General features: G+C 43.7%; 2 protein-coding genes across 3 annotated transcripts; one reads left to right on the forward strand and one right to left on the reverse strand.

Moving 5' to 3' along the window:
- The first annotated feature begins 1,029 nt into the window (after positions 1 to 1,029).
- Positions 1,030 to 19,738, forward strand: Prkar1a (protein kinase cAMP-dependent type I regulatory subunit alpha). Of its 2 annotated transcripts, none has more exons than XM_027425806.2 (11): positions 1,030 to 1,178; positions 4,239 to 4,421; positions 9,593 to 9,763; positions 10,628 to 10,719; positions 10,918 to 10,979; positions 11,871 to 11,917; positions 12,522 to 12,680; positions 14,609 to 14,669; positions 15,711 to 15,832; positions 16,603 to 16,684; positions 17,504 to 19,738. In XM_027425806.2, the coding sequence occupies exons 2-11, from the start codon at positions 4,245 to 4,247 to the stop codon at positions 17,674 to 17,676; spliced, it is 1,146 nt and encodes a 381-aa protein (XP_027281607.1). In that variant the 5' UTR covers positions 1,030 to 1,178; positions 4,239 to 4,244; the 3' UTR covers positions 17,677 to 19,738. The 2 variants fall into 2 exon arrangements, with proteins under 2 accessions (XP_027281607.1, XP_035303216.1); XM_035447325.1 differs by lacking the exon at positions 1,030 to 1,178 and adding an exon at positions 1,470 to 1,590 and having other exon boundaries at positions 4,232 to 4,421.
- Positions 19,739 to 23,694: 3,956 nt separating this feature from the next.
- Fam20a (FAM20A golgi associated secretory pathway pseudokinase) lies at positions 23,695 to 72,218 on the reverse strand. The gene is made up of 11 exons (XM_027425805.2): positions 71,818 to 72,218; positions 35,609 to 35,793; positions 34,412 to 34,462; positions 32,602 to 32,680; positions 29,623 to 29,715; positions 28,341 to 28,456; positions 27,691 to 27,871; positions 26,466 to 26,575; positions 25,730 to 25,811; positions 25,224 to 25,283; positions 23,695 to 23,959 (listed from the first exon to the last, which is right to left on the reverse strand). Exons 1-11 carry the CDS (start codon positions 72,216 to 72,218, stop codon positions 23,695 to 23,697), a joined length of 1,623 nt encoding a protein of 540 aa, XP_027281606.1.
- Positions 72,219 to 144,179: the final 71,961 nt, after the last annotated feature.

Here is a 144,179-nt window from a genome sequence, read left to right on the forward strand (position 1 = left end):
AATCCTAGCTTTTAATCCTCCATTCCACTCATCTCTGGAAAAAAAAAAAGCCAATGCTCAACATGCTGGGGTGGGGGTGCATTGAAGGGAGCAACTTCCTTCTATTCCCCCTTCTTTCCCCTGACTACCAGTAACTAGTATTCAGTCTGGGTATTTCAGGATGAAGACAGGCTCATAAGACAGCTCTGCCTAACAGAAATACAATGGGAGACATGTGAAATGCAATTAAGAGTGTCTAATAGCTACATTGAAAAAGAAAAAAAAAAGAGTGAAATTTAAAAATACCATTTAGCCCAAATATCTTAACCCGGGATCAATGTGAAAATTATGCAGGAGAAATTATTACCTTTTTGGGTATTAAGTGTTAAATTCATGATGTTTTCTACACACACTGCCCTAGAACATACATGATGAGGCTGTTAACACCCGCACACTGCAAGTGCCTACTTTATTTATGTATTTAGGCCCACTTTATTCATGTTTGTCTAAAATTGTCTTCCCTGTTTTCATTTTCAGATACTTATGGGGTAAAAGTTGATTGAAGTCGCCTTTTTCTCCAAAATTCTTTTTTTTTTTTCCTTCCTGCAGCTGAGATTTCCTGTGCGATCTGCCCGCCTGTCCTGCTCACCACGCAATCAGGGATAATATGGAGGGCATTAGCAGGACTCAGGCCTCCCTTTGGGGTTCTTTCCCCGAGTCTTGTGCCTCGGTAGGCACCACAGGGCCTCCACTGATGACAACAGTCAGATTAGCCGAGCAGAGGCTTGATAAGGGCTCAGATTTCTTGGACCGGATGGCAGGCCGAGTCCGGAGCCTCGGGTATCGCAGGGCCTACTCAGGATGCGCAGTCTGTCCGTCACGAGCATCCCAGCATCCGCCTGCGCTCAGCGGTGGCAGATGCGCCAGGGCCTCCTCCGCCTCCTCCAGGGAAGGAAAACAGCAGGAATCTCCCCGCCGCCCGCGTCCTGAACCCCCTCCCCCGCCCCACAGGATCCAGGGCGGAGTCGCCCACCTGTCACCGAAACGTCCCACGTGGGTCAGCCGGAGGAGGGGTTGAAGGGAGGGAGAAAAGGCAGAGGCGTGGAGGGAGGCAGACGCGGGAGCCCTGGGAGGAGAGAGGCTGAGAGCGCTCAAGCGCAGAAGAATCTAGAGGACCCCCCGCAGACACCTAGAGACAGGTAAGGATGGGGCAAGTGAAAGAAAGAAAGGAGACAGAAAGCAGGTTAGCGGGAGGAGAGGGCGAGGAAGGGGCTGTGCAAACGCGACGAGATAACACGGGTGGATGCGCTAGCCAGAGGACGGTTCTAGGCAGCAGGCGACGGGGCTCAGGGTGGGGGTGGAGGAGCCCGGGCGTCGTCCCCTTTAAGGTTGCCAAGGCAACCGCTCTGGCCAGAGCGAGGCGCATTGACGTCAGCAGCCGGGCGCTGATTGGCCGCGGTCGGCTCGTTTCCGGTGGAGCCGTCGCGGAGCCGCTATCGCTGAGAGGAGGAGTGAGGCTGCGAGCCGAACCCCGAGGACGCCCGGTACCCCGGCAGCCTCGCCCCGTGCACGTCCCTCTCGCGCCGCCGCCGCCCTCCCGCCCGCCGCCCGCAGTGTGCGGATCTGCGGCGGCTGCCCCGGGACCGGCCGCGGCGCCCCGCGCGCGTCCCTGGAGGAGGCGGCGGGAGCGAGCCAAGATGGCGCCCCGGGGACGCGCTGCGGGGACGCCGCCCCTGCGCCTCGAGGCGGCGCGCGGCGCCCGCGCCGGCCTCGCCCTCCCGCGCCGCACCTGCGCCCCCTCACGGCGCCCTAGGCCGCCCGTGTTCCCCCCCCCGCCCCACCGTGCCGCCCCGGCCTCTGGCGTCCCCGTGTCCCCAGCCCTGCGCGGCCTTCGGGCCTCCCTCGGCTCCCCGGCCGCCTCCGCCCCCGCGCGCCGCGGCCTCCGCGCTCGTCCTCCCTCCCCCACTTCCTGAAGGACAACAGCTCGGTTTTTAACCGGAATCCGCCATGGTTCTTCCGTCTGGTCCTGATACTCGGCTGTAGTCCTCGCCTCCACCTGGTCATTTCTGCGTTTGGCTCCCCTCCCCTCCGCGGGCTCGTCTCCCTCCACCCCCTCCCTCCACTCGGTGACTCCAGCCTAGCTCCGTTTCTCTTTGTCCCCCTTTCGCTTCTCCTCCTTTCCCGATTTCCAACCCCCCCTCCCGCCTGTCCCCTCCCCCCACCGCCCACCCCAGCCTTCCCCGGCCTCCTGCTCAGCGTCTGAGGCCTTTTCTGCCTGGCGAGGGTTGAGGGTGGTCCCTCTGCACCCAGTGGTCACGGTCCCGAGTGAAGTGAAGGGCACTTTCCTGTCTCCCTCATGAAAATCCGCGGCGCCCGTTAACCCCTCCAGCTCGGTACGGCCGTGGGGACAGCTGGTGACTCGAGGGAGCTACAGTAGATAGGTTTCTTGAGCAGAGAAAAGACAGCTCGAACTAGATGACCGACCCCCCCAAGGCCGTGTTCGTGTTACTTGGCGTCCTTCAGGGGGATTTGGGCCATGTCAGCAACAGGCTCTCCAAGCGTTTCAAATATGTCTTCCAGTGTAGCCCTTCTGAAAGTGATGGTTTCATCAGAAGCGAATTGCCTCAAGCATCTGCCCTCCCGGATAGACAGTGCAGTGACAGCTTTAAAGTGTTTTGTTTTGGAGGGAGGCTAAGTCGTGTTGGGCTTTGGAAAATAAGCACAAATGTGGCATAAAGACATACCCGGTTAAAAAATATTAAGGCTATAAAATTAGATGATTTGGGGTTTCCCATGGTGACTGCAGTAATTTGGTTGGAGTCTTTGTATTGTCTTTACCAGTGCTTGCCTTTTTGGTCCTTGTAATACATAAGCTATTTTCCACTTACTAGGCCCAGTTGAGCTGTCTGTATCAGCCAGAGACCAGACCTGAGAACGATTTCTCTGATCAATTAAATACATATGTACCCATATGCTTGAAAGCAAGAAAGATTTGTTCTACCCTTGTTCCTGGTGGCCTTCAGTATTTGAAATGGAGAAAATTCCACTTTCTTTTGTTTCATAAGGTGTCTGACCTGGAAGTATGGCAAAAACAAATGTTATCTTACAGTAAAACTCTTCCCACTAGAATTTATTCTGAAATACCGGTGGCGTGCCTGTCTCTTTGGGGTTTCTAATTTGTGTGCTTGTCATGGAGCCACGAACTTTCTCCTGATCTGTTAATTGCTTGTTGTTGACCTTTATCTTGAAAGTTGTCAAAACAAAATGATAACAATGCAGCACTTGGAAATAGTCCTTTATCCTGGCATTTTTTTTAAAGTCACATTTTTACCTGGAGGGTCTGTGAGCTTATAATTTGAAAAGTGGCTAGTGTCGAATTGGTTTGCAGAGTGGAGAGAGAGTCATCTTTTAATCTCAAGTGCTTAGTAATTAAGAGTTAGGAGGAAAACTGGACTGTTAAAATGCCAAGCTTTTAATCCGTGGCAGCTTGGCTGCCCATTATTGCCTTTCTATTTCACATTAACGTAGTTTGTATCAAGTTTTATCTATTGAGTCATCCTGTAGGCTTTATACCCATGTATTTTTTTTTAAACATATTCCTGTCTAGATAAAGAAAATCTTAGTTTGCTTGAGTTCATTTTCCTGTACTACAACCTTTTCAACTCTTGCCGTCTAGGGCTGGAGTTAGAGTAAAAGACAGTAGAATGAAAGATTGCTGAGAAAAGGCACCTGAGGCTCCTTTTGTGTTTCAGAAAATTTGATTCCACTAATGCTTGGCTAATCAGCTTCTCTGCCCTGGTGGTTTGCTATGTGACATTAGCTGTGCTTGTGGGACGGTGGTGCACACAGGGGAATGTCAGGTGTTCTTCATTGTGCCTGTGCTTTCACTTAGAGCCGACCTGTGTGCCCTTGTATTCTCTGTCCTGTTTACCATTTACACATTTCCCACGTCATCACCATGATGTCTTTTGCAAGATCACTGAATGAAATTCCCTTAAGGCCCGAGTCCTCAGCATTGCCTCACTTGCTCAGTAGGGCATACTGGCTCAATGCTTCCTTCCAGGAGTTTAGGGTCTTCTCTGACTGGGGGTCCCCAGCTCAGATTGAACAGTAGGAACTAAATGAAGCATTTAATTGTGAAAAATTCAAATTCTGCATGTATTTTATATCCCACCCTCAACTCCTGTTAACACAAGTCACAGGCCAAATTTGTGCTGTACTGTATAGCTGACCTAGCACGCCCGTGCCTTTTCTCCCAGAAAACCATGGCGTCTGGCAGTACTACCACCAGTGAGGAGGAGCGGAGTCTCCGGGAATGTGAGATCTATGTCCAGAAGCACAACATCCAGGCCCTGCTGAAGGATTCTATTGTGCAGCTGTGCACTGCTCGACCCGAGAGGCCCATGGCATTCCTTCGGGAATACTTCGAGAGGCTGGAGAAGGTAAAAATAAGTGGGGGGAGGTCTGCGATGACCATGGCAGTTGTTGTTAGGGTCAGTGCTTCTGCTTGCTGTTGATTTGTGCCTTTTGGGAGAGGAGGAACTCTGACCAAGTAAGAAGTCTAATAGAAATTCAAATTAGCATGCAGTGAAGGGTTTCTTGGTAATTTAAATCAGAATCTATCAGAAAGTGAATCAATGCCGTTTGGCTGTTAAAGGGTTTCCAAACAGTTGGTTTTGACTATTTTAAATAGTATTTAAACAGTATTTAACAGGTAGAATCAATCAGATGTAGTTTGACAGTTGTATGAATTGAGAAATAGTTGACAGCCGATAGTGCTCTTCTTTAAGAAAGCAGGAGAGCTTTTAGTTTATCCCACCTTTAAAACTGTAGTCATACATCTGCATCTAGCTTGGGGTGGTGTAATCGAAATCAATTCTGAACTCTCTTGATTTACTGTTAGATGGACAAATTCACTATATAACGGGATGATAGGAGATTGATGGTTATCACATTTTTACTGTTTATAAAGTTGGTTAGGACTTGTTTGCCAGAAAATGTGCAATTTGATTTTTATTCTCTGTTGTTGCATCTGTATTTTGTGTGGGTCAGTGTGACCCACAGACACACAGATTTACTTATTTTTATCTATATGAGGGTTTTGCCTGCATGAATGTATGTGCACCATATGCTCATCTGGTGCCCACAGAGGTCAGAAGAGGGTGTCAGATCCCTTGGAGCTAGAGTTCTGGATGGCTGTGAGCCACTGTGTGTGTGCTCTGGGAACTGAACCCGGAGTCCTCTGCAGAGAGCAGCATGTGCTGCCTTTTGCATCTAGGATGATGCTTCTATGTACTGTCCTCAAGAAATGATGAGTGCAAAAGTTTGGTTCACCCAGTAGTGAATTTGATTTGCTTCTGTAAATCTTTGGGGGTGAATGTACCACTTTGCTGTGCATATTCAAGTTTTGAAGAGGTTCAAACTGCTGAGCCTCATTTCTCTGATTACATGGTTAATACCTAATTTTACAGTAGATATAGCTGCAAAATTAACATTGGTTTGGGCAGTTTCTTACTGGTCAAGTGTTTACTTAAAAGAATATGTATATGGAGATTTTAAAAAGGTATTTGAGTAACTTAGTAAGCAGGTATTTTACACTATTTCCTTGGAAATCTTTAAAATGCTGGTGATTAGAATGATGAGACTAACTGGAAGAAAAGAAAACTGCTAACTAGCACCTCTGAATACAGTCTTGCCACCTTGGATCTGTAGTAGAAACGCTGACTTTGTCTTACTAAAGTAATTGCTAAATAATGGACATACCGGCCAGGAGTGTGCTCTGTTTTGAAATCAAGCGTGTTCCTGGAGATCTGGGCTGAAATGGGTCACGGTAAGGCGATCCCTCTTCTTTGGCCATCAGTAGAAATCAAATGAGAGGATTAAGTTGGTGAGACATTAAGTGCCTATCTTTTTATAGGGAGTGTTGAGTGCGTGACACCAATTTCAAAGCCTGTATTTACCACAGAGGTGTTTAAGGACTAGCCAAGGTGGAAAGCAACAAATAATCGTTATTGTAGTTTCTCTGAGGTTGGGATTTTAGAATTAATGTGCACAGACCTTCCCCCCACCCCCCACATAAGTTACATAATAAAACGCCTTTCTTGTATGTTGAGGTTCTTTGCTGACTTGCTGGAGTTGAATACATGTAATATTCCACTTGGATTTTTAATTAGCTAGATTTTTAGCCTTTTAGCAAAGCCATTATTTCATATGTTGTGTGTTAATTTTTATGTCTGAAAATAAACCCATATTGTTACCATCTCCTTCCCCAATAACTAGGGGTTATATTTCTGGAACTTTCAATGACTTCAGAAGAAATGCACAAAAAGTTGGTCAATGGAGACAGCTGCATTTTAGTTGAGACCATTGTGCCTGGAACTTGAGTCCTCTTATGCCTGTATTTACTAGGTCCTTACCTGTCTGGTGAACAAGAAGAGTTGTATCTATTACTGTTGGGTGTCTCCTGTGACTGACACACACTCTCTCTCTCTCTCTCTCTCTCTCTCTCTCTCTCTCTCTCTCTCTCAGGGGTGTCTCCTTTGACTCTCTCTCTCTCTCCTGTGACTGACTCTCTCTCTCTCTCTCTCTCTCTCTCTCTCTCTCTCTCTCTCACACACACACACACACACACACACACTCCTATATCTTTCCCATTACTTCAGTTGTGGAAAGTACAGTATTGATATCATTTTGCTGAGGCAGCAATTGAATCTAAGGGAAGTTAAATCATAGCTGTGATCCCAGGAATTACGTTTTGCAGCAATAACATGTAACCCTGGAGTTTCAGTGTATTTCTTGGTCATGTGCCTATCTTTATCTATCTTATTCTGGATCTGAGTGGAAAGAACAGCCATTATTTAGAGCATGCTGATCTCGAGGCAGCGAAAGAACAAATTCAAGGCCACTAGAGGCAGACCACAATAGCGTGCTTGGTATGACGAGTCCACTTAACATTCTGCGGCCCAAGCAAATCATGTGCCCAAGCCTCAAGTCTTTGGGGGTGAAGCTTGTCTACAAAGAAAGATGACAAGGGCAGGAAAGAAACAGAATTTGAACCTAAGAGTTGAGAGTTTTAAGCTCCGTTCAGTGCAGAGCATATGCAGAGGAGTCAGGAATATTACTAGTTGGAAAATAGATTCAGAGCTAAGAGGGAGACTCACAGCTGACTGACAGTAAGTAGCAGAGTACGGATATAAAAATGTGTCATTGCACTAGAAGTTGGTGATCTCAGTCATGTGTCTGAGTCATTGAGATTAGGTTATATTCAGATTGCTGTTTTATAGATTCACTGGAATCCACAAGACTTAAAATCAGAATGTTTTTGTTAACCAGAATTACCTTTAAAATTTGGTTAATTAGATTACAGTTCCAAATGTTACTTCATTTGTGAGGTAGGAGTGTGTGTGTGTGTATGTGTGTGTGTGTGTGTGTGTGTGTGTGTGTGTGTGTGTATGTGTAGGTGTAGTATATAGCGTTGGTGTATGTTAGTGGGTGCACATGGTGCATGCATGCATGTGGAGGTCAGAGATTGATGTCAGGTGCTCTCTATCTTTTGAAGCACGATCTCTCTGAACTTGGAGTTCACTCATTGGTTAGCTGGCTAAAGTGGCTGATCCGAATGCTAAAGGGGACTGTCTGTCTGCTAAGATGTGTGTACCCCACTCAGCTTTTGCTTGGGTTCTGGGGATCTGAACTCAGGTCCTCATACTGGGGTGGTAGGCCCTTTGCCAACTGAGCCATCTCCCCAGCCCCTCATTTGTGATTGTTTTTGTTTTTATTTTTGTTTTTTGAGACAGGGTTTCTCTGTGGCTTTGGAGGCTGTCCTGGAACTAGCTCTTGTAGACCAGGCTGGTCTCGAACTCACAGAGATCCACCTGCCTCTGCCTCCCGAGTGTTGGGATTAAAAGCGTGCGCCACTATTGCCCGGCCATTTGTGATTTTTTTTTTAAAGATTTTATTTATTTATTATGTATGCAACACTATGCTTCCATGTATATCTGCACACCAGAAGAGGGCACCAGATCTCATAATGGATGGTTGTGAGCCACCATATGGTTGCTGGGAATTGAACTCAGGACCTCTGGAAGAGCAGTTGGTGCTCTTAACCTCCAGCCCCATTTGTGAATTTTTAAATGAAAATTTTCTGAAATGACAATGACTAGTTTGAGGGGTAGAATTTTTTAAAAATGTTTTTGCACTTTGAACTTAGGTGAGTTTTGTAGTTCTGTGTTAATATGAAATAGAAGGGTCTTACCAGTTACTAGACTACCTAAATGAAGTGAGTGAATTTTCTAAAATATATAACTTTTAAATGAGTCAAGGACTGAAATTGTGCCAGCATAAAAGAGTTTATGGTGAAAGGTCTTCCCACCTGCATGTAGCCGAGTTATGGAGGTAATCTGTGGGCGTTTACAGATAACATTCATTTTTAAAAGAGTATTTTATTTTTTTCCTTGTGTGTATGTGTTTGTATGTGTTCATGTAGGTAAGTGTGTGGAGGACTGAAGACAACTTTTGGGTCTATTCCTTAATAGCCATCCGCCTTGTATTTTTGAGACAGGTTTCGCCTTGGCCTGGATCTTCAGTGAGCTGGTACTGTTGCCTACCCAGTGCTGGGGTTACAAGTTTGTTTTCAAGTGGGTTTGGAGGGTGGAACTCAGGTTGTCAAGCTTACTCAAGCACTTTACTGCTGTAGCTGACTCACTGGCTAACAAGGGGGTGATACCCTGTTGTAGGAGTACATTGTAACCATTGCCACTGATCTTCATTTTGGTTGTTTCCAATATTTTATTTTGGGAAAAAAAAAAAAACCAAACAAACCCAGAAAAATAATCAGAAGAAATGTTGCTGTATAGATGTCATTTCACACATAAGCCTGTTTAAGATTTCTAGAGGCAGGATTATTAGACTACTAAGTTAAGGAGTAAATGTGCTTATAGTTAAATACACTCGTGGATAATGCAGTGAGTTTGTTTTTCTCATTGTGTTTTTATTTCTGGGTTTGTAACTTTGCTTTGAAGAATGGAAGCCCTTCCTGATTACACTAGTAGACAGGGACTCTGTTACCCCTTGGTAGTCACACACCTTGCCTCCTTTTGAGATGTAGAGAGTCCTTGAATTGATCTGTTTGCCAGAGGCAGGGCTAGACTATATAGGAGACAAGAAGTGAGTATTTTAAGTTTTCTTTTTTGTCACTTTTATTCTATGTAATTTGCATACTACTGAGTTAATTTGAAAGATGTTTTGAAGAGTCAAAGAATGGATGAAATGAGTGAAGAAATAGAAGATAACATTTCTTGTTTTATATCCCTTCAGGCCCAGGAACTTTTTTAGAGAGAGGTCGAGTAGATAAGAAATCCTTGATGTCACTCTTCATGTGACTTGGCTAAAAGCGAGCGGATGGCATTGCCACTAATCAGGTGTGCTGTGCCACCCTGAATAACAGTGTTGGAATGATTTTTCTAGGATTTTATTCTGCTGTGTACCCCCTCCCCCAGTTTGGAACTGATTTGTTCTCCTTATGTTGGTATTGGAATAGGTTTGAAGTGAGCTGGGCTGTCACTGGAATTTGAGAGTACCAGCTTTCAGATTCTGAAAAACAACTTTCTTTTAGGAGGAGGCAAAACAGATTCAGTGTCTACAGAAGAGCGGCACTCGTACCGACTCCAGGGAGGACGAAATCTCTCCTCCTCCTCCCAACCCAGTGGTGAAGGGCCGCCGACGCCGTGGTGCTATCAGCGCTGAAGTTTACACGGAGGAAGATGCTGCATCCTATGTTAGAAAGGTAGTTTTGATGCCCAGGCTTGGGAACTGTCTCTGAGGCTCACCTTGTAGTCAGCTGTGTTCCTTTGATGAGTACGTGTTCTCTTTCAAAGAAAGGCGAAGGCTCACTTGTTATCATTGAGAACTGAAGACAAAGTAGTGATTATAAACCAGTGAGTGATTGCATTTGGGCCTTGCTGGTCTTCGTGCTCTTTTGCAGCAGCAGCAGAAGCTGTCAGCCTCTTGATACCATGTAATTCATGTTTTGGCTTTTAACCTTTTTGATTTTTCAAGACAGGGCTACTCTATATAGCCCTGGTCATGCTGGAACTCTCTATAGACCAGGCTGGCCTCGAATTCACAAAGATCCACCTGTCTCTGCCTCCTGTGTGCTGAGATTAAAGAATTGTACCACCTGGCTTGGCTTTTAACCTTTAATTCTACAAGTTGCATTCATGCTGGTCCAGTCTTCCTCGGAGCCTGGCAACATTGAGTTAGGTTTTAACCTTTGGGGGAAACAGGCCCCAGGCATGTGATGTTTGTGAACCGAACAACACTGTATGATCACAGTTAGCAAAATGACTGTTTGCTATAAAGTGCTTAGATTTGCCTCAGAGTGATGATCTTGGTCTAGGTGTTTTCAGTTTACTTGTTAACTTGGAATCAAGTACTGACCTTTAAATACAAGCCTGGCTCTAGGCAAGAGGATTAATCAGTATTTGTTGAGGACTGTGAATCATACAGGTGTGTTGTAGTGGAAATATTTAACTTAAAATAGCCTTGTTTAAATACCATTATGTAGCATGGCATTTAACTGAAATGCAAGATGCAAACATGAAGTGTCTTTGGTTTCTAGGTTGTCATTTGTCCTTTAATATTTTTCTAGGTCATACCCAAAGATTATAAGACAATGGCTGCTTTAGCCAAAGCCATCGAAAAGAACGTGCTGTTTTCACATCTTGATGATAATGAGAGAAGGTAGGTGCAGGTACCTGTTTTTACACTTTTCCCAATGGGGTGGTGGCACCAAACTTTTGTCACTGTTGAATGTTGTAGGCTCTTAGTTGTGTGTACCAAGTGACAGAACTGAGAATCTGAGAGCTTTAATGCTAAGGTGGTTTGAAATCTGCAGAAGAGACCTGTGAAGTCTAACCCCAGACCTCTTTTGTCCTGCAGTGACATTTTTGATGCCATGTTCCCAGTCTCCTTTATTGCTGGAGAGACAGTTATTCAGCAAGGTAAGGGCTGCTGCATGCGTTGTGGTTCTAGGAAAGGAGGTGAGATGAGAGTGCTTCTTTTTTTTTTTTTTTTTTTTTTTTTTTTGGAGTCTGTAGGTCTTGGTATTTTCTTCTTCATTAAACAGTCCTCTGAGTTAAAAGGAACACTTTCTCTATGGGACTAGTATTTTTGGTAACTTCACCATTGAAGGGAATGTCTATGTTATCATTGGATATTGTATAGAATTTCAGAACAGTAAGTCACATATCCTTTTTATTGATTTTAAGATCAAATAAGCAAAACCACCCACATTCTACATCATATAATCAAGCCATCTGTTATTTGGTTCTATGCCTGGTACAGAATCTTAACCAGTTTTGCCCATGTAGACATGAATCTTCATAAGCCAAGTATTTTCCCATTTTGTGGCAGCCTAGCCTTTTTCTTATTAACTGTTGAGTTGTTTGTTATGTTTGTACATTCTGTAGCAGTTAACTTTATGTAAGGGGTTTAACATTTTTAAAATTAGATTTTATTTTGTGTTATGTGTTCGCACATGGGCATGTATGTGCTGCAGCCCTGGCTTGTGGCGTTCCGAAGACATCTTGCAGAGATTGGTTTCTCCTTCCTCCATGTGGGTCCCAAAAATCAAACTCGGCTTGTCGGATTTGGCAGTAGGTGCCTTTGCACACTGAACTGTCTCATGGGTCCCATAAGTGGCTTTATTATAGTACAGTTTTAAAAGATACTATGAGATGACCAGAAGGAATGGCTAATGTCATGTCAGTCTTTGAAAAAAGCCTTGCTTGTTTTTTCCCTTAAGTTCAGTCATTTAGCATCCACCCACGAGTTTACTGTTTAATATTAATTTGATCGTTTTGTTAATGGTCTGACTTTTTACTGCCTTCCAGGTGATGAAGGGGATAACTTCTACGTGATTGATCAAGGAGAAATGGATGTAAGATTTACTAATAGCAAAAATGTGTTGATAATCTTGATTTTAACTTTTAATTTCTAAGCAATAAACATAGTATTTACAAGGGCAGATGATGATAGCCTAGATAAGTCAATTTGCCAAGTATTTTTATGACACAAGTTTAAAGGTAGCTTGCCTCTCTATACATAACTGTTCACTACTTTCACTAGGGTAGCAGTTGGAAAATGCATGTATCCTATGGTGTAAGAGAGCTCAGGGCTCCACTGTGGAATTAGTACAGCTTTTAAAATTTCTCTTTTGTTTCTTTAACCAGTGAAATGAGGATAAAAATCACCTCAGTCTCCATAGGATTATTCAATGACACATAAAGCAAGCGCCCAGCACAGCATTCTGTAATTGTATGTCTTTTGATATTGATGCTTGTCAGAACATTTGTCCTCAGCATCTGGCTAGGGCACCTTGATCACATCATTTAGCTTGCCAACTGTCAGTGGTTTTGCTCTGCTCTGTTTTGCAGATGTAGTGTATATGCTAAAACAGGTTCAGAATTCTTCCTTTGGAAAGTCTGAGAATTAGCAGAGTTGTATACAGTTAGAAACACTTTTTTATGTCATTTTTATTTTAGGTTTATGTCAATAATGAATGGGCAACCAGTGTTGGGGAAGGAGGGAGCTTTGGAGAACTGGCTTTGATTTATGGAACACCTAGAGCAGCCACTGTTAAAGCGAAGACAAATGTGAAGCTGTGGGGCATCGACCGGGACAGCTACCGAAGAATCCTCATGGTAATAGGCTAGGGCTTCAGCATGTGATTTAGAGCTCTGGTCTGCACTGTTACCACCAAGTTAAAAGGAGGCTTCTTTACTTTTAATGGATGAATAGTTTGCATTAGGTTCTGGTTAATAATAATAATATTGCTTGAGACAGGGTTAGTAAAACACAAGTTAGGTCAGGAGTAACCAGAGAAATATGTGTAGGTTGTGGTCAGCTTGTCTTAACAGTCTGTCTGCTAGTGGGTGAATCTTAATCTTACCCACTGTAGATTGCCTACTGGACTGGTTTTAAGTGCATACGGTCATTTAAAGCTACCCAGAAGTAATCATCTTCTCTCAACCGAAATGGGGTTATCCATAATAAACTCATGCTGCCTTCTTAGAGGAATTACCAAAGCAATAAGACCATGGAGGCGTTATGCTTACAGTGAGATTCCTTGAGAAATTGTGATAACCTTACAGAGCTTTAGGTGTTTTAAGTCCCAGTGAATAGTCCTAGCCATCCTGAATGGTTTAAGTTTTCCTGGTGTCCACAGGCTGTTTGAAGATGCATAGTCTGGGGCTGCGGAGATTAAGAGTGTGTAGTGTTCTTGCAGCAGGCCCAAGTTTGATTTCATACACCACACAGCTCAAACCACCTATAACTCCAGCTCCAGGGGATTTGATGCCCTCTTCTAGACTTCATAGGCACTGCACTCATGTGCACAAACCCATACTCCAACATACACATAATTAACAAAAATGCCATCTTACAAGCTTTGAAGTTTTTGTGGGTGTCTCTTTTGTTTAAAATAATATTTTTACTTGTTCTTTGACAATTTCACATTCCTGGACCTGAGACAGAGCGACTCTTGTCCCTCTTCCCCTCTGTGAACCCGTGTGTGTACATATTTATATGTATATGTATCCCACTGAGTCTTAGTGCTGCTTGAAATCCCAGTGCATGGGCAGCCTTCCAGCGCCACACCCCTAAGGAAAAATGACTCTTTCTCCCTTGGCTTGTTTTCATTAGCTCCTTAGCTGCAGGTTCCCCTCCCCCCCCTCTGGTTTTCTATGCTGTGTGCATCACAATCCATGAACGATGAAGTCCCTTGTCTGAAATGATACAGTGTTTGCACATAACCTGTGTACATACTCCATATACTCTAAGCCATCACTAGCTTGCTTAGCTGCGATATTGAAAGCACAGTAAACATTGTTTAATAGATGGTTGATGCATTCTGTAGGAAACAAGAAGAAAGTCTGCATGTTTAACAAGTATGTCACACACACCCCATAAATAAACATTTCTGTATGTAATTGACTGCAGATGTGGAACCCGTGGCTATGTAGGCCAGATGGTGTGTGTAATATGCACATGCGAACATACACACTTACACAGGTAGATGTAGTAGTATTGGGGTCAATTACCTTATGTGCAGAGTTTGTCAAAAAGCACATAGGGTATTCGTGTTTTCTTCCAAGTACACCCAGTCAACTTTGTCTTAGATGAGATCTAGAGTGTTGCGGATGGTATGGCACTACAAGCCTAGTTAAGTTAGGACTGTGGGCCTGTCCTTGTCATGTAGCTGGCAGTCATCTGTTCTCTGCCCATAGCCTGTGGGGAAGGAGATACTCAGCCACACTGTTGATGGGCGTCTCACGCCTGTTCATGCATTGGCTGCTTAGTTGCTTTCTAGAGAGCTGCTTGGCATTTCACTACTTGCTAGAACTGTGTCCTCCCTTGGGCTGCACACCTGCTCTTTGGGATCCTAACAAAGAGCTTTGTGCAGAGCTGCATAGTAGCTCACATTGCAGTATAAAGAAAAATGGTTGAGAGTCAGGCAACAGCAGTAGACTTTGTATTTCCTCCTTTTTTAGTTTAAAGTGTAAATCAAATTATTCTGTAGCATTGTGTGATAGTTATATCTCTTTTGGACATGACTTTCTTTTTTTAATAGGGAAGCACTCTGAGGAAGAGGAAGATGTATGAAGAATTCCTTAGTAAAGTGTCTATTTTAGGTGAGTTTTGGAAAGTTTTATGAAGAACTGATAAATTGGAGCATTTGTGATACTTGGCACAGCTTTTCACATGACTTAAGTCTCCTGGCTCACTTATTTGTGTTTTCATACATGTTTTTGCTTGCTTTTGCAAGTCATGGTCATAACAAAATTTTGACAGTGTTGAAAGTTTGGCAATAGTAATTTTAACATGTATTCATTTAACTTGCTGGTGCATGACAGACCCTGTAATTAGCCTTGGGAAAAGCCTTCTGGCGGGGTAGATGCTGCTTGTTCCTCTTACAGGAGCAGGAAGCTCTCTCAGTGTCCTAAACATGCTGGGGACACTACAGTTATCCCTGCTTTAGCTTTTGTCCTGGTCACACACATGGCATGGGTTCTGTCTGAGAAAAGGTAGATTCTTTGTTGGCTTCTTTTGAAAAGATCCAGACCTGTTGAAATTTAAAATGAGCAGGCTAATTGGCCATACTTCTATAGATTTCCTTACATAGATTGGGAGATGTTAAAACTTGTGCTGTGTGGGGTATGAGAGGTCATTTCCCCAGATGACAACCTGCTGTTGTTTTGTTAGAGTGATTTGACTTTCTTGCCTTATTTGTCCTGTATGTTAGTGTTTTGAACATCAGTTGGGTCTGTGGGAACAAAAGTTACTTTCTAGCTCTTTGTGTTATTCCAAGGTAAATGTAAATTGAGTTGAGGGGTTAAATGAAGAACCTTTGGACTGGTGTGAGGGGAATCTGTTACTTGCTGCTGATGTTCAGAATTGCATTTTCTTAGCCCTTTGCCATGGGATGCAGTTGATATGATCTAACCAGAGTTAAAGGAAGGCTCTGAGGACTATCTGCAGTCATAAGGCAAGTCCTGCTGAGACTGGCAGTGACTGAAGACAGGTGTTTTTGCCATGCACCTAGAACAGTCCTGTCTGGATGTTGAGTGGGGATGCTATTAGGTTGTCTGTCTGTAGTTTGATTTTGCTTGTGTTTTATTATTTTTCAGCTATACCAAATCCATAGAGACAGCCTTTGGATTCTTATCTTTCAGAGTCTCTGGACAAGTGGGAGCGTCTCACAGTGGCTGATGCATTGGAGCCTGTCCAGTTTGAGGATGGACAGAAGATCGTGGTGCAAGGAGAACCAGGGGACGAGTTCTTCATTATTTTAGAGGTCCAGAGTTCTACATTTGACTCCTTGCAGAGTTGTTCACCTAGAGGGGGTGCAGCTGATCTGAGTAGCTTTAGTTTTAGGGCTACCTGACAGTTTTACTTAAAAATTATCTTTTACTTCAGAATACAGCTTTGTGTGTAAATTTCTACAGTTTTAATAGACTTTGAGTCAGAATTCTGGAAGGGCCCTGTACATGATGGGTGACATTACCGTGCTAAAAACCCCTCAAGCATAATATGATTCTGAACCATTGTTGTTGAAAACAAGGGCTTAGGCTATTGGATGATGACTTACAATTCTAAAAGTTACTATGTTATCTGAAACATCTATCTATAATCCTGCTTGCTGAACAGGTTCAAATAGCATCTTCAGAGACTGAACTCTGTCACACTGCAAATGCAGCCATAGCAACGTGAACTCTTGAGTGTGATAGTCTCACTGACATTTTATTTTAGAAGATGAAGCAAGCTGGGCCTTTACATAAAGTTTACTAACCTGACTCTAAACTCCTTTTTAAGTGCTTGAGCTTGGTGAGAACCTGGGTGGCGGGATGCAGGTTAAATGGAAGTCATAGGGCATATGGGGAGGGGTGGTAGGGCAGAGGGGGGGGGGATTACCTGACCTCTTCTTACTAAGCACATAAGCACAAGTTGAAATAACTGCAGAGCCCTTCCCTACCCTTTGTAGGGTCTGATGAGGCTATAAGGGATCTTTCGATTTCCCTATGGGTTAGGAAGCATCAATTTAGCTTCATCCTGATGTTCTTACAGGGCACAGCTGCTGTGCTGCAGCGTCGGTCAGAAAACGAAGAGTTTGTTGAAGTGGGACGGCTGGGGCCTTCTGATTATTTCGGTATGTTGAATTTCTTGACAACAAATATATGATTTAAGTATTTTTTAGTGTAGTTTTCCATAATGGGAAACTACACTAAAATTTTTTTTTTCATTTATTTATTTTTGAGGTACAATCTGGCCTGGAACTCACCCTGTAGACCAGGCTGCCCCATGGGATTAAATGAGTGCACTTCCTTGCCCTGCCCTTTTTTCTTTTTGAAATAGGGCCTCAGATAACAGTGTAGGCTGGCCCTCTTCAGATCTGCTGCCTTAGCCTCCTAAGTGTTGGGATTATTGTCATGATGCCTGTTAGATTTCTTAACCTATACTCTCAGAGAAATACTGTAACATTTAACTTTACTCAGTGAATAGATGGACGTGGGGACACATAAACACACACCTGTGTCTTATGTAGCCTTGATTTCCTGAAATTCATTGTATAGTGAGTCTAGCTTCTAACTACTAGTCATCTTTCTGTCTGCCTCCACCCCTTGAGTGTTGGATTGTAGGCATGAATGACTGACTGTAGGGACTTTATTAGTTTTTGTTTTTTTGAGACAGGGTTTCTCTGTGGCTTTGGAGGCTGTCCTGGAACTAGCTCTTGTAGACCAGGCTGGTCTTGAACTCACAGAGATCCGCCTGCCTCTGCCTCCCGAGTGCTGGGATTAAAGGTGTGTGCCACCACCACCCAACTAAGTTTGCAGTATTTGTTGTTGTGTGGCCTCTACTGAGTTTGTACATCTTTGTTCTCTTTCTCAGAAGTGGACCCTTTAAGGAAATGGCTTATGTAGATGTTAGTTGTTAGTCTACTCTTACTGATTGCTCTTCTCTTTTCCAGGTGAAATTGCCCTGCTGATGAATCGTCCTCGGGCCGCCACAGTGGTTGCGCGTGGCCCTTTGAAGTGTGTTAAGCTGGACCGACCCCGGTTTGAACGTGTCCTTGGCCCATGCTCAGATATCCTCAAGCGAAACATCCAGCAGTACAACAGCTTCGTGTCACTGTCCGTCTGAGATCTGCCTCCTGTGCCTCTCTTCTCCCCAGTCCACGCTTCACTCATGCAGACTGCTCTTTCCCTATCCGCAGCGCCAAGTAGCCACTGGCTTCACAGCTTCTTGTCTCTTTATACTAAAAGTTGCTTTTTTCATTTGGAGCATTGACTGAATGCTCGTCCACAAATAAATAGAGAGTTCTATGGACTTGGCTGTTAACGCTTCTCTCTGTGCAGTGCTAGTGTTCAACCTGGGCAGTGAGTGCCATGCTTTTTGGTGAGGGTGGTCCTGCACCAGTGAATTACCGTAATGATGTAATAAAAGTGCAGGGGTTTCTAAGTGACACAGATTTCCATTTCCATATGACGCAAGTGACATATTTAGACTGTGGCCATGTTTGCTGTATTTCTTTATAGAATAAATGACTTTAACTTTTAAGGATTAGAAGAATGGATATAGAAAAATCCTAGTACAGTAGAAAGACATCTGCTTGCAATTCAACTAGTTTAAGTGTGGGAACTGCCCATGTTTTGCTAATTGCCAGACAGATACAACTAGTTCAGCCTTCTCAGCCTGGTTTTGTTTGTATATTGCTAGTGTTTCTTCTCCAACCCTGAACTGTTTCGGTGTGGCTGTCTATACCTGCCTTTTAAGTTTGAAATCAAATAGATGGCCAATACTGGGTGGTGACTTAATTACATCTATCTCAGCTCACAGGTTTTAATGATAACTACTTATCCAGCTGGTGCCAAATACTGATCATGAGATGCAGAACTGTGAGGGAGAATTTGAGGTCTGCACTCTTTGTTAACTGTCATTAACTAGTGTGATCTGCCCTCGGTTATTGATTCTAGGAGATTGGATTTGCGGAGAATAGACAGAGACAGGACAAGCCCCAAAGAAAGAAATGGAGGCAGTGTTGCTGAAAGTGGATGGGATCCGGTGTCCAGAGACAGGAAGCTTTGATCTTGAGTTAGTCTCTCCCGGGTTTATGTTAACGAGGGTGGGTAGGATGTGGCTGCATTGTGGTCTGAAAGGCCATCCTGCTGAAAGTCCTACCTTTTCCTGTCTAACCTTGAATTTCTCTGGTAAACTTTATTGATTTCTGTTTGTGTGTGTGTGTGTGTTCATTTATTTTTTTTGAAGTAAACTTATGTTTGAGTCTTAACTGTATTTCAGTATTTTCCAGCCTTATGTGTTATTATTCCAATGATAACCAACAGTTTATTTTTATTACTGTTATTTTTTAAACAAAGTTTCTCAGTTCCTAACTAGGCATGCTGTGGTTTATGTACAATGTCAGGTTCTATTTGGGAGTGACTGCAAGCATTTTCCATGTCTGTGCAGATGGTTCTGATTAATAATCCCCTCCTACCGTTTCCCCTAACTTAAATTGGTTATGACAGATTTTTTTTCTTGATGGGTTGAAATGCTTTTAGGTTGTTACTAACTTGGGAAAGAAGTTTCATTTAGGTTTTAGTGTGGGGTAGAAAGCTACCTTGTTGCTATTTCTAACTATCTTCAATGAGGGTTTTTCTGTACTTTGTGTTTGGCTATCTTTTTTATATTTAAAAACTAAAAATGATGTTATTAGATTAAAGCTTAATTTGATATTTGTTTAAATGCCAAAAATGTACTTACATGAATGATGTAGAATGCCACAAGATGCATTTTTGTGTGTATATATCCCTTTGTTGTTGTATACAGATACACACCCTGCTTTCCAGAGAGCTCCACATAATGCTAGCTTGCTGGTTACTCCCTTTTGTAGTTTTTACTCTTAGACTTCTCAAGATAAGTCTAAATTTAAAAATTACCACATTTAAAGCTTTATCGTTGTGCAATTTAAATATTAGTCAGAAGTTATGGTTGGCATACTGTGTCTTTGTGGACTCTAGGTACCATCATCTCTGAATGGGTGGATGAATCAGATCTACTAAGAAAGCGGAGATGGCCAAAGGGACAGTTGCTGTTTCCTGGATACTAGTTTGATATACTGTGTGCTAATCTAATATACGCTGTTCTTTTGTTACAGACTGTCTCAATGGTAGGTCACAGAATAAAAAAGATTAAATAATTTAAATTCTTAAATGAATCAGTTTCTCTTCCTTTTCTCCTTTTCTTCCTGCCCCTCCCCAAAAGTTCAGTGGACAAGAGTGAACATGAATTTTGGGATTCGTGTTTTGACAAAAGTAATGTATGTATTTATTTTTAATACGTTCCAATTCAATTTGTCATAGGGTGGATCTCAAAACCTTGTTAAAATGCTCAGGGGTGTGTGGCAGATTGACTAACAAGTTGCGGAAGGAAGACTGTCCAAAGCCATGGTTTCCTTTTCACAGGACAGACCTGTGCACGCCTTGTGACTTTACACACTTGCTGGGAAGCTTGGTTTCTGTGTCAGAGGAGTTTGGTTTGTATGATATGCTCTTAGCTACTTAGAGATGTGTTTATCTTGCACATATCAAGCCTTGTTTCTAATGTTTGCTCCTCAAGTTTGAGGAGTGAGCTGAGTTACTCCGTGTATTGATAACTGGGCTCTTCATGTGCAGGGAAGCCAGCATTAGTGGCTGAGTTCTGCTTTGTAAGGTGTACCTTGTACAGGTTCAGAATTCCTTCCTCCTACCAACTGGATGGACCATAACTGAAGAAAGTCAGGATCTGTTGTCTTTAGAATAGTCTAGTCCATCCTTTAAAACTTGGCCCATGATGCATTTCACTGTTGCGTTGACATTTTAAAATTGAGTAGCACAGTGACAATGGTGTTTGGTTTGGTTTTGTTATGTTGTATCACTTATTGACAACCATAAGTGGTTGGACCCTTTGTGATACTTTGCTAAGCCCTGGCAGTGTGTTCTCAGGTGGACCAAAACTCTGGTTAGGAATAGTGGCTAACTGTCAAGGGGAACCATAAATCTCTCCCTTGTTACATTTTGGGATCTTGTCATAGGAATCATCATTTTTGTGTACATACTAAAATGTGTTTCATGACATAACTTTTGAGCTGTGACTTCATTGTGACTCCCTGTAGCTAAAACCATCCATGGGTGTCCTCATTTTTTGTTTGTTTCATGTTAAGAACTAGTTTGAGTAGCTTTGCGATTTTAAAAAGTTGCCACTAGGTGGAGAGCTTTTTCTTTCGTCTCAGTTTGTCAACCCCAAATGAGTTGCAGCTGTTCCTTAGTCTGTGGCTTCTGTATTTGCAAGTTTTCCTACTTGGTACAACTAATGTGACCCCGAGAGTGCCACACTACCCGAAGCACTCTTGGATGACTGGAGCTGAGCAGTGAAGCGTTGATTCTCTGGTGTACCCTTTCCCACCCGATGCTTCGTTTTAGCTATCAGTTGTGAATGTGTCATTTTGGGGCGCCGCCCAGCACCACATTTTTGGTGTGTTTTCATGCAAGTTGATGGATTCACTCACTGTTTAAAAGATCCATAAGGATGGTGCTCATGTACTGGTTCGTGTTCCTGAGTGTGAGAAGCTGTTTGTTACTGTGAAAGTATATGTCGTAGGCGGATGCAGTAGTGTTAGAGAACCAGCAGTGTAACTAACACGCTGCATCTTCACCACACCAGATGAGACTCTGTAGTTGGCGGAATTGCACTAGAGACTCTTGGGAGCCTGGTTGGGTATTTCTTGAGTGGCCAAGGGTGCTGCATGTGAGAGAGTTGGCTTATCCTTAGGTCTAAATTGTCCTGCTTTGAGAGAATGCTGTGGCGTACCCCTCCAAACTGGTTTCCACCAGTTCACACATTGTATAGTCTTTTCATCTTTTTATTTGCTTGTCAGTGGTAACATGGAAAGTTTTCACATAGACTCAGAATACTTTTTCATGGGAAGTTGAGCAATGATTCAGTGTGAGCAAGCCTTGAGAACTTGATACTTCTGAGAATGGAATGTTTGTGTTTTCTGGTATTTTTGAAAAATGCTGGTCTTAGGTTTTTTTTTGTTAGAATTTTAAAAGTAAAGTATATGTAGTTATTCAACACTATCAACATATCATGATCAAATTCAGTTACTTTGATTTTGAAAAGTAGATCAGAAATTTTATTCTAGAATCTTCAGAAGCTGGTCTGCATCAAGGGAGGCTGGATTGGAGGTGGAGTGCAACTCACCCAAGTGGTTGAAAGTCTCAAACCTTTTTTTCAACATAGGATTCCACTCCCTCCTCCCCCCAATTCTTCAGTGGCTTCCTAGTGCTTCCTCCACAGGGGAGAAAAGGAGAAACAGGTGATGACGTGAGAAGCTGTGCCTCAGGGCTGGAGAAATGGTTCAGTGGTTAAGAGCACTGGCTGCTCTTCCAGAGGTCTTAAGTTCAATTCCTAGCAACAACATTGTGGGTCACAACCATCCGTAATGAGATCTGGTGCCCTCTTCTGACTCGCAGGCATACATGCAGGCAGAACACTGTACACATATAATAAGTAAATACATCTTGAAAAAAAAAAAAAAAAGCTGTACCTGATGAAAGGGCCACCCTACATGGGAGAGTCTTTAGCACTAAGATTCCTTGGTTAAAGAGCTGATTTTTGCCTTTTTTCTTTCCATAGCCCAGGCCAGCTTTCAACTTTACACTTTTTGTCTGGTATTTTCTGGTATGAGTCTTTCCTGCTAACAGATTTATCTTCACCAACTTCCCTTCAGAATAGGTCTGAACCACAAAATGATATGATTTTAATCTTTTTGAGAGCCTTAGTTCTCCTCCTTGCACATTGGAAATAGGGGGTTATGTATATTCAGGAGGGTTGCAAACCTGTATGTCGACTCTCAGGCTGGTAAAGTGTCTGGGGCATGGCGAGGCTTTAGGGTGAATAGAAGCAATGTTATTGAGCAAACTGGGTTCAGGGATTGTGTACCTCTAATGTGGGGTGCTAGGGTGAGTGAGAACCGTCCATTGCAAGACAAGCATGGTGACTCATGCCTGCAATCCAGGCACTTGGGAGTTTCAGGCTAGCCCTCGAGTCAAGATGAAAACAACACTACTATTGTTTGTCCTGTCTGTCTCTGGATATACGTACAAGTCTGTGGTAGCCTTTCTGATTCTTGACTTTGTCCCTCTTAGTGGTGCCTTTTCCTCCTTCCCTCATACTTTTTGATCCTCTAGCTTTCATCAGAAGACAAAGTGATCTGCTGAAGCCCTTTATTTTTACTTGACTCTTCACCCATGCAGTCCTGACTTGCTGCCAGTTTCCCCTGTGTCTGAGTTTTGACTTGTGTTATTTTCTTCACGCAGCCTAGGCTAGCCTTGAACTCACTGTGTAGCTGAGAATATCTTTGAATTTCTGACCCTCCTGAGTGCTGGCATTGCAAGCATTGCCAGTGTGCTTGGTTTTATGTAGTACTGGGGGTTTGAACCCAGGGCTCTGCATCTGCTAGGCAAGCACTCCACCGGAGCCACACAGCTCCTCAGCTGATAGTACTCTTCAAACTGAAGTGTCCCCGTTCTGAGCAAATTTACCTTTAGTTGGTATTTCTATAGACATTGGAATGGCAGTAGAAAGGGTTTTTTTGTTTGTTTTTTTTTTTTCCTTTTTTTGCATTAACTTGAGATTTATAGAATTTTAGGTCTGTTTGGGAGATGAGGTTTTTTTTTTTTTTTTTTTTTTTTGTGGACCAGGCAGAACACTGTACCTGCATATATAGTAAGGACTTGGAGGAAGCCAGTTATCCACTTGATGTCCCTTTATTTGACATGGTAGAGTAAAAACTTCTGGAACAGGGCCTCCACACCCCCAAGCCTGGCCCAGATCCAGGTTTCACAGTGTGCTCAGAAGACAGTCTGCAACCGTGATGGAGTCAGAGCTTGCTAGGAAGACAGAGCCCCAGCTAGCGCACTGTAAAAGCAGTGACCTCTATCCAAGGGTAAAGATAAGGCTTGGTGGATCCCACTTGCTTTTACAAAGCATTCCTGCCTCCTCCCTGAGCTCATGACTTGGCCTCCAACACCCCAGGGTGGAATGGAGCAGCAGGGGCCTACACACCAGCACCCACAGCTGGTTCCAGTTGTGTGTTCAGAGGTTACTTGTAGCTAGCCATTAACTTGTCAGATTCGCCTGGCCAGAGTCTGGAGCCGACTGTTGTGCTGGGCCATCAGCTATGACTCTCCGTTCCCCACGGGCTTCTATGCAGTCCTCTACTGTCTTAAGGATGATGTGGAGTCTTCGGTCCAGGGCCAGGAGGTGGGGTTCTGTGAGGACAGGGGCAAGCTGGTCTTCTAGGAGTGACTCCCGCATCACGTCGCTGAGTCTGTAGTCGGCCTGAGCCAGCAGCTGAAGATGCAAAAGTGTTTTCTTTTTTATCCTGATGAGACAAAGCCAGTGGAGCCAGATCAGCAAACTAAGGAAAGTAGCTTGGCCTGTACTTGTCCAGTCCCCACAAACAGCGCTTGCAGGCTGGTATTCTTGGAGATTTTATTTCCAGGGAAACACATTTCAGTGAAAGCTACATAGAAAAAGAACAGTGGGCAACTGCCTTCGTCCAATTGTGTCTAGTCAAGAGCTGCCAAGCCATTTGCGCTCTTAACGTGTGTGTGTGTGTGTGTGTGTGTGTGTGTGTGTGTGTGTGTGTGTGTGTGTGTGTGTGTGTGGTGTGTGTGTGTGTGTGTGTGTGAAAGCCACAGGGCAACTTGGACTTGGTTCTTTCTGCCATGTGAATCCTGGAGATCAACTCTGGTCCCTTTACCCATGGAGCCGAGAACTCTAGTAATTGTAATGTCACCCATGGTGGTGACAAATCATATGTGATTACTCTGACAGTCAGTGTTAACGGAGTCAAATGAAGTGGCTCTTAAAGTTTGTTTTTTAAGATTTTAAAAAAGCTTCCAGTAGGTTGATAAAGTTGTTTGTTGACTAAAAATTCAGCCTCCATCTGCCAACTTCAGGATGTGTCTCCTGTGTTAGATTCTGAAACCATAGGGATAACAAGCCACTAGGTCCATTTTGACTTTAGAGTTTTCATTTCTTTTAGACTCATGCAAGCAGCACAGCTCGCTGAGTTTTGACAAAAACAACTGCTCATCATGCCCAGGAGGAGAGATGTTTAAATGAACTTGTTTGGACCACTCTTGTGCCAAGGGAACAAATGCACTATAGTTAGGAGGGGCCTAATGTCACAAGCCTGGCTAAAATGCCAGAGATGCAGAAGTAGGTGTCCTTAGAGAAGGGGCTAGAACTGCAGTCTGACCCAGCTTACCAGACTTCAATCGATGGTGATAAAATAGCAATACTTAAGAGCAAACACGAGGGCCAGGAAAAGTGAAGGGCTGCTTATTAATACCAGATAGCATTGATATCTGCAAAAAGTGGGTGATTATCTTAGTGGGCTAAAGATTAAAGTTGGCAATTCAAAAAAGATCAGATCTTAATTTGTTTTCTGCTAAGGAGATGTCACGGGGTGGGGGTAGGGGGGCGACAGCTACACTATGGGAAGCAGGCAGCTGACATCATTCTGCCTGTGATGTCCTTGACCAGGGAAAACTGATGAAGGCTTTCATAGTTAGGTTGCAGGCAGGCTGAAATGACTGGACTGCTGCCTGCCCTTGGGACTTCACACCGTGAAAGCTTACGTGCAGCACTGTGAGAGAGGGGCGAGGATGGAGATTTCGTCCTGGGAATGTCGTCCGAACCTAGGAGAAGAAATGGGCTTCAGGCTGAGGCTGTCACATACACTCTGGATGCTCTCTTCCCTAACCCTTCTTTGAATAAGTTGGGATAAGGTGCCAGACATCATGGCAGCTGTCTCAACATTTCCCTCTTCAGTCAGGTTACAACCAGGACCCTCCTGCCTCTGCAGGCCAGCCACTGAAGCTAAGCCACGCTCTCTGCTTCTAGGAAAGTAACAAGTGAAAAGACACAGGGAATCTCAGCCTGGTTCACTGGTGGGCACTAGAGCGCTCTTACACTGGACAATCAGTGGTACTTAGCAAAGAGCAGAAGAAAAGGTTTGTGGGAAACGGCAAGATGGACACAGGTCCAGGCAGTGCAGGCCCTCCTCAGGGCCTCCAGTGTCCAAGCAGCTATAGGAAGCCTGGCTGGTGACAGGGAGAGCCCGGACATGGACACTGGGGCTTACCCTCTGGCATTATCAAGATGAATAAGGTACCCGTCATCCCCAAACTTGGTGAACATCTCATAATGATGGCGGTCCATGTTTCCTGCAATGGAGGGGAGAGATCAGAGCAAGTGTCTCAAGGCCACGGGTATGACCTGCCTTCTGGGAATGGAACACAGGAGCCTAAGCATGAATCACAACCTGCGTTTCTAGGCTTTTTACTCTATTCTCCCCCAGCCTCAGCATGGCAGCGTAGTGAGCACAACTGTGCGGTTGTGCCCCTTGTACTTATCCATGTTGGGCTTTCTCCTCCCAGACAGCCTCAAACATGCAGTATCCTTGCCGGTCACAGTGGGACCAGATGGTCGAATTCCTAGCCTGTGAAGCTGAGGCTTCGCTTTGGCCCTCTCAGTGCTACATGCTTCCCACCTTCCTACTGGCTTCCTCTCGCTGAGTGAAGGGAATGTCTAGCTTCAGATCTGATGCCGGTTTGTGGGCCTATGGCAGGGTGGTGTATCTGCCTCACCAGTGGCAGCCCCTTCCATCCCCCCATCCCCCACCTATGCCACCTCCACCCGCTTCCAAGACCAGGACATGTTTACTTGTCTCCTTGGACTACTTCCCCCCAAGTATATGGGAGATGCAGGGCTATTTCACCCCTATTGATCCAGGCTGTAATTTTGCTAAGGTCTCCCAGAAGAATCCCAGGCAAAGAGCAGAGTGTGATTCTGCCAGGTGCCCTGTGAGGGGTACCTACCGATCAGGAAGTCAAAGATGGCCATGTCGATGATGCCGAGAAGCCGGTTGCTGCTGTTGTACGGGTAGATCTGCTTTACTGTGTCACAGTAGAGGGGGTTGAGCTCCCACCTGAGGGGGAGAAGAAGTCCTGGGGCTGGAAAAGCCAAAATGCCACGGTGTTGGGGGCCCTCTTCATACCATCTCCTGCTCCCAAATCCCTGCTTCCCCCAGCCTGCCCTGGGCTAGTGGTCTCGGGATGCTAGGTGGCAGCTAGCTCTCTTCAGGAGAGCCCTGGGCAAGAGCATCTGGGAAGGGAGGTTGCAGACTCACTCCAGGTGGTGGGAAGGTTCAGAGCCCTTTGACTTTGCTGAATGCTCAGTGGAAGGCTGGGATGCCACATGTGAGAGGGTGTCACAGAGTAGGTGGTAGGAAGGCAGGCACCCACCCCTGGTTGCTCTTGTTCTTGGTCCTCCAGAACTCCTACACCACCCACCGTGACCCACAGACTGGCCTCTGCTACACATGCCCTGCCTTCACACGGTCTCACAAAGTCATGTCTGCTGGAAATTCTTCTGTCAGCTTCCCATCAGAACTGGTGATTTGCCAATGGATCTATTCATTGAGCCCACTCATGTGGTGTGTCTACTCTGTTAGACATGCTAGGCCCTGGGTATCCAGCCAGGGGGTCTTACTCCGGGTTTCACTCCCCCAGCTCTTGTGTGCTTCTTTATTGAGATACATGTGATACACATGTGATACACATGTGTATATGTGTACAAGTTCATGTGTGTAGGCTCACACCTATGCGGGGCCTGAAGTTGATGTCCAGTGTCTCCCTCCATTCCTCCCCACTATTTACTGAAGCAATATCTTTGCTGAACCTGGAACTTACCAATTCTCACTAGTCTATCTAGCTACTTTGTGGCTGGGATCCAGTGTCTCAGATGACAGGTGGCTGCCACAACTGCCTGGCTTTAAGTGGGTTTTGGGCATCTGAACGCTGGGCTTCATGCTTCCATGGCAAGCATTGGCCACTGAGCATCTCCCCAGCCTCTGTGTGTGGCTCTTTGCTATAGAATAAGCACTTTACCACCCAACATGAACTATAGGGAGTGGACATCTGATCCGTTGGTCCTACGATCAGTAAGAGGATCGCGATAGCTGTTAGGGTTTAGCTGTGGCCACTCTGAAGAGCTGGCCTGCAGGGCCCTGGGCATGGCGGTGTGGTCAGGAAGCCAACTCACTCCTCTTTTCCTGACAGTGTGTAGGAACGTATCCAGGGGTTGGGCACGGACAGTCTGGGGGCCAGGTTGAGGGATGGCAGGAAGGCGGAGAGGGAGCCCTCCAGCAGGTGTGGGTTGCCGCAGACAGCATACTCAGTCTTGCACATGTACGGACACTTGGCGAAGAAGCACACGTTGTTAGCTGGAGGCAGAGGGAGGAGAGAGAACTAAGGTGGGGGCTTATAACTATGTCATCTGCTGCCCTAAGAAGCCCCTAGGAGTAGGATGCGAATCTTGAACTCCAGCTCCGGAAAAGGATGTTGGACCTGGAAGATGCAACTAAATGGAGCATTTTGGGTACCAAGTTCCAGATGTCTCAGAGCATCCTATCATGTGATGAATATTCTTTGATAGGCTGCACGGATAATCTCTGGCTCCCGGGAGGCCAGCATTGTGGCGGTGTGTCAGCATCTCACACACCTTTTTTACCGTTGTAGTTTATCTGGTGTTACGTTGAAGCAGACATGGGTGGGAACATTGGACAGCAGCACTCTCCTACCCCAGTAATGCATGTGTTAATTAATGGCAGAGCTCGGACCACTGCCGAACAGTGCACAACAGTGCCTTACATATACTTAACACCCAGAGTGTGGCTCCGGCTAATACTGCACCTGGAGAGACAAAGAAAACACTCTGCAGGATTTCATTCTTGGTGACCTCTAGGATTTCCTTGGTGACATTCACTAGCCTCCCCACTGTTGGCGGCACCCGTCGGAAGTCTAGAATCCTGGAAGAGAAGGAGCCTTGTTCAGAGTTGAGAGACAGTCAGGTGATGGGGAATGTACTACTGTGTATGTTTATCTTATTGATTGTTAAATAAAATACTGTTTGGCCAATGAGACAGGAAGTTACACAGGACTAGGAGTCAAAGAGGATTCTGGGAAATGTAGCAGAGAAGTGCTGATCCAGGCAGGAAGTGACATAGCAAGGAGACTCATATTTAAGCGAAGGAGAAACAGGAAGGGCCCTTTTTCCCATTCGCCTCCTCCAGCAGCAGGATATGAGCCACCGGCAAGGAGGGATGCCAATAAGGCATCCGATAAGATAAATCTTATAACATATACAGATTTATGATAATTAAGACTGAGCTAGCAGATGAGGAATCCTAGTCATTGGCCAAGCAGCATTGTACCTAATACAAGTTTCTGTGTATTCATTTGGGCCTAAGTAACGGTCAGGGGCTGCGAAAAAGCCCTGTGTCTGTTCCAGTGCACGTTAGAACCTTGTGTGTGTGAATACAGCAGTGATGTAGCTGCTGAGGGTGTTTCTGCTGTGAGGACCCAGTCAAGAGCAGGGCAAGTCCACTCTGGAAGTGGTGCAGGAAGGATCCTTCTTCCACTGAGCTCCCAGGTGAATGCTCCCACCACCCAGGCTGTGTCCTGGTCAATGTTTTCAGACTTGAATGTGCCTACTAGTCACTTGAGGATCCAAATACAGGTTCTGATTTCTCATCTCCAGCAAGCAGAACAAAAGGCAGTCATATCTGCCACGGCAATGTGACTGTCTTCTAAGTTGCTTCATTTTTCCAGGCATAGTGGTGTATACCTATAAGCCCAGCATTTGGGAAGCAGAGACTGGAGGATCAGGAGTTCAAATCTAGCTTCACCTATGGGGTGAATGAGAGACCAAGCTAGGCTATATAAACAGTGCCTCTCAGCAAAGCAAACAAAAAATAAGAATATAAAGATAAAACTATACATAAATTGTTTATTATATTTAAAAGCCTTGTAGTTTTAACCTAACAGAGTTGGAAGGAGAAATTCAACTTGAGGTTGAAGAGATGAAAAGCCAGAAGGAGCAAGTACTGCCGAGTTCTTCCCAAAGGTCTAGATAGCAGCCCTCCCCGGGGAACTGGCCCTTGCAGCCTTCATCATCTCCAGGGGCCAGACCTACCTGTCCAGGTGGAAGGCCGCAATCTCAGCATTGTGTCTCTGAAAGTCTATGAAATAGAAGAAGTTCTCGGGTGTCTCCTCCTCTCGCTGCTGTCTGGAAGGAAGGAATTACGCCCTGGACTGAGCCTTCTGTGGTAAGCCCAAGGAGAGAGCCTGTCAGATGCTTCTCACATAGGTGTAGATGGTGGACCCACAAATTAGGACCTCTCCCTTCCTGAACGGGGAGGAGACGTGCAAAATAGGAAAAGGCAGGCTTTTTATATGGACCATCATCGCCAAGTTTCCTGCTTAAGAAGTTTTGGGAATAGCAGCTGATTTGCCCAAAACCAAAGGAAGGAAAGCAAGCATTCTCATGCAGGTGTTAGCCAGAGGGAAAAGGTTATTAAAGGAGACCTGCGGACCTGGATACCCAAGTATGAAAAAAGGTGAGAACCTAGCAATAGAAAGTGTTAGAGAAGGAATTTAGGATGTTTGTGAGCAAGGACTGGAAAGGTATGGGTCTGAGGGAAAAATACAGGTGACAGAACTCTTAGAAACTGGTGTGGCTTTAGAATGGACCCAGCCAGAGACTTGAGGGAGGCCAACATAGATAAAATTGATCTGGCCCCATTTTCCAATTTTAATGGATTCCTGGAGAGCACCACCTTGTAGAGTGTTCTGGGAGGTGTGGTGCCATGTTAGAAAGCGCTCTGGCATCCTGGGCCGACTTCTGGCCTCGGCACTGATTCACTTTCATAAAATGGGGAAGGAGGATGATCTTCAGATACTTTTATAGTGCAGAGTGTGAAGCTGTTCAGAAGACTGGAAAAGCAAAGTGTAAAAGTAGAGCCACAAAGAAGCACACAAACAACCAGTTTCTACAAGCCAAATAGTTAGGCACACTGCCCAAAGAGCACACACCAATCCTGAAAACCTCCAGGGAGGCTGTCCAAAGTAGCGCGTCAGTGCTGGGGAGGTAGAGACATTCACCTACTTGGTGAGTTCTAGGCCAGTGAGAGACTTTCTCAAAGAACAAACTAACAAAATACCAACAAACAAACAGGACTTCAGCAACAATACCCAAGGCTGTCTTCTGGCCTCCACACACATGGAAGCATTTGCAACCACACACACACAAAGACAGACAGACAGACACAGACACACACATGTGCAGAGAGAGAAGAGAGAGAGAGAGAGAGAGAGAGAGAGAGAGAGAGAGAGAGAGAGAGATGGACAGACAGACAGACACAAACTCGAACACATGCACACATACACACAAGTTGTGTGCTCTGCATACATGTTTGGCTATAAGATGAGATCCCCTCCTGAAACTGTCCTTAGGAAAAGGAGTGTTTTTACATTCAGTGTCTTGCATAGTTTACTTTATCTGACTGAGGCAGATTCATTTGTAGGATGGGTTATAAGCTTCACTGGCTCCTGGATTAGATTGAGAAAAGCCTAGGAGGTCAACAAAACACACACACACACACACACAGACACAGACACAGACACCCCCCCCCACTCCTATCTGCGCTGACCTCGTGGCCTGATGGAATCGAGACCAGTGTCAACCTAAACATCAGGGGTGATGGAAAGAACACTTGGCTTAACACTGACACTCAGCCTGACTCCAGGGATGATAAGGTCCGATGCAAGTACTTTTGGCAAGTGAAATGTGAAAGTGTGTATGGGGCCACATTTTAAATTTTATGTATAGTTTTATATGGTGGGTGGTGGGATTTAAAAAAATAATAAATATGAACATATGATAGTCAAATGTTTCCTATCACTGAACAGTTGTATATTTAAAGTGAATAAACTACTTGCTTTTTGTATATCTGACTCCTTATAGAAAGGGTTCTCAAGGTTGCTTGGGCCTTGGGGTCATGGGGGTTGGGCTAGAGCAAGCCCACTGGACTCTGAGAGAGTGGGACTGAGACATGGCAGCTGCTCAAAGTTCCAAAGGGACTCTGACATGCAGCTCATTGACTCCAGCCTGTACTTAAAGAGGTGCTTTTGTTCCCTAATTCAGAAGACTGAGACACATTCCATGCTCAGGTCTAGAGGCTCCTCAGCCAGGGACTGGGCTGTTCAGTAGGCTTCTCCTCAGTTGGCTGCAAAGTGTGCATCTAAGTTAACACAAACAGCAGAAAACTCTGGAGGAACATGTGACTTGAGCAACAGCACCCTTTATGGGGACATTCCTTCCTATGCATGCCATCTACAAGAGAACATTTTACTGGGCCAAGACATTGCACTCTACTCCAGGAAACCCAAACCTGTGACCTACAGACCCACTGGGAGCTTGTAGTACACACACACACACACACACACACACACACACACACACACACACACACACACACGAGTGCATGCATATACCAAACTCTGCCATCATTTCATTCATGGACATGTACTATAAAGTCCAAACACATGGAAGCTGTTGCTGTGAATAAAATATAAATTGATGCATATGTGTACAGGAGTTTGTAGCAGCCTTTCTCATTATCTAGGTTTTCAGCCAAAGCAAGTATTGCCATGCGAAGTAAACTTTGTAATGTCAAAAAAGAGGGTGATTGTTGGTCCTGGACAAGGGTGAGGATTCATTATAGCAGGAGCGAGTCAGCTTAGCAGTCTAGCTGCTTGGCTGTAATTCTTGAGCCCACTGTTTACAGTGTGGAGTCTGGGGCAACCTGGATTCTCATAGGGCATAGTGTATTTACCTCGGTGCGGACATTATAGTTACACTTGGGTCATGAGGTTCATGAGACTGTTGATGTCCAAAATCACAATTCATGTAGTATGTGCAGTATCCATGCTACTGAGGGCCCAAGTCAACAGTCTGAGTAGCTCTTATTGTCTTTAATTATTATTGTCACCAAAACAGTTCTATGTGTGGGGTAGATGGGGATAAAGATACTAGATTACTTTTACTATCTTTTGGTCAGAGCTCCTACAGGGTTGCTACCAGGCACATGGTGGTGAGGAAGGCTTCACTTACCTCATGGGTTTGAACATGGCCTTCCCAAAGTCCGAGAACCTCAGAACTAGCTTCAGGTGGACCCCACTGGGTTTCACAACTGTGAGGGGTAGAAGGGTGAGGTCTAAGTGCAGGGCTGTGGCACCACTCATAACCCTGTCTTTTTCTGTTACTTAAGATGACCCCAAAGAAGACACGCTTTGCAAAGCCTGAGGGACAAATTCCATTGTAGCTGGCTGTGTTCATAAAGCTCAGTACAGTTATTCTGTCAGTTTAGGAAGACGTCAGATATTTGGGAAACAGGAACTATTGAAAACTCCCCATAGACTGTTTTCCTCAAAGGGTTGAGACTGTCTTTGGGTTCCAGTTGTGATCTTAAGATTTCCTACTATGTTGTCTGTTATAAGAGACGTTTGTGTCAATCATGGCTTCCTGTAAGATTCTATGCCTGGGCTGGGTCTAGGGTTTGTAAAATAATAATTCTTCTTCTTCTTCTTCTTCTTCTTCTTCTTCTTCTTCTTCTTCTTCTTCTTCTTCTTCTTCTTCTTCTTCTTCTTCTTCTTCTTCTTCTTCTTCTTTTTGCTTGTTTTTTGAGACAGGGTTTCTCTGTGTAGCTTTGGAGCCTATCCTGGCACTTGCTCTGTAGACCAGGCTGGCCTCAAACTCAGAGATCCGCCTGCCTCTGCCTCCCATGTGCTGGGATTAAAGGCATGTGCCACCAACTTCCAGCATAAAATTCTTCTTCTTCTTCTTCTTCTTCTTCTTCTTCTTCTTCTTCTTCTTCTTCTTCTTCTTCTTCTTCTTCTTCTTCTTCTTCTTTTTTAATCTTACTTTGTTTTGTGGTTCTGGGATCAAACCCAGGAGCTTTTGCTCCCTGTTTTAAAACAGTATTTTTGAGAATGTCATGCACGGACCTGAAAATTGGTGAATTTGAAGATTTATCATGACACTTACATTTCTTGTTATCCTGTCCTCTTCTCGTCCCTTTCCCTGCCTTTCCTCACACTCTTCCTGCCTTTTCATCTCTCTTCTGTATCCCTCTTTCCTCATCCCCTCTCCTCCTCTCCTCCCTCCCCTTTGAGATAGGGTCTTGCTTCATAGCTCAGGTTGGCCTTGATCTTTTTATGTAACCCAGTTTGGCCTTGGGCACATGTTCCTCTTGCTTAAGCTTCTCAGGTTCTGGGATTACAGGCATGTGTCATCTCATGCATATGTAGAGATGTGTGTTCAGCACATCTAGGTAGATAATTGAGTTCACTCAGGGGGGAAACTTGCAGGCTTCACTGTTCAGACCTACCTGAAACCAGTTTGCATTACCCAGAGGGGCCCTGCTGCCTTTTTCTCCCAGCTTTCCCATTCTGTCTGACATTTACCCCACTAAGTTTCAACCTTGGTTGCATGAGAATCACCTGGGAGATATATATATATATATATATATATATATATTTGACATGGACCTCTCTCTCTGCAGTTGAGCCCAGATGCCTAGAGGCAGAGCCAGGCAATAGCCCTCTCTAGAGCTCTCAGGGGTAAGATGCAGCATCAGGAACCATTGTCCTATAAAGTTGCCTCTGGGATCTGAAATCCTACTCCCATCACCAGGGATTCTGTCAGCATTCAGATTCTGATTGAGAAAATCAGAGCAGAGATGGGAATTCTGTGTTTCTAACAAGCTTCCTAGTGATGCTGATGATACTTCTCCCTGTATCACATTTGGACCAGTTTGATGCTCTTCGGTTTCTAAGATGGCTGGGGAAGTGTTGAGTTCTCAGAGACTGGGCAGGGAGAGCCCCCGTTGGAGGCTGGTTAGAGGCTGGGTCAGGTCACTTACTCTGTGAGCAGTCACAGGCCCCCAGCAAGGCCTTTTCATCCTGGCTGTAATCTGTGAAAGAGAAGAAGGGCAATGAGCACTTCCTGCAGTGTTCCCAACAAAGAAGGCTCCCCAGTTCTGACCCTGCTCCACTGGAGGAGGGACTATTGTAGCTTGGGAATCTTAGCCAACCAGAAGGCCATTGTTCAGAGCCCAGTGGCTACAGTGGCTCCTTCCCAGACTCCATGCCTTCTAGCCCTTCCCTAGATACTGCAGCCATTCTTGGTCTAGTTCTTCTCTGCTAATAACTTTCTGTGTCACATGTACTGTCAGAGGTGCTTGAAAGTACAAACTTGGGGTTAATAGGCTTGTGTTTGAATCCTAGGTCCAGCATTGGCTTTGCCCAGCTTGCTGTACCCCATTTGTCAGTGATGGTGATAATGTTTTTTGCAAGAAGGATGCAAGAAAGAACACATCACTTTGTACAAAGGATGCACTCAGTAAGCAATGGCATCACCTTCTGTGAAGAGGGCAGACCATCTAGGTCTCTGTGTCTTAGGTTTCTCTCTGTGATGAGATTAATGCAATGAGATCTCCTTCAAAGGGAGTACAGTTTGCTTCTTTCCCCCCTTTTAATTTAAATTAGAAACAAGCTTCATTTACATGTCAATCCCAGTTCCCTCACCCTCCCCTCCTCCCCTGCCCCCCACCAACCCCCCATCCCATCCCTTCTGCTCCCTAGGGAGGGTAAGGCCTTCCATGGGGGATCTTCAAAGTGTGTCATATCATTTGGAGCAGGGCCTAGACCCTCCCCTGTGTGTCTAGGCTGAGAGAATATCCCTCTATGTGGAATGAGTTTCCAAAGTCCATTCATGTACTAGGGATAAATAATGATTCACTACCAGAGGCCCCATAGTTTAACCAGACCTCCAAACTAACATCCTTGTTCAGGGGGTCTGGAACAGTCCTATGCTGGTTTCCCAGTTATCAGTCTGGGGTCCATGAGCAACCCCTGGTACATTTACACAATGGAGTTCTACTCAGTGGAAAAAAAAAACAATGGAATCTTGAAATTCGCAGGCAATTTGCTTCCTATTCACCTTGTAGAATCATATATTGGTGGCAACCCTTGACTAGTTCCTGGAGCCTGGCCTGAGATGGCTCATCTTGGCCTCTGGGATAAAGTCAGTCTCTTCTGCCTAACCCCATGAAGCTCACCAGCGCTGATCGTAGGGAAGTGTCTCATGTCATGGAGGAGCTTGCTGACAACAGGGCTGGACCTAGAGTATAGCCCATGGCTGTTAATCCCCAAGTGGAACTGGATCCAGCTGGCCTCTGGCCGGAGCTGCAGCGGGGGATCCCAGGAGGTAAGGTTGAACTGTTCTTTGTATATCTTGTGCCGTCTGAAAGAGACAGCAGGATGATTTGGTTGTTAAACTGGTGAAATAAGAATGCGAAGATCGGAGGAAACACTTTGTCTGGACACTCCATTTATGCCTTCATTCATTCAACGAGCACATTGAGTGTCTATTACTGGCCAGGACTTACGCTGCTTTTAGGATACCCCAGGAAACAAAACAGCCCCTGCTCCCTCCTTGCCCTCAGAGTGAGAAAAACCAAGTTACACAGTTATGCGTAAACACAAATACTGAATTAGAACTGTAACGGATCCTGTGAAAGAAAAGGCAGTTGACTAGGAGTAGAAGTAGGCACGTGCTATACTTTGAGACCCTTGCTGCACTCACTTTGCCACTAAAAGGTCTATCTATGTCTTATATCTCACAATATTTTATATCCTAAGGAGCAGGGCAGGGGTGGAGAGAGGCGACTGGTCAGGGTAAAGGGAATGGAGGACGCAGGTCCTAATATCTAGGAAAAGGGTGAATATTCACCAACTGATCTTTCAACAGATTCTTCTGCAAGGATAAAAGCAGAAACTTACGAGGCATTTGCAATTGCAGAGAGTCCCGCTTGGGAGGCAGGTGATATGTGTAGGAAGTAATTAGGGAAATATAGAAACCCGCCTCCCAACTCCAATACTCTGGGGGCTAATGCTCCTACTTATGAATGAGTTGAGTGTACAAATAGTCAACACATGACAATCTGCACCTTTCTTCACCACCTCTGCCCAGCTACGGTGAACACCAGCTCACAAGGATGGACTGAACTGCTAATGATTTCTATTAGTTTAGAAAGTGTGGGCTCAGGACATTTCCTCACCAGAATGGGAGGTTGGGAGGGAGAGGGAACTGGGATTGGTATGCAAAATAAGATTGTTTCTAATTTAAATAAAAATTAATTAAAAGATAAACAAAACAAAAGGTTTTGTTTTTAGACAGCAGGCTACTTTTGATCAGGTAAGAAGAGCTTTAAAAATTAATTTAAAAAAGTTTTAAAATTGTATACATGAGTACCAAGTATTTTTTATCATATCCAGCTCTACCTTCCCGCTCCAACTCCTCCAGTAACCCCTAACACCCCACTTTCAAATTCATGTCATCTTCCTCTATAACACACACACACACACACACACACACACACACACACACACACACACACACACACACTCCACTGAGTACAATTAGTCTGTGCATATGTACTTTGCTGTGGGACTGACTGTGTGGGCATAGGCAACCTATCACCTGGCGCTTGTCTCTGAATAAAAGGGCTCTCCCTTCCTCAGCAGCCATCAACTGATGTTGGGGTGTGTCCTTGAGAGCCTTCCCCTCATCCCCGGTGCCATGTTGATTGGTACGACCTTGTGTGGATCTTGTTCAGGTAACTGTACTCTAAGAGCTCATGGTTTCGGCATCCTTGTCCTGTCAGAAGACACTGTCTCACATCAGTCCTTACGGTCCTCTGGTTCTTATGATTTTCCTGCTCTTTCTTCCTCCACGTTCCCAGGGACCTGGTCCTTTCTTGAAGTACATGTTAGAGAACTTCTTCAGCTGGCTGTGAAGACAAAGCTCAAAAATATGTGGAGAGTGGGTGAATTCCTGAGTAAGTTTGTGTTGTTGGCATGGGCATGGGCATGGGTGTGTCAACGATGCCAGTGCCTCAGCCCCATGGCAGTGGCAAGCCCTTCCTCAAGTAAGTCTCAGGGGAATGAGAAAGCCTTCCTCTGGTCTAAGTTTGAGTGTTTATGATGATTGACCAGTGTGTGCAAAAACTAGCATCCTCGGCTTCCTTCTCCTCGATGACTGCAACCTTAGACTGTTCTACTGACCTAGCCAGCCTAGCTAACCCCTCTTCGTTGCACTGTACATAATAAATGTGCTGAATTTCCTGGTTGCATAGTAGGTGTCCTCCATCAGAGTGAGCACAGCCCACCTGACCCAGCTTTTCTGTATGTGTAGCTGTCATTTCTTCACTCTCTGTTGTTTCTTCATTCCCATGTTGCCCTAGCCAAGTTTCCAGGACCTAGTCATGCAGGACGTGGCAATGATACTGGTCAAGAAACCAAAAGTTGCCTGTGAAGTACCAGTGTGCACTTCCTCTATCTGTATAAACCACTCCCTAACTGGAAAGGAAGGCCACAGAACAAAGACATTCACTATCATCTTTTATGTTCATGAAAGTGGTTTCTTTTCATGTTTGAGAAGCCCAGAGGAGGCAGTGACAAATTCAATTTCGATCAGGCAGGCTTTCAAGCTATCAGATGTAGCTGACCCTGGAAATCTGGGACATGATCAGGTTGTTCACCTGGGCATGCTCTGACCTGGGAACAAGTCTTTCAGCAGCTGGCCTTGGTTCTTTCAAAAGCCAGTGATGAGTGACGTGGCTTCCAACTTGTTGATGTTGGATGAATGTTTCCTTAGTCTTTGGGGGAAGTTCTTAACACCTGGCATTGAGTAGCCACTCTGACCCCTTTGGGTCTCTGCCACCTTTTGTTCTTGACATTTGAATCCACTGTCTGTCTGGTCTTCTGAGAGTTGCTTTTCCACCCGTGGCTAAGTCAGACTGCTGCTTAGCTAGGTTCTGACTCTTGAAGCTTTGCCATCTTAGCAAGAGCAGGTCTGTAAATTTCCATTGACTTTCCTACCATGAGTCTGTTGCATCAATCTTGTTCCTTATGTTCTATCTTCATTGGTGTTTATAACCCTGTACTGTCCCCAGACATAGCCTGATAGACCTCTATCTTGCCTATACTTTATCCTTTTGCTTATCCTTGGTATTAGTTCTTTTTTTCCCACCAGCATCTTACCCTAATGGTCACCCCTCAAAGCTCTGCTGGCCTGACACTTACGCCTTTGCATAATCTACCATTTTTCCTTCTATCTACACTCCATATTTTCTGTTGTTCAAACTTGATTGTGAAAATAGGCACCTGGAAAAAGAGGACACATTGGAGCTGATCTTAGGCTGTAGTATTTACCATCATGGTGGAGAAGAAGCATATGGGTACCTGGTAGAGGAGAAAAAAGTGGAGGATTTGGACCAAAGAAACAGTAGTGATGTCATCGTCAAACAATGACCTTCAGGGCAATGCTGGGGATATAGAGCAGTTCATGGAGTGTTTGCCTAGCAGGCATTAAGAGCTAGGTGTGATCTCTAGCACCACATAAATTGGGTGTGATGACATGGGCTCAAATTTTCAGAACTCAGGAGGTAGAGGCAGGAGGATCAGAAGTTCAAGGTCCTACTCAGCTACAGAGCAAGTTCAAAGTCAGCCTGAGCTATGTTTTTTTTTTTTTTTTTTTTTTTTTTTTTTTTTTAAAGGAAGGACAAAATGTGTGTATGTGGGTGCCTGGAAGATGGCTCAGTGGTCAAACCACTTGCTGAACAAGCAAGGTAGGCAGAGTTTGGATCCCTAGAACCTCTATAAATACTGGGTGGGTGTGGTGGCTACTCTGTAGTTCCAGCCTTGGAAGGCAGAGACAGGAGATCCCTGAGGAGCAAGCCAGCTAGACAGACTAATTATTTGAGTGAGCTCTGGGTTTGATTGAGAGATCCTGTCTCAAAGAAGAAGGTGGAGAGTGATCAAGAAAGATGCCTTGGCTTCAACCTTGAGTGGAGGGAAGAAGGTAAGGTGGGGAGGAGGAGGGGGGGAGGGAAAGAGAAGAAGAAGAAGAAGAAGGAGAAGTAGGAGGAAGAGGAAGAGGAGGAGGAGCCTAGAGTCCCACCTAACCCAACTCCACTTTCTCATGCCATTGATATCAAGTTGTTACCTATGTATTCTGGAGCAGTGCCAGGGAGAGCATCATGCCATAAGCAGACTAGCTCCAACAATCTGTCCACCTGCCTTAGAAAGCACTTTCCCACATGGAGCCAACAATCTTCTCATATCTTCCATTAATGAGTTTTATTTTAGGCTCCTGAAGTTGAGGACCTATTCCTTTCTTACATTAGAGCCTTTAAAATATTAAAAAAAATGGTTATTGTGTGATCTTGGAATTATTCCATGTTCATGTTAAGTTCTGCCTTTATCCCCATGACTCCTCCAAGGCCTGAGGCTTGGGTCCATCTGTGATCTTAGTTATTACAATGGACTAAATGTCTCTGCCAGGATTTCAGCCTGGCTTCCTCAGTGACGCTCTTAAAAGGTAGAGCCTGTGGAGACGTTTGGGTCTAGAAAGCATAGACTCTCCTATAGTGGGGCGCAATAAATGCGTACCGCAAAGGACCAAGTTTGACTAACAGATGTTTTAATAGGAGAGTACTCATGCCACCGAGTCAGTCCCCTACAACCAGGTGAACCATGGAATAAGAGAGTCGCCTGCCAGCGACCCTCATATTTAAGGTCTTGCTACGTCACTGACCATGCCCTAGTGTGCGTGGTCTGCGTCACCTGTGCCAGCCCCCAAGAGAGCATGGCTAACATTTCCCCTACAATACTCCCTAAATCAGATCAGTTCCCCATGAAGATACCCCAGAGACACAGCCTTGCCGTTTCTCAAGTGCAAAACGACCGCAAGAAGCTAGCTGCCTATGGACCAGGGAGAGGGACTTATTGGCCATCACATGGACTGGCACGCAGATCTTGGAAGTTGGAGGCTTCGGAACTGTGGAAAGTAAATTTCTCTTATGTTTACACATTCTCTCCTATTTCTGACATCCAGGATGAAATTGGAGACCTCAACTTTAGATTGACCTGGGAAGGGGAGAATGGAGAGCAGTCACCACCCTCGTTATAAAAATGTCCCTTGCATCACTGTAACCAAAGGCAGGAAACATTTTGAAAATCTCATAGCACTAAGAAAATATGAGAATATTTTCATAGATAGAATTCTAAAGTTGGTCTCACACACTCCATGACTTCATTCCCAGACCTGGCCTATGATCCCTTCTTGTCATAGATATACATCGTGCTAGCGTTCCATGGTGCAGTTGAATGGAACAAGATTATTAATCTCTGTCTGATCCCTTCTTGTCATCAAAATCAGCCTAGTGTGCCACAGCACAGTTGAATGGAACAAGATTAGCAAGCTCTCTCTGCTATATCCCCATGATCCAAAAAAAAAAAAAAAAAAAAAAAAAAAAAAGCAGAGGTTTTCTCAGGCTGGTAGCAAACGTGCTGGTAGCATGGGAGAAAACAAAGCATGATGAAGAGTGGAACCACTGTGGTCGGCTCTGGAGATGGAGTGGGTCAAGGGCCAGGACCACCAAGCCATCACAAGGTGCTGAGACTGCTTCATGGCCAGGTAGGGAACTCAGTCTAACAACATCAGGAAGGTGCTCCAAAGGGGACCCCTTCGCTCCAGACAGACAGTGGACACCTTCATTTCAACCTTGTGAGAGAGCAAGTCATGCCCTCCCTGGCTTCTGACCTTCAGAACAAAGCAGGTACTGCTTAGGTCTCTAGGCTGAAGGTAGTTTATACAAACTACTTTGTTCATAAGGAAGAAAAGCCACATGCTAGTAATGGAAGCATATGTTTTTATCTAGTTTGAAAATATATCTATAATCCCAGAACCCAGGAGGCAGAAGCAGACAGAGCTCGGTGAGTTCAGGGTCACCCTGGTTTATGCAGTGAGTTCCAAGGAAACTAGGGCTACATATTGAGAGCCTGTCTTAAAAAACAAAATAAAGTAAAAATATGCCATAAATTCTTTTCTCTTCCCTCCATCTCTATCATCTTCCTTCCTTCCTTCCTTTCTCTCTCTCTCTCTCTGTCTCTCTGTCTCTGTCTCTCTCTCTGTCTCTCTCTCTCTCTCTCTCTCTCTCTCTCTCTCTCTCTCTCTCTCTCTCTCTCTCTCTCTCTCTTTCATATCAAGGCTGACCCTGAATTTGAAGTTCTCCTGTTTCAGCCTCTGTAGTGCAGAGACTGGGAGATTACAGGCATGCACTACCATGCCTTGTCTAATATTTTTCTTAAATTAGACAACTTAATTAGCGTTTCAGAGTGGTGCTTTGTCCCTCAAGTGGTTAACCAATTCTTGGATGGACTTTTCTCAGGGTCACTGGGTGGGAGACATATAAACAACCACAGAGAAAGGGCAGACTGGTTCAAATGCTTGAAGCAACTGTCCACTCAGGAGCAAGAGCTCTCAAGCTCAGCAGGCAGCAAAACCAAGCACAGAATGCAGGCAGAAGGCAAAGAGCACTGATGGGGAGTTTGTCAGATGAGTGAGGAGATGCCTCAGGTAACATGGAACAGCCGCTTTCACCTTTAGCTCACTGCTGTTTTGCACTGACATCATTCATTCACCAAATGTTTGTTGAGAGCTAGATATAGATCTCTATTTTGGAACTTGAGCTGTGTACAAAATAAAGTGGTTTTCTTTGTCTCACGAAGCATTTTCCAGGCAAGTAATTTATTCTGAGTTTTCAGAAGGAAGTTAGAAATCCAGATTGTTATCCCAAATAAGCATCTCCTTTTAAAAAGAAAAAAAATAATGTTGGTTCAAATGAAACACTGTCTCATGCAAGGGCAAACAAGTTCACAGCCATTGTGCGTTTGCTGCCCTGTTGGAGAACAAGCCTTGTCAGTGTAAAAGCCCCAGTCACTGCCACCCTGATATGAAACTCTGAGAAAAGTGTACAAATGAGGAGACAAGATGATGAAACACTCTGATTATTTAAGACATTGGTTCCAGGAGTAGAAAAAATGATGGCTGCACCATCTTTTCCACAAAGAGCAAGCCCCTGGTCGGCCTTGAACTTTGGGTAGAGGGAGAGAACTCAGGCTGGTGAGGGCGATGAAGCTCAGAAGCAGGCCTGTAAATCACTCCTCCCCTCTCCCCAACGAAGGATCAGCATGTACTAGTTTTATAATTCCTGAAAATAACCAACATCAAATTTTTCTAGACATAGCATTTTATAAAAATCAAGGGAAAGGGCAAATTGTTGATCAGGTCTCTAGCCAACTTTTCCTTTATTAACAATTTATTTTTAGGAAAAAAAAAAGGAAAAGAAAACAAAACCCCAAATCCAGCAGGCTCCAGTTCCCAGAGCTCTTTGGAGGCCACAGCTGTGTGACTGCTAGACTCTCTTGGGAGTTTTCTGGAAGGAGTGGGAAGTCCCCAGCCAAGTCAGTCACCCTGAACTGGAGCAACACAGCAGATGGATTGAGTAGGAGACAGAGAAACAGTATTTCTGGCCACCTGGGTTTGTGGATGAAGTGACATTTTCTAAAGTGATGGCAAATAGATTGCAGCTACTGTCACAGTTGGAGACATGATACCCAAATTGAAGTACCCATGAGTGGCAGATCGAACACAACTCCAGTACTATCATTGGCTGCTCCTAAAAACAGTTTACCATTAATTAGGTGTGTGTGTGTGTGGGGGGGGGGAATCCGTGCTTCTCTGATCACCTGTGCTGCCCTTGCCAGAGCTGGAGTCCTTCTCTTCTTGGGGTGGTGGCATGGAGGAGGAAGAAAGGGAGGTACAGTGAATGTCTTCCTTCATGAGTTCTTTTAGTGATCAAAGCAGTGCTGTAAAGACTGACCTACTTCTTACAGAGGCTTAGCCGTAGCACTCTGAGTAGATGGCTGGGAGTGGGGGTGGGGTGGGAGGGAGAAGCTGGAGATGTCTTGGACACATAATTTGGAGTTGGCTATGAACTCAACTGCAGTTGGAGTATTTACACCATGGCAATTGGCAAATGTTACAAGTTAGAGCTCTTTTACCCTCAGAAAAGCTGACTGCCCAGATCTAGCCTGTCTGATGGAGGTTGTGTGCTTACAAAATAAAAATTGTAAACACACAGAGAATTTATTTGCTTTCCCCATATCGCTTGTCAGGCTTGGGGAAGCTAGCAGAATTCCAACAGAGTGTCTCAATTAGGGCAGCCGTAAATAAGAGGGTTTGTAGCTGGGGGTGAGATAGCTAAGCTCATCAGATAAGAGAAAGGACAGGGCTTGGGAAAAATGACAAAACTGGCCTTGGCAGTTCTGAGGGACACCCATGAAACCTTCCCAAGGAATACACTTAAGGCACAGTTATCCTTGTACTTACTCTTGTATCTAATGCATTTAATTGCAATAGACTAAATTGTGCATAAGGATAGTTTCTAAAATGAGCTTCCACCTGTTCCAGGAAGGGACCAGCACAGACTACCTTGCAGACAAGGAGCTATGAGGTATGAGGTAGCCAAGAAAGACTACAGGACATCTTGGTAACTGTGTCTCTTGAAGGTCAGAATATCCCTTTATGGCTAAACACCTTTGAAGTTACACTTTAACAGAAACTAAGGCAACAGGGCATCCTCCTATTCCTGCTTAGTAGTGAGGTCTGCACCCTCAAAGGACATGATGGCAATATAATGTCCTTGCTTTGTGGTTTTGCACAGCACTCCTTTTGTGTCAACCACAGGAAGAAATATCCTAAGAGGGAGACCTGGTGCATCATGAACTGGGAAAAAAAGCCATGGCGTTTAAACAGGCCTGAGGTTAGACACACAGGGGGAGAAGCAGTCACGTGGTGAGGAGGAATGCTTTGGAGGAAGGGAATGAAACCTGAAGTATCAGAAGCAGGAGACTTAGGTTCTGGTCAGCCTTTGAAAGAACATCACTATAATTTAAATGGATATGCAAAAATCAATTTATACAATATGGAGATCTGTGGAGCAGTGTGGATGGTCTCGAGAGTACCCTAACTTTAGCTTTGAGGCAAAGAAGTACACAGCATGAAAGTGGAGCATGAAATACTAAACGCTCTATACACGGCTGTTGTTCACATCCATAAAATACCTTAGTTACAAGTCATGTGACTTGAGCTGTAAAAGCCGCTCTCCACTCCTTTTCCCAGGCAGGAATGAAGTTCCTTTGGTAAAATGCACTAGGAAATGTTGGATTCTTTTTTTTTTTTTTAACGTATTTAGTTTTGAATAGAAAACATGTTTAGATAATTCAGCACTTTAAATCTCAGACATCTTGTTCCCTGGAAGCAAATGATGCTGCTAGGTATTTACCCTCTCAGTCTTTATTTTCACCGTTATTTCCAAATATGCAGTGCAGTAAGATCTACACGAAGCTTTGTTTCTTCTCACCAAAAGATTTTTGGCAGTTTTTCAATTAGTATACAGGAATCTGGTTTTTTTTTTTTTTTGAGATAGGTTCTTGCTATAATAGTCAAGATGGGGCTGGAACTTCCAGTTTTCCTGCCTAAGACCTCCTGAATGCTATAATCACAGCCATGCACCATGGTTCCTGACTTCTCTATTTAGAATATATTTTTAAAGACTATGTTATAGTTTAGTGTGTGGAAATCATGTAATTAACCTGCCATGGTGTGATGGTTAGTGTTAAATGTCAACTCGCCACAGCCTGGAATTACCTGGGAAGAGAGTCTCTATTGAGGAAAGATCTATATCAGGTTGGCCATGGGCATGTCTATGGTGGTTGTCTTGCTTGTTAATTGAGATGGGAGTCCCTGCCCTCACTGTGGGCATGACCCATGACCATTTCATTGGGTTAGACCCTGCATTGTATAAGAGTAGAGAAAGTGCTAAGAAAGCAGCTAAGCAAACAAGCAGCCAAACAAGCAAGCAGCCAAGCAAACAAGCAGCCAAGCAAGCAAGCAGCCAAGCAAACAAGCAGCCAAGCAAGCAAGCAAGCAAGCAAGCAAGCAGCCAAGCAAGCAAGCAAGCAAGCAAGCAGCCAAGCAAGCAAGCAAGCAAGCAAGCAGCCAAGCAAGCAAGCAAGCAATCAGCCAAGCAAGCAAGCAAGCAGGCAAGAAGGGTGCATTCACTTCTCTCTGCTCTTGCTGTGGATGTGGTGTGCCCAGCTGTCTCAGGCTCCCACTGCTGTGACTTCCCCACAATCAAGAAATATAACCTGGAATTTTGAGCCTGATAAACCCAGGGTGTTTCTGGTCAGTGTGGTTTATAAGAGTAACAGAAAGAAAACTGACACATGAAATGTGGGTGTTCATGCCCCCTCCAAATATATATGTTGAATCCTACTCTCCAAGGTGATAGCATTAAGAGTTGGGGGTCTTACAAGGTGACCAGGTTTTTGTGGTGGAGCCCTCAGGACCGGAATTTATCCTGTTATGGAAAAGATCCCAGAGAGCTAGCCTGGCCCCACCACCATGTGATTCATTTGACCCTGGGTTTCCCAAACATTCTGAACTGTGAGGAATAAATTTTGTTTGTAAGTCATCCTTCCAATAGTGTTTTATTAAATAACCCCAACGCATAATGTAACTCCCTAAAGTTCCCGCGTGTGAGAGAGCATCCGTATGATAAATCCCTAATGTGTAAAGGTAAGTAGGTCTCTGCCAGAGATCCTCAAGTTGCCCATCCCCGTTATGCATGGAGCAGGGCTTTTATGCCTTTTTGGCCTTGGCCAACTTAGTGGGTGAACAGTGGTATCTTGGTGTGTTCTGAATTTGCATGTCTATATTGTTATAAGTGAGTCTGTCTTTTTACATATGCTCAAGAGGCATTTAGTATTTCTCTTGACCATTTTGTGGTGGGTTGCTAATCTTTCCTCCCATTGTTTTGATATGATTAAAATGATTCTTGCTATGATTTACAAATAACATAGCCTGGGGCTGTTTGATACCCTATCATGGGAGGAAGGAGGAAGAGACTAAAAACAAGAAGCTGCTGGTGGCCAGAGAACCCTCCCTATTGTTGTCACCATTGGGAGAAAGGTAAACAGAGAACAAGATGTCACCAGATGGCCCAGTGGCATCTTTTGTGTTGGACTCCATGCTTATCCCAGTGAAACACCTTCCTCCACAGGCTTGGGTGGGATTTCCCTCTGCTGCCCTTCCAAAGATTCATGTCTTTCTGATGTGGCACAGAATCACAGATAATGTCAGCTCCTATTCTACACAGCCCAAACCGCGGAGAGACAGAGCCAGCCATGCTCTCTACCTCACAATGTCCAAGCAAGGATCGTTTGCCATGTCCACCGTTATTAAGGACTCCCCACTCCTGACCCTGCTTCTTTCCTCCTTTACTGTGGTCAAGACAGGGTCTTACCACTTCACGCTGTCTGGCCTCAAAGTTCTGATTCTTTTGCTAAGTGCTGGCATCACAGGTGTAGCCACCATGCCTAGCTTTGGCTTTTTTCCCCCTGAAGCAAAGCCACGTTGTTATTCTCCTTTGTGAAAATGAACATGGGAGGTGTCTTTCTCATCAGTCACAGCACTGCTGGTACACATTTAATCCTTGGTTTCCTCTCTAGACTAAATTATAGTCATTGCCGTCTCTCTCTCTCTGACAATCCCTTCCTCAGGAAGGATTTGAGACCAGCCCATCTTAACATTAGTCTTGACCTCCATAGCTTCTTCCAGGACCATCTCAAAGACCCACATCTTGGTCACAGACCCATCTTTGACACTCTGTATAAGGAATAAACAGCACAAAGCAAAACACAAGGTCTGTTTTTATCAGCAATGCTGATAATGACATCTTTGGAGAATGAAGAGGGCTTGGTGTCACAGATACGCAGGGAGCTGGAGGACTGAGTAAAGTCCCCAGCATCCATGTACAATGTGACTACATCCATGTCTGTAACATGTCTGTTATCCCAGCACTGGGAACCCCAGTGTCAAGGCAGAGACAGGAGGATTTCTGGGGTCTGTTGCCTGCTGGCTTAGCACTAGGTTCAATGAGAGACCCTGTCTAGAGGGAGTATGGCTGAGACTGACGAGGAGTCCCAATTCCTCTTCCTGTCTCCATATAGGCTCGTGCACAAACACATGCATATACCACTTCCTAGTGACCTGTGACCTTGGAGCGAGAGCTGTTAGTGTACAACAACATCTATAGATGATCCTCGTACCCCTGGACAAGATACCCATTACCCACAGTTTGCAAATGAAACAACCGAGAACAAGACTCAGTCTTAGGACCAGGTTCCTGTTTCAGAGCTTCAGTTTATCTATTGTGGAAAATGGAGGCCCTGATTGCTACCTCCTTGTATACCACAAGGATTAAATGCATTAATACACAGCCAACAGATAAGTGTTCACAGTAGACTTTTGTTTTGCTTTGTTTGAGACATTTAGCCCAGGCTGGCCTTGAACTCATTTGTATCTAAGAGTGACCTTGACCTCCCCTGCTTCTACTCCCCAATTCTGGGATTGCAGGCGACAACATGTCTAGTTTATGTGGTGCTGGGCAAGGAACCCAAGCTTTGTCTATGTTAGGCAAGCCCTCTACCATTTGAACTACATCCCTAACCTTTGAGTGCTACTTGTAATTACTATTTTTTACCAGTTATAAAGACTAGAAACCAGGAAGGGGAGTTTCAGAACCACAATTGTACTGGGTAACTAGAAACAACCTGCTTTGCAAGCTAGAGAGAAACTCTGTAACATCCCACAAGCAAGGGGACAGTGTCTGTGTCACAGGGTTTTACCCCACCCTTGCACACCTTGGCATGTCTTCAAGGTGGAAGATCACCCGCTGACCTCAGAGTCTCGCTGTAGCTTGTTCATGGTGTCTCAGTGTGTAGGCCAAGTTTTAGTCAAGCTGGGACAAGGGACCAGGCAGATCTGTGTTTGGGACACAGGCGAGGGCATCTGTGAGTGTGGGGCACTCAAGTGGTCAGTTTGGAGGGGGGACTCGGGTGGATTGCACAGGACCTTGATCTTCATCAGCTTTGTGGGATTCAAGGAGCGGAGGGTGCCAACTAGCACACCATTTCCTTCCAGAATCCAGAGGGCAGAGCCGCTGGGGTGTGGTACCAACTAGACAGGTGCTATGAGACTCTGAGGGAAGACAGCTGTGACTCAGAAGATTCCAGGAGGACCTAGAAGGGTTTTGCAGGCTGGGGCAGGCTCCTCACACACCTAGCCACAGGCCACATAGCTTTAGTTCTAGAAGCATCTCCTGAATTTCTTGGTTTTGAGGAAATAGAAAGGCTAAGATTGACACTCCCAATCCACACTTCATTTTAGGGCACACATATTGCTTTTATTATATGCATATTTCCTTATGTGCTGGGCCAGGCCCTTTTGGGATAATTTTGGCACCAGACAAAACAGATACAAACATAAAAGTAATTTTTGATGGCTGTTAAAGAAGAGATGTGGGGACAGAATTGGAAGGAAAAGTAGATAACGCTCCTTGGTCATTTCAAGATCCTTGGTTTAATCTCACTCACAAAGACTCTTTTTTTTTTTTTTTCCAAACAAGGAAATCCCAACATTCAGGGGTGTTATGAGTCAGGGTAGTGACACATGCCTTTAATCACAGCATTCAGGAGACAGAGGCAGGTGGTTAACACTGTGAGTTTGAGGTCAGCCTGGTCTATATGGTGAGTTCCAGGACAGCCAGGGCTACATAGGGAGACTCTGTCTCAACAAAACAAAACAAGGTGTTATGGCTTGAATATGAACTGTCCCCCGTACTCATATGTTTGAACACTTGGTCCAGAGATAGTGGCATTGTGTGTGAAGATGCATCACCATGATTGGTTTAAAAAAGAGCTGAATGGCCAATAGCTAGGAGAGAAGAGGTGGGACTTCGAGGCAGAGAGAGGAACTTAGGAAGAATCTAGGTGTGCAGGAGATGCCAGCGAGACACTGAAGAAGTCAGACAAAAGGTACATAGGAGAGATAGCTGAGCCACGTGGCAGGTGTAGACTAATAGAGACAGGTTAATTTAAGTTATAAGAGCTAGTTGGGAAGAAGCCTATGCTAATAACAATGTCTCTGTGTCATTATTTGTGAGCTGGCAGACTAAAGGAACATCCGACTACAGATATTTACATTATGCTTCGTAACAGAAGCAAACTTACACTTATGAAGTAGCAATGAAGATAATTTTATGGTCGGGGAGTCACCACATGAGGAACCGTGTTAAAGGGTCACAGCGTTAGGAAGGTTGACAACCACTGCTTTGGAAAGTGCAGCTGTGCTGGAGGAAACAAGAGACTGCTCTCTCTCTCTCTCTGCTGCCTGACTGCTGACCAGCCTCACACCCCAGCTTTCCTACCTTCCCAGCCATGATGGGCCCTATCCCTTGGACACTGTAAGCCAGTAAAAAGCTTTATCCCTTTAGCTGCTTTTATTAGGGTGTTTCATAACAACAACAGAAAACAAATCAATACAAAAGGCTTCAGGTATTTCTTCCCTATGGCTACTTTCTTCTTAAACGTATAAAGCAAAGCTCTCAGATACTTCTGGATCTTTCTAAGGGTCAGCTCAGTGTCTTGGCCACTGGTAACAAAGCATACAGAAACTGGAGGTTGAGTGTAGAGTTTGGAAGGGAAACAGCATTTTGACCACACCACTACCCATCTGGTTAAGCTAGAATCTCAGAGGTACCCTAAATTCTCTGTTCCTACAGTCTTCTATACCACCAAATCATGTAGCTGTTATCCCTTTACCAGTTCTTGGCTCTCTCCACTCCTCTACTCTCTACCACCATCACCAGGGTCTAAGTCAACTGGACCTCTTCAATACCATCCTAGGTGGTTCTACCCATTCATACACTCGTTCATCCATTCTTACTGTCACTGGAAAGATGGCTTTTCCAAACCACAGTGCTAGTCCTGCCCCCTCCTGCTCAGAAGCGCTCAGTGTCTCCCCATTGCTGCTAATAGACAAGCTTCTTTCACATCAAATTCAGATCCTGGACCCAAAGTCTGTGACTATTAAATTTAAACACATGAAGATTTAAACACAATAGAATTGAGTTCAGCTCAACAGCATGGCAGCCACCTCTCAACTTCGTAGAAGTCACTTGTGAGTATAGCACAACTGGAGAACATCTCTACCACACGCAGAGTCCTACTGGGCCCAGGGGTAGAGACCCATGGTCTTCTACTCTGGTTAGGGCTTAATGATCCATCTGTTAGAAGGGCTTGGCACAAGTTATTTCCTCATTCCTTTTCTCCTCTTTGTCCCCCTTAGACTCCTCTCTGTTCTTGTTGTGTGGCTAAGGCCAGACTGGAACTCCTTCTACTGGAGTAGTTTGTGATCATTCTGCTTAGGCTGTCAAGTGCTGGGATTACAAGTGTACCACACGTCTGGATCCTTCCATCCGTCTCCATCAGCTTGAGTCTCAGTGTCTACATCATCCCCCAGACGGGTCCCACACCCTCCTTTCTGTGTTCCATTACACAATACCTCATTCCTTCTTACCTTACACTCACCATTTCTCCTTTGCTCACGGTTTTCCACCCCAGGCACCATGGCGCATAGTCTGTTCCTATTTTTGTTGAACACTGGGTTCTTAGAATTTGACATGTAAGTATGGTTTGGGTGAATGAGTGTGCTCATTTGACCCATGGTGAGGCACAGCTCGCTGAGAACTGTTCCCTGTCTCTTTCTGGAAGGACAGCGATGAGACCCATAGGCTTATTCAAGCCTTCTGTAGAAGCAGAGTACACTTGCATGTCTACAGATATCATAGACATGCTTGCTTTATTGACATCATACATTTGCCTTATGGATATCATATGCTTGTTGCACTAAAATGTCTGGAAATATTCCCCTTTACCCTTCCTTCCATGGTGTCATCTCCTAAACTTTCAAGTCCTCCTGAATCAGGAAAGACTAAACTGATCATGGGAAGGTCTGGGGAGATCAGTACTCTCCAACTGGCATCTTGCCACAGCTTCACTTCCAGGAGCAGTGAAGCAAAACCTCCTCAAGCATAGCCCTTTAAGTTGTATGCCAGGGAAGCAATGTTTTGTTAAAGTCACCGGTCACCAAATGGTTAGCAGAAACACTTTTCCTAGTGTTGCCTGGGGAGGAACTGGGTGATAATACTTTAATTATTTTCTAACTGCTTGGACCACAGCCCATTTCTTAGAGCCATGCATCCTTGAGCAATTCCAGGAGGTGCCATTGGCTGGTGGAGAGCTAAGATGAGCATCCCCCTTCCCCATCCTCTGGGCTGGGATTTGTATTCCTTAGTCACAGGTACCTGGGATCCTGAACAGGAAGGCAGGAAGGAGGAGGGGAGCCTCTGAGTTTCTTCTAAGCTCAATGTTATCAGTCACCAGGCTATAACATCAGAAGAAAAAAATGGAGCCAGGGTGAAAGGCTCGAACCATGTGTCATTTTCTCAACCGAGTTCTAAAGCTCTTGAGGACATGACTCTGTCTTGGATTTCTTTCCCATCCTCTTCAGTATTTGGTAAAGTGCTATGCACACAGTAAATTACCCTATAAGTTACTAGTCATTCCCTGTGTAGATGAGTTTCTTGATATATAAACACTACCTAGTTCCAAACCTTGGGGGGAACGAATCTCTTGAGGGATGGAATCCTGTCTCTGTTAGAAAGAGTTTTCTTACTTATTTGCTGCATTTCCAAATGCATTACTGTGACCTTCTACAGTACGCAGCCTTCAATTAAGTCTTGCATCTGTTTGAGAGTATCGGAGAAGACATCAGTTTGGAACTGAGAATAAAGTGACTATCTTGATTGATATAGAAATCTTAGATAAAATTAGGAACCCTAGGTCCTTAGGAGTCTAGGTGTGACTTTTTTTTGTTTGTTTATCCATATGGCAAGACTTGTTAACTTTGGGTGATTTTGGATGACTTCAAAGATTTGGGTCTAGATGGCTCTCAGATTGAAAGAGCCAACTACGGCAAGCTAGAAGGGACACCCCAGAGGCTGGTGTTAAGATTTTCCTCTGCTGCGGCATTGAGATGGATCACTGGAGCTGTGGGTATCTACACACTCTGGAGGAAACAGAAAAAGGATCCTCTAGTGTAATGAATCCCCAGAGTTACAATGGGGGACTGGCAGTTCCCTTCTAGCCAAGCAGTTTCCTAGATTCTAGTTCTGGGTGTGGAACTAAGAACCAAAATGGTTAATAAACATCTCTGGTCCCAGACAAATGATTATATAAAGAGAAGCTGAACTGTGACCTTGTGGCTGAGTGGCAGGGTACAGCAGACAGGTCAAGGTTCAGAGAAGCCCTGAAATGAAGCCTCCTGCTTGGAGAGCACCTCCTCCCACGGCTCTGGGACCCTGTGTACTCTGCGCATTCAATGCACGCTCAGGAATGTTAACTGAATACTGGACCAAAGAGCTTCTCGGCCTCACTGTGATGTGGTGTTGCTCAGAGCAGGGATCTCACAGCCACAGACTTTTTTGTACGACAGTTTCTTCCTTTGCACAGGCCTGTGGTTGTCAACGAGAAGTGATTTCACTCCTCAAGCAACAGTTGGCAATGTCTGGAGATCCTGGTGGTGGCCACAACCAGTAGGCAGAGTGTTGAGAGACACTGGGAGCGTCCTATGAAGCAATTAATGAAGTCTCACCACAGGAGATTATCTGGCCCCAGAGGTCAGTAATACTGGGGTTAGAAAACCCTGGACTAGAGCCACGGAATCATGAGGAAATAAAGCCTTAATCCTCTGATGACAGCCTAAAAACTGCTATGATGGATTTTAGACTCCAAGCAATTTAATATTTTCCGTAGACAGCAAAAAAGCCTTCCTCAGGGCCCCATACACTGTATATCTTCTGTACAGCAAAATTGTAAAATGTTACTTAATTTGTTTTATGTAAATCTGTGTCAGCGAACAATTAGTTATCAGACTCATCCCAGCCTAACAGGCATATTGACAAGATACTGAAACACATTAGTTCCAAAAGATGCAGTGTTGATGTCCTTAAATGCCAAATTGTATTTCATCCTTTAACTGTGTGACCCTAAAATAAATAACTATATGTTGCATACCCCTATACACATATGCTTACATATACACATACTCAAATATACATGCTAAATACATATATATATATACACATGCACACACATACACACATGTGTACATATACACAATACACATACTCATATATACATACACACATGCCCACACTCATATATACATATACATACATATATACACATACACATATGCAAATTCACATGCACACACACATACACACACATATTCCAGTTTTAGTAAATGACATTCATGTTGGTCGATATGAGTCCTCTCTTTCCTCATCATTTTTCTGAACACAGAAAGCAGAAACGTGGACTAAAGACAATACTTTGAACAGACCAAGAAAACTCAGGAGGTTTAAAAACACACACCCTGGAATCTCCACTAATCATGAGTATACTAGGATATATTTGTCTCTCAACAAAAGTTTGAACTTTGCCTAGTCGCCCATTTCACAGGTGTGAATGTTAAAAGAGAATGGTATCCAAACAGAGGGGCTTGAAACAGGCAGGATTATGCTTTTATTTGTAGTTTGTAGGCAAATTTCTTTGTGATCCACCCAGATTAAATTTTTTCCAGTCGTTGGCCTATGAACCAGTGCTAATTTGCATGCTATTATTTTCCACTTGATTTACAAATGGATAGTAATTGTGGATTTGGCCTCTTTCCCTCCTCACCATGAGCAGTCAACCATGTGGCTGGAAAATTTGTTGAGAAATTAATGCTTTTTTTTTTTTTTGTCTTCTGGAACTTTCTACACTTCTGTTACAAGAAATTAGCTGGGCCTTCATACTTCCTTGTCTAAAAGGGCAATTATGATTCAGAACCAAATGAAAGTTGAGAGAGCAGACCAGCTTTCTTTACTCCTTCCTGTTTTACTATTTTTGTTTGGAAGTCTAGATTTGGTGAAGGAATATTCTATGTATACCTATAGTGAGTAGGAAGTGAATAAAAGTTGGGAGAAGCACAAAACTTTTCCGATGTGAGGGGAGGAAAGTTGGCTGCATGGTCTAGTGAGGAGTGCCTGGGTGGCACCAAGGAAGGCCCCTGATTGCAAGGGGTCTGTCACACACAAGGCAATATGCTGATTTGACTGAACAGTAATGCCTCTCTATATGATTTCTTTTGACTTGACACTATTAATAATGCACACTTGTGCAATACTCATTGAAGGTAGGGTTTTGGGTCATTGGGACATATCATCTTACCATGTTACTCTCAAGCCCTGAATATTAAGAGGACTAAGGTTCACAAATGGAAACAGTAACAGTCAAGTGGAAAAATCTTTGAAGCTGAGTTTTGACCAGAGCCTTTCCTGTTCTTCCCCAGTGGCTTGAGAGAAACTGATGCCTGGCCAAGAATTTAATTTGATGGGCAGGCAAATTAGCATATCCACTATGGAAGTCAGTATGGCGGTTCCTCAGAAAACTAAAAATAGATCTACCACACGACCCAGCTATACCACTCAGGTCTATATTCAAGTTAGCACACACAGAGACACTGGCACATGGGTGTTTGTTGCTCTGCCAGTCACAAGAGACAAGTCATGGAACCAGCCTGGAGGCTCACCAACCGAGGGATGGATAAAGCAAACGGGGTGCATATATACACATGCATATGAACGTACAATGGAGTTAAGGAAAAATTAACTTGTGTCATTTGCAAGAAAATGGACTGGAAACAGACGGCATCGTGTTAAGATAAACAATCCAGATCAGAAGGATGGCTGTCACATGTTTTCTTCATAGGTGGAATCTAGATTTAAAAAGTGACTTAAAAGTAGGAGGGGTACTGTTTGGGGAGAGTGGGTGCAGGAAGAAATAAGACAGTGTGATGGGGAAAAGGGACAAATTGTAGGCTTCCTTTCATGTGTGGAATTAGAGTTTACTTATTGCATATGGAGGGGACAGAGGAAGTTAATGAGGGCCTGTGAACAGTATACAATGACACACACACACACACACACACACACACACACACACACACACACACACACACACATATGACGGGAGCATAATGAAAACCATTAGTTTTGTACACTAAAAATTAATAAGGAACCTAACTGGCTTTTTGATGTCACTTTCTTGCAAACTGTGGTCGTGGTGTGGGGGAAACACAGGAGTTTGTCATCTGTTTGGTGTTAGGAAAGCAATGACTGAGCTGACAGTTTAGTGAGATTTTACCAAAAGTCCCCATTTCCTGGCACAAACTCCTCCCTTGGTGATAAGGGCACGTTGCTTCCTCTTCTGGGAGCTGGATTCTGGCTGTGTTGAAATGGCCTCTGCAAAGCCTGGGTGTCAACCTTGCCCTGACCCTGTATGTCCACAGCCCTGGCTAAGCTATTGTGCGATACCCATCCAGAGGGTGGTGTGGCTCCTGGAGAGGCACCCGGATGAGAATGTGTGTTAGTAGACTATCCCTGGGCTGGAGACCATAGGGACTTCTTTCTCCATGACGAAAACGAACAAACCATATTCCAGAGCAACCAGTGATCCCAAATGGGTCTGAATAAGGACTATAGATGGACTTCACACAGCACCGATCTTGGTCCTCACGATGTTTAGATCACTTTGCAAATTTAACCCATTCACTCCTCACAGGCGCTCAAGGTTATTATTCTCTCCATTTTAAAGATTTGGGAGCCAGGAACTGGTGCTAATGACTGTGGCACTGCCAGCAACTGGCCTTATGACAAAACTCAAGAAAGACACTTGAATTGGATTGGGAGAGCCTATCAGTAATGATTTTTTTACCAGTCATAGGATGCCCAACACTTCAGGTGTAAAATGACAACAACAACAATAACAACAACAATAACAACAACAACAACAACTGTGTTTAAGGATTAATGAGTGGCCATTTGTAAAGCTCTGATGCTCATTGTTAATCTGATCCCCAGTAGGCTAGTATGGTTTACACTTTCACAGGAGTCATTCTGCCTCCCTAATGTCTGAGCCTCATTGAGAAGAACTGATGCCCTGAGACCACTGGGTAGGAAACCCCATGGACTCAATGATTATCTCATCTTTGTTTCTAGGACCTGGCTGAAAGCACCAGTCAGAGTTAAAGTCAGTATTAAATTTCAATTCTGGAATTGAAAAGACCTGACCTGAAATCCAGTGTGCGTGTGTGTGTGTGTGTGTGTGTGTGTGTGTGTGTGTGTGTGTTGCAGGAGCATGTATATGTATGTGGGAGCCAGAGGACAACCTTGGCTCTGCTTGTTCAGGCATTGTCCACCTTGTTTGCCTTTGAGTCAGGGTTTGAGGATGGCTGTTTTAGGAGCCCAGAAATATTCTTTTCCCATCTCTCCAGTGCTGAGACAATTGTGCACCACCTAAGCCCACTTGTTCTTCTGTGTGAATTCTTGTGTTTACAACACAAGGACCTGAGTTCCTTGTGCATGAAGCATCTCCTTGATTCTGAAGTCTAGTTTCTTGTTTAACCTAGACTGAATGAGCCTTTTCCTAGTCTGGAAATGTAGATAATAACAGTTCCAGCATATGAAGTTCTGAGAATTAAATAACAGCATGTATTAACACTGTCCTGAACACAACGTGCTGGCATGTGGTGGCTGCCTCTGTGTGTAAAGGTCCATAGAGGTACGGCTTGGGTGGGAAAGTCTCCTATAAGTGGAGATCAGCCTGTTTAGTAAAGCTTTACTAAAGGCAAAGAAAAGGAGGTTCCTAGAATCTGTGTGGGGGTTGGAGGAGAGATGGAGAGAGAGAGAGAGAGAGAGAGAGAGAGAGAGAGAGAGAGAGAGAGAGAGATTTCTGAAACAGGTAAACACCCTGCAGATATAGACCACTCTGTGCTTTCTTTCCATCTCCAAGCTCTAGCATTTGCCATCTCATTGTTGAGGGAGGAGGAAATTATTTCATATTTTCTTTGTGGAAGAGCCAGCTCTTTATGTCAAACAAGGGCAATGACCAGTCTGAAAGTGGGGGTGCTTTTTCCTGGCATGAGGGAGCACAGACATTGTTTCTTCACCATCAGCCCAACCACTAAATGCAAATGGAGAGGGCTGGATATTGATGGGAACCAAATAACTCACATGGAATTTTAGCGGAAACCAACTAGTGGTCTTTCACTACTGGTGACTCAGTGTTGAAGGCACCAGGGACCCTTCCAGCCACTCTTTGGATGCATGTCACACCCCTTCACAGACCAGGAAACTCAGGCTCCAGGAAATAAGCCTCAGGTTTCACAGCACACTGGAGGCAGCCATGACAGAACTCAGAATTGTCTGCCGAGCTCCTTAAACTGTTTTGTTCAATCACCCACTCATCCACCCATTCACTCACTCACTCACTCACTCACTCACTCACTCACTCACTAATTCACTCACTCACTCACTCACTCACTCACTCACTCACTCACTCACTCACTCACTCATTCACCAGATATTTTATGAGCACCTACACTGTACAAGTGGTACTTCAGGCACTGGAACAAACATGCCTTCATCCTTCTATGAATGTCCTCTGGCTGCTGCAACTAGTCATCACAAATTTGGTGGTTTAAAATAACATATTCTCTCACAACTTGAATCTAAGAGTCTGAAAGACAGGTTGCCAGTAGGGCTAAGCTCCTTTTGGGACTCTGGGTGACGGTCCGTCCTTTACTTTTTCCTTGATCACCATGGTCATCCTGGACACCTCATTCTAGTCTCTGCAGTTTTTGCAACCTCCTCTCTCTGTGTCTAATCTTCTTCTTACAAGGATACTTGACAATGAATTTGGGGACCAGCTTGATAATCCCCAATGAGCGTTCCTTTCAACTTAACTAAATCAATCAAAAGGTATTCTTGACTTAATTACTTGAAAGACTCATTCCCCAGAGCAAGATGCTAGTCGCCAAGACCTGGGGGTTAGAATGTGGGGCCCTTATTTAGTCCCGAACAACCCTTAAAGAGCTTAGAATCCAGCGAGGTTATTGTTAAATCAGTAAACAAGACATAAAACAAGACTCGGGACAAAGAAGCACCCAGAACCCCCTCTGGTTGGCAGGATAGAAAGTTTTCCTTTTGTAAAGAAGACCCAGAGAACAGGAAGAGCCAGCTTGCTGTCTGCAGAGGAACTCAACTTTTCTAGTGCACCTGCTGATTATTATACCTTTGTCAGTAGGTAAGATTTCCAATGAGTGGGCACAGAATCCTATCAGCGAGAGAATGTGAATCCATATACAGCATTCCTTACCAGGAGATTGGGGAAGACGTGCTTTACATGGATGTAGGTGACATAACTTTACTATCACAAAGAATAAGTCATTTTAATAGTTCATAGACTCCATGGTTGCCAAAGAAAGGGGTCATGGCTCATATAAATATAACCTATGATTATATAAATCCAAGCTTGTAGTTTTTGGCTGGCTTCTCCTATCTTCTAATGGGGTTGTAGCTAAAAACAGAACATCTGTTACCCACTATGGGTAACTGGGTGTTTGCTTTGTAATGAGTTTAACCTGAAGAGGCCACCGATGCATTAGGCATCCAATGGTTGCTTTATTGATGGTTTTCATTTGGTTACAATCGATTTAAATTTTTCCAGCTCCTAATTTTGCAGCCACATCCATGGAATATTGATTGATTAATTACTCATTGGCTCATCACAGCAGACCTGAAAGTATAGTCTGAGGGGAATCTAGCTGGCCTGGGGACCTTTGATTTCCCTTTGGACAGAGGTCAGTGACTTGGAGTCCACTTACCTAGCCTGTTTAATTCTGACATGCACCAAGAACCTTTTGTACCTGCTTCCAACTTCAGCTAATTACAAATTCTGTTTCTTTGCATTGAATGACAACCTTGAAAAGCTGCAGTCCAGGTGCTGTTGGGGTTTTATCTTAATGCAGCTGTTACTCAAGTGCTGATCGCAAGCTCTTTTGAAAAGGTAAGGGATCACAGAGGATGGTCCAAAGGACGTCTGATGCCCATGACTCTGGATCCTCAAGACTTTACCTTCTTTCCAAAAGTGAGACAGAGACTTGGGTACCAGGACCCTGGTGTGAGTCTGGGAAAATGCACTTCCACGAGGCTTATGCTGAAGGACATCTTTGGGGAGGCTCTCCTAAGGATGTGGGGGGGGGATGCCAGTCCATATGCAACACTATGACTTGTGGTGACAGTGATGTGATGAGGACACTCCTCTGCTGAATCACCTCCAGGAGTCACTCTGCTCTCCCAGGCCTCTGTCTTCTAGACATGGATAATGGTTTCTAAGCCGAGCTGACTCTGGCAGGCTTTCTCCGCAGAGGTGAGACACGCCTTACAATCAGCTCCACTGATCTCGACTCTCATGTTCTCTTTGACCTATTTTTCAACTATTTTTTATTTTATGTTGCAACAGATCATGATTATTTTATGATATATCTGAAAGCTTATCTAATGGATGAATTTTGATTCTCTTTTATCTAAAAGGTTTCAAAAACATTTGAAAAGCTAACTATATAGGGTTTGTATTTGTAATGAAGTACAGCATCCCTGGTTTAATGGTGGTTTCCCTAATGATACATTATTGGCTTGCTCCCCTGAGCTTGTAAACAGGTCTTCAATTGGCAAAAGACTCTGTGGATGTAACTAAGTTAAGGTTCTGGAGATGAGATTGGATTATGTAGATGGCCATGAATTTAATGATAAATGTCTTGGAGGGGAAAGACGGACAGGGGAGAGGAGACATGTCCAGATGGAATGGGAGACATGTACAGACTGGAGAGGAGACATGTAGATACAGACAGGAGAGAGGACAGGTACACACAGACAGACAGGAGACAGGTACACACAGACAGACAGGAGACATGTACACACAGACAGGAGAGGGGACAGGTACACACAGACATACAGGAGACAGGTACACACAGACAGACAAGAGACATGTACACATAGACAGACAGGAGACAGGTACATGTGGATAGAGGAGACATGTACACACAGACAGACAGGAGACATGTACACACAGACAGGAGAGGGGACAGGTACACACAGACATACAGGAGACAGGTACACACAGACAGACAAGAGACATGTACACATAGACAGACAGGAGACATGTATATATAGACAGGAGGGGGGACAGGCACATACAGACAGACAAGAGACATGTACATGTGGATAGAGGAGACATGTACATACATACAGAGGAGGAGAAAGGTGTACACAGAGGCAGAGGAGGAGACATGTGCGCACAGATAGAGGAGACTTGTGCACACAGAGACAGGAGAGGAGACAGCTACACATAGGGACAGAAGAGGTGGAGATATGGCCCCGAGACCCATTGTAGTGTTGGCCAGAGGGCATGGGATGCCATCAGTCCATAGAAATCAGATGAGATGAAGACTAAGGTCTCCCTGGAGCTGCTGGAGGGAGGCTCCTGGCTGGCACCCAGGCTGCATCATTCTAGTGCTGCAGAGTAGCAAAGCGCTCCTGTTTGCAGGTACCATCAATGGTGCTGACCATGGCAGCCTCCCTATTGAATGCAATGCCTGATTTCCCTTTGTCTGGGAACTGTAGGGTGATCCCATGCCTTCCAATGGGTTACAAGTCTGGCACCCAGCTGGGACTAGGTGGATCATGAAGAGTTAGTTCTCTGTAGAGTGCTCCAGGCTAGGGGGCATGGGAGCAGAAACATTTGTATTAGGAACTCCACCTCGGGCAGTTTTGTTTTCTGGTAATAAACTGCACTTGTTTCCCACCACTGAACTAAATATTCTATGTTCTATATTATATTCTATATTATATTTAATATTCTATATTAAAATAATGCTGTGATTACATAGGACATGCGCTTTCCTCCATATTGCTTTGGTGCCATGGAGTTTCTCAGAGGCTATTTATTTACTTTTTTATTATTTTTATTTATTTGTCTACCTATTTATTTTTGATTTTTCGGGACAGGGTTTCTCTGTGTTACAGTCCTGGCTATCCTGGAACTTGCTTTGTAGACCAGGCTGGCCTCGAACTCACAGAGCTCCTCCTGCGTCTGCCTCCTGAGTGTCGTATTTACTTTCTGAATGGTGTGATGTTACTATTGGTAGGACCTACGCTCACCTAAGGAACCAGCCTCTGGGCTGTTGAGTGAGGTAGTTTTTAGACTAGGTGGGTTGTGGTGGGAAGTCCACCTTAAATGTGGGTGACAGGGTTCCATGGCCTGGAGGTCTCCAGCTGAATGAAAAGGAGAAAGCAGGCTGAACACCACCGTTCATTTCCCTCCACCTCCAGGCTGCACATGTAATGCGACCATTGCTTGAAGCTCTGGCTGTCATGACATCCTTGAAGTAATGGATAGTCCCCTCAAACTGTAAGCTGAGACCAACCCCTCTTTCCTCAATTGCTGTGCTCCCAGTAATGTTTAAAGCAGACAATGCAAATGGGGGCTTCTCGAGAGGTTCTTGTTCTCTGTGGGGTCCTAGCATGAGGCCAGCACCTCTGATTCCTACTGGATATTTTCACCAGGAGCCCTACACAGAGACAACTGAAGCTGCAGGGGCAGCATGAGTCAGTGGGACAGCCACTTCATAAGAAACCGAGTTAGCTGGTGGCTTTGCAGGAGACTGTTCAAGCCTGTCTTATTAGCTATACAAACCAATACTTTGCCTGTTAAAGACATTTTTCCCCCCACTATGTAGCCCAGGTTGTCTTTGAACTTGTGACCCTCCTGCCTTAGACTCCTGAGTGCAGAGGTTACATGTGTGTGTATATCATGCTCAGCTTCAGACCAATCCTTTCGGTGGGAAACTAATTACACAAATGACTCTGCATGTTCACGGTACAGGTTGAATACCCCCAACTGAAAGATCTGAAACCCCAAATGTTCCAAAATATGAAACCTTTTGATCGGGATTTCTGTAACTGATGTCATGTAATAGGACATGGTAAAAACCAAGAGTTCTAAATATATTGTGTAAAATTATCTTTAGACTCTGTGAATAGGACACTCGTGTAACAAAATCACCAATTTGTATAGGCATGTGTCCCATCTCCTGTATATCTCATTATATATAACACATAATATACACACATATAATCTGTATACATACACATATGTGTATACATGTATATAAAAATTCCCCACTCCAAAACTGTCTGAATTCCAAAATGTTTTCCACCTCAAGCATTTTGCCTTAAGTAAGGCATTCTCAGCCCAAATTACCAATGCTCAACAGAAGAATGGACAGACAATGGTCTTTGGGAATTCTGTTATAAAACACAAGCTCCTCATAAACCTCTTAAGGAGAAACAAACCTTCATTACTGTTTCTAAATATTACATTGGTTTTAAGAGGAAGAGGTGTGGTACATGTAACCCATTCCTTCAACCACAGCATTCATCAACCTTGGAGATTATTATTATCATTATTACTATTATTATTTTCAGACTTATTTTTAAATGTTTTTACGTGTATGAGTGTTTGACTCTACGGATTTATATGCACCAGGTGAGTGTCTGATGCCCTTGAAGGCCAGAAGATTATGTTGACTTCCCTGGAATTGGAGTTACAGATGGTTGTAAGCCACCATGTGGGTACTGGGAATTGAACCCAGGTCCTCTGGAAGAGCAACCAGTGCTCTTAATTGCTGGACCATTGCTCCAGCTCTGAGGATTAGGATTACAATAAGAGAAACATACACACACACACACACACACACAGAGAGAGAGAGAGAGAGAGAGAGAGAGAGAGAGAGAGAGAGAGACAGAGACAAAGATAGAGACAGAGACAGAGACAGAGCGACAAAGAGCTAGTTCTGAGCATCTAACCTCAAGTGGGGGCTGGTGGGGAAGCGCTAGAAGAAGCAGGACTTTCTGTGTATCCATATGAACAAGTAGATTAAAAAGGGGGTAAGTGGAGAGGAGATAGACTGTCTCATCTAGGAGGCAGGGAGGCTGAAGAGGATCAAAGGAGGAGGAGGAGGAGGAGGACAATGATGATGATGATGATGAAGAGGAAGCATCATCATCATCATCATCATCAACATCATCATCATCATCAACATCAGCATCATCAACACCATCATCATCATCTACATCATCATCATCATCAACATCATCATCATCATCATCATCATTATCATCAACATCATCATCATCATCATCATCATTATCATCATCAACATCATCATCATCATCATCATCAGCAGCAGCAGCATCATCAACATCAGCATCATCAACACCATCATCATCATCTACATCATCATCTACATCATCATCATCATCAACATCATCATCAACATCATCATCATCAACATCATCATCAACATCATCATCATCATCATCATCATTATCATCAACATCATCATCATCAACATCATCATCATCATCATCATCATCATTATCATCATCATCTACATCATCATCATCATCAACATCATCATCAACATCATCATCAACATCATCATCAACATCATCATCATCATCATCATCATCATCATCTTCATCATCATCATGGGGCCTCTGGTTCCTGCTGGAACGCTGGAATACAATCCTCAGGAAAGCCTGAACACAGGTAAGCTGCAGAGAGCAAGGTCAGGGACATGGAGGACTGAGAGAGGCAGGGGAGCTGTGGTGAGCAAGAGTGGGGACAGGTCAAAGGTTGCTTCTGTATGTGGCTAGCCCTCTCCTTCTCCTAGGTTTGGCTTTCTGAGCCTCTACTTTTGTTTCTAGTCCTGCTTGAGCTATCTCGAGTTGGATTTCTAATTCACTAAACCAATGTATCCTGATGAATGCAAGAAGTGCTTTGCAAGTCTAATGAACTATTTCCTAGGAGGGCGAACATATGCTCAGAATGCAAATTTTGCATAATTTAAGGGAACTGTGGATCCTACCTGAACTTAGTTGGATACAGTGACCCCAGTTAAAATCCCCTGCAATGAAACTTTGGTTAATACAGGAGGCTGGATTTGATTACAGAATTGGGGTCACCCAGTCTGACCTTTTCTGAGTGCTCAGGGGAACACAGGATGTAGAAATAGGCAGCATCACTGGCAAAGCATAATTCTTATTAGAGCAATAAAGAGGATGAGCTGACTGTGAGAACAGATATGTACTTTCCCTACAGGATCTGTGAGCTTTCTGCTGTTAAAGGAAAATGGACCAGAAATACACATATGCCCATCTCAACTGCTAAAACTGAGACCCTCTGGGACATGTGGCTGGGCCAGGAGAGATGATCTGTCCCTTTGTGTAGATTTTATTTTGGTTAGCACCATCAAAAAATGTTTGCCTATGACCCAAATGCGAGCAACTGAAGCAGGTTTGATGTCTGAGAGCTGTGCTTAGCTCAGCAGGTGAAGAGCTCTGCTTTTCTTTGGTGTATGTCTTGGGCTTGGTGGTGGAGTGTGTGCGAGGCAAGGGCTCTATCTTGGATTTGACCTCCAGTAATGTGCCATTGTGTGTGTGTGTGTGTGTGTGTGTGTAAGAGAGAGACAGAGACAAAGACACACACACACAGAGAGAGAGAGAGTGAGAGAGAGAGAGAGAATGCATATGAACACAGAGAGGCCAGGTTTCTTCCTCAGTTGCTTTTCTCTTTATTTGTTTGAGAGAGGGTCTCTCACTGGACCTGGAGCTCACCCATTTGTCCACACTGGTTGGCAAGCAAGCCCCAGGGTTCCCCGTTTCCACATCCCTAGTGTTAAAACTACAGGTGAGCACCACTGAGCCTGGCTGTCTCATGCTAATGCAGCAAGCATTTTACCCGCTTAGCCATCTCCCCAGCCCCTCGGCCAACATTTTTCTATTTTGCAGAGTTTTTTTTTTTTTTTTTTTTTTCTTCAGGCCCTGGGCTTCTTAGGAACCACAGTCCTTTACCGTGCTCTGTTTCCTGTGCCTCCACACATTTAATATCTGGCATATTACTAGTGAATCCAATAAAGCAGGCCCTTTCTGAGACTTCACTCTCTCTTCCTGCTCCAGCCAAATTCTCCTGGCTGCCCCCAGGGTTTGTCCCCTAACGCCAAGCTCCCTGGGTGGAAAGTCTTGGACACTGGCCTCTCCCCAGAGCACTCAAACTCAGTTCTGTCCCGACTTCCCATTTCAGCTATAGGACGTTGTGCCAAGTGACAGGGCATAGAGAGAGCTGAGTGTTTTTTCCATACTTTGGTTTCCATTAGGCACATATGTGAGTGCCTGCCTATAATAACAGGTAGTAATTTATGCTTAGGAACTTGTGCTCCGCTAAAGCCACAGCTGTTAGAACACTGTCCCCACTGGGCTTTAAGCCATACGCAGGCATCCTTCAGCAGAGTCCACAGCGTCTCATCAGCTTCCAGCTTAATGAATAATCACAAGAAAAGTATAGGTGGGCACCTGCCAAGGGGGAGGGCAGGGACCGTTTTGGCAAAGCCAAGGCCTCTGTGTTTCCCATTTTTATTTCATGCAAGGCTTCTTGGCTGCTCTTCTTAAGAAAGCATAAGATGCTGAAGAAATTCCTTCATCTTAGCAAATGACACCTTCTCAACTTTCTTTCTTGCTTCCTTCTCAGGTCCAAACTTGATTTTCTTCAGGCTCCTTCCATAGGAAGTGAACCCAGATCCAAATCTCACATTGGTTCGTCAGGGTGGTTTCGCATTAGACTTTTATAGGAGAGGAGTCATAGATGAGGTTGCCTCAGTCAGGATTTATTCTATTCAAGGCCTTCTCCATAGGAGATAACCAGCTATTCATAGCCCCCAACCCTGGTGTCATTTCATCACCACTACTCATTCCACAGATATTTACTAGGGATTTACCCCATGGCAAGCCACGGAACAGATGTATGGGGGTGACTGTGCACTGCTGGAGCTTCTGGTGCCAAGAGAAAGTGGCCATTCATCTTCCCGCCTCCCTCCAAGTTCCATGAAGTGATAGTTGGGCATAGCAGATGATCATGCAAAATTGTGTCATATATGGAGAGAATGTATACCGCCACAGAAGAACCAGCATGGGGACTGTTGTCAGAAAAGACTTTCACTAAGAGTCCAGGTAATGGCCTCTGGACATCAAAGGGCACCAGGCAGGGGTGTGGCTTTGGAGTCGACAGTTACAGACCTGATTCTGTAACTACCTCCTCTGAGTCCAAAGCCTGCTGTGGTTTGCTTTCTGCCTACTTTGGGCAGCTTGTATGACCTTCTCATGCTGTTTCCTCCACACAGCAGACTAAATAGTAGCAGTGTGTTCACTTCGCATGGTTGTGCTATGAATTATTACAAAGCCAATAGTCTAAATACCATCCCTCCCTACATTGTTTCCCAGTTCTGGAGGTTCGGGGCCCAGCTCTGAGTGGATCTGTGACCTGTGTGGGGGACACACATGGCTGAAGTTAGAGGTCCTGGCTGAGTGGGATTCTTGTTTAGAGGCTCTTGGGTGTGTGGAGTGGGGTACAACCGGTATTCTACTCTTTCCAGGCTCTTTCCTGTTGACAGCAGAATTCATTTCCCTGGTGTGTAGGAACTAATTCTCTATTTTCTTGCTGTATGTTAACAGGTGTCAACCTGGATTTTGAAAGGTCATTTATATCCCCTGAAAAATGATAACCTTTCTCTTGAAGTCAGCAGTAATAGCCAAGCTTTCTGGTGTCCTCCTTGCCCATAAACCAAAGGGATCTTGACTTAGGGATATGTGATCAGGTCAACCACAATGGATAGTTTCCCCGTTCTGGACATCTTGCAAAATATATTTACAGCAGACACACAATGGGATTGGTCTAAGTTACTAGAAAAAGTGTGTATGCATTCATTTATCAGGGCTGGAAACCTTGGGAGACCACCTTGAACATCTACCGCGAGCATGTATCTACTTTCACAGAACCTGTGAGACATGAAAGGAGTGCACTTCAGGTAGGAGGACTCACACATGGAAGATCAGTCACTTGAGTTTCCAGGATTGAGGAGAAAATGGTTGAGAAGAAAGAAGATGGTAGGGTCTGGAAACAATGACATGGCTTGTGGCTCTTGACTGAGGTCTTCTCTTTGATCTATCTGGAAGCAGGATGTGCCACCTTCCTGGGATGACCGTCATTGATCCTTCCCTGATTTAGTTCTTTGTTGAGGGGAAGGCAGTGAGAGCCAGTGTGCAATGAGAGAAAAGCCTGAACTGGCCTTCTGGACTCACTCAGAAACCATCTGCCTGTGGCTTCTGAATCCGAGCAGCCTGAGGTCTCCAAAACCACCAAGATAATAGCTTTTCCCAAATCAGCCCAGCCAGGCTCTAATTAAGACGGATGGAAATGAATGCCCACTCCAGTTGCTCACCACATGTAGGCTGTGGCTGGGGAGTATTCCCAAATCCTGGGAGGCCATTTCTCTCTTAGCCCGGCATTGCTAAAAAAAAAAATGCTCAGATAAAAACCAAGGTCCTGTTGACTCTGGGAGGAAGGCAAATGACCACTGTCTGTTACTGTGTGTTTGGACTTGTGTGTACCCTGAAGGTTGAACTGCTCATGAGGAATAGATGTTGCTAATGGTCTGGAGTAGTCACGAGGTAAGCCAGGAAGATATACAAAGGCACCGAGGAGGAAAAGGGGAAGAACGAAGAGGTACCGTTGCTCATTGCACACTGCCGTGGGAGGAGAGCTAATGTTCTGAGAATTCTTGGCTAGACAGTTCTTATTTCCAGCAGAACTCTTCTTCTCTCCTGGCCTTTTCTCCATATTTTCCTCTGTCAGCCGTGTTTCTGGATCTCCTCAGAGCTTCCCCCAGAAAAACTTCAGCCAACTTACTCCTCTTGAACAACTGTCATTTTTGAAAAGCTGCCCAGTCTCTTTGCTGTGACTTCTAAAGAGAGACTTTGGGCCAGGGTTCCTTTCTGTGACAACAAGGGAGCTGGGGGGGGGGATGGCAGAAGCTTAGGATGGGGGATGGCACAGACACAGACACAGACACAGACACACACACACATACACACAGACACAGACACACACACACACACACACACACACACACACACACACACACCCCAACATTCTGAGAAATGCAGAATTTGTGATTGTCGGCCAGTATCACATTCCTGACATCAGAGGAAGACAAACAGGAAGACAAGCAGAGCGCAGACAGAGAACTCATACTTGCATCACAGCTGCTGGAGTTCCTACATGAGGAAGGCATGACCCTATTTGACCTTAGAGGATTATAGAAGAACTGACCAAAGGTATGTGGGCAAAAGGCCAGGCCAAGCTTTCCAGTTTTGACATGTCTGTCTAAGGACAGACATTATCTGGCTGGGGAAGCTGTGGACCACAGAAGAAACTCGAAGATCAGACACTAAGAATGCCAGGATGGCCACAGAGGTGAACTGTTACCTCAGATCCAGGTAAGCCTTGCCGCCACCATTGCCAGTTAAGAACTAACAATAAAAGTGGGGCAGTTCTGTGTTGTTAGTTTATGGCCTGAAATAGTGAAGTTGACATTTCCCTGCTCCCTGTCCCCCTGCCTTTTTTGATATTCCAGACAGGTGCCAGAGGTGTCATCAAGGCTGATGGAGCCTGGCATTGGCTTGCTCGCTGTGATCAGCAGCTGACAACCTGACAGGAACACTTTCCCTGATTACATTTTAAACTTGGACTGTACCACACTTGGTTGCATTTTGAATGAGAGAGAGGCAGGCAGTAAGGCAAGGAAGAACTGCCATAGAAGGAGGTTTGCTCAATCTTCAGGATCAGAGGCCACGCACCCAGCCCACTGGACACACAGCATCGCTTCCACATTTCAGCCTAACTAAAATCCCGACACCCAATAAATTGTCATCGGATGAGAACTGAAATATTCAAGACAGTGCACAAACTCCATCTAGTTCTGGGTGAAATAGAAGGGGAATGTTCAGGAGTGGGAAGTGGAAGAAACCATTAGGTACCCCCTACTGGAAACTAGCTCCAGATAGTTGTCAAAAGGCATTTTCTGACAGAATACCATCATTTCTTAGTGTGGCAGTAAAAAAATTGAAATCACTCAGACTAACAATGTTCTCCTCCAGACAAGTGACGAAGAATGCTGACCTGGCTATTTTATTACCTCCACCTTTCCTACTGTGGTAGACAGTTTGCTGATAGGTTTGGTTTTGGATAGCAATTAATGTTAGGTAATTACTGGCAGGGAAGCACTGCTTATACATCAGTAGCTTTTAAATGCTAGCAGGGTCATGGCTACAAACAAGGACTTGTCTGTGCAAGCCACAAACAATTGGTCAGGTCATTTATTATTTCTCCCTTTGTTGCCTATCCTAAATGCCACCTTGGGGGGTTCTGGATGCTTCCTTGGTCCTCTACCAAGGTTCCCAGGGTCCATTAACACATCCACATATCTCCATAGTCATCAGGACACAAACCAGTAAGGGTTGGTGTGATTACAGCAGAACTTTTGATAGAATTTGAATTCAATGAGTAGGTTCCATGCATTTGGAGACAGGGTCTCATACAGCCCTGGCTGGCCTCAATCTCAACAACTGGATGAGGATGACCTTAAATTTCTCCTTCTCCTCTTTCTATGTCCTGAGGGTCAGGATTACAGATGGGCACCAGTACACCCAGTTTGTGGGGTTCTGGGAATTGAACCCAGGGCAAGCATACTCTACCAACTGAGCTACACTGCCAGGGGGCTCCATTTTTAACACTGGTGTAATTAACACATTTGCTAATTAATACCATTCTGCTGCTGTTCACATCTCCCTTCAGGTGGAGGGAATGTGTTTGCTGCCTCTAAGGTCAAAGTTCAACACTACTAGGTGCAGCTGAACCTGTTATAGCATCCCCAGACCTTGCCAGGAAACCGCTACTTTTAGCCATCTACTGAAGACAGATAGCAAGGTCAGCAGTCCCCCATTGATACCTTGTTAAATGACTAACATTTCTGGGTAGTAAACTGTGTGTTGACACAGAGCATTGTTAAAAAGCAAGCTTAAAAATCAATTACTCAGCTTGGTGGAGGAAGAATTTTGCTTTTCTCTCAAAATATTTCCATGGCATTTCCTTCAGGGCCTAAGTAACAGGGAAATTGACAGCAGCAGAAATGAGACTAGGCAAACATGCATCTACATTTATAATTGCAAGCAACTGTGCCCATAGCCTGTAATTCTTAGATCTTCATTTGATGTGTGGATAATTGTTCTAAGGGCAACATTTCCTAGTTCACTGATCCATGATGCTCCCACATTATTGATGAAATTAAGGTAATACTGAAAATGACAGTACTTTCGAAGCAATCTTAAACTGCCTTTTTATTGCATGCAATTAGCAGTAGAATTGAGAACCACTTTCTAATATAAAATCATCAGCCATCGAGGTTGCAAATGAAATCACTATAGTGATCTCCACCAATAAGTTTCAACTTCTTTTCATTTGTTAAGCTCTCCCCCAGCCCCGCTCCAGTTTTAGCCCCATAGAATAATGAGAAAACAGTTAAATTGGGCTAGCAGAGAGTTTCAGCTGAAATTTATGGCATTCTCATCTTCCCAAGGGACTATAAAACCACCCCTGACATCTCATTCTGAAATCTCTTGTATTAACAGATGGGTGTGGCATGAGAAGGGAACTCTGGATTCAAGTGACAGACAAGTTCCATACTTAGAAAAAGAGTCCTTAACTCATATGAAGGCTTTCTGCCATTAGCTTTGGGACCTCCCCAGCAGTCACTACCACACCATTTCCAACACATTACCGAAATTTTAATTTTTTGCCCATTTACCCTAAATATTTTAATATTTCTCTCCAAATTTTGCTTTCGGTTTACAAAATTCCTAGCTCTCTCTCTCTCCTCCCTGCCCTCTCTCTTTCTCTCCAGAAGCCTCAGCCCAAATCAACACGATAATAAAAGATAATAAACCTCCTTCAGTTCCAACACTGGCCAAAACTGACAAGCCACGTTTAATGAACAACAGGAATTGACCATGTCAGAGAGCTGGGAGTTTAACTCTTGCTCCAGCCGACTCTTTGGTCTCTAATCCTGGGCAGAGGGAGAAAGGCAGGGAAAAAAACTGAGTCTTTGGGATTTGGCATAGCTTCGGACAAAAACGCTCAGGTTTGACCTAAGAGCAGAGGTGAGTGCAGAATTCGAGCCAGCTCTGCTCTCCTCACTCTGGAAAGCAAAGGCCTAACAGCAGCTGTCCACAGCAGGGCAAAGAGAAAGGGGTTCGAGAAGGCACAGGGACCAGGAAAGCGATCGGATTAACAACCCTAGAACTGTAGGGGAGTGGCTGGGAGCATTTCTTTGCTGTTGTAAAGAAATTATTTCTCACACTGAGATCTTAACTTCAGGGCTGGCATCTGAAATCTGCAACAGCTGGTGGGGGGTCCAGATGGGGAAAGAAGCCCACAGCTAACTTGAGGGCAAGGTAAAGCCCCTGCAGCCCAGGGAGGGAGCCGACTTGGGTAGCCAGTGACTGGAGAGTCAGGTTAGGGAGGCTGGGACCTGGGGGTCCCCCTGCAGGGTCCTCACCTGTTCCAGCGGGCCACCTTCCTCCGGTAATACCGCAGCGCCTCCTGGCTGGCCAGGAGCCAGTCTTCGGGACCCAGGAGAGGCGGCTCCTCCGGGACTTGGTAGAGCGAGTGGGCGAAGAGGGCCTGCAGCTTGGAGCGCGGGCCGGGGTGGCCGCGGCTGGGATGCTCAGCCCTGGGCCTGGCTCGGGAAAAGTTGTGCGCGGCAGTGCCAGGGTCCCGGGAGGCTGCGGCCGAGTGCGGAGACGCGGAGGGGGCGCGGCCGGAGCACGGGCAGCTCTCGGGGCGCTCGGGCCGTAGCTGGCGCTGCACTTGCGGCCAGAGGTGGAAGTAGAGGTCGGCGGAGAAGAGCGCGCCCAGGAGCAGCAGGGCCAGCAGGCGGTCCCTGCGCAGCCCGGGCATGGCCCAAGCAGAGACCCGGGAAACACTTGGGGTGCAGACAGAAGAAGCTCCAGGGATCCCGAAGGAGCTGGAATGCTCACTGCGGGGGGTGGGGTGGGGGTTGATTTGCTCCTTCTGGAAAGGTGTCGCTCCTGAACTTGGGGACCGCGTGCAGGAAGCTCAACAATGTTGACAGCGTCGCCTTTTCTTGCCCAGTAGAGAAGCGGGGTTGGGGTTCCCTGGATACCCGCTTCTCGAGCCTTCTTTACCCTGTATTACCTCCCGCCCGGGGCCCGCGCAGGTGGAGGTCCCGGAGGCACGGGTGCTAGCTCTGGTGGCCGGTGGCCGGGTAGGGGTGATCACTAGGAGTGCAAGGAGGAGGCTGGAGGCTATGTAGCCCCGGGTGTCTTTCCCAAGGATGCTATCGTTCGGCAGCGGCTCCTCCTGCAGGCGACAGGGACTCCCCTGGTCCGGGCTGGCAGGAGGGGAGGGAATGGAGAGTTGACGAAGCGGGGGCACCCCGGGGCGAGCGTGTCTCTGCGCCTGAACTCCTGGAGGCAGAGGTAACGCCTGGCCTCCCCCTGCCTGGCCTGGCCTGCTGCCCGCACCTCCGCCCACTCTCAGCTGGCACCTGCCTCTGGCGTAGCTTGCCAGCCAAACTCCCAATCCCTCTGCCGCCGGCTCTGCACTTCCACCTTGTCATCAACCCTCTTCTCGCCCCCCCTCCCCCACTCCGCCCTTTGCTCCAGGCCTCCTACTTTCCCCGCTCAGGGCTCTTCTTATATATTCTGCTGGACTCAAACGAGGTGGGCTGGAGCCTTTCATTTCCATTTTTAGTTTTTAGAGGGGGGGGCAATGCAAACCCTTAAAAGCCTTTCTCCTGTAAGCTTTGCCAGATGTGTGTATGGGGGTGTGAGTCTCATCTCTCAGCATGCTCCCTGCAGGGCATAAACATAACAGCCACGTGCCCAGAACATAGTAGGCGCTTGCTCTGGAGACACCCACTTTGTGCACAAAAGAACTTGCCCTTTAAAAATAAGCCCCTCCCCCTCCTTTTTACCTAGAACCTGGGTGATTTCCTGTTTGGATGGAGTTTGACTCCAAATCTGCTAGTACTTTGAAAAGAGGAAATGGTAGGGAGGGAGGGGCCCCAAATGACCCCACTCCGAACTCTTGAATGTAGCTTGGTGTGAAAGTAGTCCACCCAAATGAATCACTGGAGGGCCCGCTTACTTAGGTTTTCTCCCGATGATACCCTGTGAGGTCATTTACACTTCTCCACCCGTGTTCCTTCCTTCTGAGGAGCGGAGCTTGGGGGGGGGGCGGGTAAGAGGGTGGCCCTGAAATCCTGGCTCTCCCTGTCTCTCTGTTTTATAATCTGGAGTATAGTAAAATTCGAGTCAGCCTGGGGAGGCAGCCCCACCCTGGAGAATGTTCAGGAAAAGGCATCCTGTCTGCCAGCTGTTGCCTGTCTGGGCAGCAAAGTGCCTATGTATGTTAATTTTACTGGTTAAGGATCTCCAGTCTCATGCTAAGATACTGTGTAACTTGTGGCTTTACAGTGGAGTTGTCAAATATGTCTTGTGTCACCTGATCTTCAGATGAACATGTGTGTTTGTGCATGCCTGTGTGGAGGCCAGAGGTCAACTTTGAGTGTCATTCTTCAGGAGCCATCCACACTGATGTTTTTAAGGTAGGTTCTTCCACTGGGACCAGGCATTCATGGATTAGACTAGATTGGCTGGGCAGTGAACCCTAGTGATCATCCAGTCTCCACCCCCCCCCCCAATGCTGGGATTATAAACCTAGACACCACACTAGCCTGAGTTTTTATGTGGGTCTTGGAGACTGAACACAGGTCCTTGTGTTTGTATGGCAAGAAGTTTACTAATTGAGTTATTGCCTCAGCATCTTGTAAATGAAAATTTACCTCATGAGGTCATCCTGAGGCTTAAAATGAGTTCAAGCGTATAGACTGCTTAGAGCATTTGCTAACCCATGCTAGATAACAAGTAGACATTGTCAGCTGTAATGATTAATCCTTGTTTCTTGTAATGCACCAGGTTAGGTTGGAGATCTTTATGGTTTGAGAAAAACCCCAGAAAAATACAGAAATACAAAACACCAGGAAAGGACAAGATTCCTTAAGTCTGAGCTCAAGTCAGAAACCTCAAAACCCACTGTCCCCAGCCAGTTTACATGAGCTGGATGTGGTCATAAGCCTCAGAGAGGCCTGGGGAACTTTGACATTTTTATCTAGAGTTAAATTTTAACAGGTGGTCAGTTTTCGAGAAAATTTACCACTTTTGTTGTGTCTAATTAGGCACGATGGCCAGGAGATTAAAAAGCCAGGTAAAGAATGATGGTGGGGTGGGGTGGGGGTGGAGTGGGGTGGGGTGGGGCTGGGGCTGGAGAGATGGCTCAGGGGTTAAGAGCACTGACTGTTCTACCAGAGAACGTTCAGTTCCCAGCAACTACACGGTGGCTCACAACCATCTGTAATGTGATCCCCCCCCCAAAGAATGATGGGGCGGTATCTACAGTAATAAGCTGTTGCCTTCTGACCTTGATTTTCTCCAGCCAATGGGGCATACATCCTTAGCAGACATTTTCATCTGACCCAGTATAGGAACTGCTATTTCTAACTCGCTTCAGGATTATCTGAAACAAAGGTCAAGGGCAACACTGGGCATAGGGGTCAGACAGGAAGTGAACGTGAAGCTAGGGTGAGAGTGGGCACCCTGCTTGCAGGACTGGTACTGTGACTGTGTCAGAGGAGCAGCAGATGGCGGTTGACATCTGGGTGTCAGCCCACCAGGAGGCAACTCTCCGATGGGATAAACAAGGCCCCAAGACTACAGCTCCCAGAGTCCTTTGCTTCTGTCGCGCCTTCGCATGTTTTCTGCTGCCATCTTTCTCTGGTTTCTGGCATGGCATGAATGGGTGTGGGGAGACCCACTGCCGGTAATGTTTTATCTTCCATATGTTTATCTCATGGAAACATCCGTTCTACTTTGCGTTCTTACCTGTGGATTATTATGAAGATGATTTCTTCCTAAGTTGTGTTGTCTGATTGATAATAATAATGTTAGATTAAATAAAGTTTTGATGATAAAAATAAAATAGGGATGTGTCACACAGCTAGGACACACGAGTTCCTAATGAGGAGCCACATAGACTGTGGCTTAGGTTAATGATTAAGAAAAACAGTTGAGTCCCAGTATCTCAGCTAGCTTAAAATTCTTTTAACCTTAATGTTGGGAGATGTGCTCACAGATTTTGGAGTGCATCATAGCTGAAACAAAGCTTGGAAAATATCTTAAAGTTAGACTAAGATGTTTTCATCAAATACCTTTGAGGTAAAAAACAAAAAACAAAAAACAAAAAACAAAAAACAAAAACAATAACAAACCCAAGAAGGCGATCTAAAGTTTTAGGAAGACACATAGTTGAATGAGGAACTCGTTAAGGTCAGGGAACAAGAACAAAGCATCCTAATTATTGTTCGATGATGTGCCTTTCTTGCTAGGATTGGTTGATGACCAAAGGTGATGATTAATTCCTTATACTCCCTCCTCATATAAAAAACTATTGATGAGTAGGTGTGTACCCTAAAGCTTTAAAGTAGAGCTGACTGATTCTTTTTCATATATGAAAGTTTAGATTTGTGATTCCTTTAAGATTCCTTATAAGATTAACTTTCAAGATAAGTAATAAAATGATAAGTTCTTTCTTTGTAACTGCAAAACACAGCCTGCCAGTGAATAATATCTTGCTTGCTTACACTCTGTTAACCTATAACAAGTCGCTTGGGCATGAATGAACATGGGTTCTTGGGATAATTTGCTTTTCATCTATAATGTGAAAAATGTTTGCTCATGTAAGGGATGTGGAAAACATGCTGTTTTTTTTTCTTGTATTCATTGTAATCATTCACTTGAAAAACAGAATGTGACCACATTGCCTGAAAGATTTTTTCTGGGGTAAATAAGCTATATGGGAAAGAATAAAGATAGAGCTAAAGTGAGTTAGAAGGAAAACATTAAGAATGATTTAGAAGGAAAACATTAAGAATTGAGAGCGTTAGAAGGAATTGGAAGGAGAACATCAAGAATAAAGATAGAGTTAGAAGGAAAACATCTAGACAGAAGGGACATTTCTGGATAGAGATAAGAAAAGACAATATAGAACATATAATAGAGAATAGAGAATAAAGAAGGAAACCATCAAGAGAATGTGTGAGTGTCTTCTCCCCTAGCCACCTCAAATAAAGTCAGAGTACCCACCAACTCTGTGGATTTCCCTTTGAGCCCTGTGTTGCTTGAGGCTGGACCCCCAAGCAGCAGTAGGCTGGTCATCTAGCTCAATGTATGCCCCCAAATCTTCTTTTTCAGACATGAGGTCTCCTCTTTGGCTTCTTTATGTCTGGTCTCCCAGGTTTCCTGACCAGCCTCAGCTCCATAGTCTCAATTAGTGCTGAAGCTATTCTAAATGGTTTTCCAAGACCTGCCATTCTTGTCAATTCTCTTTAGTTTCCCACTAGAAACCCATCTCCCTCTTTCCATTGCTGCTGCTCTTGGTTGCATCCAGGGCTTCATAAGTTTGTAGATTTGCAGAAGGGGCAAGTCTTGTGTCTTGGCTTTCATTACGGCTCCATTTCAGTGCTCACCCACTCTCACCAGAAATGGGTTTCTAGCATGAAGATACAACCAGGGTATTACCCGTCTTAGCTTTTCATGCATTGAGGTCAGGCCATTCATTTTGATACAGCTCTTCATGTTCTGGCTTCTGACTTCCTCCCCAGCCTCATTTCTAAACAGCTCTCCCCCAAGTCCTCATACCATAGTGGTTTCTGCAATTCGTCAAGTGCTTCAGGCTCCTCTTCAGTCAAGTATTTCCTTTCTCCTTTCCCAACTTGAAGAACATCCATTTATTCATTTTCTACTGAAGCTTTGGCCATGTGTCCCCCTTTTCTCTAATGCAGTCCCTTGTGCCCATTTAACTCAGTGCTATCAGCTTTCATGTGCCACCCACCCCCTAGCTCCTCACATAGTTCTGTGTTTTCACATTGCCTATGTTGTACTTTCTTGTTTACGTGTGTTTGGAGGTGAAATGTGCCCCCTGCTCGAGTTTGTGTGCCGAAACCTTAGCTGCCACTGTCTCATAGTGTGACCATATTTGGAAATCAGGTCATTACAGGTATAGTATAGTCACCCTGGAGCAGAGTGCATCCTTATGTGGATGTTTGGAGGGGAGATGCTCAAATCTGGACAGAATTAGGTGAAGATGAAGATAGAAATTGGGACAATGCAACTACAAGACAAAGTGTCATGAAAACTGCCAGCAAACCCCTAAAAGTAGGCAAGAGGCATAGAGAAGAAATCTCAGAAGAGACCAACTCTGCCCACCTCTTGAGCTTGGACTTCTAGCCCCTAGAACTGTGAGCTAATACATTTCTGTTGTTTGAGCCACCTGCTTTGTGATGCCTTGTTATAGCTGCTCATGCAGGCTAATACAGTGAGAATGCCCATGCCCCTCCTGGAGCACCAGCTCCGAACACAGAGAAAGCAGAGCACTTATTCATAGACATAGATCTCTGAGCAAACAGACTTCCATTTGAGGGAATGCTTGCTGAGTGAGGTACAGGCATTCTGGCAATCTCTGCCATCACAGCATCTCAAACAGGGCCTAGAAAACCATAGGGGATTAACGACTGGTGATGATAAAATGGCATCATTTTGAACCCTGTAGGAGACACAGAAGAAATATCTGACACAGTTACTTCCTGCCTTCAAGCATCTCTTATGATCATTAGAGAGACAGATCTATCTGTACCTACAAGCCAATTAAAGAGAAGAAGGAGGCAATGCATGGAGCAGATCAGAAAATCTGTGCCACCAAATACCTCACCAGGAGCAAATGCAAAGGACACCTGTGTTCCCCTTCAGTCTTGTGAAATAGCACGCTCTCCTTCCAGGAATTAAATAAAGAAGACAATAGACGCAATATTGAAATACAGGAGCTCTTCATCCGTGAAGTTTGTACTCTATTTTTTTTAATACCACACACACAGTTCAAATATTGCTTAAAACATGACTTATTATTTCTTATTTGTATGGTTGGCTTTCTATGTTAAGCCACAACTTCATGAAGACATGCATTTTTTTTTTGTTTTTGTTTTCACCCATTTATGGTTTTCACAGCATATCATATACAGTAAGGTCGATGGATGAAAACTAAAAATTGTTTTTTGGTAGAGCAAATGCTGTGTGTGTGTGTGTGTGTGTGTGTGTGTGTGTGTGTGTGTGTGTGTGTGTGTACTCACTTGTGGAGGTGGATGGGTAAAGAGTGACATGGAATTTTATTTATTGGGGAATCTGGAGACATGACTGAGCAGTTAAGAGTAAGAGTTGCTCTTGTAGAGGGTCTGGGTTTGATTCTCAGCACCCATATATCAGGTGGCTTATCACTGCCTGTAACTCCAGTTCCAGGAGACCTGACACCTTCCTGTGTCTGTGAGCATGACATGTATGCAGTGCGAATGCATAAATGTGAGCAAAACACTTAATTATAAATCAAACAGATCTTAAAAACGATTTGTAGCTAGAAAACCCAGCCCCAGATTTAAAGCAGTTATGTTGAAATAGAGACCTAGTATAATCCTAATGGCCCCCTCTAAGGAGGAGTGGATGACAGCCTGTAGAGAAATAAGCATCCATGACCCCGAGGCCTCATTCCAGAAGAGGTGTCTGTGAGGGCATTGCTGCCTTACCTACCAGGCTTCCCAGCCATCAGTGAGAGGAGTGAGGCTTTTGAAACTACCTTGCATGGTAAATCCAGAATGGAGTGAGATCGAGTTAGTGTTTACCAGATCCAGACAGTCTAGAGTTCCCTTCTCATTTTTTTGTGTGGTGCTGGGGAGTGAACCTAGGTCCTCACATGTGCTAAATGGCACTTGAACAACTGAGTTATATTCCTAGTCCCCTCTTTATGTTTTATTATTAGATTAGACAAGTGTCCTCTAAGTTGCCTAGGCTGGGCCTGAACTCATTCTGTAGTCAGGTAGCTCTTGCTATTGTCTTACCTTAGTCTGTGCAGTAGCTGGGACTGCCAACTTGTACCACCTGGCCTCCCTTTTTAGTCTGAGCTTGAAACTGGAGAATTTTCTACACATAACTGAGACTCAGTGTCTTGATTTAGACTGAAGATTTTTTTCTTTCCAGTGCACAGATATGTCAGAATTGCCTGGTGTGTTTATAAAATGAGAAGTCCAGGCTGTGCTCTGGATTAATGGATTAGCATGTTTGGAAGTGGGTTGGGGCTGGGGAGATGGCTCAGTGGTTAACACACTTGTGGCTCGAGCATGAGGAGCTGCATTTTGGATCCCCAGAACCCACAGAAAACTGCATTCAGCAAGTGTGGGAGAGAGAAAATGGAGGCTGGAGGGGGTCTCTAGAAGTTCACACTCCAGCAAGACTTGGGTCAGTATCAGGAGCAATGAGGGACTTCGTCTCGATGAGCAAAGTGAGGACCAATATCTGAGGTTGCCCTCTGAACTCTGCATGCATGTAATGGGCCATGCATGTCTGCACTTACACAAACATGAAGACACACACACACACACACACACACACACACACACACACACACACACACACACGAGAGAGAGAGAGAGAGAGAGAGAGAGAGAGAGAGAGAGAGAAAGAGAAAGAAAGAGAGAGACAGAGGAAATGCATACACACATCATACACACATGCACAACAATGTTTGGAAGAGGGGAGAAGCTGGGAATAAGCAAGCCTATTTTAATTTAAAAAAATATTTATTTTATGTGTATGGGTGTTTTGTCTGCATGTATGTCTTCATACCACATGTGTGCCTGGTAATCTCAGAGTCCAGAAGAAGGCATTGGATCCTCTGGGACTAGAGTTATGGAAGATGGCTGTGAGCCACCATGTGGGTGCTGGGAATCAAGCCTGGACCCTCTGGAAGAACAGCCAGTACTCTAGAACCACTGAGCCCTATCTCCAGCGCCCAAGCCCAGCCTATTTTTAGCAGTTCATAAGAATCAGACACACAATAAAATCTGGGAATCACTGGCTGGGAGGACAGTGCTAATGGCAGCAGAGGTATAGATTTGATCCCAGATGTCCAGCTAGGCTGTACAGCCTAGTGCTGCTCCTCGAAATTGTAATTAGCAAGTCCTATGGGGGCTAAAGAAAGTGTGTCAGCTCAGCACAAGTCATTACTACTGCCTGGGAACACAAATGGCAAAACAGCTTTAGCCTGCTCTTTACAAAAGGTGGGTATGTAGTATGATTTTGCTATTAAAAAGTCATGGCTCTAATTAATACAATATCTTTAGGGAACTGCATCGCCTTCTCTGGGCCTCATTTTCTACATTAAAAAATATGGAATACTGAAACTCATGATCTCTAGAGCCCCCTTCAGTTCTAAAAAAGGATAATTTTTCATTTTTTTCCTAATAAAAAAGAGTCTATTTTTGAAAAAAATATATTCCCAGTACAAACAAATAATTGAAATAACAAGTCAGGACATTATATCGAGGGGAAGAGTACAGGCTTGGGAGTGAGGGAGTTAGCCCATGGTCCTGGCTCAGTCATTAGCTATCATGATGGCACGGGTTAAGTTATTTAATGCCTCTGGGCTTCGCTTCACATGCAAATGAGTATTTTTGAGCTAGGCAATTTCAAAGTTCCCTTCCAGCATTAATTTCTTTCAGGAATGAAGATGAAATAAGGACATTCTCAGATGAAAAAAAAAGTGAAGAGAATTTAGCCCTTGCAAATGTTAAAGGGACTTTTCAGAAGATAAATGCTTCCAGAAGGAAGTCTGGAACTTCAAGGATGAAGGGAGAGCAGAGAAATGGCAAATATCTGAATAAGTTAATAGATGACTTTTTTCTTAAGCTCTTTAGAACAAGTGGTGTGATGGTTGGCTTTAATTGTCAGCTAGGTACAACCCAGAATCATCCAGAGGAGCATCTTAATGAGGGATTGTCTATACTAGGTTGGATTGTGGACATGTCTATGGTGGATTGCTTGAATTAAGTAAATTAATTAAAATAAATCTAAAAACAAGGTCAGGTATCATGGTGCCTGCTTGTAATCTATTATCAGGGAAAGAGACAGGAAGATCCTTGAATTCATTGGTGACTCCAGGCCAATGAGAGTGCCTGTCTCAAAGGAGGTAGATGGTATATATCCTTGGGGATGACACTGGAGGCTGTCCTCTAGTTTACACAATGCATGCCCATCTGTATACATGTGCACTCAAATACACACTGACTCTCTCTCTCTCTCTCTCTCTCTCTCTCTCTCTCTCACACACACACACACACACACACACACACACACACACACACACACACACACACAACCCCAAGCATTAAATATTTAAATGAATCTCTCTGTGAAAAGCTGTACATACCTACAATCCCTGCATTCTGGGGACAAAGGAGCACAGTTCTCATCTACAATGAGAATCATGTGATAAATATGACTTAGTAAGATGAAAGGACATCACATTGAGACAAGCAGTAGCCGGATGGATCTGAAAGGCATTGCATTGAGTGAGAGAATCTAGTCTCAAAATGTTGTATGCTGTTTGGCTACAAGTTACATGATGTCCAAGAAATGGAAACAACAATAACAACAACAACAAACCCCAAAACGAACTATGGCATTGTCATTGTTAGATTATATCATTGGTTACCAGGCAATGGGGTGACAAAGGTTGAACTATAAACGAGTGATGGTAGGTAACTGGGTGATAGAACTATTCTATATCCTAATGATCATAGGAATCCATGTGTTTAAAAACAATAGTTACACACATTAAAAAATTAAATAAACATTATTGGTCATTTACCCAGTTAGTGTTGTCAACTTAGAAAGAGTTTCAATTGAGTAATTGTCTTCATAAGGTTTATCCGTGTGAGGGATAGTCTTCATTGTTAATTGATGTAGGAGGGCACAGCCCACTGTGGGTGGCACCATTCCCTGGGCAGGTGGTCCTGGGCTGTATAAGAAAATGAGGAGTAAGCTCTGATCTTTCGTTCTCTTAACCATGACCAACACAGCAAAGCCAGTGAAGCACTACTTCTCTAGGGTTGTTGCCCCCAGATTCCAGCCTTGAGTTCCTACTATGACTTTCCCCAATGATGTGCTGTGACTTGGAAGTATAAGCTAAATAAGCCTTTTTATCCTTAATTGGCTTTTGGTCAAACTATTTTTCATCACAATAACAGAATAAAACCAGTACAGTTACATTAATCTAATAGCTATAGTTTAAAACCAAAATGGAAATTAAAAAAGTCTGCATGAATTACACCCAGAAGAATTTTTCATGTTGTCTGGCTTATAGTATCAAAGAGTTTAAATCAGCATAAGTATTCATCTATAGGAGTATAAGTTAATACTCTGCCACACGGCTGTACTTTGGAAACAGCAGTAAAGTTAGGGTGGAGGAGTATAACTATATATTTTTGTTGTTGATACATTCTCAGGTTGTACGAAGATGTAATGATTCATGGTGTGTGTGTGTGTGTGTGTGTGTGTGTGTGTGTGTGAGTTGAGTAGGGTGTAACTGTTTAAATATGTTTTAAAATTGGAAGCATAATTCTTGATATTAATAAATAAATACATATGTAGAAAAGCAAAAAATATGGGTGAGAGTGATGACTGCTGTCTTAGTTTGGGTGAGTTTGAAAACGTCTCACTGGCTAGGTGGAAATTTCTCATAATTCCAAGGTGAAGGCGCTGGCAGGTCTGGTGTCTAGTGAGGACGGTTCACGGTCTTCAGATGGACATCAGTGTACTTGCACGTGATAGAGGGGTCAGCTCTGAGCTTCCATCCTCGTATAGCTCACTAATCACATTCAGCGCTCCATCCCCATGCCCCCGTTATCCGCCAAGTACCTCATCTTCAATTGCTCTCTCTGAGGGTTTTGGCCTTGACTTATGAGTTGGAATGGAACATATTCACTCCATAGCAAGCACCAAATTCAGCATGCGTTTCCCTGTCAGATTGACGTGAGGACAGGGATTGTTAAAGAGCTCTGAAGTGCTGAAGTCTGACAGAATGGGCTGGCTCTCCATGCGATTCCTCACATTGTTCTCCACATTTGTCTGCATATTTATCATATTTCACGAAGAAGCTTGTCTTTGGATGGGGATGTAGTTGTGTTGGGAGAGGGCTTGCCTAGTGTCCATGGGTCCCAGGGTTAAACACCCAGAACTGCATAAGGCTGGCCATGGTGGCACAGGTGTGTAATCCTAGTACTCCTAAGGAGGAGGAGGCAGAAGGACCAGAAGTTCAAGGTCATCTTTGGCCATGTAGCAAGTTTGAAGCCAGCTTGGGCTTCCTGAGACCCTGACTCAAAAAATTAAAGAAAAAGCTTGACATAATTTATTGCATGGCATTATATCCTGGGCTATTTTAGTTTTTTTTTAAACTTTAAGCTGGGCAGTGGTGACCCACCCCTTTAATCCCAGCACACAGGAGGCAGAGGCAGGCATGTCTTGTAGAACCAGCCAGATCTACAGAGTGAGTTCTAGGACAGGTTCCAAAGCTACACAGAGAAACCCTGTCTTGAACCCACCCCCCAAAAGTCAACTTTAAATTAATTTTCTTTTTGAGATAGGGTCTCACTCTGTATGTAACCCTGGCTGGTCTTGGTCTTGAAACCAGGATGGTTTCAAACTCACAGAGATCCATCTCCCTCTGCCTCCTGAATGCTGGGACTAAAGTTGTGCACCATCACACACAGCTAAATCAACTTTAATGGCACATAAAGCCACAAAGTGTACATTTTATGGGATGCCATGTGATTTTTGGATGCATATAAACATTGTGTAACATTTAAATCAGGTCAAACACCTCTACCTTCTCAAATATTTACCCTATTTTAGTTACTAAATGGTCATCTTCAACAGTGCTGGGTTTTAATGGAAGGTGAAACAAGGTTAATAAAAGGCAAACATTTACCCCATTTCCTGAGGAGATATACAACATAGGAGGAAAAAAAAACCCTGCAAGTCGGAACCATTTTTTCCTAAAGTAATTGCTTGAGAAGAGATTCACAGAGCCTTGCATAGCAGACTGCTTTCAGATCTAACTATTCTGGGATGCACCCATCCACATGTTAGGTGAGCTCCAGGTGCCCGGGTAGCCCACAGTTGTGTCTCTCTGCTACACTTAAACAGCACATTCAACCCATGCAACAGGAATGGATATTCTGGCTCAAAGTTCAGTCTAGAATGTCAACACCGCCAAAATAAACAGACACCACTCCAAAGAACTTTGACAATTAACATTGGTTTTCACAAAATAACCCCTGAGGGGGTGGAGAAATGAGAATGATATTACTGAGGTATGCAGCACATCTTTATAAAAGTTTTTTTTATTACATTAATTAATTAATTATTTGCCATAGTGCTTGTGTGAAGGCTGGAGGGCGTCGTATGGGAGTCCAGAGGATTGAACTCAGGTTTTCAGGCTTGACAAGTACCTTTATTTACTGAACCATGACGCCAGCCCTGTGACTGGTTTCTAAACAGCCTTAGTAAGTCTCTCTCTCCACAATGTCTTCATGGGCTGTTTCCTCCCTTCCTCCTTGGGATCCCGTATGTTTTCCCACCATGCTGCTCCCTCCTCCAGTCCTGTCCCAGTTAGATGGAGGATGCTCCTCCCTCCTCCCGCCCTTTGCCATTTTCATTTCCACTCCCCATACAGCCAGCTCTACAGTATTCTAATAGTTTGGCTGTGTAATTAAAGGACTCTTCTCTCCCAGAAGAAGAACTTCAGACATGTAGAACGTGATTAGTATACCATCTATTACAGTAAGTTGTGCAGTTGGCTATATTAAGTTAACTGGATTCTGTCAAATCATGATTCAGAAGAATATTAAGAGCAACTGGGATGAAAGCGATGACATCATCCTAACTTTCGTACTTCATCTATTTATTTTTGAGTTTTGAGACAGGGTCTCACTAGTAGTTCACCATATAGACCTCGATGCCCTTAAATCCACCTACTTCTGCTCCCAAGTACTGGGATTAAAGGCACATACCACTCCCAGCTAACTCTCATACTTTAAAATATATTTTAAAAACTAGCTGATCATCTCAACTCTTTTAATGATGGTTTTATGTAGTTGGTTTTTTATTTTACTCTTTGATTCCTTGGTCTGCCACCCAGATCCCAAATATTCTTTTTTTTTTTTTATGAATTCCCGGCCTTAGCTTGGCTTAATTTTAGCTGCTTTTTGTAACTAACTATCCCATTTACCTTTTGCCTCTGGACTTTTATCTTTCTCTATTTCTGTCTATCTTTTCTTTCCTTGTTATTCCATGTCTGACAGTGTGGCTGGGTGACTGGACCCCAGCATCCTCTCCTCCTTCTCCTTTTCTCACCCCCCTTGTTTCTTCATTTTCTCCTTCTATTTATTCTTTCTGTCTGGCAGTCCTGCCTGTCTCTCTCCTGCCTAGCTATTGGCTATTCATCTCTTTATTAGACCAATCAGGTGTTTTGGACAGGCAAACTAACACAGCTTCATAGTTAAACAAATGCAACATAAAAAAACACAGCACATCTTTGCATCATTAAACAAATATTCCACAGCATAAGCAAATGCAGCATATCTTAATATTTCACAACAGCTTTATTTTCAGTTTGGAAGGGAAGATGAAAACTTCAAAGATTATTTGTCAGTTTAGGAAAAGACAGATGACTGTAGACATAGTCTGTGTGAACTATCTATGCCTCTTTCTTTCTGGGTTAGAGTGAGCCCTCATTTGCAAGTGGAACCAATAGCTCCTATACTTTCCCTCTTTCTCTCCCACACTTACAGTGACCATACCATGAGCAAAAACCTGGACTTGGGCTACAACTCTAAGATGTTTTATTGAGACATACTGTTAAAAACAAACAAACAAACAAAAACCCTGAAACCCTCATTTGAGAAAACCCTAGCCGATGCATGGGCTGAGCCCCCACTGTCCTTTGGGGCTGTAGAGGGATGAGACACAGAGCATCACTGGAGCCCGTGGTGTCTCTTTCTGGAAATACCATTTCTAAAGACAATTAGTCAGCCCTGCTGAGAAAGGAGACTTAGTCTCTGTTATGTTGCTATACCAAAATACCAGAGGCTGAGTATGTCATAATAAAAGAGGCTGATTTTATTTCATGGCTGTCTACTGTCAGTGAATACATCTGGTCAGGTATTGGTCGGATAGTGGAAGAAAAGAGAAGTGGTCATGTGATAAGAATGGAGTAGGAGGGGGCAGTTAAGGATGCTGAACTCACATTGGACCCTTAGCTCTTCCCCTGACTAATCCAGTGCTGTGAGTCCTAATCCAGGCTGGAAAGAACAAACCCAGGCTCTCAGGGAGAATATTGATACATTCATGATATAGATAGGATCTCAGGGAGAATATTGATACATTCATGAGATAGATAGGATCTCAGGGAGAATATTGATACATTCATGAGATAGATAGGATCTCAGGGAGAATATTGATACATTCATGAGATAGATAGGATCTCAGGGAGAATATTGATACATTCATGAGACAGATAGGATCTCAGGGAGAATATTGATACATTCATGATATAGATAGGATCTCAGGGAGAATATTGATACATTCATGAGATAGATAGGATCTCAGGGAGAATATTGATACATTCATGAGACAGATAGGATCTCAGGGAGAATATTGATACATTTATGAGATAGATAGGATCTCAGGGAGAATATTGATACATTCATGAGATATAGATAGGATCTCAGGGAGAATCATATTTTATCAGCGAAATTAAGTAAAATACCTGAATATTTTCTCTGTAGAATATTTGAGTGACAGACACTATTTTATAATAATAATTGGGTCCTCCCTTCCTTCCCTCTCTCTTATATTGTTGTAGAATGATCTTTTTGTACACTGTGAAGATGTGTTGCTCTGATTGGTTTAATAAAAAGCTGAATGGCCAATAGCTAGGCAGGGTTTGAGGAGAAGAGAGGATGCTGGGAAGAAGAAAGCAGAGACATCAGAGCAAGTAGGATGGGCACTATGGAGATGAGATAATTAAGCCACCAAGCAGAAAATAAATGAATAGAAATGGGTTCAATTAAGTTATAAGAGCTAGTTAGAAACAAGTGTAAGCTATTGGCTGAGCTTCCATAATTAATGATAAGTCTCTGTGTCATTATTGGGGAGCCTATGGTCCTCATACAAAAAGGCCAATTATCATCACATTTTCTTTCCTAAAAGTAGCTATTTCAATGCACCATATATTCATCATCCCCCCTTTCTAATCAATCAGCAAAATTAGATAAAAGCAATGTACCAAGGATCATTTTCCCCTTATATTGTCATTATAAAAAAGAATGAAAATTGGTTAGGATTGGGGAGAATGAAGTTAATGATATCAGATAATATCCATTTACGAACCAGAAAGCTTACCAAGTAATTCAAGGGAGAATTTTAGTAGAGATAACTGTTAGCTGGTAAGGATGGTAAGGGGATGCAGAAGGAGCAGGTGGGAGAAGGGACTCGGAAGATTTCCTCACTCCCAGCCCAAGGCTGAAATGTGGGAGTGGGCTTAGCGTTGAGCACTAAGCCCTGGATGGCAAAGACACTTTCCAGAAAGCAGGTCATGTCGATCCATAGATGGAATGAGAAAGACAGAGCCTGATGCCCTGACCTAAACCATGCCCAGACACACTTGAAGGCAAAACACCCACCCATGCAGCTAAAAAGAAATCTTTAAAAGAGACAAGACAAAGCCAAGACCTGATTAAGTAAAATAGTGACTTGTGTACAAGGTATTATTTATGTGTATTGTTTGCCACGGATGTGTGCTTATTTATTGTTAAATAGTCATTTTATTTTTTGTGTATGTATGTGCCTAAGATGGCTGTGAGCTGCCATGTGGGTGCTGGGAATCAAACCCGAGTCTTCCGCAAGAGCAGTCAGTGCTCTTAAGCACTAAGCTATCTCTCCAGCCCCATGTGTTTGTTTCACTAGATGGAAATACATTAATATAAGACAATGGCATTATGACCTGCCTCGACCTGCAGGATGTCAACCTGGGACAAGAGAGTCAGGGATAGGGAATGGGGACAAGAGACACAGAAAGAACGGCCACAAGATGGGATTCTGATCAAGTGGCAAACTTTACTCAGGCTAGCTTATATAGTCAGCAGAGCAGGATATGGGGAGGGGCAGAATGGGTTGTTTGTGCACCAGGTGTTGGTATAGGCAGGATATTAGGAAGCCACAAAGAGGATGTTTGGCAGGGTAAAGAGTTTATAAGAGGTCCAGGAAGGGTTGCCGAGGTGACTGAGCCTGTGGGTGGAGGACTGGGTTAAGTTGTTTTTTTTCTTGAGATGAGGTTCTAAGGAGCTGCTATGTAAAGGTTAAAATACAACTATGTGGCCAGGTAAGAATGGCCTAGGGTCTCATGTCCAGCCCTGAGATTTGGCTCCCAACAATGACCCTCTAAAACGTATTTCTATGGAAAGTCTGGTGCTTTACTGGCTTATACATGCATGAACTTAGATTCCTAGGGCTGTCACAATATGGTTCTATAGAGCTACTGTAACAACGGAAATTATTTGTTCGACACTTCTGGACACCGGAAGTTGAAACCAAGCCACGCTTCTTCTGAAGACATAAGGGGAGAGTCTGTCTTTGCCTCTTCCAGCTTTTGAAGACTCCAGACATTCTTTAGCCTGTGGCAAAATCACACCAATCTCAGCTTCTATCTTTATGTGCCATTTTCCTCCACCTGTCTCCCCAACCCCATAAGAATTTTTGTCATTGGGTTTAGGGCTTGACAGATAATCCAGAATTATGTCGTTTTAAGATCTTTAGCACCATGATTTTTGTTTTTACAAAAGTCTTTTGTTCCCAAATGAAGTTCTAACTACTGGTTCCCAGTGGACATACCTTTTGAATTACCGGTATGGTTAGGGGTAAGTAGCATTTAACCTACTGGCTATACACACAAATTTCTGGGATTTCTTTGGGTGGTAGGATTTATAAATAATCAATTTTTTTTTTTAGTTTTCGATTATCAGTATTATGACTCTTATGCAAAAATCTCTGTGCTACTTTTGAAGTAAAAAGAAAGCAAAAGGAATCAGTGTTTGACACACAAAAATGAAAAACCATATATGGCAAATGACCTCGTGGGGTACAGGACTGAAGTACTTGTATCGTTTTGAGGAATAAACAGGAGAGGGAAGTTAATAAGCTCAGAGAAAAGGGCATTCATTTATGCTCTATAATGAATACAAAGCACTCCAACAAGAGAGCCAACAACACAGAAAGCTGGTAGCCAGAAGTGCACGCTTAGCCTTATGGATATCTTCGAGTCCTAGCACACTCTGATGCTCTGCGCACTTGCCATATACAGCAGGAGATCAATTTGGTTTCTCCCTGAATCACTTTTGCTTAATGCGAAATTCTCTCTTTTGCTATGATTCATTGATAAATTCTTAGAAGATTGGCCATACTATTAAAAATAGCATGATCCATGACGTCAAGAGATCTGAGGCTGAAAGGCATTTAAAAGGTTGTCATCTCGTTTTTTAGAGACGTGATTGTTTAAAAAGGATGGGAGGAATACGTAATCACTTTCCAAGTTAGGGAACAATTACTTTAAAAAACTTCTCTTAAAGTTATAGCTGTTTGATTTCCATTTTTGGACAATGAATGTTTTTATTATTGTTGTTATTATCCTAAAGCTTGAACCTATAGTCTAAACCATGACTAACCATGCCAACTGTTAGACTCAAGCTTTTAAATGGTATTAGCTAATTAAAAAACCTACATGATTAGTAATAATCATCTATTAAAACAGAGCATGCATTATGATGATCTACAAACATTGGTTTCAGATTGATGTTTATATATGATGGCGTTGACATGTTAAAATGTTAATGCAATAAATTTAAGATCTCTGAAGTATAAGAGCAAGCCATGGGTTTTTAACTAGAGCAGAAGTTAGCAAATCTTTTTCTCTTAAGGGCTGGAAAGTAAACATTTGGGGCTTTGTAAGCCAGATGGTTTCTGTTGCAGTGACTCATGTCTGCATCGTAATACTAAAGCAGCCACAGATAGGATGTAAACTAATGGGAATGGTTGTCTTCCAATAAAACTTTATTTACAAAAGTAGGAAGGAGGCCAGAGTTAGTCTGCAGATGCTGGGTGCTGACCCCTGAGAGAGAACATCAAGGAGCAGAAACAGTATACTAATGACAGTGGCTTTCTGGAACTGAGAAAGCTGATTTTTATCTACTTTGTGGTTTCCTTGTAAGGAGGCAGTGCTAACAGATTTTCAGGTATCCGTGATTTTCTCAGGAGATTAATCTGAGCTCAATGAAGATTGACATAAAAGGAAGAAATAAAATGAGCTTCTTTGTGAAATAAATGGCCGGGTTCTCAGAAGGAGAATCATTTCAGTGAATGCTAGCAACAATGCTTCTGGCCATTGTGTTCTCGGAATGTGTTTAATGCCTATGTGTAAGTTGATCTTCATAGACAAAGCTTTCAGAAATATGGAGTTACATGTTGAATGACTTCCAGTTCACACTACAGCAGCTGTATAATAATCAGGGATGGTGATGCACGTGGGGTTTGTATGACTGTCTTTATATTTTCCGTGTTAGCAATTCATTTTTATCCATTTTTTTCTGTGTAGTATTCGATTGCATGATAAAATTCAGGGGAAAAGTGAGATGATAGAAATGAAGGCTATTTTCGAGGGCCTGGGTATTTAACGACTTTATTGGAGCTCACTGAGTTAAAATGACAGTCAACAAAGCAGTGGGTGCCAAACACTTTGGAAAATGAGTTGACTTGGGTAGGAATACCTGTTTTGGTGGATAGAGGTAGCTGAGGAAATCACTAATCTTTCTCTTTTTACTTTGAAATTAAATGACTTACTGCTAATGTAATCAAATCATGTAACAGGAACTTCCCTGGGCTACTTGAGTTCCCTGTCAAGCAGATATGGACTCAACTAGGAGCACAAAAGGCTTGCTGGGTGGAGAGAGCTGCTGTCTGCGGGGCAGATCTGAGGATCTCTCTTCAAGAAGCATGGAGCAAAGGGCACCTGACAGAAGAGCCTCCCTACTTGGATGCCCTTTGTTTCTTTTTACTAAAGGCCCTGGCTTGGATGTGTGCTGTTAGGTTGAGTAAAAATGGATTCTCTTCCTGCTACCTGTCGATTCAGATGTAGAATCTCAGCTCCTTCTATAGCACCATGTCTGGCTGTGTGTTGCCATGCTTCCCACCATGCTAACAATGTGCTAACCCTCTGATTGTAAGCCAGCCCTAATGAAGCATTTTCCTTTACAAGAAAAAAAAGGGGGGGCGAGAATGGTCACTCTTGCCTTTTTTCCCTGATATTAGAAGGAAAGTTTTCAGGTTTTCAACACTGGGTATCTATGCTGGATAGAAACGTTGAACCACACTTTGTCAAACCAGAGGAAGGGTTGAAGTCAGAAGAATTTTTGAGCAAGAAGACAGAAAGGGGTGTAATCAAATGTTTTCTGTTCCAACCACCAGGTCCTAAACAACTGACTCAGAAGCTGCATATGAATTATAAATGCTCAGCCGATAGCTCAGGCTTGTTACTAGCTAACTCTTACACTTAAATTAACCCACAATTCGCATCTATGTTTAGCCACATGGCTTGGTACATTTTCTCAGTATGGCATTCTCATCTTGCTTCTCTGTGCTTGCTGGTGGCTCTCTGACTTCTCCTAGTCTCCCTTGATCAATCTCTGCCTGCCCAGCTACTGGCCAATCAGCTTTTTATTAACCAATGAGAGCAATAAGTATTCATAGTGAAGAAAATCTGATCATATTGTCTTATGGCTGGCAGTCTTGTGCTTTGTCCACTATATAAGGAGAACTCTTTAGGAAGCCTGCTTTCATGGTATGATCACCACTCTCCTTTTTTCTTCATCTTTGGCCACTTCTTGCTATGAACCGTGTGTCTCATATGTGATTGTCCCTGTGACCCACTGTGTAGCATTTAGCCTACCCATGCATAGCTGTGCCACACCGACCTATAATCTTCAAATCTGTTTCACCTGTTTGCGTCATGTCTCCCTCATTTAAACATTTGGAAATAAGGGTCTCAGTGAGGTCAGCATAGACATCCCAACACACAATGTGAAAATGAACGAGGTGAAGAGTTTTAGAAGAATATTTTCAAGATATCTGGCTGAGAGTAACAGGCCTGCTGTCATCCGGGGGTCTGAGAACATTCTCTGGATGTTGGAGCACAATCTTGGCTTCTGTGCTCTTGGCCACCTCTTATGACAGAGAGCTGTGCCATCTTCTTAGGTAACTGCATCACAGAGGGAAAGGAGAATAGGGAATAAGTAGAGTCTCCTTGTGTGCCTCTTTTATAGGTAGTAAAATGCTTCTTAGTAGCCTTTGGGAGACTGGAGAGCTCGCTCAGTTGGTATCGCGTTTGACTCGCAAGTATGAGGACTTGACTTTGAGCCTCAGAACCCATGTAAGAAGGTCTTGATGTGGTGTGGTGCTCGATTGTATTTCTAGCACTGGGGGGCCAGAGCCACACATGCACATCCCTGGGGCCCCTTGACCAGCCTAGCTATGCAGTGATCTCCAGTCTAATGAGTGACCCTGTCTCAAACAAGAAGATGAAAGATACTTGAAGACTGATACCTGAGATTAACCTTTGGCCTCTACAGACACACATGCCCAGCTGCATATTCTGCTCTACACACAGAAAGGACACCTTGTATGTCTAGCTTTCTCATTGACTGGAATATTCCTGCCAGGTATGACTTGGCTATTCTTGGTCTCCTCCTAACACTGTTGGGGAAATTTGTCATTATGGCAGTGTTGGAAGGGTGGGGGTGGGGGGTTGGCCATAAAAGGTGACTATGTGCTTAAGAAACACCATCTTCATATGGAAGTGGGTTCATTTTTCTGTGAGAATGGCTCGTTGTACGTTGAGTGTAGCCCTCTCTCTTTGTCTGCCTCTCCACAATGAAGGACAGGGAGTGAGAGAGGGAGGTAACTAGAGGAGGACTGCGAGAGAAATGAGGCTTTTCAGAGCAAGGAGGGCTTTGTTGCAGGAGAGTGGGACGGGGTCAGAGTGAAGATGTAAGAGAATGAAGAAAATGAGCTCAGGAGGGTGGGAGGGGAAGGGTCACTCTTTAGACAAAGTAAACAATGAAAAAAATCCGCAGATGTTTTGGGATGAGGATCAAAAAATACAAAGTCCACAAATGGCTGCCAGGAAGACAGTTATATTCTTATATGGAATCACCGAGAAAGAAAAGTACAGAGAAAAGAAATGGACCAGACATGGCGGGTTGAATGGAGGGATTTGGAATATGAACAATAGGAAAAGTTTTCTTTTTTCTTTTGGTAAATTTAGAGTGGTAACTGAAAAAAAAAAAAACGAACAAAATACAACTGTGAAATTAAATCTGACGACCAAATGGAAATAAAACCAAATTTCTTGAGAAGAGAAAAGAAACAGCATGAAAAAAATTCCCCCCAACCTCCTGCTGTCTGAGAAATAACAAAGGATGCTTCTCAAAGCTCATGTTTCCCTTCCCTTGGTTGAGAGATGCCATGTGGCTGTTACACTATTCATAACACAAGGCTTTGTTTGCTTAATCATGCTCAGGATGAACAAATGGAAAATTGGTTTCTGAGCGAGATTTCAAGTCACTTCTATCAGGATGTGTTCAGGACACAGGCAGTATGTTTGCAATGTTAAGTTTTGACATGACCTGAAAACCAAATCACCGAGCCTCCCTTAAATGGAAAGAATTGTAAAACAGACTTAAGAACTGAACAGACACACATTAAAAAAATAGTCTGAACTGCAAAATAGAGGGGAATGATACATGTGAACTTTTCCTCTAGGTATTATTGGGGCAGCTGGTGAAACTTAAATGGAGGTCTGACTATTAGGTAATAATAATATAGTCAAGGCTAACCTGGTTTCATGTCTCACATGCTGGCATTGTAGGTATGTCCTTGTTTGTTGGAAATAAGCTCCAGTTGTGCAGGGATTGGAGCAGCTAAGACATTAGGTAATGAACTTACTTCAAAACAAAACAAGAACACAATCAAATTCTTTGTATTGTTCTTGCAAAATTTCTCTGGGTTTGAAGTTATTTCAGCATTAAAAAAAATTTATACGTGTATTTTCCAACCCAGTGCCACCACTTCTAGATATGCTTTAGAGAAAACAAAAACAAAAACAAAAACAATGGTAACATGGACCTAAAGAAGGGAGTACAAAACATGCGTTGTGGCTGAGCTCACAACAGCAAAAATGAATGCAGGCAGAACAGTGGTCGGCAGAGAGGAAGGGCTAAGTGGAAGACAGACTCTATTCTGTACAACAGATTTCATCATAGTTGTTAGAAAAGGATAGAGACTGTCTGTATGCTGATATGAGGCACAGTATAAAATATAGAAAATTCCCTTTGTGTGTGTGTATTTGAGTCTGCAACCCTAAGAGTATTCTAGAAGTTTGCATGGGAAAACTGGTTAGGTGAAGGATGGAGGGTTAGGGTTAAGGGGAGGGACAATTTCTTGTTAGTGTGAAATTCTCTCTGCCTATTTTTCTGTCTTTAATTATGCCCATGTATTTTCCTTCCAATGATTAAAAAGTTCTTAATTAGTGTTTCCAAAAGAAAAAAAAACATTCCTTTTGTTGCTCATGGAGCTTTGTATTATACATAGGCTGTGATTCAGATATGGTTGACAGCTTGTGTGGAATCCCTCAGATCATACCAACACCACTCACCCCTGAAATTAAGATTCCCTTTGCAGGGATAACCTCTTCTAGAAGACTTTGGGATGGGTGAGGGCAGGTGATGGATGATCTGCTGAGAACATAGGCTTCTCGTGTGTGGTTGTCTCTTCTGAGAGGGAAGAAGATGCCGGAAGAGCAAGCTCAGACCTGTTAGCCAAACTCTTGAATCAGATAAGTCCCTCTGGTCTTGGAAAACAGAGGAGAGAGGCTTAAAATATGTATGAAATGGATGCTTTTTCTATGGGGTAGTAATTAAATCCCTCTGCCTCAAACAAGGCACTGAGTTAGGTAGACATGGGACCCAGAGGAATATAAAGATAAGCTACAAAGGAAAAAAGGATCGAAGAGACTTAAAATCAGAGAGAAGAAATGACAGGGCATAGGAATAGGAATGCACACAAATTTAAAAAATCAGAGGTGGCATTCATTATGGATAAGAGACATGGAAGAACTTGAAGTTGTAAGGGGTCAGCAAGTGGAACCTTCACAAATGTTACCAAGAATGTCAGTCTTTATTTGGGTAGTTGACAGGCGGAAAGCTAGAGGATTCTGAGGACAAGAATGGACAATTGGCTTCTCTCCTCTCCTCCCCTCCCCTCCCCTCTCCTCTCCTCTTTTCTTTTCTTTTGAGACAGGGTCTCATGTTAGCTAGTCTGTTCTCAAACTCCCTAGGTAGACCAGGATGACTTTAAATTTCTGATTCTCTCACCCCAACCTACTGAGTGCTGGGATTATAAATTCACTCTACTTGCCTTGTTTTATGCACTGTTGGAGATTGAACTCATGAATCTGTGTGTGATAGACAAGCGTTTTACCAATGGAGCTACATCCCCAGCAGGTGGGATGGACTAGAATGGATGGAATGAAGATCTGAATAAGGCAACATTAAAGAAAATAGAGGCAGAAACTGTGCTGGAAAAATTAGTTATTTCTTATCAAAGCGTATAGGGGAGCCAGGTGCTGTGGTCTGTGATTGTAGCCCCAGCTACTTAGGTGGTGGAAATGGAAAGATTTCTTGAAGCTCAAGAGTTCAAGACCAGCCTGGGCAATATAATGAGATGTCTATTTGAAAAGCAATATACTGCAAAACAATAATACCAAAATAAAAATAAAGAGCATGGCTGTGGTGCTTTGAATGAGAATGCCCCCCATAGGCTCATATATTTGCATTCCTGTTTACAGTTGGTGAACTGTTTGAGAAAGATTAGGAGGTATGGCCTTATTGGAGTAGGAGTGGCTTTGTTGGAGTAGGTGTGCCACTGAGGGTGGGCTTCGAGGCTTCAAAAGCCCATGCCAAGCCCACTGGCTCTTTGCCTGCTGACTATGGATCAGGATGAAAAGCTCTCGGCTACTGCTCTAGCACCATGCCTGCCTGCCTGCCTGCATGCTGCCATGATCCCCATCATGATGACAATGGACTAGGCATCTGAAACCGTAAACAAGCTCCCAGTTAATAATTTCTTTTATAAGAGTTTCCTTGGTCATGGTGTCTCTTCACAGCAAACCCTAACTAAGACAACGGGAGGACTCAAGGGACATTTCAAGAAGGAGGAGCCATTGAGTTTGTTCTTGAACTGCAGAGTTTGGTAGGTTAGAAGTATCTACCTTTGTTAATACACATAGGCAAGAACAAATAAATGAACATTTATTGTGTGGTGGTGCTCTCCGACCTAGGGACTGAAGGCGGGTGTCAAGATCCCTGACTGGTTCTTGTCCTCACACAGATTATAGTGTGTTCAGATTCAACCCACCTATGTGCGACAGCCTTCATCCCTTATCTAGACTCTCTGGAGCTTTTAGGGGAGGCCCAGAAGCTATTACACCTCCCACAGTCACCACACAGTGTCTGTTCTGCTCGTGCTCTTGCCTCCTCAATCCCCTTTACCTGCTGTGATCACATTGTCAAAGAACACGTGCTCACCTCTGTGGCATGCCACGGAGAGGGTAGGACTTTGGAAAAGGCTGCATCTTTATTCTGTGTTGTATGGTTTCTTCTGTAGTTCAAGTTTCCCCTGATCCCCAAGTTTCACAACTCTAGTGACATCGATCTATGTGTTTTCCTTCCATATGGAGTCTTTGGGACCCAGAAGGGTGGGTGGTGCAAAGACATGGCTTCATTTCCTTCTTGTGCCCTATGTCACTTCTTTGGTCTTTTCCTCAATTTTCTGCCTTTAAGATTTCTGTGTATCTATTCTTCATGTGTCACAAACTTCTGGCTGCTGCTAGTTAGAAAGGAGAAAGGTCTGAGGCACATGCAAGTGGCCTCCCCCCCCTCTGTGTGTGTGTGTGTGTGTGTGTGTGTGTGTGTGTGTGTGTGTGTGTGTGTGTGTGTGTGTTTTGTCCCAGCAGCAGGCAGTTCAAATACTTTGTTATTCAGGAAAATAGCTCGAACTAGACTGGTTATCCCGAGCAGAAATGTCAGGAGCAGAACAAAGGCAGGTAGTTCTGGAGTGAGTCCAGGGCAGCAGAAATCCCCAAATATCCAGGGTTCACAGCTTCCTTAGTGTCTTGATCATTCTTTCACAGCACAACAAGGCAAAACAAATCTGTAAGAGCTCTCTCTAATAAGTCACTAGCTCTTCCAAATACTGTAAGTATTCAGATATTAACAACTTAATATCTATTTCAAAAGCAACACTATATTTTAATTTTATTCTTAAAAACCACAGTTACAGGGCTGGGGCGATGGCTCAGTGGTTAAGAGAACTGGCTGCTCTTCCAGAGAGACTAGCTTTGGTTCTCAGTACCTACATGGTGGCTCACAACTGGCTGCAACTCCGGTTACAGGGGATCTGATGGTTTTGTTTGACATCCTTGGGAAATTAGTATGCATGTGATGTATAGACATACATGCAGGCCAAGCACTCATACATGTAAAATTATCTAATGAACAAACAACAATAAACACAGCTACTTTACTTGCTATGGATAGACCTTGAAGTCAGACTAGACATGGCCACTCTCATTTCCTTGTCTGCATTTGATTTTCATGTGGCACTTTAAAAAGAATATCACGTCATCATCCAAATCTAACTTTGCAAAAACAGGATGTGATCAAATGGAATGCAGTGACCATGTGATCAAACTGAAATACCTTCAATTACAGCTTTTCACTGTTTTTGGCAGATGTCAACTATCATTGAGTTTTCTTTGGAAAATTCAAATATCCCGGAGCACTCCCCATGAGTTCACTTCAGTGCCCTGGGCACCTCAACATGCTAAGGAATGGGGCCTGAGAAAGCCCTTTGTAGTGATAGAATGTTTTGATGTTCAAATGGAGGCATAAAGAATGAGATGAAACAGTCCAGGTAACAAGGGTGCTTGTGCAAGATCTGAAAATGGTGATGGTATTGTATTATTTATTTATTATTTACTATCTATTATTTTATTTGCATACCAATAATCTATCTTCTATCTACATACATATTGCATATCTATCTATCTATCTATCTATCTATCTATCTTCTATCTATCCATCCATCCATCTGTCATCTATCTAGCCATCTTATGGCCAATGATCAGTTAGTCATCCATCCATCCATTTACCCAAACTTCCTTTCTTCCTTCCTTCCTTCCTTCCTTCCTTCCTTCCTTCCTTCCTTCCTTCCTGCCTGCCTGCCTGCCTGCCTTCCTGCCTTCCTGCCTTCCTGCCTTCCTGCCTTCCTGCCTTCCATCATCTACCCATTCTCTATCTGAATATGCACACACATGTAAATGTCTTTTCAATGCTGCCAGAAGGCTGGGGAAGAGAATGGAAGTTCACTTGTGGGAGCCATGAGATGTGCCCTGCAGAGCCAGTTTTTGGCAGATGTGCATAGTTTTAGAAGTCTCTCCAGCAGTATTTGGCAGCCTATGAACAGACACAGGGTAAAGGGAAGTGACTGCTATAATTCAGGATCAAGAATTTGTGGTAGAATACCAAGAAGCTTGAAGATGTGTGCAAATCAGAGTGTGATTTGCACAATGGCTTCGGAGACCTGAGATTGGCAAGGAAAGTTTTAGTGCCAACTTTGATATTTTACAGCTAGTTGCCTCTTGTCCTTGTGATCTGTCAGGGTCCCCTGTCCCCAGGCCTGAGGATTCATTGGTCCCTCTGACTTGTCAGTCAGTGTGGGAAGTGGGTACAGTCTCTGAACAGACTCCCAGGTTCCTGGGACTTCACTCCCATTAGTGATCTCACTAGTAGGTAGTCGCACGATGCATGACAGGCCATTTCCTCTGTCACGTTTGTTTGAAAGTATCGATAATATAACACCATGTCCCCTCTTTTCTAATATTTTCTCCATGTTATGTCTTTATATGAACCTTTATGACAGATAGCTTCTAAGAAGGTTCTCAGAGACCCCCTCCTCCTATTTCTTATGAGTTTCAGTAAAAAAGCTATGATCTGAGACCAGGGATTTACATCCCCCCCCAAAAAAAAAAGAAAAGAAAGAAAAAGAAAAATGGGAAAAGCAATGGGTTACTACTACTGAGACTGCATTATAAAAGTGTGACTTCCTTCTCATTTGCTCTCTTGCCCCTTTGCTCCCCCAATTTTGATATATCTGGTGTCCTTCTTGTGAGTGTCCTCTATAGGGGGTTCTTGTAAGCAATGAAGATGTGGTGCTTTGAAAGAAAATGGCCCCCAAAGGGAGTGGGGCTATTAGGAAATGAGGCTTTGTTGGAGTAGGTAGGCCTTGTTGAAGGAAGTGTGTCACTGTGGAGGCGGGCTTTGAGGGCTCATATATGCTCAAGATACCAACCATTGTCTCAGACCACTTCCTGTTGCCAGGAAGTCAAGATGTAGCACCATGTAGCACTTCTCCAGCACCATGTCTGCCTGCACATTACCATGTCGCACCGTGGTGATAATGGACTAAACCTCTGAAAATGTGAGCCACCCAATTAAATGTTTTTCCTTTATAAGAGTTGCCGTGGTCATGGTGTCTCTTCACAGCAATAGAAACCCTGACCGAGACACAAGGTCAGCTCCAACTATTGGCCAGCTGAGAACTGGAGCTGCCAGCCCAGCAAATGGCAAGAGTTGGAAAGTGCCTACCTCATCATCTTGGAAATGAATTCTTCTCCAGTCACATCTAAAAGTAACACTGGCTCCATGGATCTCCTCCACAGAAGCATACACATGACTCTGAGGAAGATTTGGAGCCTGGATCCCTCACCCACACACACCATGAAACAGTTAACAGTGTTTCAAGCTATTAACATGTTTCAAACATGGCATCCTTTGGTATGCAGCAGAAGAGAACACACATACACACACCATGGAGGCTAAGGTGCTGTTACTTGAATGACACCTGTTGTTTTGTGTTCTCTGACAGAAAACACCGCTGCCAATATGATCCCTCATAAGGTGGATAGCACAGTTGGTTGTAGGATGTAGCCTGCTTTTAGAGGAGCTAAATGTAGGAAAAAGTTGCATCTTTGAGCTAATGGCACTTTGGTAGCTGTCATCATTATAAGAATGCATTTTATATAAAATCTCTTTTCCTGGACAGCTGGTGGAGAACTTAGTCTCAAGTTATATGTAATCATTTTTATTATTTCAAATAGTATATGAGTGTGTGTTGCTACATACTCCTCTTTTAACATAATTTCTTACTTACTCAATAAAACACTCAAGAGTTTAAAAAAATTAAGATTTATTTTTTTCCTAGCTCCTGCTCCCCTCCCCCATGCTTCCAATTTGCTCAGGAGATCGTGTCCCTTTCCCCTCTCCAGGGGACCAGGGAGAAGAGGAGGGGTGAGGAGGACATGAGGGAGCAGGAAGGTTGAGTCAGAGGAAGAATAGAGGAGAGCAAGATAAGAGATACCATAATAAAGACCTCTGGTAGTAGATTAGTACTTATCCCTAGCATAGGAATGGACTTTGGGAGCCCATTCCACATAGAGGGACACTCCCTCAGCCTAGACACACGGTGGCTTCCCTAGGCCCTATCCCAAAGGATATGACAGACTCTGAAGACCCCCCCCCAATGGAAGGCCTCACCCTCCCTGGGGAGCAGAAAGGGTATGGGATAGGTAGGCAGCTATATGGTGTCTATCTGACTCCGCCTTCCTTCTCTCTGAATCTTTGTTTGAATTTCCTACCTAGCTACATTATTCCTGGTCATGGGCTGACACAGCTTTATTTATCAGCCAATAAAAGCAACTCATATTCTCAGCATACAGAGGACATCCCATGTCAATAGACCACCATTAAGGATGAGTCCCGAGGGTCTGTTTGTATACATGGGTCCTCCCTCCCTGTGTACAGTTTCACTTTAGGAAATGTCTGCTATCTGTGACCAATGAGTCTCAAAATATTAAGTGAAAATTTCCAGAACTAAGTAGTAGTATAATGAAATCTCATACTGGTCCACTCTGTCCACCAGGGATGTAATCTGTCCTTTTGTCCAGCGTATCCCATGATACACATGCTGCTCACCATTAGTTATCAGATTGTCAGGGTCTCATTATTTGAATATAGATTTTAGTAGCACCCGAGAGTTCAGGTGTTCACTAGGGATATTGGGATGCATTCCTTATGGATGACAGATTATTGTGTATCTACTATACTTGGTCTGTATGGTCTGAATAATTTTCTCTGCATGTAGTTATTACATAAAGTAATGAGTTTCAACATGGCATTTTCATGACATACAGCCTATAAAGTTCTCCTCACTTCCTGGCTCTCTTTCTTTTTTTTTTTAGGTATCCCCTTCTTCTATTCTCTATTAATATATATGTTAAAAGATTTATTTTACTTTATGTGTATTTCTGTGTCTGAGCATGTGTGTGCTGGTGCCCATGGAATCCAGAAGAGGGCGCTGTATTCCCTGGAACTGGAGTTGGAGGTGGTTGTGAGCCACCTGAAGTATATGCTGGGAAGAGCAGAAAGTGCTCTTAACTGCTGAACCACCCCTCTAGTTTCCTTAATGCTTTATTAAATCATTCCTGTCTTCTCTCAATTGCAAGTAGTCAGCAATGGGCATCTTTGTGTGACTCCTAGGACCATGGCTGCTGGTGGACAGTCCTCATGTTAGATACATACTTGCTAAACCCTCCTTCAAGAAGGTAAGGCCACCAGAGTTTCCTTTTTCACTAGGAAAATCCATCTTTCTTTACTTTGTGATTCTTTTAAAATGTCAAACCAAAGGGAATTATTTCTTCAAAGATTTGGCATATCTTTATGTCATTTTCTATAATTTGATAAAAAGATAAAACTTTAATCTGCCTGAAGCACACATAGGCTTTTGATTTCTAGTTTTATTAGAAATATGGTGACAGATCTTTTCTTCAGGGCTGAATAAATCTTTCTTCAGATAAAAAAGTAGTCCCTAATCTGTCATGAATGAGATAGGGGTTCTTTTTAATATATTTATTATTCCTACTTATATGATTTACTCATAACTCATTCTTGGCAGATAGCTCAGCCAGCAAAGTTCTTGGTTTGCAAGCAGGAGGACCTGAATCCAGTTCCCAGAACCCACACATAAAGCCTGGCATGGTGGCACACACTTGTAATTCCAGTGCTGAGATGGGGACAGCTTGCCAGCCTGGCCTACTCAGTGAGTCCCAGGTCCCGATAATAGACCTTGTCCCCCAAAAGAGAGGTGGACGGCATCCTGAGAAAACCACCTGAGACTGACCTCTGACCTCCACACAAATGTGCACATGGGCACACACATAGCTGCACACACAGGTGCACACAAATACGCACACAGAGAGCAGAAAAGAAGAAGAAAACAAAATCAACATAGGTAAGATGTATGAACAGCTCTGACCTCTTCAATGCATTCCCAGGTATCTGTGTTTATCTCATTGGTGGGTTAGCTCCTATAGCTCTTCTTTTGTGTTTACATGTAGATCATGCATTTAAAGAAGGTCACAGAACTGGGGGTGTCTATTTTAATATGAGTGTGATCATATATATGTGTGTGATTACGTATATGTTTCTGTACATAGAAACACACATATATAAACACACACACGTGTGTGTGTGTGTGTGTGTGTGTGTGTGTGTGTGTGTGTGTGTGTGTGTAATCTGTAGCCATGGGCTTTGCATCTGTAGATTCAATTAACTGCAGATAGAATACAATTTGAAAACAGCACCCATACTGAAGGTGTATAGACTTGTCACTATATCCTAAACAATACAGCCTAAGAATTGTTTACACAGCATTTACATTAAGTCAGTTTTAAGAAGTTATCCAAAGGTGATTTATGAAGAAGAATGTTCTGTGTGAGTGTACCATTAAATTACAATTATTATTTTACATTTTGTATGTATCTGTGTGTGAGTGCAGGTGTGCGTGTTGACATATGTAAGTGCATATTCACATACGTGTGTACATGTTCATGCATGTGAGTGCAGGTGTGCATGGGTCATGATTCACATGGAGAAGTCAGAAGACAACCGTAGATGTCGGTCTTCACCCCCAGGGTAGCTAGCTTTCCACCTCTCAGAATTCTCCTGTTTCTTCCCCTTCTCTCAGGGGGAGCAACAGTCATAGGTGAGTGCTACCAGGTCTGGCTGTATTTGGGTGCTGGGGACTCAAACTCAGGTCCTCCTAATGAGCAGTGAGTACTTTACCCATGAGCCATTTCCTCATCACCCCCGCCCAAGCACCACTTTGTATGAAGGATTTTTGACCATCTTTGAGGAGTCCTGGGGCCAATTCCCTTCCAATTTCAAGGAATCGCTATGTTCTTCACATGGCCTTTTCTACTCAATAAAGCAGTGTGGAGGCTTCTTATGTGAGGTTCTCAAAACAGATGCCTCCTACTACTTCATTGAACTGTTCCTGGTTGGTGGATACTTAGATGGCTTTATTACCGAGGTGATGGTGCAATGAGCAGCTTGTTTCTCTTTAGTTTCTCTTGGGCTCTTTCTGAGGCAGATAATAACAACCAAATTGCTGGGACCAAGGACAGACATATACATTGAAGTTTTACTTCATTTAGATAAATATTTATCAACTTCTTTCCTGTCTGTTATTACCTCCATTTTTTTTTTCTCAAGACAGGAGGCTGTCCTGGAACTAGCTCTTGTAGACCAGGCTGGTCTTGAACTCACAGAAATCCATCTGCCTCTGCCTCCCGAGTGCTGGGACTAAAGGCGTGCGCCACCAACACCCGGCTTGTTATTACCTCCTTAAGAAAAAAATTATCCCAGATTATTGAATTAATTGCATAAATCAATTAAAGTTAAATTAAATTTCTCCCCGATGGGAGACATGAAACATGAGCTGAGTGTTTTGTTTTGTGCATCTCACAGAAATGTAAGATATTTTTGCTTCCAAGAATTATTATTATTATTTTTTGCTTCCAGACAAAATTGCCCTATTGAGAATGCAGGGTTTAGAGAAGCATAGTTGAAAAAGTTTTTGTGGGGTGACCCTATGGAATAGACATGTCCTTTAGCCAAGACCATTCTATACCTCATTGACTCTGGTGACTCCCAGTACCCAGCACCCCTGGCTGATATGGGTGGAGCTGAATGTAGATAAGGTAACATTCTGGGATGTTAGGAAGCACAGGAGACAGTGCGAATTTGTCTTCTTCCTTGTTTACTAATTAATGCTGTCACAAACCACCAGAGGGACTAGAAAGATAGCTCTGTGGTTAAGAGTTCTTGAAGACCTGAGTTCATATACCAAGGTAGGCATGATCTCACACAGGCCTATAACCTCAGTGCTTTCGGGGTGCTGGGACCGGAAGATCACCACATCTCTCGGGTTTCCAGCCTAGCTGGACAATTCAAGCTCCAGAGCCATGGAGAAATCCCGCCTCAAAGGAATAAGAGTGATGAAGAACACCAACGCCCTCTTCTGACTTCTGCATGCACACTGCACACACATGGGTACATAAAGTACATATACCTGCATCACACCCTCTCATGACACTACATACGGATCTCAGTCACCAGCAATAATTCACAAGGAAAGGAGACATGGGAAAGAAAAGGCAATGGGCTGGAGGCTGCCACTGGAATTTGCTCATCACCAGGTTTTACAAGTAACTTTGAACTGTGAAGAAGATGGAGGGAGGCTCATTTCTTGAAAGACGCTTTGTGACGGGCAGGATGATGCTGAGTAAAATCCCCACCCTATCTCCCATCACGAAAGACTGAAAAACGAAAGCCATGACTGTCAGGAATAATATTTGTAGTTCTGTTCCATGAATTCATCAATCACATTATATCCGAAAGAAAAATGCCATCAAACAATGAGAAGACAAAAGTCACCAAGCACGGCGTGGGGGTGGGATATGACGAGGGGGTGGGGATAGGGACATAGGCATAGCTGCTGTCTCCACGCCCTTAGGGACAGCAAAAGTGCTCCTACCACTTATATCATGAAACAGGCAGGGTCTGATTTCCTCTCTGCCCAGCACCAGCTGGTCACCTTGGGCAAGTCACTTGGTGGCTCTGGTCCTCCGTTGAGTGGAATGGGCCAGAAGCAAAAGTTTTGCACAGGTCACTTGTGGAGAGATTTGGTGTCAAAACAGTTCAAAGTGCCCCTGGAAGCTAATAAAATGCTCACATAGGAAGCAAGAGATGGCCTGGAGCTCTCACAACCTTTTTATGCATGTGTGAACATATTTATTCTCATAGTTATGGCTTTACTTTAATGTGCAATAGAAAGAAATATAACCCAGTGCTCTGAACCTCTGATTTTATAGACGTTATTTATGGCTTTAGGATGTGACTTGTAAAAAGTCAAGTTCATTGTATATTGATTTAAATAAAAAACAGCGCATAAGGGTGGTGGTATATTGGTGTAGTTAAAAAAAGTGCAGATGATGCTTCTGGAATGGATAAAGTTTGGGAAACACTGATTTATTCCATTCCCCCTGAGAACTTGTTCCGTAGCCCATCACTTATTACAGGCCTGTCGGAGGGTTTTAAAATCATCCTCATGTCTTCAGCGGGGAAGGGAGAATGGGTAGGAGTCTCCAAGATGATTTCAGCACCTTTGTCTGGCATCAAAAGCATTAAAGGAATTTCTTCTTAAAAATGCCAGTAGCTGGAGCTAGAGTTAGAGATATGGCTTAGTAGAGTAGGAGGGGTTGCCACCAGGCCTGATGACCTGAGTTCGATTTCTGGAACCCACATGGTGGAAGGGGAGAATTGTCTTCTGACCTTCACACATATATACATACAATACAATACACACACACACACACACACACACACACACACACACACACACACACACACAACTAATTAGTTAAAAAGTACCAGTAGCTAACATTTTTTTAGGCTTTATATAGTTGTCACTATTCTCAACATTTTATGTATGTTTAGAAATCATTTGAATTAACTAAGCCTTACAACCACAGTGGGAACTGAATCAGTTATTGTCACCATTGTCGTCATGTTACAGAAGAAAGCATTTAGGCCCAGCTATAACATTGCTTAAGGCTTCAGAGGGAGTCTAGAGTCTTAAGCCTGCATGTGTTAGCTGTTTTGTATTCATGTGTGTGTGTGTTTGTGTGGAGGACAGAGGTCAGCCCTGGGGGTCATTTCTCAGGTGTCATTCACCTCGTTTGTTACTTGCTTTTAGAGACTGGGCCTCTCACTGTCTGGAGCTCACTGATTAGGTTGGGCCGGGTGGCCAGTGATTCCCAGAGATCTGCTTTTGTTTCCTTGTGCACACCACCACATCTGCATTTTTATTTAGGTGCTGGGTGTCGAACTCAGGTCCTCATGATTGCATGGCAATCACTTTACTGACTTGGGTGGTCTCCCTAGTCCTTGTAAGACACCTAAGTCAGCCAGACAAATCCTAGGGTCTGCCCTCTTTCTTCTGATAGTTGAAAAATGGCAAGCACTGTGTGAAGGAGGAATATTGCCTGCTGGGCCACTGCAGGAGTCTCCTACTCTTTTGGAAGCTGATGCTGGCTTCATAGTGTTGTTTCTCACCCTGTTTTGGGCTTTCTTTATCACATGGGAGATCCTGTATGAAAATGAAACTTCCTAATTAAATGACTCTGGTTTGGTATCCTGTGACAGTTTTGTCATATTGATCCAAATTAGAATCACCTGGGAAGAGAATCTCAATGAGGGGTTGTGGGCATGTCTGTGGGGAACTCTCTTAATTAAGTTAACTGATGTGAGAAAAACCAGAGCAGTGTGGGTGGTACCATCCCCTAGGCAGGGGGTTGTGAAACGCATGGGTGGGAATGTTGAGTTGAGCATAAGCAAGTGAGCACACACACACACACACACACACACACACACACACACACACACACACACACACACACACACGTTTCTCTTTGTTCTTGACCCGATGACTCAAGCTTCCACTGCTGTAGATTCCCTGCAGTGATAGACTGTATCCTGGAATTGTGTGGTAAAGTGAGCCATTTCTCCTTCAGATTGCCTTTCCTTGGGGTGTCTCATGACAGCAACAGAAACAAAACTAGGGCAGGCTCCCAAACACAGCATTTGGAACGGGGGGCCTAGGCACTGCTCTTTCTTCTGAGCTTTGTGTTTGGAAAGAAAGGTCAAGAGCCGCTTATGAATGCAGGACACACCTCTCTTGCCTTTCCTCACCCTGTCTCCAAGGCATCCACTGAGCTCTTGCGTGCATGAAGCTAGATTTCAGCCTGCAGCAAAGAAACAGGACATTTGGCATTCAAAGGGGACTCAGTGAGGACACAGCCATGGATCTCTCTCTTTTCTCATCTGTTGGCTAAGAGCAAAATGAACAAGAGTGTCCAGTTCCTGGGGTGCACAAACATGGCCCTCCTTTTCAGGGAAACAAACCTCCAAACACATTTGAAGAAAAGCTTTGGTCTGAGGACTGTGCCTCTGGCTGCAAGTTGCCTTTGAACTTTACGTAACATCTTGGACCCTTCCTTCAGAAGTGTTTTGAAATTCTTGACGTCCCTGCTGGGGGATGTCTGTAGAGAGACAAACTGCTCTTTCATCTGAGCTGACTTGGCATCGAAGCATGGTCTGTCTGTCCCTTTGGCTGTGTAGAACTCTCCCAGACATGGTGTTTGTAACCTCTTCCTTGCTATCCTGTCCTGGAGTCCCTTTGAGACAGAACTCTGCCATCGGAGCTCCGGTCCGTTGATCTTCATTCAATGGTGGGCATTGTCACTTGTGTGACTCTCATTTAGCCCAGGAGCTTAAGTGTACAAGGAAAACAACTGATGGAGTTTTGAAACTCAGTCTAACTCTGATTTCATGAAGGTGGAAAAGTTTAATCTTAGATAATATGAAGTTTCTTCCTGTGCTAGGATTTAAATTTTAGGCACATAATCCTGTTATATGGGCATGGGATAAGACATCCCCCCCACTTGATCCTCTCCTGTTGGCCTAAATGTGATACCACAGACTTCCTTGTTCCTCTTGGTATAACTCCTATGTGGTCTTACTCTTTCTCAGTAAAGGTGTTTTCCAAGAAATACTTTGTCTAGGTTGTGAACTCTTTCTTGACCTCTGACATCATCAGCTTTGAAAACATTAGACAGGAAAATAATAATTTCTCCACCTTCTTCTTTCCCTGTGCTCTGACCCTGTGTGCTGAACCAATAAACATAGCTTTGATGTTATAAATTGGAGGTGGGGACTTGGGAGACTACTCAGTAGATTGCTTGCCACACAAGCATGAGGCTCTGCATTCAATTCCAGAACCCAGGTCAAAATCCAGATGCAATAGCATGTGCGATCCCAATGCTGTAGGCAAAGACAGGAGAATCCCTGGGGTTTTCTGTGATGGCTTAAATCTGTGACCTTTAGCTTCGACGAGATACCCTGTTTTAAGAAATAAGGTGTGAAGAGATTGAGAAAGACATCTGTCATTGACCTCTGGGCTCTACACGTTTGCATACAAATGTGCACATGCAACTACACACATGTACACACACACACACACACACACACACACACACACACACACACACACACCAGTACACCACACTGAAATAAAGGCCAATATGTGAAATCTATCGCTTTGGTATAAGAGCTAATGTGAGACAAATTGTCATGCAGCTTGTGTGTACTCATGGGTTTCAGCCCTTTCTACTCTGTGTGAGTTCAGGCAAATGCTTTCCCATTGAGCTGAATACCACCAGCCCTTGACTCCATCCATGTTTAAATGTTACTGTCATTTTCTTAGAAGAATTCCTCATAGTTGTCCTCTTTCCAGATTGACCTAGCCCATAGCAAAGAAGTCCCAAGCAAGAGAGCACTTATGCTAGAAGAGGGGAGAGCATAAGGCAAGCATAAGTTGTCTGACAGACAACAGGGCTGGATCAGTTTTGAGAACAGAGGTTTCCTTGACGTTCTCATCCTTGGTGAGTTTATGGTGAGAAGAGATAAACTAGGGTTAACCTTGAATTAGTGAGATAGGACAACTTGGAAACTCAGTTTAGGATGTGTGACTGTGTGAAGGTCAAAGACATAAGCTTTGGAGGCAGAAGGCGGGTTTGAATATTGACCCCAGCATTTCCTGTATGGTTGACCTGGGACAAGCTACTTAACCAAATTTCAAATGGTGACAACAGGAATGCCTGGCAGGCCTGTTGCAATGTCTGAATGAGATAATATAATGCGGCCTAAGAACTGTACCGTGAACATTCGACCCTTGGCCAATCCAGAATAAATGTTAACTTATCACAACAAAGTTGGTATTTTGAAAGTGTCCTCATTCGAAGTATGTCCAGGGAGGTTCTTTTTGGTCCTCACTTGTAAAGGAAAAGGCCCAAGGGAGGCAAAGACCTTCATTTAACTGACCCGAAGACCTGAAGGCAGCCCAAGTCTTGGGTATTTATTCTCCATAGTGTCTTCAACACAAGCAATATGGCTTCAATATATCTTTGAATGTGTCAGTTTAGCACACCCCCATTTTAATGTGCCAGAGTCAAAGCATCGCCTTCTGTGAGATGTCCTCACATGCTATGGGAACAATGGGTTAGGATGTATCTGTCAATATCACTCCCGGCATCATGCCGTTAATAAGACACAAGATGTAAAGCTGGCAAAGGCAAGGACATTTTCACCCTGAGCATGTGGCTTATTTGCATTAATTGAGGCTAAATATTCCCAGGTTGCAAAGCTCTAGACAGGTTTTTCACAAGTCTGTGAACAGGATGACAGTATTTACAGTGCTCTAAGATAACTCTTACTGTTGGAGAATTCATAAATATGGAGAACTCTCACTGAGCAGTCACCAGCATGATTTCTGGGCTCTGCTCTTATTTTATATTCTTCCTTAATCCAGCAACTTAAGGTTGGAAATGACAAATATTTACCAACTTTTGAATTCCAATGAGGTCAGGGTTGCATTTTCCAGATAACCCTCTTAGGTCTTTGGGTGTCTTCCAAGACCCCTGTCTACAGACTCTCCTTTACACTTGATGTGTTCCTTCACCCTTCACTTCACCAGCCTGATAAAAGAAACACCACAGAAGTTAAACAATATCATCTTATATGACAGAAGTTATATATGATGGGGTATAACTTTCTGATTTCTGTGGTTTCTCCTCTTACAACTCTAGAGTTAGAATTTTAGTCCTGCCCCTACTTACCTTTTCAAAAGATTAGCATCCTTTTTTCATGTATTCTGTACAAGAGTGTATAAGAAATAAAGGAAACAGACAATTTTGTTTCTTGGAATAATATGCAAACAAACAGAAGTTGATATTGATCACGTAGTCAATATTAGCAAAATGTATTTTGAACTGAAATATAGGCCAACCAAAACATGAAGACGTGGGGTAAAAAGAGTTAAAGTGTTCCAAGGTCTTTGCAGTTTCTAGAAAGTGGATAAAGACCTCATTTGTCCTATGCTTTGATAATTTCAGAGTACATGTATGACACTAAAAGATTGATCTGTGTAGATTTTCACATTAGTAGAGAAAAGATGGGACAATAAAAATCCATTTCTACCCTCAAAGTCAAAAGGACACAAAGAGGGAAGAAAGATATATGGAACAAGTAAAGAGTGAGTGGGTAGAATATTTATGATTACTATGGGCTGAATTGTGTCCTCTAGTTCACTTGTTTGGGTTGTGACTCTCAATAACTGAAAACCTGGCTCCAAGTAGAGTTAGGCAAGTTGGTACTATGTAAAGGTAAGTGTGGTCATTAGTGTGGGATTATTTTTTTTAAGGGGAAGGTATAAGGGCACGGACTCAGAAGAGAGACCCTATGAAGACAAAGGAAGATACTAGGCATCTCTAAACTGGGACATGATGCCTCGGAAGAAACTACCCCTTGCTCTCAGACAGGCAGTCTCTACAAATGCCAGAAAATATGGTTTGAGCCAAACATCTGGTTTGTGGAAGCTATAATAACTATTACAATGGCTTAGATTTGTCAGTATTTGTCCACATTGCTCAGACTATGCTCCAATTGAAAGACATAAACTGGAAGTGACTAGTTATCTTAAGATGTTTATGCCATGATTGCATCAGTGGGCATAACTTGGCAGCCAGCTCAGTATTGCAGCATACAGGCTCTATGGTTGGGTGTCATCATTGTGACCATTTTCCTTCAACAACCTGCATAGCATCTTCTGGCACTATCATGGAAGAAGCTTCCAGTTCAGTTCCTACTTGTTTTTTTTTTCTTCTTTTTTTGGGTCACTATCTAGAGTGTGTGGTGTCTTCACCAATGGTCTTATTGTTCAGTTCCATTGGGTTGCCAAGAGCAATGGCAGTAGCCTATATTGCTAAGGAAGCCTCTGGGTCTATCTTGCCAATAGCTTATGGGCAGATATCCTGCACCTGGCACTTGGATTTTTTTGAAAGCCATGACTTTTGGGAGCAGCCTTAAGCACCCATGGAAAGTACTTCCAATCAAACTAATCCCTGTAAAATCACATTTTAGCTAGTTTATAAAACAGATATTTTTAAAAAATAATTTTATTTTTGGAAGTATAACTACATGATTTCCCCCTTTCATTCCCCCTCTCCAAACTCCCTCTCCTGTGCCCCCTTTGCTCTCTTTCAAATTCTTAACCTCTTTTTCTTTAATTGTTGAGAAACACACACACACATGCACTGATCAGTCCATGTGATGTTACACACATGTATACATAATACACATATATACATACACATATACACATACATATATACATACAATACACACATACATGTGTGTGTATATATACACTCAAGTGTGTGTGTGTGTGTGTGTGTGTGTGTGTGTGTGTGTGTGTGATGATTTAATGTTGGATAACTAATCAGTGGGGTCTTCATTTGGGAAAACTGTTTCTTCCCCCCTCAGTGTTTCTTCATTGTCCATAGTTCTTTGTCTATGACTGAGGCCTCATGAGCTTTCCCTCATCCATCCACACTGACATGTCCATCATATTTAGGCAATCATATAAGTGAGACTACATGGGTGTAGCTTTTGAAATTTCTAAGAGATACAACCTTGTAGCAAACTTCTTGTTCTATGACTGTTAGAATCTTTCCATCCCTTCTTTTGCAATGATCCCTGAGTCTTGAGTGTGGGAGTTGTTTTGAAGATGTAGCAGTTGGGATTGGACTCCACAACTCCTTTTGATTGGTTGTGGTTTTCTGCAATGGTCTCTGTCTTTGCTGCAAAGACACATGTCCTTGATGAGGGGTGAGGTCTACACTTCTTAGTGGGTTTAAGGACAAATATTTAGAATGTCAGTAGGGATCATGCTGGTTTAGGAAAGTGGCAGTTGTAGGTTCTGCTCCAAGGTCCATGACATCACTAGCCCTTGGTAGCTGGCTAGGTTTCCAGTGTGAGGATGATTTTCCTCTTGTTGATTAGGCCTTATATCCAATTAGAGAGCTGCTGGTTACTGCTAAGGTAGGCATTCCACCACTGAACCCTTAGGGCTGTAATGCCATGCAGGTTGTTTTTGTGATAAATAGTAGGTTTATTATGTTCACCCCCCATACATTCCAACTGCTTCCTAATTGGATCTGAAGCCTGCTTCATCAGGAGGAATGCATGCATGGCATTGTAGAACTGCTCAAAAGTTTATGGCTAGGAGGTCACAGGATCCATTGGGGAATCTAATACTGATGTTTTGATGAATTGACATGCAGTTAAACTGATTGTAAATATTTATGTTTATACCCATAGACTACTACAGCTCTTAGCTTTGGTCAAAGCAGGCAATGGTGCAAATGGGGACTCAAAGTACTGAGAAGTTTCTGTGTGGTGCTTGACCCTCTGTAGATGGGACATCTCTCAATGTCATCCCATCCAAGGCCCAGGAAACATCCCAGAAGAGGAGGTGAAGTACTGTGGAAGTAGAGAATGGGGCAGTGTGAGATGGAGTGCCGTCTTCTGGTTACATGACAGCGGGAGCAACCAGGAACAACTTCGACTGTGAGCATGGGTCATGGAGAAGATAAGACAAGGCATGAGGGTAAGAGGAGGACCAGTGGGGAAGAAGGGTATTTGCAAAAATTGGAAGGGATGAGAGAAGTGGGGTGCAAGTACAATCACAGTGCATTTTCTACAAGTATAATATTGATCTCTAAATTAAGAAGACACTGCTGTTTATCAATATCAATTTGTCCATTCACTCACCCACCCACCACTCATCTGTCTACCTAGAGCTGAAGCAGTTCAGTTGAATGATAATGACTAGATTCTGGATGAATGATCAAGGCCCTTCTATATCGTAGTCTTTCTCTCTTCAAGCCAGCACTTTCTTCATTAAGAATTAGACATGGGGTTGTATTTTGTTGGTCTTATCTACTTCTAAAAACTGAAGTCACTGCTGGGTTGGGGTAAGGAGACATTCCCCTTCATGTCTCTCTTACCTTGCATTTGTGTGATGGGGGAGGTCCTTCTGTGTATATGTTTGTCTTTTTGGTTGATAAGTACTGTTGGCCAATAGGGAAGCAAGTTAGGTGGGACTAAGAGTTGAGGAGAATTCTGGGAAATGTTGTAAAGAGAGGTCTTGTGATCTAGGCAGGAAGTGACATAGCAGGCAGACTCAGAATATAAGCAGGGACAAGCAGGAAATCGCTTTCTTCCTCTTCTTCCTCCTCTCTTCTCTGGGAGCTGCCATGTGAGCCCAACAAGAGAGGACGCATGCCGCTGGCGTCCTCTATCATATAAATCTTTATAAAATACATAGATTAATAATTATGGTTGATACTTAAGACAGAGGTAGCAGATAAGAAATCCTAGTCATTGGCCAGCAGCATTGTAATCAATATAAGACTTTATGTGTTATTTCGGGTGCCCATGTGGCGGCAGGGCTTAGACGGCTCCGCAGAAAGAATTATTGTTACATTTGTGAATGAAGATCATCTATGGCCTTATTCTCATCCAGCTCTAGACTCAGTGAAACACATACATCCTTGAGTGAGTAGAGATGAGACAGGCCTTCAACCTTCCTAGAGTTCACATATGGTTCAATCATTTGGAATCTTGGGAGCCTCTCTTCTCACCTATTGAAACACCCTGAATTTTGTTTAACTTTCATGGTAACTGCAAGGCTTGGAAACAATTTACCTTCTAATAAATTTATACCAGAATAGCATATCCTCAGGAATATCAAGCCCACTATCACTTCTTTTTTTATTTAAGATTTTTTTATTTTTTAGCTTATATATATGTATATATTTATATTTATGTAAAAAGAGCAATAATGACACTATGTTATGCATCAATAGCAGCAACAGCTTTTCCAGGTTCTGTAGTCCTTTGAACAAAATTGTAGAGACATCCAGCACACTCCATTTAAAAAAAACAAACAAAAACAAAAAAAAACCCAAACAAACAACAACAACAACAAAAAAGTAAAAAACAAAATCCCAGAAGACAGCACAGTTCTGTTACTCTTGTGGTACTTGGCACCATTTTTTCCACTGTCACTTCTTAATGAGGAAAATGTTGGCTTGCAAAAGACTGTGATCCAGTGGTGTTTCAACAGTCAGCTCTATGTGAGTGGTTTCTTTTGAAAAGCCAATTCTTACTATAGAGACTTAGTAAACAATGGTTGACTAAAGAGAATGTAGAAGCCTGAATGTCTAAACTATACCCTGATGACTCACATGACACCAGCTTAGATATGCCTGACCTCATGAGCTTAGTGGGAAGTCCCAGGCTTCTAAGTAAGAAGACTGGGGAAGAGAACCATTTGATGCTAGGTAAGTTACTTAACAACATTGTTACTTAATGTAATTTTTCCATTGAAAAATGGTATAAAAGTACATATCAGTATTATTTAGACTTCTTTTTATTACAAGTATTAGACCTTCATTTAAGCAAGTTTTAGCAAAACAATGGGCGATTTGTTTTTAGTTGCTGGAATGCCAAACATAACACAAGAATAGCAGAAATTTGGACTAGGAAAGCCATAAGAGACCATGAAGCAATGAGATCGTTCATTTTTTTCCCACCTCTTTGGAGAATCTCATTATCCTTTTCCCAAGATTGGCCCCCTGGTTACTAATAGTGGACACTGTACAGTAGAGAGGATACTACTGAGAAACGTACCTGCAATTGCCTTAATTTTAAAATATTTGCATGGGATTTTCTCATGCTAGCAACCCAGGGCTTATTCAGAACTGGCTCTCATGTTGATTGCAATGCCATGGATCACATAACCTCTGCAGCCTGTTAGTTGCTAGAGAAGTCCCACATTTAAGTGTTTAGGACAAGCCACAAGATGATCTCCACGGCAGCCAACTGAGCTGCTGGCTTGTGGAGAGTTTTGTCCATCTCTTTGGCACACAGTTTTGTCCAGCTGCAAGATTATTTTGCTGCTTATAAACAGCTGGATGAGAGTGGGAGCTGTGAATTGTCTACAGCTGTCTTTAAAGTGCTGCAGTGGTGGAAATTTGTGAGTTCATCTACCCTTTGTTTATGTGTGCGGTTGCAAAGATATTGGAGAAAGAAAGGGAGGGTGGGGGAAGGGGAGGGAGGAGGGAGGGGAATAATGGGAAAAGGAGAGAGAGAGAGAGACAGAGAGAGACAGAGAGAGACAGAGAGAGACAGAGAGAGACAGAGGACAGAGAGAGTAGAGCCATAAATAATCTAATAGGTCAGTTTTGATCTTTCCAGGCTCAGTAGTCTTGTCCATTGAGATAGGACAGGTGCAGTGAAATTTAAACAAACAAACAAATAAGCAGAAGACTACTTTAATAGCTGTAAAGAGGAAAGTTGTTATGTCATCACAGAGTTAACATTTATAGCTCCAGTCAATAGTGTGGGTGATATTTTCCAAGTTCCTGGAGGAGGAGATAGTCTAACTCTGTTCCTGGGATCTTGCCCTGGCTTCCTGGTGCTGTGATCTCTGCAGAAAGAACTCAAATGACATGTGCAGGAGATAGGTTAGAAGACAGGCGAGGTTTATTACAGAATCATAAGAGGCACTCTCAGAGTGGAAGGAGGCAATGATTGACTGTCAATGTGCAAACAGCTCTTCCCTCAAAGGGAGTGAGAGAGTTTATTCTAGAGCCAAATATGAGTGACCATATTCCACAATCACAGATGCAGGTTATCCCAAATACCAGGCTCCACATGGTACCACATTTAGAAAGATTTATAGTTAACAAAACAAAAGAAAGTCATAAATCAAGCTACCCTTAAAACCATGAGTGGTCCGTAAAAACTATAATCAGAGGGGACAGTAGGATGGTAAGTAACATGGAAGAACATGGTTCCTCCAGGTTGAAGGTTTATGTAGAGAGGAGATAAAGATGAGAGGGGAGGGAATGTAGTTAGGGAAACTAAGAAGCCTCTCCGAAATACACTAGTATGTAAGCTAATTGAAAAACACAATATAGGGCTGGGAGACAGTTCAGTGGCCAAGAACACTTGGTACTCTCAGAGAGGATCTAGATTGCTTTCTAGCACCCACATCAAATAGCTTTCAGTCTCCTAAAACTCCAGTTTTAGAGGACTCAATGCCTTATTCTGGCTTCCATGCATTCACATATGTACAGACAAATAGGCAAACATACACGCACACGCGTGCGCGCGCGCGCACACACACACACACACACACACACACACACACACACACACACACACACAAATACACTTTTTAAAAAATGTGATATATGTTTTTAAAAGGTGTTTGGACAGACATATACTCCATGGGTGGAAAATGATACTTCTGGAAGATATGGGTTATTAAATGAAAATCTCTGTGTCAAGCATGACACCTTCTGAAGAGTTATTGGTCTTGGAGTCCCCAGAGACACCCAAAATATCACAGGCTTTTGACATTGCTCCTGATTCCCACCATAACTAAATGGCAAGACTGTATTTCTGAAAACACCACTCACTTTGGATGCAGGGCAAAGAGAAATAACCCTCGGGTGGCCAGGAAGCTGTTTCTGTTGGGTAGCTTACACAGGGCTGTGAAACGCTAAGAAGACTTCTTCGGGAGAAAACACACCAATGATCTCACCCAGCACTGCACTATACATGCTACAGTACCAGCCTGCCTGGAAAGAAGTGCTCAATGACACAATAGTGGCATGACTGTTATGGGTTAACCAACCTCTTCCTGATTGGATATAAAGCCTACTGCACAGGAGAGATTTCATGCCTGGTACTATAAACCTGGTCCGAAGGTCACGACTGGGGAGATTGTGGGACAACTTTCTGTTGTTTTTATGCTAAATGATCAAGCTGTCAAACTGTCTTCTAAACAAATATGGATTGCACTTACATTCATAGATTTGGGCTGATCTCAACTTGGTCAGAGAAACTTCTTTTTTGTAGTGTGTGGTGGTTAATGTGGAGTCTCATTACTGGTCAAAGTGCCAAGCACAAGTCACCATGAGTGCTTAGCTGTGATGAATCATATACAGTAACCCTTCCAATTCTCCCCTCACCCCCATCAACACCAGGGAACATTGAAGAAAAATGGTAGAAAATGTGAGAGCTGACAGATGATGAAGAGAGCTATGAAACACTGACTTCTGGACATGACACAGTTTTGTACACATCAACATAGAGTAGCTGTAGTTGCCTACACAAGACCTACACAAGATCAAGCCAGTCAAAATTCCAGCAAGAATGGGAAGGGGCCTCCAGCTCCAAGTTTGACAATGAATTATTGGCAGCTGGAAGTTGCTGAGGAAGAGACAGTCACTCTTCTTTGGGGTTATGACTGCTGGTATGTTGTCCACATCCCAGGGTTCGTGCCACACTCATGCACACGTGCTGACGAGCTAGACACAGGGAGTTAGTAACAACAGCAACAGCAAAAAGAAGACATCAAGTTTGAATGGAGACATGGTGATTTGCACTAGGGAGAAATGGAGGAAGGTACTGAGCTTGCTTCCCAGTCATTGTAATAGAATCATTGGGTCCCAGGCCGACAAGTGACCTTTTCTCATAAAACAAGGGAGAAAGTGACTGAGAAACACACACACACACACACACACACACACACACACACACACACACACACACACACACAGAGAGAGAGAGAGAGAGAGAGAGAGAGAGAGAGAGAGAGAGAGAGAGAGAGTCTATGCAAAGAGCCATACTTTCCCAGGAGATGACCTTTCCGTAATGAGCCTCAACAAAGCCCTGTTTTCCCCACCTTCCTCCTCTCTGTCTAATTTGCAACTTGACTTTCACGTGATAATTTAAATCATAAGGAGGAGCAATTGTAACCATCTTTGTGGGCAGGTTTTGTTCCTGCCAGAGGCTTCAAGAGTCTCAGTGACTGTCTAGCAGGACCCGGAATGGTCTCGTCCCCCACCCCCATGCTGTAGACAAAACCTGAGACCTTAGGCATGCTGGGCAAACACTCTATCACTGAGCTGTAGCCCCAGCCCCAGAGTAGTCTCTAGACTGGGAGCCCAGAGTTTGTAGCTGGAAGTCAGTGACTACTCCTTGTCCCCTAGATGTAATTCTGGGCTTTTACTTTAAAAAGCAAAGCAAAACAGAACAACAAAACAAAAACAAAAGCAAAACACAACCTCAGCAATCTATCTCTGCTGCTATGGTTTGGGCAACCCTCAAAACTAAAGAATTAAACAGTTCCCTCTCCCCTCTACCTTAAATGCCCTCCCCTGATAATGAGATTGGTGACTAACTTATATGCCATCCTAGAGCCTTCATCCAGCAGCTGATGGAAGCAGAAGCAGACATCCACAGCTAAACCTTGAACTGAACTGGAATCCAGTTGCAGAGAAGGAGGACTGATGAGCAAAGGGGTCAAGACCAGGCTGGTGAAACCCACAGAAACAGCTGACCTGAACAAGGGAGAACTCTTGGTCCCCAGACTGATCACTGGGAAACCAGCATGGGACTGATCCAGACCCCCTGAATGTGAGTGTCAGTGAGGAGACCTCAGAAATTTATGGAAATTTATCCCTTGTAGTGGATTAGTACTTATTCCTAGCATAGGAATGGAATTTGGGAGCCCACTCCACATAGAGGGAGACTCCCTGAGCCTAGACACAAGGGGGTGGGCCTAGGCCCTATCCCAAAGGATATGATAGACTTTGAAGACCTCCTATGGAAGGCCTCACCCTTCCTGGGGAGCAGAAAGGGTATGGGATAGGTAGAGTGTTAGTTGGGGGGGGCAGGAGAGGAGGGGAGAGAGAGGGAATTGGGATTGACATGTAAAATAACCTTTCTAATTCAAATAAAAAATTAAAATAAAAAAGAATTAAACAGAAATTTAGTTTGCATTATGAGGCAGAGTAAGATGGAGAGGGAGGTCTAGGGAAACCTTGGGCAAAGGCTCAAAATTAGCATTTGAAAGAAACTGGTTGGCAGAGAGAAAGGTTGGCTACTTCCCCAAGGGCCACTAAATCTGTCTACCCACACAGGCACAGAAGCACTCCACAAAGTCAGAAGGTGACCTCATTGAATATAACACTAAAATGTACAGTCTGGGGTGAAGAGTTAGGATTCCAAGGAGACACATGGTTCAAGCTGTTGTATATAGAACTACATGTCACAGAACATAGGTGTGAACACTTGCACTATGCAAATGAGCCTCGAAGCCTGCATTACATGTGACCCTCCCTCCAACTCTTTGCAGATCCTTTGTACAGATTGCTGTTTAAACTTTTTTTTTTTTGCTCTAGCCTGCTTCCCTCTTCCCTTCCTTAAGTCACTGATTTACTTCCACCATCCATGTGTCTTTGCTCAATTTCTTGTTCTGGGACACAGAAACCTAAATTGTTCTTGGGAAGTATCCGAGGAACACCAGTACCTTCAGGTATCAATTGGGAGATTTGTTTTGATGTGTGTGTGTGTGTGTGTGTGTGTGTGTGTGTGTGTGTGTGTGTGTATATTCATGAGTGTGTGGGCACATGTCTGTACATATGTGCGGATGTCAACCTCAGGTGTCATTCCTTGGGCATCATCCATCTTTGTGTATATGTGTGAGCTAGGCTCTCTGCCTTAGTAACGTCTCTGTTACCGTGATAAAATACTAATAAAAGCAACTTGTGGAAAGGTTTATTTTAGTCTCTAGTTCTAGGTACAGCTCATCATGGCAGGGCAGGGAAGCCAGGAGGACCTCCAGGCAACTGGTCCAGTTGCAGTCACAATTAGAAAGCAGAGAGCTGTGATCACATATGGTCCCAGCTTTCCTCTTTCTATACTCCAGGCTCCCTGTCTAGGGAATGATGCCACCCACAGTGGGGGTCCTCCCACCATATTTAACATGATAAAGATAACGCCCTATAAGTAAGTCCAGAAACCAGTTTCCCACATGGCTCTAGATCTCATCAAGCAGGCAATTGAGATTAGTCATCACAATTAGTTTTGGACCATCTAAATTAAGTCAATTGGACTAACCAGTGAGTTCCAGGGATCTGTGGTTCTCTGCCTCCCCAGCACTAGGACTACAAGTGCTTGGTTCTTTTAATGTGGGTTCTGAGGATTTAACTCATGCAGGTGAGACCCTCAGGAAGAAATTAGGTAACATGGCCTCTTGAATACATTAATCTGTTCATAAATAATGAATCAATGGACTGTCTTATTTCTCAATTTAATTTATTCTCTGTGTGATTTATATTTGTGTGGATGATGTTGAGTGTCCTTTTCTATCACTCTCTACCTTATTACCCTGAGACAGAATCTCTCAGGAAACTCAAGCTCCCCTGTTTGGGCTAGTCTTGCTGGCCAGTGGGCTCCTGGGATCAGCCTATCATGGTTTACCAGTGCTTGAGTTACCAGCATGTGTGGTCATGCTCAGGTTCTATGTGGTGGTAGGGATCTGAACTAGGTCCCCACATTTGCATAGTTTGGTTTTGCCTTTCTTGCCACGCAGTTCCTTCATTCCCTAGGATCTTTTACAGAGTCCTCACCAATAAGAAAGGCTTCGTCATGCAGTCTGTTGACCTGAGGCTTCCAAGCCTCCAGAGCTATACATAGAATAAACCTTAGTTCTTCAAGTTCCCAGTCTTGTGTATTCTCTTATAGTAATGTAAGGTAAGTTGAGAAATGCCTCAAATCTTATTCTTTAGAAAGCACTTGATTCTCTCACTTGTGGCTAATTGAAACAAGGCCATTTGGAGTGAATAAATGGTTAACATTGATGCAAAAATTTATTTGACACATTCTCTATTGAATGTTGTATTGGACATTCATAAGCTACAAAAGTAAGACATAGTCTGGAATGAACACTTAGTTTAAGGAGTAGAAAAGGAGGAGAAAAGCCAACATATCCACATACAATTTTATTGTGATATAGATCCCCACTGTTATTACATTTAAACAAAAGAATGGCTGAGATCACATTGAGAAGACCAGAAAAACTTAACTGTTTTAAAGATGAGATAGTGAAGTGTTAATCTAATTACTCTTTATCAAAAAAAATTGGGAGTCAAATATCAGGGTAAGAACCTGAAAGATCAGAGAAGCAGGGAGCAGCCCCCAGTTGCCTCCTACCTCTTCCATTCCTCCATCCGAAAGGCCAGGGAATCATCTCTTCACCCCACCTTACGACTTCCTGCCTCCTTTCTGTCTACGGTCCTCCAAATCTCTATGGTTAGTTTAGGTCAGCTAGTGGATAGCTCCACCCTCTGACTCTAAGCAAGCTTTATTTGTCAGAACACAAACAAAATATCACACAACAAGGTAAGGGTTGGAGATATGAGTCAGCAGTTAAGAGTGCATACTACTTGTGCAGAGGACCAGAATTCAGTTTCCAACTCTCACACTGGGTGGCTCACAACTGCCTGTAGCTCCAACTCCAGAGGATCTGGTGCCCTCTTCTGGACTCTCATGTTACCTACACTCATGTGCACAACACTTCTTCCAGCACATATATACACATGATTTTAAAAAGTCATATAAAATCTTTTAAAAAATCTATTTAAAATGAATGAATGGATGGATGAATAAATAAAGTAACAAATGCATTGGGGGCTTCCATTATTCATTAAATTAAAAGAGGTGGATTTGGTCTAGTTCTTAAACACTGGTGAGATTCTGTCAGGTGGAATTTGTTCTCAGAGGCAGGAGGAAATCAGTGGGTGAAAAATTATGGAAGTTATTTCATTTTTTTTTTCAGATTGTGAAAACAGGATCGAAAAGTACAACATATAAGTGTATTGATGGTGTCTGGTTCACTAATTATTTTTTATTCCCTCCCCCCCATTGAAAATGAAACTGAGAGGACTTGGATCTGGGGGAGAGGGGAGGTGGTGGGGGCTAGGAGGAGTACAGGGAGGGGAAACTGTAGTCAGGATGTACTGTATGAGGGAAGAATACATTTTCAATATAAGGAAAAGAAAATGCAATTTATAATGTAACTCCTAAACTGGTGGGCTGACTGTACAGTAAATCATGTTCAAATTTTCACTGAATATCATTCCCAATGTCCACAATGGTACTGTTTAAGTCTGAAAACTGATCTGTTGCTTTCAGGTACTGGAAGCTCTGGCTGTGCTAATTATGTGCTGATATCTGAATATCCCCAATTATTGCAATTTAGAATATCTTATATGCTTTGTAACAATATCACCTAAACTTTCATTATGTGCTGGTGCTGAGTCTGGTGGAGAAAAATGTGCCTAAACCCCCATAATTTTGGAATGAAACTAGATGCAGCAAAATGCTCTAGGGGAGACCAGATAGTGCTTGTGACAAACTGAAATGGCTTTTTAGAAGAGCAGAGAGTGAAGAAAATCATGAGTAATGGAGGTAAAAAAAATTCAAGCAGTGCTTTACGGCAGGTAGGCATGACTCAGGTTTAACATTTTTTCTTGAAATTAGACAAAATGAAGGCAAAAATGGGAAAATGAACAGCTACATATCTGCAAGAACAATTTTCCTTGTAGTCTTCTGTGTTCAGAGAGTTTGTACACCAATGTACAAACATATGTTCCTGCAGCATAATGGGTCATAAGGAACATGAGGCAAAGAAATGGGTTGCTCATAGAGAATATGGCTGGGAAGGCACTCCATGGGAAGGGGACGATGAGGGAAGATTAATGGGCAAAGACGGGGAGAAGACACGGATGCTGGGGGTTGCTGTGGAGTTTGAACACCTGGTAAGCCCAGCATTACCCAAGCCTGGTTTAAGCACAGAGAAGCTACTTACTGTTGTTATGAGGGTGGTTGTCTAATTCATCTTCTGCTGCTGTAATTGGATACCTGAACCACTCGCATGTGCTCAGCATCCGGTGAGGGCTTTCTTGATGTGTTTTGCCACTGTGGAGGGTACCACATGGTGAAACAGAGTCAAGAGGCTAGCCCCAGTCTCTTCCCTTTCATGCAGATTCACCAACAACACTAAGGACCTCTCACCCTCACTGTCTCCTCTATTTATATCCCGCAGGTATGTAAAACATTTTATGCAAGGAACTTGATCTCTTGCTTTGACTATCTTACAACTGTTGGAAGATGTATAGTGTTTGGAGTGTTTATTATTCTCTATGTTCCTGTTGTGTGATAGACTTTCCCCGGGTAGATGCAACTCTCTCTCTCTCTCTCTCTCTCTCTCTCTCTCTCTCTGCATGTGAACTTTTAGGGGACACATTCAAACTATAAGAACAGATGATACCAGTCCTGAGAGTGTAGAGGCTCAACAGAGCTGAGTGTGGGTGGTAACCGAATGGCGGATGAGGAAGTCACCTGTATAGAGGAGACAATGCAGGAGATGAACCTGGATCCTGAGATCCAAAAGAGGCGTGCCCAGGAAACTTCTGCCAGAGTGAGTTCTTCAGCCCCAGCCACTGTCACAGAGCTGGCAGTGGTAGCCTCTTGTGCTCAATTCCTGGACCATCAGGAACGTTTGGCTAAGAGAAATGACAAGACTTTTCTTTTTAAATATGGGTTTGTTATGACAGACCCGCACAGCTGTTTTCTGAATCAAAGATCAGTTTGTTAGATTATTCTTTATGACCTGTGTCAGGGTGATTGCTTCCAGAAAACATCTGTTCTATAATTAGAAAATGAAGATTTTGTCACTCCAGTGGAGCGTAATTAACTTTCAGACACCAGAGGGAGAATTTTAGGATCACCATGAGAATTCAGTGGGGTGACTCACAGGGGTGGTTTTTCTTTCTTTCTTTCTTTTTTCTTTTTAATTTCTTCTAAAGTAACATGGAGAGTACAAGGAAAAAATCCATACTTATTTGCATCTTATAAGATGTCATAGAAGGAATCAAAACCCTGAAAGCTGCCTGGACTTGCTGCTACAACTAATTCCACCAAGTCCAGACCAACCAATTCAAAGCAATTCCATCCTGAATAGGCAGAGTGCTGAAGGCCTTTTCTGGCAAGTTCAGTCAGTACTGGGGAGCCTCCTCACTTTTCCCAGCTTTTTGTGGCCTGGTAGCTCTTTATAGTTGATGACAACACAGTTTGTCTTCATCTCCATGTCCACACTGTTATCTTCCCTTGGTGATGTCAGTATCTAACTTTTCCTGTCCTTATAGCCATCATACTAGGCCCTCTGCAACTCAGGATGACCCTGTGTCAAGTTTTTATCTGCAAAGGCTCTATTTCTAAACTGAGTTGCATTCACAGGCTCAGAAGCTCAAATACTCCCCGGGGACTTTAGCATCTACCGTTGAATGTATTCTTCAGCCAATGACCCAAGGACCCCTCATCAGTGACCGATACTGCTGGCACCCCAGCTGTCCAAGTCTTAATCCCAGGAGCCTTGATTGTTTCCCTCTTGAAACAATCAAGAAACAATGAAACATATCTAAGCCAATGCCAAGTTCTGCAAATCGACCCTTATGTCTGCCCAAATATCCAGCCCAAAGTCCATTGCCAAGGTCATACTGTCTCTCTTTCAGATGTCTGAATATGTCTCACATTTGATTCTGATCTTCACCTTGGAAGCAGAGTCATCTCAGAGCTGTCCTCATCACCCATTCCCTTTCTCAGACCACTGCCTGGCACAGTGACTGAGACCCTCAGTAAAGACTTGTGGCAGGGAGAGAGGATTGCAAGTTTCTCAGGCTTCGATGTTTCAGTGTCCTGTGATAACCCCTCTGTCTACTACTGAGGTCACCACAGCTCATTTACATATATGCACACAGTCTCCCATGTCTGTGAGTGCAGAACCAGCCCCATGTGTCAGAGAGTGAGAGTTCCCACCTGCCGTAGCCCTCAGACTCCTTATTCCTACTGAAATTCTTGACACCATCCCCACTGAAGACCATGATGTTGGATCCAGTGTGTGGCAGGTGAACCCTGAAGAGTGTACCCTGTTCTCTTCCACTTTAGACAAAGGGACCTTTGAGTTCACTCCTTGCTTCCTGATTTAACTGGCGATGGAACATACTGGAATGTGCCAGGTTCTTATTTCATCCTGGAAACAGTCACTAATTTTGCTGCCCATAATAACCCCCTTTGGGGTCAACCAGCCTCTAGCTTAGAAGATATAGGTCCTAGACTCTGAAGCACATGATCCCAACTCTCAGCTGTGATTGCATCATCACCCCTGTGCCTTCTGGGTAAGGAAGACTCTCAGACATGGAAGCAGAGGCGTGAGTAGATACAACCGTGTCTTACTTCATACAGTTAATTCGTTCCATCAAGTAGGGGCTGGAGAGATGGTTCAGCAGTAAAGAACATGTACTGGTTTTGCAGAGGACACAAGTTTGGCTCCCAGCCCCCATGTCAGGCAGCCCACAACCACCTGTAACTCTAGCTTCAGGGAATTCAATGCCCCCTGCTGGCCTTTGCAGGCACATACATGCACCTATGTGCAAATGCCAATACACAAACACATCTACATGCAATTAAAAATAAAATCTCTAAAAACACAGTCATTAAGTGTGTGTTCTATAGCTTACACCAGTAAAAGGACAGCGATAATAAAAAAAAAAAAAACTACTGGAGAGGGGAGGTGGTCCTGTGCAATCCAACAGGACTATGAAACATTATATGGGGATAGAGCCTACAAAGAAAGATAAATCAGAGGGAGCGATGGAATAATGGGGCATTGCTCCCAATGTGGTATTTAGGGAACCTTTCTGAACAGGTGACATTTGAGAAGACACCTGAAGGAATCGAGAGAGAGAGCCCTGTTTCTATTCCTAGAAGGGGAAGAGGCAACCAGTGCAAAGGCCTGAGGCAGGAAGAAAGTTCGGGTTGTGCCAGGGCAGCTGGAGCATACAGAAAGGGAGAGGAAAAGGCAGAGGAGTAGATGCACAGTCAACCAAGGGAGTTCACCAGGCAATAAAGGGGCTTTTGCTTGGTTGTGGTTGTTATTGTATGTTCAAACATGTGCCCGTAGGTGTATGTGTTTAACACAGACATGTATGTGGGCACACATGTGGAGACCAGAAGAGGACCTTGAGTGTTTTCCTCTGTTCCTTTCTGCCTTCTTGTCTTAAGACAGGATCTCTCATTGAACCAGAAGCTTCTCATTTTGGTTAGAGTGTCTGGCCACCAAACACTCAAGATCTGCCTGTTTTTACACGCCAGTGCTGGTGTTACAGCCATACAAAGCCATGGTCAGGATTTTATACAGAAGTTAGAGATTCGGTTTCTTATGCTTAGTTAGAGTGTATGCTCTTACCCTTCTCCCTAACCTTTAGGAAGTGCTTTGGGATTTCTTCTTAAGAAGCTGAGAAGTCATTGGGTAGTTCTGAGGAAATGCCTGTCTAGTGCATGGCAGAAAGGATATCAAGAGGGTAAGAGAAACAATATGAAGATTGGCAAGAAAGGTATTGAAATAAGCATAATCCTAAAAATCCAGCTCCAAAAAAAGAAAGAAAAGAAAAAACGTTTACCACCAACTAGTGTTGTTGTTGTTTTTTTGTTTTTTGTTTTTTTTTCGAGAGAGACAAGATTTCTCTTTATTGTTTTGGAGCCTGTTCTGAAACTAGCTCTGTAGACCAGGCTGGCCTTGAACTCACAGATATCCACCTGCCTCTGCCTCCCGAGTGCTGGTATTAAAGGTGTGTGCCACCAATGCCCAGCCAACTAGTTTTTTGAAGAAAGTTTCAAATACATTTTTTTTTGTAAAGTGAAAACCTTTTTTTTCTCAACATGTAGCATATTAGGCACTTTCCAAGCAAGGTTTGCAGCTTTTTGTATTTAACCCACAACAGCCAAGAAGGGACATTTTAAATTTTATTTTTTATGTGTATGAGTGTTTTGCTTGCATGTATGTCTGTGCCTATGTGTACCGAGTGCCCTCAGAGGCCAGAAGAGGGCATTGGATCACCTTGAACTGGAGTTAGAGGCCAGAGGATGGCATTGGATCACCTCGAACTGGAATTACAGACAGTTATGACTGCCATGTTTGTGCTGGGTCCTCTGCAAACTCAGCCAGTGGTCTTAATTACTAAGTCATCTCTCAAGTCCAAGAATGGAACCTTTGATAGCAACGTTTAATATGAATGGGGAAATGGAGAAGGTAGACAAGTTGTCCCAACTTGTAAAGCTGCTAAGTGGGAGAGCCAGGACTTGAAAGATGCAGTGAGTGGCAATATGAAGGCAATCTGATCTCTACTCTAAGTTTCATTTGTCATTGGCTTATCTGTGCTATTTGAGCTGTAGGGATTATTATCTCCATGTTGCCTTGGAAAACTGAAGTCAGAAAAGTTAAACAACTAAACAAAATTAAGATTCTTTAACTACAATATCAAATACAATCTATGGAAGAACAAATTTAAACCTTGTGCTGGGCTGAGAGTGTAGTCCTGTTGGTAGATTGCTAGTCTGCATGAAACCTCATTTCCTTCCCCAGACCTCATAGTCTTGGCGTGGTGATGTACAACTTTAATCCCAGAACTAAGGAGGTAGAGGAGACAGGTAGGTCAAAAGTTCAATGTCATCACAAGCTAGGTTTGATTCCTAGCACTGTAAAACCTTAGGGTCAGGCAATCACACTGTATTTTGCTTGCCTATCAGCCTTGGATTGTCCAATGACTGCCTAGTCTCTTCTGTTCCTTCTTCCCACACTTCTATTTCCTTTAACTTGGCTTTTCTTCTCTTTCTTCCACTCCATCCCTCTTTATCTGTGTTCTCCAGAATTTCCAGGCTCTACTCCTAAACTCCCCTACCTTTAACTCCCTATAGACTGCATGTATGTCCTCACACTTACCCAATTAAAAAAATTTCCCATGTCTACCCAATACCTATTGGACTCTAGTCAGTTCCATATTTCATAGGGAACTTAAACATAGCACTCATAAGACAGAACTCTTCATCGTTGCCCTCAAATATAGTCTTTCCTTTATTCTCTTTTTTTGAAATATGAAGTGTAACATGCATACATTTGTCTTTCAACGAGTCAGTATTTCAACCTAACCAAGCCTTGTTTCTAGGCATTTCACTCTAATATGAAGGATGGTTAGGAAAAGCATGGCCCATTAATATTTGTGACACTTCTGCCCCTTAAATCAGTGTTAGACAAGATTCAGAGGCCAGGAAGGACGTAAGAGCAGTGACCTGCCAGCTAAGATGGGAGTCTCCTGGCCTGAGGAAACAGCAATTAATAAAAACGCAAATCACAAATGACATACAGGAGATTTTATTCCTGTGTAAAATAACCTGATTCACTAAATACTTAGCTATACATTTTAGTTTCTGGACAGGATAGTGGTGAGAGTGAGAGATGGTTAAATGGAGGCAGGTTTAGTCTGCTTGGGAATTATAACAAACTACCAGATACTAGCTACCTATAGTGGCTTGAAGGAGAATGGCTTCCATAGGTTCATAGATTTGAATACTTGGTCTCCTGAGACTTTTTGATAGGATTAGAAAGTGTGATCTTAGTAGCAAGCCTTCTTGTTGGACTATCTTTGGACTGCTGGCCCACAAATAATGACCTGGAAAGTTATTATTAATTATGAAAGTTCAGCCTTAGCTTAGACTTGTCCCTTAGCTCTTATAACTTAAATTAAGCATCATCTATTAATCTGCATTTACCATGTGGCTTTTTACCTTTCTTTCATTCTGCATGTCTGACTTCCTCTGTGTCTCCTTGGTGTCTCCACCTGTCTTCTACCCAGAGTCCTCTCTGTCCCGGAAGTCCTGCTTAACCTCTTCCTGCCTATCTACTGGCCATTCAGTTCTCTATTAAAACAATCAGGAAGTGTCTTGGCAAAGACATCTTCACAGTGTAAACAAATATTCTGCAGCAGGTCTTGCTAGAAGAAGTGCGTCACTGGGGGTGGGCTTTGAGGTTTCAAAAAAGCCCATTCCAAGCCAGAGTTTCTCTCTTCCTATTGCACGTGGATCTGAATGTAGAACTCTCAGCTTCTTCTCCAGCAACATACATGTCTACCTGTGTGCCGCCATACTCCCTTCCGTGATGACAATGGACCGAATCTCTGAAACTTTAAGCAAGCCCCAGTTAAATGGCTTGTTTTATAACAGTTCCCATGGTCATGGTGTCTCTTCACAGCAATAGGACACTCACTTTATGAACGACAGAAATTTATTTCTCGTAGTTCTGGAGACTGAAAGTAGGAACTGAGGTGGGGTCTGGTGAGGGTCATGAAGGCTGCAGCCAGCCATGGATCTTCTCCTGTAGACACACTCATCACTGTGGCAAAACACCTGCGTTGGTGGCGCACGCCTTTAATCCCAGCACTCGGGAGGCAGAGGCAGGTGGATCTTTGTGAGTTCGAGGCCAGCCTGGTCTACAGAGTGAGTACCAGGATAGGCTCCAAAGCTACACAGAGAAACCCTGTCTCCAAAGCCCCCCCCCAAAAAAAACAAAAAAATAAAAAACACCTGTGAAATCAACATAAGGAAAGAAGGGTTCACTTTGGCTCACAGTTTGAGAGTGTAGTCCATCATTGTGGGGAAAGCATTGCAGCAGCACGAGGCAGGAGATCACAGGGCATCTGTAGTCAGGAAACAGAGACAAGTGCTGATGCTCAGCTTCCTTCGTGTGTGACCCTAGCTCGTGGAATGATGTAGACCACTTGAAGAGTAGGTCTTTTCTGCTCTGTTGTGCTTTTCTGGAAATACTCCTATAGACACCCAAACTGTGTTTCTATGATCAGTCTAAATCCCATCAAGCAGACAATGAAGCTTAACCATCACAGGCACTATACCCACTCATGGGGTCTCTTCACTCTCACAAACTAGTCACTTCTCAAAGACCCCACCTCTGGATTCTATCACACTGGGGATTAGGGTTCTGATCTACAGAATATATGATACAAATATATGAGTAATTGCACTCGTTTCTCCCGAAGCTTATAAATGTTTGTAGTTTCAGGAGGCAAAGAAAGATTTCCCATCTGTAAGTAAAGGAGATGAAGGGAAGGAAAGGTGAGGGAAGGGAAGGGAAGGGTGGTACAATTTTGATGGATCAGAAAGAGTAGCTCACTGTCCTGAAGGCTACAGTTGTTTGCTCTCCACCTTAAAAAAGAAACCCAGAGAGGAAAGAGCTGATGTTGGGTCCAGCTGGGTGTCTCATGTAAAGACAGTGACAAACCTGTGAACATGTTTCTATTCCAGTCTGTGTGGCAGGTTGACATCTCCATTTATAGCTAGATGACCGTAAATGCTGCCATGGTCTCTGGAAATGCTAAGTGACTTCCCATGCAGTTGCTCCCGACCCAAACGGCCATTCCCAGAGCCTGGAGCCCAGATTACCTTTTTTCTGTTTAAAGTTTTTTATTAGCATATATAAATCATACATAATAATGGGTTTCATTATATTTCCATATATGAATATAATGTATTTTGACCACATTTACTCCCTCTATTACTTTTGTCCATTCCTACTCCTGCTAGGCCTCTCCTGTCCCCAACTCTAGACAAACTTTTAAAGATGAACTCCAAACCCAGAGAGGCCTTGCACATTGCCCTTAAACTTTTTTATAAGAAGCAACAAAGACTTAAACCCAAGGTAACTCAGTTGAACTCCAATTTCTTCAGCCTTCTTCCTAGACCTGCCACCTCTTTCTGGCTCCCTAGCCTGGCTTTGCATGCTGGAAGTTCTCCTGTTTTCACAGCAGGGCTCATTGACCAGTAATGTTTACCTCCCACTCAAGTGTTTCCAGGATCTTCCTTGCAGATGTGAGGAGGGATGGCTGGCTCCTGTTGGTAGTACTCCTTTGAGTAGTTACGGTGTAGACATGGGGATGTGTTCTTGAGAAGAAATAGGCTGCACTAGAGGGCAAGGGACACAGGCTCAAATATCCTTCCCTCACAATCTTCCTTGTGGCAGGTCCTTAGTCTGAGTTTGAGTCGTCAATGTGGAATCTAAATGGACCCCTATTACAGCTTTGTGTCAGTAGCTCATCAACCAGCTCATAGGAGAACCATGGCTGTGAAAGCTGTGATCAAGAGAAGAGAATATTCCAGGTTGTAAGGAAGGCTAGGGTTGTTAATGGAAAGCCTGAACATGTTTTAAACAGTAAAATAATGACAACCACAATATGTCATCACACTATTTTTCTGTAGAGAACAGTGATTGGAGCTGAAACTTTTGCCCCTCCCCCTTTCCTTATGTTTATAAACAGCCTTCCTACTTGGTCTTGTCGGCCTCCTCCTCTGCTCTGAGCCCAGATTGTGCCTTTCTGTCCAGCCTGATTGCTTGGGTGCTGTGGGTGTTAGAATCCCCTTTGATGTTTTCCTTTGTTGTGTGTATCATACTCCTCATTGCTGTACTCATTATTTGCCTGTGCCCATCAAGGACAGGAAGAACTCGAGGTCTGGGGTTTGTCTTTGGGCATAGTCCTGTGTTTTTATCTAGAACTCATTCTTATGGAAGAAGTCACAAGAGTTTCAATGCAGCCACTCCTTGCCTTTGTTGTGCACACAGGATTGAGTTAATTATCAAAAAGAAACTTTTTCCCCCAAATTTTACTGTTCTTAAATGCCTAATATAAACTTCCTGGTGTCAGATTCTTGAAGTTTGAACCAACACTGGCTTCAGAGTCATGTTGAACCATACTTCTTTCTTGCTTCACACCAATGAACACTCTGCTGGCCTCAGTGGTCGTAGAGATCACCCACAAAACCAACCTCTCAATTCCCAGGGGTTGAGACTCTTTGTTCCTGTCAGTCTTCCATGTTGTAGCGATACCTACATACTTCAGTCCTCAGCAAAACAGCTTCATTCAAGTCAAGATCCTTGCTGCACTGAGAACAACGGTCACATGCTTTCTGAAATGTCTAGACCACCAGGCTTCTGTGTATATGGGAAGAGATCAGAATGAAGACCTATATTCTTCAATGTGTATAAACGCCTCATGACTACTGCACCTTAATGAATTTTTTTTTATTTTGCTTATGGGAATACAATGGGACATTTCCCTAATCCGTCTGTCATTATTTCAACTATAATGCTATAGTTACATCCAGGTTAGGCAGGTGAATCTGGAGAGAAAGATGGTCAGGTGACTGACTATGCCATAGACTACAGAAGAGAGCCAAATGTCACACCTCCCAAGGTGTGGGAAGTTCAGGAGAAGCAGGAAGGAGCAAGGCCAGGTTGATTCGGTGCTCTTCATGGCAGACTGGTGAAATTATATCTCTGGCACTGAGATCCTTATTAAGGGCCTGCACCTTGGAGACATCTTGGCCTACCAAGGTGCCTCATTAAGGTAGACTGGATGTAATAACAGTAATTCAAGTGAACTTAAAAGAGCAGTCTAAATTAGAACGTGTATTTCTCTGGAAGAGTCTGTTGGATAAAGGAAGTTCACTGAGGATTCATTAGCAAAATAACGAGGAGAAGGTGAGCATCACCAGCCATCGTGTGCAAGCGTTAAGAATATACAGCAGATCCCATGACATTGGTTCGTGTGTCTTCTCCAACAGCATTTCCTAACAGAACCCCGGGTAGTCAGTAACTGGGTCTCCCTGGTGATTCGGGAATGCAATGTCAGGACTTTCTGTAAGGCTGCCTTGTCTCTATTGGCACGCATTCGTAAATAAATCTTTGCACTTGCTTAATGTACTAGTTCTGTGGTTCTCTGCTAGAGATGGTGCTCTTGAGGGTTCTTGGCAGGAGGATGGAATGCTTTCCCCATCGTTAGTCACATTCCACCACAATCTTGCACCCAGCAGGGTAACTGTAAGATGGCTTCTTTGGAGAAGGGATGGGGGAAGAGTCATTTTCTTGCTGTACCTTATAATACAGAACAGGGGAGATGCATGCCATGGGTGTGGGAGTTTGGCTAACTCATGGTAAAAAATAAACCCAGTTTCCTGTCTGACTCTTATTTTCATTCTCCACTCATCTCATTCTTATTTTCATCTGAGTGGCTGGTAGGTACTTCCTGTCAGGACTAACATTTTTATGCAGACAATAAAGGTATCATTTAGGAACCAAAAATACCAGCCCCTGCAATTTTCCGAAACTTCTCGCCTTCCATTCATCACCATATTCCGTTGAAATAATACTTTTAATTGGATCTATGTAACAATAAGTCTTTCCGCCAAGCTTTATAGTCCTCTAATATGTCTCATTTGTTTGAAGAGATGTCAAGTCTACAAACATTCAGTTGTCTATTTTCCATCCATCCATCCATCCATCCATCCATCCATCCATCCATCCCAAGAAGGGGCTAATGTTCTACACTGAGGGGACAGCAGGTGTGTGGGGCCTGAAGAGCAGCAAGATCACTGTTCCAAAGAAGGTGTGTGTGTGTGTGTGTGTGTGTGTGTGTGTGTGTGTGTGTGTGTGTATTACTAACTGGAGCATGGTGAGCAATGTGGAGAGGATGTAGAAGGTGGAAGAGAATTAGAAGGCGGGGGTGGGGTGTGGGTAGTGGGGGGGGGGGAGAGGATTGGAGATACAATCATGGAGATCTCTTTTGACTGTAAGTGCTCTAACAACTCTACTCTTTATCTATTCCTTTTGAGGCAGGGTCTCTCCCTGTACTCAAGGTTCATGGTTTTTAGGCTGGAAGCCAGTAAGCCCCAGTGATTCTCCTGTCTCTGCCCTCCTCCCTAAACCTGGGTTTACAGGCCTTCATGGGATGCCTAGCTTGGTATGTGGTTGCTTGTATGAGGATACAAAGAGCTCTGGACCTCATTAGGCATAGCAAGTGCTCTCAGCTGTGGCATCATCTCTCCAGCTCTTAAAAAGGGTAAGATTGCTAACATTATCTAGTATACTAGTTACTTTTCTTGTTACTGTGACAAAATGCTTGACCAGAAGTAACTGAAATAAAGAAGAAGTTATTTGAGGGTATAGCCAGTTAGGGCAGGGAAGGTGGCAGTAGATGCTTGCAGTCCCTGGTCACATTTCATTACATTGTCACATGGTATCTGTAGTGAGGAGGTGGAGAGAGATGAATACTGGCCCTCAGCTTGCTTTCTCCTTTTTATCTGGCCCAGGATCACAGACAGTGAAATGGTGCCACCCACATTTTAAGGCGGGTCTTCCCACCTGCATTTACCCAATCCTGAAACTTGCTAAACAGTCCTGTCAAATGTTTGTCTTCTAAATGATTCTAGATCCTGTCAAGTTGACACTATTAACCCTCAAACATAGTTTGCTAGTATTCTGCAAAAAAAAAAAAAAAAAAAAAAAAAAAAAAAAAAAAAAAAAAAAAAAAACCTTTATGGACGTCAAGCTGTCCCTTAACCTATTGTTAACCAGGTAGTTCTGTTCAGGGTTGAGAAGGTATCAACAGCATGGATGCCTGCCCTGTTCTCACCGCCCGCTGGCTCAGGGACGGTGCTCAGTTGTTAAGCTTTCTCAGGTCACCTCTCTGACAGACTGTTCTGAGTTGTTCGCAGTGACTGTGTGACTGTGTATGTGAGCATATGTTCATACAAGGCACAATAGGAACAACATAGGAAAAGGGGTTAGGCTCTGCAAGTGTTCATTCTAGCTGTGACAGTTACTAGAGCCACCTTCCTTCCCCAGATGCTCATTTTTATTGTTGTCATGGTTTTCCTTCCTTCCTCCTCCTCCTCCTCCTCCTCCTCCTCTCCTCCTCCTCCTCCTCCTCCTCCAAAGGTAACAATGAATTCCTTTGATCCCCCTGCTTCCCCAGTAGTGTGCCATCATGCCTAGTTCTATTTGGTGTTGAGAATTAAACTCAGGGCTTTGCAACATATTTTGCAAGAACTCTGATAACTGAGCTATATCCTCAGCCACACATCTTTTATTTTAGGTCTTTAATCAATAACCAAAAAAATATGTTCAGTTGTTGTGTCAGGCACTGGGTACATCTTACCACCCACCCACCCATTCACCATCTATTCATCCATCCAACCATCCATCCATCCATCATCCATCCATCCATCATCCATCCATCCATCATCCATCCATCCATCATCCATCCATCCAATCATCCTTCCCCTTGGTGTCTCTCTATTCTCCACTGATCTTTCACCATTTAAAATTGATTTTATGTAGCCCTGTAACTCCTATTAATTGTGGTTGTGCATTGTTTTCTTCCTTAAATAAACCTGTAGTTTCTTGAGGGGAAAGAGAGTATCTATCCTTTAAAAAAAATACAGGACAAAGCAAAGGGCCAGATAATCAATAGGCATACAATACACTTACATTAAAGTAAAAAATTATCTGGCCAGCCTGGCTGGGGACGTCTCCCAAGGACAGCCCTTTCCCTGATTTCCTGCCAGACGGCTGCACTGTGGCCATTTTTTGAATGTGATTTCCAAGATGGGCAGAAGTACCTCAATTACACAAATCACACATTGCTGCCTAAGGAAAATGCCTGCCAATTTCAGGGGAGTCTGCTGACATCCAATTTTGTTTGTTGCAGCTTGCAAACATCCCATTCGCCCTCTGTCATAGAAGCATTCACCTCTGAGTCACCTTTGGCTCTTTCTGACACCTTCTTCGACCCCTTGGCAATAGAAGCTCCTGTAGTGAATAGCCACACCCAATGTTCTGAAGTCTGAGTGCCATTTACCCCCATCTACTTATTATCCAGACACATAATGAGCAGCCTTTGGGGAGCTGGCATTGAAATAGGATGGAGGAATGTAAGGATGAATAATACAAGGATCATCTCAGTCTAGGAAAAGCTGAGCCCTCAAAGTGGACAACAGACAACCCCAAGTCATCATGATAAATAAGGGGACAACACAAAGAAGAACTAATTCTATCTGGGAATTGTGAGAAGCTTCATGATGGTGATGGGAAGTAGGTGTTCGAGAGGATGTAAGGAAAGGAAGAGCAGTTGTAGCAAAGGGAATGCTATGTGTAAATGCATAGAGGAGTGTGAGTCCGTGATAGCCAATGGTGTGATGGGGACTGTGGATGTGAGCTGGTGAGTCAAAGTAGATGGTGAGAAGGAAGAGATGAGGGTGAAGCCAGTGAAAAGGCTCCCTTTGTGGCACACGGACAACTTGGGCTTATTGTAAAACACAGGGCCACTGAGGAAGTGGTTCAGAAACTTGGGTCAGTGAGTATGGTCACCAGGCTACTGCAAATAAAGAGAAGAGGTGATAAGGCCAAAATTGAGGTACTGTCAGGGATTTGGAGATAAAGGATACGATTAACTCTAATGATGCTTAGAAGGGCAGAAGCAAAGGTTTGGGTACAGAGAGGCAGGGCCATTGAGGTTTACCCAAGATGCCCATTTACAACAGCTAGGTGGATAACAGACCTCATAGCTGAGAAGGGGAAGATGGGAGGGGGGAAACATCAGAACGGACATGATGCTTTGGGACATGGAACATCCAGGCAAGTCTAGAACTCCAGGGAACAGGATTGGAGACAGAAGCAGTATCACCTCGGAGCTTTAGAACACAGCCCTTTGTGTTGCAGACAAAAAATTTTAGTGCAAAATAGGAACCACTATCTTCATGAGTTTCAGTATTCGGCAGGTTTAGGTACCAGTTCCATTGTGTTCTTTTATCAAAATACTGACTTTTTCCTGCGCTAACTGCAGATCTGAAGACATTGTAAATACTCAAGTTGGCTCTGGGCAGATTGAGCTGTTCCAAAGTTTTCAAGTGAAACAAGTAAAACAACTGCAGTAAGCAGAAAATCTCCCAGAATTATACTCGGGCCTGGCGCAGGGGTCCTCCTGGTTGCCAGTACCTTCCTTTCTCACCTTGAGTATCTCTAAATCGAAGGTCAATTTGACACATGTGTTCACTTTCTTGTCATCCCAGGAAAACAAAAACCAAGACAACAAAACTTGTTTTGGAAAACTCCCCAACCTCACTGTTTGCACAGCAGCCTTTGGCTTTTACTGCAATTGCTCAATTACATGTTTTATTTTATTTTTTATGAAGTTTAGATTACAGGGCTACCCTGCTAAAGACTCTGGGACTCAACCAGATACAACTAACTCAGAAAAAAAGAGAGAGAGAGAAAAGTCCTCAAACATGCAAACGTTGGACATTTTGTGAACATATGGCAGCGTTTAGCTCTAGTCAGCAATGGGAACAAAACAAAACAGAGCCCAACTGTGAACAAAGCTGCTTCTTCCTGTCTGTTTTTCTAAATTATGTGGTTGCCTGAAAGCCGGGCTCTGCTGTAAGCAGCAAACCTTGCTTGAAAACACCTGTATTAATTAAATGGTAAAAGTAGAGGCTTCCTGCAACTTCTGTCTGTGCCTTGGTTTCAAACGTCGATGGTTGAATCTGTGGTTTGAAACTTGGAATTCAGTTTTGAACAGAGTTTGGATGGTGTGTGTTGGAGGATGCTGGCCTGAGATTCCAGGAAGCATCCCCATCATCGACCCAGTTGCTTAAACCAGATACCAGAAACCCTTTCAGTGCTACCCACTCCAACATTGGGTAGGGCTGGTCTGCCTAAACCCGTCTCTGTCATTTTGACCTATCCACGTAACACTGGCGTCTCTCATCCCCAGTGCTCTCACATTCCACACGATGTGTCAGGGTCATTCTTTAGCTCATCATACAGGGTTATATAAGCCGTTATCCTCCAAGTGTGTAAGTAGACTTTGAGCTCATACCCCTCCCCCTTCTCATCTTTCCTCTTAGTCCCCCTTATTGCCTGACAAGCTTGTTTCTACTTTCAATGTCATCTCTACAGATGTGACTTTATGGATCTGTTAAGTCTAGGACATACAACTGGGAGGAGACATGTGATGTTAGTCTTCTAGAGACTGACTTAGTTTATCTACAGTTATAACCTTTTCTTTGCAGATCGAAAACATCTTGTTGTTATGTCTATTTTTATCCATTCCTTTGCTATTGGACGTTTAGATTATATAGCTAATCAGTGCTCCTTTGCTAGTAGACAGAACCCCATCATGCCTCCCTATGCTTAAATCTTCCCCTGGGTTCTTGTCATCCTTGTGGATAATGTGTAACGTTTTTTGCCTTGACCTCTGACCTCATCTCTCCTTACCTAATGTTAATTTCCCTCATTTCACTAAATCCTGGTCTAGCCACCTTGACCCCCTTTCTTTGTGTTTCCGTGATTCATCTTACTTTAATTTATTTCTTATTGTGTATTTTAAGTTAAAAATTTAATTAAACTATAATTACATCATTTCCTTCCTCCTCCCCTTTTCCCCCTCCCCTTTTCCCAACCCATATTTTCCAGCCCACAAATTCACAGCCTCCTGTTTAACTATTGTTGTTGCATGCATATATATATATATATATATATATATATATATATATATATATATATATATATATGTAAATACAACCTGCTGAAGCTGTTCACTCCTGTCTGCCATTTATAAATTTCTAGAGCTGGCCACTTCATACTGGATAACCTATCAAGGAGTTCATCCTTAGGTAAGACTAGTTCTTCCCTTCCTGGAAGTTCTTAATTGCTTGTAGTCTTCATCTAGCAGCCAGGCCCTGGGAGATTTACCCCATCCACATTAGGGTGGCAGCTGGTGTAGGAATTGTTCAGGCAGCAACAGTGTTGCATTATCAAGAGTGTAGTTGCCCTGTCATAACTAGAAGGCACAATCTCACATCAGGACTTAAAAATTTTAAGTTAACTGTAACATAAAATTTACCCTCTGAGCCCCTTTAATATATATTTTGTTAACACTGAGGATTCCATGTACGCATACAATGTATTTTAGTAATATTATTTCCCACACCCCCTCCTCTCTCCTGCCAGGTCCACCCTCACCTTTTCACACCTTCCCAATTTTTAGTCCTCTTTAAAAAAATAACCCATTTTAGTCCAGTTTGTATTGTCTAAATACTTATGGATTTATGACCATTAACTACAGTGTGGTTCACCTACCGGTGGCCATGACCTTAATGACCACCTCCCCATCAGCGCCTTAGGAGCCATCGACTGGTCAGCATCTACTCAGTTGGGTGTGGGGTCTTGTGAACCCCTCTCCACTTCATGCTAGAGTCTTCACCGACTTGATCTTTGCAGGCAAACACAGCAGCCGTGAGCTCATGTGTGCAGCACTTTTGCTTATGTCCAGAAGACACTATTTTAGTGTGTTCCTCTCTGACGCACTCTTTTTACCTCCTCTTTTGCCACGATCCCTGATCCTAGGAGGGAGGGGGTGATTTAAATGCCATATTTGTTGCTGCCACTCTCAATTGGTGTCACTTCCTCAGGGAATCCTTCTTTATCTCTCAGTCTCCACCTCTGATATGACCCCAAAGATCCCTTACTCATCATGGAGATCACTTATATATATATGCTCTTCTTATAACTTTTATGTTTAGGGTGGAGTGAATGGGTAGAGACTGCATCTCCCTGTGGCACCCCTAACAGTGCCTGGAACAGTGCAGACATTCTGATAGTTGCCAAAGCTCAGGCCCCTGCTGCCACATGTGACCTGATAGTATGTCCATGGATGAGACACAGGTTATCTTCCTGCCTCTTTCCCACAGCTTAGATACAGGGTAGACAGTAAAGATTTATTAAGGTCGTTCCATGGGGGTTGGATGTGAGGGACACAGAGAAGGTGATTTGGGCTGACTGGAGTGAGCATCTTAAGGACTCTCTGTGTGCAAGGTCTCCTATGCTCGGTTTTATGCTGAGCCTGCCTCAGACCTAGCAAACAGGGTACGCTTAAGAAGTGTCTTCTTATTAGAGAGACAGAAAAAAAATTCAGTCTCGGGTCACAGTGTTACAGTAGCCTTGGAGGTCACAGAAGCTATGGACCTCATCTCCCATTTACCTGGTAACACCAGAGATGTAAACACTACTCCTCAAGGCCTGGCCAAAGGAACAGAATAGCTCTGTCTTAGGTATTAGAGGTTGTGACATTCTTAGTTTCTCTAAAGATTAGAACATTTCATACTATGGTCTCCTCCCCTAGGAATTAATCCAGTTGGTCCTGTCAGTCATCTGGCCAAGACCGCCCCTCAGGGAAGCTGATTAGAGCCATACTAAAGAGGAGGAGGAATAATATTCCAGTGATGAGATAATGTGCTTATCCTTTCTAGAAACCCGATCTTCAGTGCAGTGGTTCATGGAGCCCCCTGTACGGAGCTGTTAAGTCTGTCAGTCTTCCCACTTTTCTGAGTTCCAGCAAAAGTCTAACTTTCTCTTCTTTTCTATCCTTTACTCTTGGATACAGGCTAACACCCAAGCACATTTTCTCTGCCACTTTGGACTTGCCCTATGTAGTTGTTTCCTAACTTGTTCGGAACTCAAAAGGCAAGCCGTTCTCTCTTCTCCATATCCCTCCTCTGGGCGGCTGTTAAGATCCACATCTTGCCTGCCCTGTGGTTTTCTCTCAAACTCTAATAAAATTGCTTCCACCTTAGTGTTTTAAAATTCTTTTATTAATTAGGCTAAGACCCCAAAGAGGGAATTCCAATTTCCCTCTGAGAATATGATGTGGGGGGCTTCCCAAAGTTTATGGTAGCTACCGCTCTTGCCTGTCTCTTCAGCACTCAGAATCCCCCTACAGAAATGAACCCCCGGGGACAGAGAAGGGCATCTTTTCCCTCTGTAGCTTGTAGTCATGTGATGGAACTGTCCAGGGCCAGTTAATGACTGGTTTCCTGTCCTTCTTGCTACTTCAAAGAGTCTGGGGAGGATTTCTGAAGATCATTACAGGGTGTTCGGGACACAAAGCATCTCTCCAGAGCTTCTATGGGCTGTTGCAGAGGCAAAGCAGATAGGGAGCTTAATTCACATACAGGAGGCAGTGCCCCCCTTTTAGAGTCTTAGATATAAGGTAGGGATGATCCATTAAAACTGGACCCAACCTCAGCCCTGCCTCTGTCTCATGAAAAGCAAAACGCAGGGGCATTCTCCCAGGCTCTCAGAGGACCATCCCCAGTGCCCAAGGGCCTGGCTCTGGGAATCTGGCAAAGAGCTGCTCTCAGCCCTGAGCGGTGGGAGGGGATGGCTCTTCCCTCCCTAGTGAGAGGCCCCGTTTTCTGGTTGGCCAGAGGATGTGGTCCTCACATGAAGGGGTGCTGTGCTGGATTTCATGGCTTCAGTCATGTCTCTCTTCTCTTTCTGAATGCATTGCATTTCCATGTGTAAGCACACACAGACACATGCACATGCATATGTACATCCAGGCATGTGTGGATTAGATATTTAGAACCAAGCTAAAGCAGCTAGCAATGCTGGCTCACATTAGGTGCTGTGTGACAGATACGGTCTACACTTTGCCTGGTGGTGATCCTGCTTTCCACATGGCAAACATTGAAGGTCTACTTTGTCATGACTGGGCCTGTTTTGCATCTGGCAATCACCATGGGAAAAGAGGTCTAGGCTGCCAGTGCTGCTTGATCAATGCCTGCAGGAGAGGAAGCATGGGGGCACCATGGCAAACTCTTAGAATTCACAATTTCTTACCTTCATTGTAATGGTGCATTTCATTTGAGCAACAGTGTGGGTTGAGTGAGTCAAACCCTCCAAAGCTCTAAACACAGTGTCTAGAACAAGCTAATGAGATTCAAGATAGGACTGTGTGGGTATCTATTTCCACCTCTCATCTCGGACCATCACCTTATTCAAGTTCTATAAGGAGATGGTGATTCCCCCCCCCCCATGCAGATTTTGCTGTGTAATTCAATGAGTTCTCACATAGCTGTGTACAAAATAGATCTACTGGCAATTGTGAAGGAAATCCACAGTTCTTTTCAGCCTTGGGCATACGGTCCAAGTATTGGCAATCTATCCCAAAGTCTCTCAAGTTCTTGTTTCATTCCACTAGAATTGCACAGAGTTTCAAGTCAGCTCGGGTTCCGGGTATAAGGCGACATTTTGGTCAAAAGAAATCACTCAGGTAAGGCCCACTGAGGTTAATTCCCCCACTCCCAACTTCTACATGGGGCAGAACCATATGTGGAAAACCTTTCTTCTTTCAGGAGTGTAAGCAGATAGAGGAGTGGTTTGTAGAGGAGTTGTTTGATAGAGGAGAGACAGGAGCCTTCACACAGGAGACCAGGTCTCATACTGAATGTGCAGGATGGTTTCTTTCTACAGAGGCCAAGCTAAGTTGCCCAGAGTCAGGTAATTAAGGCATGGTGGGGCCACCTTAGGCAGATGTCCACTGTTAGCCATTCTAGGAAAAGAGCTGGATAAACTCTCGGCTCCCTTTGCTGACAGTGTGATCTCTTAGAGGGTAGAGGAGAGCACATAGGAGCCTTCTGTTAGAGGCTTCAGTCAGGAAGGATGAAGTGGCTGGGAACACAGAGGATAGGGGTGCGTCAGGGAAAGAGACCATCACAAGGGCATACAGGATAGCGCAGTGCTGAGTGTACAGGGGCTGAGACCACGTCTCCTAGGGCCAGAAGCTGGATCTGGTACTTACGAGCTATATGCATTTAGGTTGCTGTACCTTCATTTTCTCCTCTGTAAAATGGAGATAATACTGCTCCCTGGTTCATAACATAGTGACAAGATTAAGCGAATCAATACATTTAATAAGGGAAGTTATTTAGCTAATGTTGGCATTGGTGGTACTTGAACTCATATTTGGAAATAGAAAGTTTAGATGGACATATTCATGGACTTTAGACTTCATAAACACCTTAAGCAAAGTGGCAGGATACAAGATTAATTAAAAAAAGAACAGTAACCCTATTATATATAGACAATAAAGGGACTGAGAAAGAAATCAGTGAAACATCATCCTTTACAATAGTCACAAACAACACAAAATATCCTGAGGTAACTCTAACCAAACAGGTGAAAGACCTGTATGACAAGAACTTTGAGTCATTAAAGAAAGAAATTAAAGAAGATACCAGAAAATGGAAAGATCTCCCATGTTCTTGGATAGGTAGGATCAACATAGTAAAAATGGCAATCTTACCAAAAGCAATTTACAGATTCAATGCAATCCCCACCAAAATCCCAGCACAATTCTTCACAGACCCTGAAAGGACAATACTCAACTTTATAAGGAAAAACAAAAGACCCAGGATATCCAAAACAACCCTATACAATAAAGGAACTTCCAGAGGCATCACCATCCCTGACTTCAAGCTCTACTATAGAGCTATAGTAAAGAAAATAGTTTGGTGTTGTTACAAAAATAGACAGGTAGACCAATGGAATCAAATTGAAGACTCTGATATTAACCCACACACCTATGAACACCTGATCTTTGACAAAGAAGCTAAAATTATACAATGGAAAAAAAGAAAGCATCTTCAACAAATGGTGCTGGCATAACTGGATGCGGACAATTAGTAGATTGCAGATAGATCCATATCTATCGCCAAGCACAAAACTTAAGTCCAAATGAATCAAAGAACTGAACATAAATCCAGCCACACTGAGCCTCTTAGAAGGGAAAGTGGGAGGTACCCTTGAACAAATTGGCACAGGAGACTACTTCCTGAACATAATGCCAGTAGCACAGACACTGAGATCAACAATTAATAAATGGGACCCCTTGAAACTGAGAAGCTTCTGTAAGGCAAAAGACACAGTCAACAAG

This window comes from Cricetulus griseus, chromosome 7 (genome assembly GCF_003668045.3).
Source record: "Cricetulus griseus strain 17A/GY chromosome 7, alternate assembly CriGri-PICRH-1.0, whole genome shotgun sequence".
Classification (NCBI taxonomy): Eukaryota; Metazoa; Chordata; class Mammalia; order Rodentia; family Cricetidae; genus Cricetulus; species Cricetulus griseus.

Excerpts from the sequence above, each read along its gene's own strand:
- Prkar1a (XM_027425806.2), top strand. The coding sequence starts at position 4,245 with ATGGCGTCTGGCAGTACTACCACCAGTGAGGAGGAGCGGAGTCTCCGG. Across the intron at positions 12,681-14,608 it reads GCTACCGAAGAATCCTCATG|GGAAGCACTCTGAGGAAGAG; the intron begins GTAATAGGCTAG and ends TTTTTTTAATAG. Across the intron at positions 14,670-15,710 it reads TAGTAAAGTGTCTATTTTAG|AGTCTCTGGACAAGTGGGAG; the intron begins GTGAGTTTTGGA and ends CTTATCTTTCAG.
- Fam20a (XM_027425805.2), bottom strand. The coding sequence starts at position 72,218 with ATGCCCGGGCTGCGCAGGGACCGCCTGCTGGCCCTGCTGCTCCTGGGC. Across the intron at positions 29,716-32,601 it reads GCCATGTTCAAACCCATGAG|ACAGCAGCGAGAGGAGGAGA; the intron begins GTAAGTGAAGCC and ends CCTTCCTTCCAG. Across the intron at positions 25,284-25,729 it reads CATCTTGATAATGCCAGAGG|GTTCGGACGACATTCCCAGG; the intron begins GTAAGCCCCAGT and ends TTCTTCTCCTAG.